Source organism: Brachionichthys hirsutus, chromosome 19 (assembly GCF_040956055.1).
Source record: "Brachionichthys hirsutus isolate HB-005 chromosome 19, CSIRO-AGI_Bhir_v1, whole genome shotgun sequence".
NCBI lineage: Eukaryota > Metazoa > Chordata > Actinopteri > Lophiiformes > Brachionichthyidae > Brachionichthys > Brachionichthys hirsutus.
The window spans coordinates 11340038-11443371 of NC_090915.1; the positions used below are offsets into that span (position 1 = coordinate 11340038).

Sequence of the window (103334 nt, forward strand, 5' to 3'; positions counted from 1 at the left end):
CAGGATCATCCGTACCCAGTATACGGAATAGTAGTACCCAAATCCCAAGGGGCCATACCACTGAAGGTGGCGTAGAGCAACAAGGCCACGGTCCTGTGGGACTTTGGCTTCCAGACTGACAAACAGCTCCTGGTGACCCAACCGGACATTGTGGTGGTGGACAAAGAGCAGAAGAGGGTAGTGGTGATCAATGTAGCAACACCAGCTGATGCCAACGTCAGAGAGAAGGAAGACAAAAACGCTGAGAAGTAGCAAGCGTTGAAAGACCGGCTAGAACGGACGTGGACGGTTCAGGCCAGCGGGGTCCCTTTGGTAGCCGGAGCACCAGAAGAGCACAGTCCTCAGAACACCCTATATATATATGTATATATATACATATATACATATATACATATATATATATATATACATATATACATATATACATATATATATATATATACATATATGTATATATATATATATATATTGATTGGTTGACAGACGGATCGGTGCAACATGGTCTCACCTACGGTCATGACTGAAAGGACACGAGATACAGTATACACGTGTGTATGTGTGTGTGTGTATATGTGTGTGTGTATACATGTTGTGTGATTTAATTACCTCCGCCGAGGACGTTATGTTTTTGCCGGCATTAGTTTGTCTGTCTGTCTGTTAGCAAGACATTAACATTACAGTCAATGGAGCTTCAAAATGTGTTGCTCAATATCTCTGTTGATTATTGACCCATGTTTATGGAATTTGACGCAGTCATGTAGGGCGGGGCCGGTGGGGGGGGGGGGGTCTCTATCTCACCATAGAATTTCATTCAGATCGGATCTAGAAAGACTTTTCAAAATTAAAAACTCAATTTATGGATTCAGAAATCAGTTATTAAAAATACACATCGACTAAGATTCACTTTGACTTTCCATGTTTGGTGTATAAAGATACCAAGAACAATTTAGAACCTTTTGATGATGATCCAGAGCTGCCTGGTGCCGGTCTGCGCTCTCTGGGTGCTTTTCTAGGTATATTTATCTGTCATGTTTGTTTCTTGGTGACACTCTGCTCTCGACTCCACGAGCGTTCGCTAATTTCTGTTCCCCTTTTGCCCTTCATTCAACCGGATTTGTATTGTCGTCGTCAGTTATGTAATTTATTTTAATCCAATTAGTAATAAAAATAATAATAATAAAGCAACACAATCATCATTGAGCAGCACGAAAACAGGAAACGGAAACGTGCAATGAGTCACGTGACCGCTAGTTTTTTAAAACAGATGCGCTCGACCAATCGGGTGCTCCGTCGATTCAGCGCACAGCCAATCAGCGTGCTGCGTGCGAGGATTTAAACCAGGACGCCGAGGCTGCGTTACTGCGGCACATCCGGCATCCATTGCGGTTCTGCGACGTCTGTGGAAGCGAGACAGCGATCAAAATGGCTCTCCGCGTGACCAGAGTAAGGAGTTCCTTTCTTCTTTTCATTATGTCCGGAATGCGAGTAATTTCAACAACTGCGGTCTTCAAGTTCTTACGTTGTTGCACTCGTGTAACAGTAGTGCTGCGTGTAACGGTGGTGCTACGTGTAGCTGGAGTACTACGTGTAGCTGGAGTACTGCGTGTAGCTGGAGTGCTACGTGTAGCTGGAGTGCTACGTGTAGCTGGAGTACTGCGTGTAGCTGGAGTACTGCGTGTAGCTGGAGTACTGCGTGTAGCTGGAGTACTACGTGCTACTCCCTGATGGGAGCGCGACGCAACAAAAGCTGCCGTTTAAAACTAAGCGTGTGTGTCCAGAGCTCGGTGAACGCTTTCCTCCCCCCCCGCAGAACCGCGTCGCCTCGTCCCGGCCCGACCTCGGTGGGAAGGCCTGCTCGGTGTCCGGGCCTTCTCTCAAGCCTCGAACTGCTCTCGTGGAGATCGGAAACATTGCAGTGAAGAAAGAAACGCAGAAAAAGGTACGACATCGACCCCCCCGCTTAGCTGCTCTGCCCCGGTGGAAACGGGCTCGGGTTGGTCCGGTGCTAACGGTGGAACCGATCACGTGATCGTTTGGTTAATACTTGGAGCCAGTGTAACGTTACTCGCGCTGCTGGAGTAATGTTTGATTTGTTGTTCGTCCTAAGGTGAAGCTCACTTTGTTACCTGTCATAAGTACGTATAAACGGAACTGGAACGCGGTTCCTGTTTAAGGCGTACGAACGCTGACTATGGCTGAGACTAATGGATCCCTCATTTCAGACCGTGAAGACCAGAGTCGCCGCTAAACATGAGAAGGAAGCCGTTGAGCAGCCGCCCGTCGCTCCCGTTAAACCCGCGGTGCAGGTGAGCGTCCGACCGCGACGGCCGGCCGAAGGGTCCGACCCGGGTTTGACTCTGCCCCGTTCCAGGAGCCCCTGGAGCCCGTGTCCCCCGCCCCGATGGAGACGTCGGGCTGTGAGCCTTCCGACCTCTGCCAGGCCTTTTCAGATGCCATGATTCACACGGCGATCCGCGACGTCGACGCGGACGACTACGACAACCCCATGCTCTGCAGCGAATACGTGAAGGACATCTACAAGTACCTCCGCCGGCTGGAGGTGGGCGCGGCCCGTTGCGCTCGGCGCGCTCCTCCTCCGGTCTGTAACGCCGTCCTCTCGTCTCAGGCCGAGCAGAACGTCAGACCCGCCTACCTGCACGGCCGGGAGGTGACTGGGAACATGCGCGCCATCCTGGTCGACTGGCTGGTGCAGGTGAACCTCAAGTTCCGTCTGCTGCAGGAGACCATGTACATGACGGTGGGGATCATTGATCGCTTTCTTCAGGTGTGTGGCATCGCTAGGGCGTTGATCCGTAATCTGCTTTCAATCCGCGCGCCACACGCATGACACGGGGAACTGTCGCCCACCAGGACCACCCAGTCCCCAAGAAGCAGCTGCAGCTGGTCGGCGTGACCGCCATGTTCCTGGCTTCCAAATACGAGGAGATGTATCCCCCCGAGATCTCTGACTTCGCCTACGTGACGGATCGGGCTTACACCACGGCCCAGATCAGGGATATGGAGATGACGATACTTCGCGTGCTCAAGTTCCAAATGGGGCGGCCTCTCCCCCTGCAGTTCCTCAGGCGGGGCTCGAAGATTTGTGAGGTTCGTCGGTAGTTTAGGCCATGAAACTTTAGCTCGGACATTTTCCTTTCACATTATTTTGGTCTCTCTTTGAAGATCAAACTGATTGGTGCGTCTCTTTTAATGGCTAATCAGTTGTAGCGTTGGTGTCTGCTTTGCTCCGTGTCTCCTCAGGTGACGGCAGAGCAACATACTCTGGCAAAGTATTTGCTGGAGCTTACTATGGTCGACTACGAGATGGTTCACTTGCCCCCTTCCATCGTTGCCAGTGCTGCCCTGGCGCTCGCCCTCAAGGTCTTGGATGCTGGTGAATGGGTGAGTCTAACGTCTGGACACAATGGCTTCTTTAAATACTGGCGTCTTCACACGTGGCTGTCTCTGCCCCCCAGGACGAGACCCTGCAGCACTACATGGACTACACGGCGGAGGGCTTGATTCCTGTAATGGCGCACATTGCCAAGAATGTTGTCAAAGTGACTGATGGTCTGACCAAACAAATGGTACGTTTCATTCCCTTTGCGTCCTCGCACTCGACGAGGATGGGAGTTGATCTGGTATGTAGTCTTTGCTTGTTCTAAAACTTGGTGTTTCCTTGCAGGCAGTTAAAGCCAAATACTCGTCTTCAAAGCAGATGAGGATCGCCGCCATCCCACAGATCAAATGTGCACTTGTGAAGGATCTTGCAAAGAGAGCCACCCAGTGAGATGACTTCATCACCGGCTGCTGTTTTGTACAGTTAACTTAAGCTTTTAACCCGACAGACGGAAGGTATCAGGACCTTATTGGCAGTTTGCATCACTAACCTCCTGCCGCGTGTTTCTTTGTAGTCCAGTAAGGTTGAACTTGGTGGTTTTTAGAATGGGCTGCAGGAGACATGGCTCCACTGTCTCTTTTAAACAGGCTTTATTGTAATTTTTAGTGTGCATGTGTGAAGTACTTTCCATTTTGTATTTTACCTGTGTAAAGGTTTCTATTAAATCACCCTGAAAGGCATTTCCATCTCTTGTTGTTAATATTAATCGCCACTAGAGGGCGCTCTAGGATCGCGATGCTTAATGGTCACTGCCCTGTGTTAGCAGGTTCGACCACTTGAGGGTGTCTTGTTCTTCCTGGGGAAGTTGAAGTTCCTCTAGTTTAACCTCTCGCTGCCCATCCGGTTTAGTGAGTGTTGCGTGATTTTTCTGTATTGCAACGCACTTGATCCTTGCACTCTTGTGTGCTTCGTTTTTCCCTCATGAGGCTGAAGCACACTTCGAAACAATGTAACTGTTGGCAGATGAAGATGAGTTTCAGTTTGTGTCCGTCGCGGTGCAGCGTTGGCCTGCAACGGGCCTCAATAGCAGCCATATAGTTCAAAAGGTACACCAAACTGAGCTGTGCACCCGTCGGTCTCCACCCACAATGGTCAGAGTGAATATTCACACTAATTAAAATGTGAAGCCACTTTGACCTGCAGACCTGAGATCTTAGGATGAGCTGCTGCGGCCGGTGGCACAATAGAAAATGTCTGTCAGTAAGGCATCATCTCGTTGATGGAAGTGTGACCGCATGCTGGTATTTGCGTATCGCATGTGACACTCTACCAGTACGCGACTGTCTTCCCCACTACATCGATCTGGATACATATTTCTTACAGGCACTCGCGCGTTGTTCAACTGCACAGACTCGAGATTGGGCCTTTCTGGACTGGTACAGCTTCTGAAATTCCTTTTTACTCCTTTGATGCGTGGACACGTGCAGTATTACAGCTTCTTCCCAAGCTGTTCTTGAAATTAATACGGATCTCTTCAAGTTTCGACAGTGAGCCAAGCATGAGCAATCCAGTTTCCTGAAAGTGATGACTCGGGACTTGCCAGTTCTGACGCGAGCCCCTGTAAGCATGACGGCTTCACTGTTGCCCAAAGTACCCTGACTGTCGATCGATCCGTTAGCGATGACGGTTTACCGGTATCTATTAACGTAAAGATGTCCGAAAACTTGTGCAATCCACAGACGATCGTTCGACTGTCGTAAAATATGCACGAGCCTCTGCATCTGTAGCAGATACGAGATCTGCACGTCTGAACATTTAAATTACATCAAGCAACGAGTATTTAAAGCTAATGGACGGAGCGGGGTGGGGGCTATTATCGCGTTAACCCGTCCACAGCTGAGACCCCGGGGGAACCAGACCCTCATCCAACCTCCCACCCCGAGGCTTCCTGCCATCTGCATGATGTGACTCATCTATATCATGAGGCTATGACCCCCCCAAGGGCCTGCTGGATAACAGCTTGGCTGCATCTGTTGCTGTATAGGTCGAGACCTGACGTCATTTCCTGCTGGAAGGGAGAAACAAACGCTAGTCTGCACTGAGGGTGTGAGTTGATTGTAGTTCATTCAGTGAAATGGGAGTTCCACGTAAACATAAAATCAGGTGAATGTTTGCTGTCTCAGAATGTAGGAACAGTCAAGCCATGCTCTGGTTGCTTATGTAAAATGATTCAGGACAGTCCTGATGTGTCACCTGCAGACATCATCATTATGCGAACATAAGACGATTTTATTATGTTTGCATAATAATAAAGTATCTTGAATGTAGACGTCCAACCAGCTCGGAGCGATCTGTCGTTCTCCACCGAGATACACAACAATTAGTCTCAGTTGTCCTGCAAAGCCGCGGATCCGACTGCGAATTCATAGTTGGAGACTGAGGTCACGACTGGGCAGCCATCTCAGTTTACAGGACCGATTCCTCCCGAGTGGTTCTCCAAACCAAACACTCGCAGCTGCCGGTGACATTTCCTATATTGGCATTTTGAAATCAGTGGCTTTGCAGCTTAAGACAACTCGGCTCAGCTCAGGCGATCCAAATGGTAAAAACACGTTTCATCACTCAGCCTGTCAGGCACATAAAAATAGTTTGGGTTTAATGGACAGGGGTTGAGGAAAACATTACTTTGTGGTACTCAGATTTTCATTCAGGTGAGAGTGGCACTCATACGCCTGTCAAGTCTGAAGGATCCCTACATTTGTCAATGTTGTTTCTTAGTTTTTACATAATTAGGGGGGGAAAGTCTGACCATTTTCAAAAAGTGGAGAAAATAAGTAGAAAAAAAATATCTTTGGCTTGTCTGGATCCACACCAAATGTACTGTCCCCCTTCCTGGCCCGTGCCCCATCCCTCCACTGAGCTTAGAGGAGTTTCTTCCAGTGGCTTTGGGAGTAATCCCGCAGACACACGAGCCAAACTAACAGACAATACAACCTTCTTGATGGAGGTATTTGTGCCAGGAAATGTGTCTTTCATTATCAAAAATGTGCCACCAAATAATGAACAACGGCTTGAAAGCGGCAATAAAAGGGAAAGAGCGTTCGACCTTCGCTTCGTGCCTCACGTCCGCCTCAGAAAACACTTTGTGACGAGAGTGACAGACCCAATAATCCGACCAGATGCAAAGTCCACTTAATCAGCGCCAGTGTTTGACGAGTGGGCACAGAAAACAAATGACATAACAGGATGTTTCTTCCATTCAGCAGCAGCGGGATGAGATCTATGGTTGGGAGGAATCTGTCATCAAAAGGATTGACAAGCCGGTAATTTACACAGACCCGTTGTTCCCAGGAAACACATCTCCCTGATCTGGTCCCCTGATGGTGCCCTGACATTTCAGCGGTGCCACCAGGATGTTCACTCCTTTGTTAGCGATCCAGTGGAGTCACTTTCAATAAGCCTTTTTTCGGATCAGACGGGCGAGTCTTATAATATCAGGTAAAACGCTGGTCTGTGACCCGGAGCCTGCCAAACGAACATTTCCATCCGCCTCAGCTGCACGTTGTGCTTAGTGTGAATTCAGGTTAGCATGCTGACATGCTAAATTAGGATGTTATTCTAATGTTAACAGTCACTGTCGTTAGTACGTAAAGCGTCACGCATCGCTTTGCCGACATGAATCATAAACCATATGAACAATTCTAATATTAATAATTGCTGTTTGGTCACTTTTGGTTCATCCCTATTTATGTTCATGAAGGACACAGACTTCAGTTCAGTTGTGGTTTGTTTTTGTTGTTGTTGTTATTGGCACTAAATTCAGTGATTTTCTAACGTGCTTTACCATATTTAATAACGCACGCAGACTTTGCATGTTCATTACCGTGAAACCTTGACATCGTCGTCGTATTCTGCTCTGCACTGTGTGCTCCAAGATCTGTTGCACTGTTATCTGAGTCTATGATAGAAAACACACTGAGATAAGAGATAAGAGACACCAGCCATGCATCAGAACGGTTTATTTAGTTCAGGTTAATAACTCACAGTTTCCCAGCTCTCACTCTTTGTTTTTTGGGCTTTCGTGGTCTTTTTTATTAAGGGTTTAAAAGGGGGTGCAACTGCGTGCCATGGGTGACATCATCGCTCTTATCGGTATTTGGAGGAGTCACCCATCTGTTCCGTGAAAGCAGTGACTCAGTTCAGTTTGGAGACTGTCTGGTAAAGATTTGTTTGTACACGCAGCGTTTTGCATGATAATTAAATTGTCTTCAAATGGCTCGAAAACTTGGATCCAACTAGAATTAACTAGAATTCTATTCTATGTAATTTATTTAGCGATCAACAATCCACAGATCAGCTTCGAACAACGTTACAAGATCTTTTTTTGCACAAATATTTTAGGTTTCATGGGGAACGTTCCTCTGGTTGCGTACTGTAATACAAATTAATCACAAAGAAATGTGACTCCAAGCAACACACTGGCAACATCCTCCAAGCTGAATGATGAACCCGACAGGAATCCAATTCAACAAATCACATACAGCATTTGCTTGCCTTAAAGTTCATTAGCTACATGTGAGAACAATTGAAGAACGTTCATGCATTTAGGATCCCTCTCCATGTTTATTCAAGATCCATTTCCAAGTCAGCACCAAAGTCCAGAGAGAATGCAAAGCATGATTTCAGCTGTAGACTTTACACCACGAGCTTATTGTCTAAGACCAGACCTCTGGAACTCCGTCCCAGTCTAAACACCATTCAAGATGTCCAGAAATGTAACAAGTGCACCCTTTAAAATGAATCAATGCCCGTTTTGGCCCGTCTGCCACGTCTCAGTTCAAGATGATAAAGTCAAACAAACAGCCAGCCTATATGTGGCAGCGCGGTCGGGGTTTCTGCGGGGCGCTAACAGGTTAGCAGCTGGCACGCAGAATGAAGTCTGGGCACTTGAGAATGGAATGAAGCACAAATAAACACAGGGGCACTCATTTTCACCGATTCTAGGTTTTTAAGTAAAGATCACGTGCGCTTCCTGAACTTTGTTGACCTCTGACGCTCGATGTGGCGTGGAGGAAAGAGAGGCTCCCATTGTGGCCTGAGGTTTTGAGCCAGGTGAGGAAAGGATTTTCTCCAGACCCAACTTAACCTCACCGTGCAGGGTTCCCACGGTGAGCAGGGAGCCATCAAGGTCATGCTTTCTGGTTTGTGTTTTCGCCACAGACAGAAGAGCAGTGGTTTTATCCTCAGAGACACGCTGTAATATCTCACTGAGGGGGAGAACTATAAGACCAGGGTCGGTAGGACCCGGGGACTGGTGGCTGTTCACTTACACCGGCCCTCATTTACACAAGATCTGGAGAATTGTAGGTCAACTTTACCGATTTTAGGATGGCAGCAGACTTTCTCACAGGAAGTAAGCAGCCACCCTGCCACATTTACAGGTAGGAAGAGATTGGAAATTGGTTCTGGTTGGTATTTAAGAACAAAAAACAACCCGAATGCTGAATAGTAGTTTGCATGTTCCACTTTTGGACTTTGCAGGCTTCTTCCAGATCGGCAGAATAAACCAATCACAGTTTTGTAGGTGGGATTAATAAAGCTTTATTAGCTCCTCCAATGATGTTCTACGAAGAAAGAGGAGGACGTCTAACTGGCGATGTGATTTCCAAGGATGGTGAGTGGTTGGTAAAGACCACAAAGATCTCACCCATGTGGCCTTGGAGCCTGTCCAAACCTCCCGAGTGATGCCGTTACAAGCAGGCAGCTGTATTGTGATCAGTCGCCACACACACTTCTTGTGAACACTCGTGATCAGTCCTCACTTCCTCTCTCCGTATCCAACTAATCACATTAACCGCTGGGCCAAAAGGGTCAAAATGTTTGTGCACATTTTGCGTTAGTGCACACTGCTGGGGGTCGTTCAGCAGACGCCGTTAGCCGGCGTAGCCATCAGACATTATGTACGAGTGTTGCTTCGAGGGAACTGGCCCACCGGACTTTGATCATAATGATGATGAAACGGAGACCCTTAATGTAGCTTTCGCTGCTGTGCTTGGAGGTTCTGCATTTGGCTTCGTATCCTGTAGGCTGCTTTATGAGCCCATTAAAACAGCACTAGAGTTTTGCGATATATTTTGATATATATAACTTCTTTTTACATTTTGTCAAAAACCATTTTTCACACAGAGAAAAAAACCCAGACGCCAAAGTGGCCTTGATGGCTGTTCGTAAATGGTGGATCTTTTCCCCACATGAAGTAGCCATAGCGGCGTATTTAACTCTAAATTTGAAGTAATGAGCAGCCAGCATGGCTGATTGTTTGCTGAAACCTGACCTGTGAGTCAGGCTGTCTGACAAACGTCACCTCTGAGCTGCGATGAATCCTCATGGCTGGAGGAGGGAGGAGATTGTTCTGCTCCTGCTGACACGTTGCGAATCAACCTCTGGGGTTACTTGCCCGTCTTTTCCTCCAACACAGACTGACAGAGTCCATCCGCCACTGGACCGCCGCTGCTCCACTGCTTCCTACGCAAAAACCTATCCGGCCTGAACAGATGGGTGCACAGAGAAGGCTTTGCATGCTAGAATCATTTATATATATATATATTTTTTAATTTGCCCATGGAATCAAATCATTAGAAAAGATGCATCTTAAAAATTCGTTTTTGAGTGTCATCATTAGTTCATATTTGTTTCCCGGCATTTTCACTGAGAAAGTCGGTGACCAAAGGAGGCCTTCAGAATCAGAACACGTTACATGAACCGCATGAAAGCCGGATCAATGGAGAACATGGAAAACAGGCAGCATTATGGAGATTAAATGTTTAAATCAAATCGGAGTTTGTTTGGAATTTTTGCTCCATTTACTGAACATTTAGTTTATCAGGACAAAATTCTGAATTCTGGTTTGTTTTTATTCTTGAAACATTCTTGTCTTGTTTCAGGTGCTTCTCATTTATATTATTAATGTCTTATCATTGTGTGTTTAATTCTAGCATGTACTTTGTATAAGGAGTTTACGCTGGGCTCTTTGACCATGTATTAATTTGTTGTTTTATTTATTTTTTGACACTGTTCAACATTGCCCATTTCTTTTGAATCAAAGCAATCAAATTGTTCTAAAGTAGCTTGCAGTAAATGCAGTGCACAGTCTTGTTGTTGTTGTTGTTGTTGTTGTTGTTTTTAACTAATTTCCAGTGTCTCACATACAAAATAATTCTGAATGTTGTGCAATTCAACAACAGACCAATTTAACATTAAATACCACAGAAAAGCTCACTTAGACATGATATAAACAACACAAATACAACTAAAACTATAATGGGTGAGTTAAATTTAAGTCTGAATGATCAGGCATTCAATTATCAATAGTATTGGTGCCTGCAGCGATTGTGTTCCTGGCAGCACCAAGGCATCGATGTCTGCCGGTCACCTGAACGAATACGTTTCAGTGCAACACTCTCATTTTGTGTTGCTTATTTTGAGCGGCGTTAACAACAGCACAATGCTCATTAAGCACTTTTCCAAATTAAAATTGAGCCATTTTTCTTCTGTCAGCGTTCACATCCTGAAGATGAGCGCTGCCTCTGATGCATATTCCCTGGACTCTCCTCTGAGTGAAGAAGGCTCAGATAATCCCTCCGACAGTAACCTCACTCACTCTTTACTTGATCTTATTATTTCTCCTTTGTTAAAATCAGTAGCCTCACATTAAGATTCCCGGTTTGAGGATTTGAGATTGAGGCCCTTAATCGTCATTTCTTTGCCCTTCCCTGGGGCTATTATGTCTCTGAGTGTTCTAGATGCATCATCACTTAGTATTGAAAAAAGCAAAATCATTAAATTAATAAAATTGCTGCAATTATTCCAAAAAGTAACATCTGCTCCTCTTTTCCCAGGGAATCAGGAGCAAGCCAGTTTTTTCAAAGTGTAATTATGTGAGTTTGCATTTCTTGTTGTTGTTCTCGTGAAAGTTTTCTTCTAGTTGTGTTCATCGTCGCACACACAGCAACCTGCAGAGGCTCAACAGCAAACAGAAGCACAGTTATTGATTATGCTGGTCAATAAAGCCCAGTTTCCTCCCTGATTCTGATACTAATGCACTCGGGGTGAATGTCCCGCCTCGCTTTGCGTGCCAGGTTGCAAAGTGCACCCGAGCCCCTAAATTATTCACAAGACCTCCTCACCAGCTCCGGCCTCCATTACAGACAGCAGGCAGCAGGGGGGTGGGGGAGGGCGATGATGTCACCCGGCCCCACGGAGCCAACGCAGGGCCACCGGGGACTGGATGATGGAGTCGACCGTGGAGGACCACAGCGCCACCAGAAGAGAACGTCAGCGGAGACGAGGCCTCTGCCTCAGCAGCAGCAGGCCATGCTGGCCAAGAGGGAACGCCACGAACACTGTGTGTGTGTGTGTGTGTGTGTGTGTGCAAGCTCATGCAACCACAGCTCATAGGGCCAGGACACTGCATAGCGAGGATGAAGGCAGGCCTTCAAAACGGAGAAAGGTCACGGTCCTCCAGTGGTGGAGCAGGAACTGCGGGACCATGGGGGCCGGGGGACGCAGCTTCTGGCAGCTGCGGATCGTCGGCGAATGGAGGGGGATGCAGCCCAGGCGAGGCCGGAGCGTGGACATCGGCATGGCAGCGTGGCTGGATCGGCGTCTGGAGTGGCGTTTGGATCGGCGTCTGGATGGGCGTGGCCGGAGTCAGCGTGGCTGGAATCGGCGTGGCTGGAATCGGCGTGGCTGGATCGGCGTGGCGGGGTCGACGTGGCTGGATTGATGTGGCGGGATCGGCGTGGCTGGATCGGCGTGGCGGGGTCGGCGTGGCTGGATCGACGTGGCTGGATCGGCGTGGCTGGAATCGGCGTGGCGGGATCGGCGTGGCGGGATCGGCGTGGCTGGATCGGCGTGGCGGGGTCGACGTGGCTGGATTGATGTGGCGGGATCGGCGTGGCTGGATCGGCGTGGCGGGGTCGGCGTGGCTGGATTGACGTGGCGGGATCGGCGTGGCTGGAATCGGCGTGGCGGGATCGGCGTGGCTGGATCGACGTGGCTGGATCGGCGTGGCTGGAATCGGCGTGGCGGGGTCGGCGTGGCTGGATCGACGTGGCTGGATCGGCGTGGCGGGATCGGCGTGGCGGGATCGGCGTGGCTGGATCGACGTGGCTGGATCGGCGTGGCTGGATCGACGTGGCTGGATCGGCGTGGCTGGATCGGCGTGGCGGGATCGGCGTGGCTGTGTCCGATGCCCCTCGGAGGACGGGGAATGACCGGGCGAGGCTCAGCGGGAGAGCCAGACATTTGGGGGAATCACCAGCGGGAAGAACAGACTGAGGGTCATTCCGGCTGTTCTTTTGGGGCCGAATATTGTGGCGTACGCTGGTGTATCTGGGGCTCAGGCGCTGAACTTTGGATGACGCCCGGTTTTTGACTGTTTTTTGAGAACCGTTTTGTTTTCATGTTATGATTTATCGGTGGGGCACCGATAACTCGGCCCCTCCGAATGTAACCGGATGATTGGGGTTAATTGGGCAGGCAGGTGTGGGAGGGAGCACCTGTGGCCCATTTACCACTGATTGGGGGGGCGTATATAGGTGCTTCCCCTCCCTCGTTCCAAGTCCTCATTTGTGTTTTCCCCGTCTCGAAGGCAGGTTGGCCGTAGACTGTCACTGCCGTGTCTCTCCTTTTCTTTTGTTACTTTTGTTTTTAGAGTGTAAATAAATGTTTTGAATTCCTGATGCCGTGCTGGTCATCACTGTGAGCGGACCTGTGGGTGGGGAAACCCGCTAAAACGAGTTTGGGACCGACGGAACAAATTAAAACTATATCTTTAGGTGCAAGTCCTAAAGTGGCGTTGTCGGCAAAGGTGGGACCGTTTAGCCCCGTATGCCCGACACTACACTCGTATGAAACCTGCTTTCTCACCCGTTAAAATAAACCACACTTTGCACACAATTCCAGTCGCATCCAGAACGTACTCATATTGCATTGTGGGATAATGTCCTGATGGAGACGCTCCAGCCTCCATCTTAGTTCTTTACTGAATTACTGAAGGATCATTCCGTTTTGAAACCCTCTGTGCTGTTTGTATGTTTCTGTTTCTGCTGCATGTCGAGGAGGTTTGACTTCTGGGGTTTGGCCTTCCTTTCGTTCCCTTGTGTCGCCTGTTATTCTCGTTCCCGTGATGTTTAACTTGATGGAGAAATGAATAGAAAACAATAAATACAAGTACAAATCAACAAATCAGCCCGACATAATAAAAACATTCATTAAGAAAATGTTCTGATGCCGCAAAGTTTGCAGGAATTATGAAGGTTGCCAGGAATCAGCTGAAGTGCCCAGGCTTGTTTTCGCCTATCCGATAGCATCATAGAATAATTGACAGTGAAACATCAGTACTACGTCAAATACAAAACACATGAAGGCTTAAACAAAACAAAACAAAATCAAATTCAATCAAATTTCATTGTAACATTTGATCATTTTAGATTTTAAAGTCTTCTTGAAAACTAACATGGAAACACCTTTATTTCCTCATTTAATCCATTCCCTAATTTTCACCCAGAACTGACTAAAGTTATAAATCCCCTGCCTTAGCTTAAACCATTTTTGAATACAAACCGGAATTGTCTTATTTTCCACTCGAAACACAATTACGAATGTTTTTTAAATACACAGTGTCCAGAAATGTCAATGTGTGTGAGATCCGATAAGAAAAGCTTCTCCACTGACGGGTAGTGGAACCAGATCAGGGCTTGTCCTGGTGTCCCAGTCGGTGAGCCCGAGTTCCGGGTGATGCAGGATGAACGTCTTGCACCTTGCCTGACTCAAATCGTCGCTTCATCGTCGAGCTCCAAAGACAAATGACATTCCCTCTTATTTGAAGCTGGTGTGTTGGAGCAGGGTAAGCTCTCACACATGTGGGCCAGGGCTCTCCAAGAGCATGACAGAGGCGCCAGAGTGGAGACACATGGGAGCTTGGAAGTGATTATCTTTTGAAATATGCTCTCGTGTGTTTGTCCTGAACATGTGTGAAGCAACCTCTTTATTCCTGCCAGCGAAAGGCACTGCTCCATCGAGGTCATGGCGTGCCATCGATGGCAAGGCCTGTGAATATGTCTTTTTTCTTTCCCTCTTTTCCTCTTCTTGGACTTCTGTCTTTCCTGTCTCCATTTAGTCATCCACAGCAGCTTGGAGTTTTTTTTTTGGTGATGGTGTAGGAACTAAAATCTGGTTACGGGATCAGAAAAAACAGTGTCAGCCCGTGTTTCATTTTCTCAAACAGATGGCGTCTCTGCACATTCCAAACCATTCCAGATTTACTCCCACCCTGGACCTGGGATGAGATAATCACCATCGTGCTCCTTGTTGCATGAAGCTCACGTATGGTAAACGTGCACCAACAACTGTATAAGGGTGCTACTGCATCGCCGATGTTGAGATGAACACTTTTTACACTTGCTTGCCTATTTGCTGGACCTTCATAAATCAGTCGAACATCCTCACACCTTGCAGTTTGTCTCGGTTGGCGCTATTTAGCGCTCAGCTGGCGCTAAATGTAATGTAAAAGCTCGTGAAAGAGGCCACGCTTGTTTTCAGCGTAGTGTGAGGTATTGTCACTCGCCGGCGGGCCTGCTTCTGTCTCATTTCTGGGAAGAATCGCTCGTAAGAACGCGCAGCAAAAAGCACAGTGGGAAATCAAGAGCCAGCATCAAAGTCAAGAAAGCAGTCCTGCTGCCAAGAGTTATACTTCCCTGTCTCAGTAACTCAGGCCGAAGGGATTCATGGAGCCTGCAAATGTCATCAAAAGGCTGGCACAAGCTAACATCTGGTGTGCCGCTGCTCTGGCATCTGTGGGACGTTGAAAAAGGCTCGGAATATGGATGGAGTCCAGGATCCGCGTAGCCGAGGTCCGAGGGCTTCTGACTCGGGCTGGGAGAGGACGACTCATGGGTCCTTGAAGAGCGGCGATCCGCGAGTCCACGTGACCCCACCCAAAGAAGCCTTTATCGGTTCTATCATTTCCTGCGTGGAGAAAATACAATTGCAAATCTCCTCCCTCTTACAGATCTTGAAAGTATATTGGACCGGTGAAAGAAAGAGGCCTCTGACAGATGCGGTTTCTCTTATAGAGGTGTCCGATCTTAATCTATGCTTAATTCACAACTACAATCCGGATAAAAACAAAAACACTGGGGTCACAAATCCACTAAACCTAAACTTAAACAAACTTGAAGGGGATGCTGTGCACTCTACTGGGTATTGGCCTTTGATGGCATTAGATAAATAAAAAAAACTCACGTCGCTGACCTCATTAGGATTCATCCTCTGGGTATCATGAATATATGTACAGAATCTCATGCCAGTCGGGCCGCTGCCTTTGAGATGTTTCAGTCTGGAGTGATTCACGATCCACGTTAGACTTAGGAGGTACAGCATGTTTACAGTGTCGATACCGAACTAGTATTTGATCGACTGTTACAAGATTTACTCGTCTTAAACCAGTAAACAGTAAAGTCGCTGTTTGTAAAGTTCTCATCAGACAGATTAGCTATCAGCCTTTAACATTTGAGGCAATGCAGGGAAGATTGAAAGTGATTGAGAGAAATGTAATTAGCATGGGACAGTGGCGAGCCCTTTGGCGCCGGATGTCATGGAACTGAGTGACCAAAGTATCAGGCTGATCATGTTCGGAAACAAAGAATGGAAATGGGCCAAATTAGATTTCAATATCAGGTTTCATTGACAAAGAGGCAGCCAGTGTCGCTGCATTTAATGCAATAGATGGGCGATTAAATACAAGGATTAGGACTTCAGACAGATGGGAGAGCAGATGTTCACCTCATCAATAATAGATCTCTGTCTGTGACTCACTGCGAAATATTAAAGCGTTATCTCATATTACCAAAAATGCTATCTGAACAAATGTGCATCATCATCTATATTAAATAGACAGAATATAAAGGTTCCAATTAGATGCAAAGATGCATTTTTTAATTTAATGGAACATAGACTGTGAAGTAGTTCAGAAGGCCAAAGGAACAGAATTTTACACTGTACTTTTTTGTGTGTGTTTAAGCTCGTACGTTTTTATCAGAATGAAAACCTGCAACACAAAACCCTAAAATCACTTCCTGTTTGCTCGAAGGGTCTTACCACATTTGAATCCTGTGTCTCACCGTTGATTCTCTGTCTGGAGTCTCTGCCGACTAAATGACCCCTGTCCTCTGGGAGAGGGGAGGGGGGGGGGACTATTTCCTCCTCAGGGATCAATAAAGTGTGGCGGAGGAAAACATCACCATTAGAAAAGTCTCCCTTGGCTGAGTTGCTGCATTGTTCAAGGGTTAACACATCGGACCAACACACTTTGAGATTGATCCTAATTAATCTCGGAATCTGAATGCAACCGCGGGACGTCCCAGTAGATCCCGTGAGAGCGTGCTTAGCGTACCGACCATTCACCAACACTATCTTACCGAGGAGGTCGTGCTTTTCACTGCGTTTTGTTTGCCTTTGTTAGCAGGATTACAGAAACACTGCTGGATGGAAAAAAACATCTGAAGATGGGTCTTGGTCTAAATTAGATTCCATTAAATTTGACAGCGATCCGATGCATTTGATTCACTCACCAAAAGGGGTCCGATATGAACCATCATGAAAAATGTCTTCTGATCAGATCCAGAATGAGGTCAGGAAAAAATATTACATTTTAACATTAAACTCCATTTACTCCATTTATAGATTTAAAAATCTGTTAAAAATACACATAAACTCTGATTCACTTTTACCTTTCATGGTTGGTGTATAAAGATATGAAAAACAAGCTAGAACCTTTTTATGATGATCCAGATCACCATGTGGACGGAGTAAATGTAATTATGAAGGGAATGAGCTGCTAGTTCTTATAATTCTGCGGTGTTGAGAACGTAACATAAATAGTGCAGCGAGCTCATCTACCAGTTACTGTTCATGAAATGAAGCTTTACTATTTAGAGGCGAGCTAAGCTACAGTAGCATGACAAAAATCATCTTCTACATCAGAGCTAATATTTTTTATAGTAACCCAACTTTACTCCAAGTCAGTAATATCCTCATTATCAATAAAATCCATAAATAGTTCAGTTGTTTATTAAACTGAATGTTTAACCCAAATGTTCATGTGTGTGTGTGTGTGAGTGTGTGTGTGCATGTGTGTGTGCGTGCGTGTGTGTGTGCGTGTGTGTGTGTGTGTGTGTAGGTGTGTATGGAGGTGTGTGTGTGTGTGTGTCCAGGACCTTACCTTTTCTCCTTCTCAAAGACCTTGTGCGGTTTATTTTATTCTCCTATGCGTCAGCCGCTAAAGGCTAGGTCTCTGTAACATCTAGAAGGAACCAGTTGTGTGGGGGGTTAAGACAGGGGGGGTTAAAGGCGAGGAGGAACGAGAATGGCCTGCTCCAAAGTCCCAGACGCAGTAAGGACGATAGTTTCCAACCACAGTTCACTTTCCTGGCGTGTCCATGTTCAGCATGATTCCAGTAGTGTTTGACTGAATTTTACAACGTAAAAAAAAACACATCAACCCCAAAACGAAACTACAAAACACAAATCCCCATGAGAGAAAGCGTCTGTCCGCTGGTTTTCACTGTGACAGCACAGACAGAATAATCACTTCCACCAAAAACTGTTTCCAGATGTTCCTCTTTTTCCCAGACTGAGGGTGAAAGTCATTTGCTGCACTAAACCGAGCCGTTGAGCAAACAAACACTCACAGATTGCCCTTTCCTGCTATAATTAGCCTCCACGAGTTCGCCCTCTTTCACTGCATTAGTTGTTTCAGTCATCTCAGAAAATCACTTTGTTGCCACAGCTTGAACGCGCTGCGTCACGAATGTTATAACAAACCCTGCTCTCATCTGTTACGGTGTAATTACACAAATAATTCAGCTCTGTGCATTAGAGTTGTACACGAGGAAACAATTTAAAACACTCAAATCTTTTGGAAAATAAGGTCTTAATGGAACATTCTGACAAATTTCTCAAACATTTTTTTTATATATATATAATTGCTCTAATTTATGTAACTTTTACAAAATCCGGAATTTTTCCAGAAAATTACTTTAGACAGGCTTCATTTTCAAATGCATTGTAAATAGATTGACCTTAGAAGACACTTGAAGATGTACCTACAGTGGCATGATGACAACAGGACTGAATCACACATTACTGATAGGAATATAAAGTAAAGTGTGGAGCAAACAGTGGTGCACCGTGCATCCTACCTGCAGACATCATGGCTTCTGTGTTCGTGAGATGAATGACAGGTCGACGGGGCGACCAAACACCCACCCTGTGTCTCTTGCTTCTGCAGCTTACATGTGGAAACTGGGAGATGCTCGTGGTTAATGGTGAGGGGAACAATGTCCGGGGTCGGCTTCCTGTCTGCGGTGGACTTTAGGTGACCGAGCACTTCAGTGAGGGTCAGGAACGACATATTTTCATTTCATCAGCCAGTTATGAAATGTAATCTTCAGGGCTCACTTTTGATTAGTTTTAAGGATAAGATCATCACCTTGGAAATGTGTAAAATAAATCAGTCAAATATCGGTGACATTTAATCTCGTGACTCACACTCATAGACATGAATTTCCCTTTTTAACTTTAACTATGCCCATGAAGCCTTTTTTATTACATTTCCTCGCTATCCGATCATCTGCGGTTATATAGTAAGTTATGGAAAATGTTCTGGCCCGATCCAGTTAACACGGAAGTGATTTTCACTGCAGCCCTAAAAATTCACCTTTCAGGGGGGCAGAAACGGAGATAGTCATCACGACTCTCTCCGGATCAATCCCCCCCCCCCCTTTTTTTTTGTCCACCTACACATATTGCACATATTATGTGTCTTTTTAATTTAGTTATTTTGCATCAATTGAGTAATTTATTTTTATTTTATTTGTACTGTTAAATGTCGATGATTTATGTACTAAGGACTTTCAACGGAAACAAGACCGCAAGGGCTTTTTAGAAATGCTCCTCTTAGACAGGATGTTTGACGGTACTTGTACTGCAATACATACTATTGTTTGACTGTACTTGTACTGTAATACATGCTACTGTGTGACTGTACTTGTACTGTAATACATGCTACTGTTTGACTGTACTTGTACTGTAATACATGCCACTGTTTGACTGTACTTGTACTGTAATACATGCTACTATTTGACTGTACTTGTACTATAATACACGCTACTGTGTGACTGTACTTGTACTCTAACATTCTATCTAATAAATATATTCATCATCACATTAAAGCGGATCATAACAGTTTATTTTATTTATTTTATTTTTAAATACAGCATTAATTTATGCTGTAGCCATGTTGAAATCAATCGTTAATGACTTGCTCATGTTTTCATGAATGTGAGAGACATAAAGATCAAAGCATCGACGGGATAACAACAAGCGCACCAGGTCTGAGCACGGCTCGCCGAAATCCTCTTACTTAATTTCTGACTTAATTTCTTTGTGCATTTATTGTCTTACAAAACTCTGCTCTTTCTTTTCAAGATGTATCCCCTTCATTAAAACCCCACATTCGTTAAGCTCCACTGTCCAGAGGCTTCAAGAGCCTTCTAACCTTTAATGGAATGCGACCACAGCAAAAGGAGAACGAGCAGCAGACACAGTCCCAGTGGTTGGGTGAGCGCTCCCCTGCAGTTCCTCAGCTGTGTGCAGCAACGTTCTACCGTAAGAAATGACAGGCAGCGCACACAGGCGTCACGGTGCCTCCCTGCAGAGGACGAGAGAACCTTTCATTCCCTTCATTAACTGTGACTGTGCTGAGCAGAGCTTTTATTAAGGCAAAATCGAGGAAGAAGCCTCGGGATCGGAACCCCAGCAGTTCCAGGATCTCTATGGACTCGTTTTTCCAAGTTCTTTAATTTTAGCAGCAGTTCCACCCGGTGTTTTGGGTTCTTGCATCTAATATATAATTTCTAGGCTAAATGTTTCTGCCTAGAATATAGTTCTTCCTCTCCATCGGGAACCACAGAAGGTTCTGAAGTAGCTTATAATAGGCTGTGAGCTTATTCAGAGTCTCTCGCCCCGTCCACTGTCAGTTGATCCAGGTCCGTCTCTCTCCTCCTAATCAGTACATCAGAAAAGAGCCCTCATCCTGCAGCCTAACAGATTCCATTATCATAGTGAGTCCTTCTTTGCTGGAGGAGCCGACACTGTGGAACAGGGAAGCCTGGGAAACTGCGATTATACTATATATTATTATGCAGAGGGAAAGGCAGTGTGTTCTCAAAGCGCTGCGTTTTAGTCACTGCTCAGTAATTGTGATCTGGTTGTATGGAAACGGTGAATTATTATGTGCTACGAACTAAAGGAGTGTTGGGATGCAGGGAAGTATAGAAACGTTTTCATCATGACTTAAATCTAAAACCACGTCAAAACAGCATTTAATTTGAAAAAGGTTCAGAGACATCTTGTTAAACAGTTTCCAGATGCGACTCCTGGCAGTAATCGGCGAAAGGAAAGCACCTCCTTCCCATAAAGCATTGATCTGAATTGTGAAGGATTGGGAGGCCTGTAAATGGCAAATAGCTTTTCTTACGATCTTAAATGGTCCTAAAGGGCAAAGCTTTCGTACATAAAGCCAAGCAGCCGGAGGCATCATGGCAAAGTGGCTGTCGAGCAGCGTATTTCTGTCTGACACGATGACTCATTAATTTCATACACTAAATCTATAAAAATATATATATATTTGGCTAAAATGTGACAAAAAAAAAAGCAGGAAAAAAACAAATATGATAAAAATTAAAAGGATATTTGACCCAAGATTAAATTACAAAATAATTGATTATCACAACGTATGGCGACACTTGGATCTGAAGGACTGGCTACAGCTCTCAGCATCTTCCTAAGATGCAGATACCAAACATGCACAAGACGCGATGCAGAAATGATTTTATTTCTCAGATCAGCAATAAACTAAATGAAGACACACAGACGTTTGGATTATGTTGCAACTCGGCGGGACGCAGGAGGTCTGCTCTGGATCCTGGATGAGCAAAGTGTCCTAGACCTCCCAACATGGGCGGTACACCCGTCCCACCATGCACCTCATCGTGTCCCTCCGGAGGATGGGGACGCTCAGGTCCTGCTCAGCACTTATTTTCTCGATGGCCTTGGTGTGATCGTCAGCCCTCCGTTTCAGGAAGGACAATCCGTCGTTCAGCGCCCGCAGGTTCCTCCAGAGGCTGAGATTGCCGACGACAATTACCTTCTTCCCTCTGGCTTTGCCTGCAGTGGACAGGTCGGCATCGCTGAGGATGCTATCTGTCAGCTCTTCGCTCATCATCGAGGTGACGGCGTCCTGCTCCAATGAGCTGTCTTCGGTGTTTCCCATGGGTAACGCTGCTGATGGTCCGTGGCACGCCAACAAGAGTGCCGCGGTGAAGACGATGGGCATGAGGGACTGTCTCATGGTGAAGATGATCCACGGGGGTGCAAAGAGATAGCTTCGTGGAGGAGGATCTTTCCAGGGCCCTTCGTTCTTCTGGCCTTAAGCCCGATTCGTCCGGTTTTATACCCTTTCACAGTGGATTGGCTACGTTCAACCATATTCTTTCTTTTTCATCATAACATCTCCTGCTGCGCTCAGGAAATTAGCTTCAGTATTAAGTTGTTGGGTAGAACTCTTGCAGGGATGAAGAGAGTTGTTTTGTTGAAAAGTTAATTAAAATCGTCCCCAATGCGGTGGCTAATAAAGGGCTCTTGACAATAACACCGTGGGGAATGGGATTAATCCAAAATGCCTTCCCTTTAAAACACCGAGGACGGATCGCACACCTGTCGAGCTCGTTGATGTGTCAGATACTCAGCGATGAATCTGTTTGCACAAAACATCTTGATCGAGGATTATCCCTTGGATTAGAGTAGCGTGTTTGTGTGATCGTGGCAGCAGCTGCTTGTCGACGTGTCAACGATAAAGTGAAATTAGCGCTTTTTCATGAAGGAGAATATTCTTTGGATCTCGTCTGAAGGTGATGGAAACAACATTTTATTGTCCCGTTGGACTGAATAATTACAATCCGGATTAAAAATGCCGGATGTGGTGCTTGCAGGAGCTGTGCACACCTGTGCACATATGGAATACCCATACACCATTAGTTGCCTTAATTTATGCAGGTGGCATTTGAGTCAGATCAAAACGTTTGGCATCAATTCCTATGTAGTATCTCAAGACTTTAAAAGTGCATTACATTCCTGAACGACGATTTATTGAGATTATTACTGATTGTATTTGCAGCATTACAGTAAAAGCTTTGACGGTTAAAGAAATAATTCACCGTCATTAAATTGTCAGGGTTCTTTCGGTCCTGTTACTGTGCAGCCGGCCTGACCAGATGAGAAGCGCCGTGGACAAATCCTTACTGAAAACCATGTCGGTGGTTTTTGAGAAGTCTGGCATCTGAGAGCCGTCGACACTTTTTTGTTTTTATTACTGTCTGAAAGGCCTCGCGTGGTTTTCTGGAGACAGGCAGTTTGGTTATCTGTCAGATGTCAGGTTGTCACATGTGCTGTTGATGAGCTATTTTCCTAAAGATGGTTAATGGTGCAAAAAGAGCTGCAGCTGATGGAAACCATGTGGCGCTGAAAAATAGACGCGCCTTAGAATTGAGGGAAATAATTCTAGTTATGGCCTGAAAAAATAAAACACTCGTGAAAAAGATGAAATAACCTCTTTGCCAAACCAGTCAAAATAGTTTCTTATTTATTTCATTTTATGTTCACTTTTTTCCATTTGCAGTGTTTCTTTTACTACATTTTTGTTTCTGGATTAGATCGTGGATTAGGGTTAGGAAAGATTATGGTTGAATAATAATGCATCCATCCATCTTGTGATTCTCTCGTCTACAAGGAGATGAATAGCTCTTCTATGATCTGATCTAATACACTGAAGGGTGAAGGCAATGCGCTTGATACGCAGAGACTAATGAGGATTCAGCCTCTGGGGGCAAAGATCAGCGCCTCGGAGTCCGTAGAGACGTCTTCCACGCACCTTTGCATCATTATTTGCAGTCTGGTGAGCAAGTTGAAGCTTCCAAATGAAGGTACATGAATATTAATACACATAAATCATTCTTAAAATAATGAACCCGTTGCATTCATTGATCAGACTCTGCAGCCAAACCATACAACAAAGGAAAGCAAACAGAAACCAGAATATCTCTGCTGAGATCCGTCCCACCGTTTCTGCATTAATCTCCCAGTCTATTTATAGAGAGTGTCTTTCAGGCGGCTAACCTGGAAATAAAATCTGCTGCAGAAATAGTGAAAAAAATAATTTCACATTGTGAGTTGTATGTATGAACTTTGACTCTACTCCATCATTCCCATCAGCCTCGGCTGCAACGTGTGTTGATTAGCATGAGTATACATTGCTGGCATCTACATCAGGGTTGTTGTGTTGGATTTTGAAAAGCAAGCACCTCAGTGGCATTTACAGCCAATATTAACCAACCAGGCCCTTCTAAAATCATGGGCACCATTAGTTTTCACATTTTGACAGTACATGAAGCATCAGTGTTATTCATCTTCTGTTCTTCATGCTGAGTTGGTAGACTGCTCCAAACACCCTGGCTGTCTAACAGCGAAAACTCTTCTGCTGTTTCTCGGCAACAGACTCTTTCTCATAACCACGGCAACAAGTATTACATATTAAATTTAGCGGGGTTTGGCATTGATGTGAATAAACGCTGTGTGGTATTCGATGAAGATGTGATTCAGCAAGCTTCCTGAGCAAATGAATGAATCCTCCACTTGAGTTGTTTTTTATTTCTCTGGAATGATGATGTTGCTGCTTCATTTGGCAGCAAACCGCATTCGCCTTCAGGATAACAAGTGAGCCGCAGCACACGGTCGGTGAAAATGCTCTGCGAAGCTTCTGACAGATATTTCAGGTTGTTGAAGTGAAAACCGAGAATCGAGGCCTAATCCCTGTTAGTGCTCTCACCGTAAATGTGGATTGAGTGCAGATCTAATGGTGATTTTATTGATTGATTTTAAAATAACTTTGAAGGTGATCATCATGTAAATGGGTGAAAGAGTGGGCCTCTGTTCCGGTTAAAGGGGTGGGTTTATGAGTTTTTGTTCTCACTTTCACTGCTTGGGAATCCCGGTGGCGCAGTGGGTAGCGCTGCTACCTCATGGACAGAAGGTTCCGGGTTTGATTCCCCTCTCCGGGTCCTCCAGCTTCACAATTGTCCGTAAGTGTCTGGGTGAGCGTTTGTCTTTTGTGTGGCCCCGTGCAAAACTTCTTCTTCTTCTTTAATGTTGTTTATTCGTTTACCGCATATTAAACGTGCATTTATTTATAAGGAAGGCGGGAAAAGCGATGGCTTCTTTAAGAAACTCGACGCGTTCCTTCTTACGTGTTGTTGCCATAGAGACAGTTCCGTCAACAGACCTCGGTTTCTAAGGGACTCGGTAGTTTGATCCTTCTAGCCTGGTCCCGCTGTTACCTCGGGACTGCCATGGCCCAGCAGAGCGCCGCTGTGGGTAAATGTCTGATATACAACTGGGTGGAAAAGGTGAGCCAGCTAGGAAGCTGAATACTTTCTCTTTTAGGTGTCCTGGAATTCTGCCTTTATTTAATTGTGCTATCATTAAAACACTAACGCATCATGCTTATTAACCCGAGCTGTAGTTGTAGTTGACTAAATTAGGGAACATACATTTGAAACACTGTGTTTTGTCAAGTTAAAGCAACCATTACTGACTTTATAAAGTTACCTTCTATTACTTTTATCTGCATTTCTATTTTGCTGACCCACTCCTCTGTGTTCATTTACCCAGAGGGCCGTAGCAGCTCTAGACACAGAGGAGGCGAGGACACAGATCCAGAGACATGGACACAGGGGGATCATCACCATGGACCAGGAGTCAAAGATGGAGACTGTCACCACGTCCAGAGCGGCTTACCTCCCGCCGAAGAGTTCCGGGGCGAGGACACGGGGTAAGTGCATGTCCACGCTGCTCGAGACCAGTTATATCTCAAAGGACTCCAGACCATTTTATTCACATAGAAGTGACTTCATGCAGACGCTTAAGACTCCTTTTCCCTTAAAAAACTTTTTTTTATTGGATTTTTTAATTTATTTCTTCTCCTCTTTCTTTTTCCATGGTTCAGGCATCAGAAGTGAGCTTTTGGAAAAACATGTCGCCCAGATGATAAGGTAAAAATAATGATGTTGGGATGCAAAATAAATTATTGTTGGACTTATTTGTAGAAATGGAGAACGGAGAGTTTGGTTTGTCCCCCTGATGCAAATAAAGGACACATGAAATGAGATATAAGCAGAAAGTATTTATCTGCCTTTCATTGGCTGATTGAATAATCTAAAATGATAATTTTAGATTAGATAGTCTTTGCTGCAGCTGCAAAGCTCTTCCCTCATCAGTCGGCGGAGCAGGAATTAAGGCTTCCTGAATGATGGTAGATGTTTGCCAGATGTGATGAATGATTAAATACAATATTGTCATGTACTCTTTAAGGATATTATTAATGAATCATTAATTAATGGAATCTGTTATTCCACCAAGACCCCAGTCGTCTTACCTTCTTTGAAGTCTCATCCTAAATCAAACTCATCGCCCTGTGACCCCCCTAGTTCACCCCCCAAAAATATATTTAACTCGATTAGAAATACATTTCAAATTGATCCACAATCTCATAGACACCATCCCCTAAATCTGCCAGAATGTTTCCAGCGAGATCCATGCATTATTTCCTACCTGCCCTATCGTAAAGTGTCAAAGAATGTAAATGCAGAATCCCCCCCCCCGCCCCCCCCCCCCCCCCCCCCCAATCTTGATCTGCACCCATTTGCATATTGTTTGAGTCCCATCCTCACGGAAATTTGTTGAGTACTTTTTTACACAATCCTGCAAACAACACACCAAATGGACATGCATGAGAGTGTGACCTCCTGTGTGGTGGTAATTATTATACAACAGCGAGCGGGATATTATCTTGCTGTTTCCACAGCGAGAAGATCCACGGCCAACAGAAACAACCAACTCCCCAGACGGACTTCTGCTCCACAGCCCAGAGGGATTTCTGTGCGGAGGGATTTGTGCCTCGCGCTCCTGAAACACTAGTAAGAGTCTATACCTTTATGATGCGTGTGTTGCGTTCCAGAAGGCCTCCTGTGTTCAATCAAATGCAATCACACACACACACACACACACACTCTCTGATATAATTACCATGTAGAGTGTTTCTTCAGATCTGCTAAAAGCAAACTCTTTACTATTAAACTTTTGTCGAGTGAAACCTCCTGTTGAATTCGTTCACCATTCATGCGACTGCAGAGCAACCAAACTGTGAATCTCCCCGGTTATAAGTGATCACATTGTTAGAATACGTCAGACCCACAAAGCGGCGCCGCTTTTATGAATCTCTCACCGGAAAGATGCGTTTGGGCCGTTTTCTGCCTCGATTTAAAAGCATGCATTTGAAGTGAAAGTTGTGGCGAGCTTGCAGTTTGTGTATCGATTCACCTGGAGTCACTGTTGTTGCTGTTGTTGTTGTTGTTGCTGTTTGTTCTGTGTAGCTACAGTTGTTTATTGTCATCTCTCTTCAACATCACATCCTTTGACCAATTTCAAAACAGTTTTCCTTCATTTAATTTTTTTTTTTTTTCTTCTCCTCTGCTCTTTCCCCTCTTATCAAAAAATAAATAAATAAAATAAACGTCCTTGAAAAGGCCACACTTTAATAGTTTACTTCTCAAAGTGATGGAAGCGCTCTGGAACGTTTAGTTCAGCCTCAGATCCTGACGTGTTATTTTTTTAAATCATCTGCAGTTTATTTCAGCACTTTAATTTCCACAGCTTACATTTAAAGATACTGCATCAAACGTCCCCCCCCCCCCGCCATCCAACAAATATGAACAGTATGAACTTGTTGCATGGCAACCGTGTCGACTCTTCCTTTGAGAGGTAAAAAGATTTACCTCATCTGCAGAAAGGCGTTCAAGGACTTTCACAGCAAACGCCGTTCTGTTTTAAGAATTACGCAGCGCTGATCATCTGCTTTGTCTTATTTCCAGGTTCATGATTATAAAACTGACCAGGCCATCACATTCTGGAGCGAAAATTGCCACCAGATACAGGTTTGTTGTCACCTTTTGTCCGTAGCTTAGCCTGTGGGAGAAGCTGTATCTTTGTTTCGGCATCTCGCGCTGCTTGAGCCAAAGGTCAAACTGAACCTTTGACCTTTTTGAAAACGCCTGAGATGACCCGTATGGAACTGATTTGTCTGCCGTGTTCCGTGCCATCCCCCTTACGTCCTCTCAGTCTGAGGATCCAGAAGGACACTTGAAGGAACCGGGACTCCCCCTTATTGTGACTGGAGTTCCACACTCGAGATAGTGATCCAACTCCACTCACTTTACCCCACCTAATTAAGAATTTGCTCTAATTTAGATCATTTACATTAAAACTTGCATTAAATTTTCATGATGGATACTATTACATTTGGTTGAAGTCATTTAATGTCAGTCCGACTGAAGTCGCCTTTCGAGGAGATGAATGTATTCTGAGTGGGCGGCCCGGTGGCGCAGTGGTAAGCGCTGTTGCCTCACAGCAAGGAGGTTTGAATCTGGCTTGTGGCCTTTCTGTGAGGAGTTTGCATGTTCTCCCCGTGTCTGCGTGGGTTCTCTCCGTGTCTGCGTGGGTTCTCTCCGGGTTCTCTCCGGGTTCTCCGGCTTCCTCCCTCCACCAAAAACATGCAGCCTAGGCTGATTGGTGACGCTAAATTGCCCGTGAGTGTGTGTGGCTGATTGTCTGTCTCTGTGTTGGCCTGCGATGACCTGGCGGCTTGTCCTGGGTGTCCCTCACCTCTCACCCAGTCGACACAGGATGGACAGCCACAGGAATTATAGGATGGCTGTTTTCTAACCTCCTTCTACCATTTTTCCCGTGCCTCTCTATTACATTTAGTCGTTTTCATTCCTCTCCTCTCAGCCCAGGGCGTGTGGGAGTATATTAAGACTGAGGGAATTAGTTATAATAATTAAGCATCTTAGTTGTGCTTTGTGTCACAGGGTGTGACCGGCGCACGGACCCTGAAGGCACCATTCAGGAAGTCAGCCCTGTTCAGCACACCCATCAGGGAGCAACTGGATGAAATCAATATCTGATCAATGAGTCTGTACGCCGGATGAACCCACACAATGAATGTGAAAGAGCTAACAGATGTTATGACGTTGATAATGTTGTTATCGCGAACGGGGATGCTTCTGTTGATCCTCAGACAAACAAAGTGAAATCAATGAAAAGGCCGGATTTATCCTTAGAAATATACTCACTGCTGCGCATAAACATTTTTCATTAACGAAATGGATTACTACTACGTTGTAGTATTCCTGCCTGATTAAGAAGCAGCAATCTGCAGTGATACTGCTTCTAGGGATGTGAACCACTTATTTTCAAGCATATGTTTTCATTCAAACCAAATTTCCATAGAATGCAAATGTTACAGTCACATGTAAAACATGAAGTGAAAAGGGATTTTCATTGTATAGTTGCTATATAGACACATGCGCACAAAATGGTGATAATAAATGATGCACAGTATTACTGTAGCGTAATATAAAATGTGGTTTTATTATGAGTTTCACCTTCAGCGCAGACGATAGCGGTCGTTAGGAGTGTGTGGTAAATGCTGTCATGCTAGTGCAGTGTAAAGAGAACAATCTTCCTAACTTTAGGCTCAACAACATTCTCTAACTTGTTTGTAGTGAACTACTCAAGGAACTTGGTGTGTGTCAGGCACAATTCAACAGTTTTTCTTTTCTCTGTTGCCTTTTGAAACCTCTAATTGCGGTTGAATGGCGCTGAGGAACAAAGACTGTCCTCCTACACAAAACCAACATCCTGCCATTGTCCTTGAAGAAAACCTGTTAGGGTGCAGAAAGCAGCGCAGAATCCTCTATACCTCTACAAACAGTTCATTATCTCATGGGATGTATACAGGAAAACCAACGTGCCTCTCAAATGCAAGATCTTGGAGCAAGTTTGTTTTTAACACTTCGGATGAAATGAGGCACAGTCATTTTTATTTTCTCCTTTCATGTTTCTGCATTATTTTTGGTTTGCTGAAAAAATAAATAAAGAAACAGATTCAATAAAAGATGTATTGATACCGTATTTTCTGGCCTGATAACTTGGATGGCAGGTGCAGGGTTTAGTTTGTTATTTAGTTAGCTTGTTAGTTGGGCTTCATTCTCTCTCTCTTTATGTTTCTGGATTGCATGATATGACAGACTGGGTGTCCTTACATGTGAATTTATTCGTTACTTTTTATTTTACATTTTCATGCACAGCGATTTCTGTATTTTTTTGGGGGGTCACAAACAGTTAAAAATAAAACATTTCTTATCATAGTCTTTGTTTGATTAAGAAATAGACATTTAAACCTGCCAAAGTTTTTTAAACGAATATTTTTTAGCAGGTCGACATTCATTCGCTGTGCTTGCTGCGGCTCTAACAGGCGGCAGCAGTCGCTGTGAGAAAGTCGGCGTTAATTACAGCCATTGCAGGAGGGGAAGATGTCCTCCTGCAGGGATGAAAAGTGCACACGCCAACACACAACCACACACGTGCCCATGCCCCTGCTTCACAACTGCTAATGAGCACCTAACGAGCGCTGATGTCATTGCAACAAACACGCAGCTGGCCTCTCGCTATTTCTCCCCCTATCTGTCTACAACGGCCCGCAGTTAAGCAGACTTCACATGCTTAATGCTCTGCAGCGGCACGCTGCTTCTTCATATTCTAAACTATTACAGGCCTGCAGCATCACAAACTGTAAAGCAGTGAGACTAATAATATGTTGTATTAATAATACTGCGCTAAAACGCTAAAGATGATATTTAATAGAAACTAAAATGAAAATAACCTCTCCATTTCAATAGACCTATCCAGAAGGTGCCACCGGATAGGCCGGCCCTCTGCTGAAGAGGCTTCGTCCCGCTCTGCACTTCCTGTCTTTAAACGCAATAATCTAGCGAGACTCGATGTATTTTAGGGACATAGCACAAAGTCATTTAAAGATTGTTTCTGATTAAACTGATGGAAACCTTTTTGTGAATATTGCTACAAGGACATGACATGATGGAGGGTTGACCCCCACAACGAACTTCCTTTCTCATGCTACATCCTGAGAGAAAACATCGATGACTAAACACAAAATAAAAAAAAGCTTGTTTTACTCAGTTTATTGAACAAAATATCTTACAGTATCTTGGATATACATATATACACGTTATAATGCTGTGGCTCCCAACTTGAATGGACATTTCAAGGAAATAATACATCATTGACTTCCAAACACACTATATAAACCTTAATATAGAAAGCACAAAAAATAAGAATGTATCAGTGAAAAGTACTCACTCTCAGGACAGAAAGCTTCTTCATACAAAAACAACTTTTACAATGTTCTTTTATGTTTTTATTAGTTTCAGTATGCAGGTAATAAATATACCTGAAATTCCCTCTGTTGTCACAAGGTGTCCTTCCCCTTTCCGTTGCGTGGAAATCACCAATAAGGACTTATTCTAGAACAAATAAAGTAGTGGCTCGGCCACCGGAGCTGCTGCGAGACGCTCAGATTACGTACACATCAGTCTTCTCCCCAAGAAGCCAATAGGTTCTCATTTTGCCTTTGCCCTGGAAAAGCACAAAAAAATCAATAGGTCCATCAATGGCGATGAGGGGGGGGGGGCGTCCTCTGCCCTTCCTTTAAGGGTGACCCTGATGGTAACTGCACCTCAGGATCATCATCGTCCATTCTAACAGGAATCCAGCTTTCACCACTTTTAGTTTTAACGTCTAACTCAAGTGAGATTTTCCGCGGGCAGCCACTGATGAAAGTAAAGGTTTCCTCAGAGAGACTTTAAGGGACTTCAAACACTAAATAATAAACTGAATTGAAGATTAAGGGAATAATCCTCAGATTAGGACAGAATGACCAGCATACTGAAGACAATCTGCAGCCCGAGCCTCCAAGCAGCATCGACTTCCACTGCCTCATTGCACAGCAGAGCTTCAACTTAAAGTAACATGAAAAGCTTCTTTTGACTAAAGTCTCACACTGTCCAGCTAATCTTATACTCGGTAGTGTGTTTATTTCATTCACTTAAAGTTGTTGTTGTTTTTCGAAGTGCAGCTTTCCTCGCTTCCTTTCACTCGCTCTAAAAACACAAAGGCAGGCTTCTTACCTTCATTTCTACGTCTCCTCGTAGCTGGAGGTCAAAGTAGCCAAACTCATCCAGCACTTCTTTGGTGGCCGAGGAGACGTGAATCCTGAGCGCTGCGAACAAATCAAGAGCACAACAGACCAGACTGAGCATTTTCACACGGTGGATTAAGATGCTGATGTTATGTCATGGCGCCAGAAGAAACGGCACATCCGGCCAGATCTAAGCGCCATTGTTTTGTCCACGGTCCACACAGTGCAGAGATCTGAGACCTGAATCCTGCCTCAGAAGTTTTAGCCTGCACAGTTAATTGCTGGCTAAGGGCCCTTTACACCATCAATTATTTACCAGTAGAGGCACAACGCAGGAAGTGGCTCAGTAGTGAATCGATACATCTGATGATTGGTTCACAAAGTATCCGAACAGTATTCCTGTCACTGCCGTTATGAAGCAGAAATGCCAGCCCAGGACGATCGAGACGCCGCAGATCGATATTCTCGGTCCAGGTCGAGCTAAATCACATCTTCAACCAAACTTACACAACTCCGGTGGATTCTTTGTTTCTACGCTCATTCAGGTCAACAATTTGTTGCGATTTTAGCATTAAATAAGATTATATTCAGCTGTGAAATGATATTCTATCAATGGTTCTTTAGAAAGAAGACATAAAGAGTATACTAACAAGTACAACTACGCCCCATGTAGTAAAAAAGCAACAACAACAACATATAATCAACTTATATTTACTCTGCATCATAACATGCTGCAGTTTTCCAGCCGACTGCATGTAGCATGAACCAGCATCTGAAAATAGCCCCCCACCAGACACACTGTTCAGTCCTGACTGAGGCGGTTTGTCATAAACTACAGTGACCAGTGTCAGGAGCAGAGAAAGAGGGAGGCTCCCGGTTTAAATCCTGGCGACTCATGCAGCAGAAGGGACTGTGAGCTAAAATAAGAGCAATAGCCAGAATACAGAGTTGACTTGTAAATAGTAGGACACAACAAATGTGAGCAGTGAAGACACTGATCCGCCGCTCACCCTCTCCGTTGGACTCCATGCGCGAGGCCGTGTTAACAGTATCCCCAAACAAACAGTATCTGGGCATCTTCAAACCGACCACGCCGGCGCAGACCGGACCTGCAAAGCACGAGATCAAAACAGCCCCATTAAAGACCGGAAAACACACAAAGAAACAAAGAAACAGAAACTAAAACCTACCTGGCATGGTATCAAACAACCACTGCAGCGAATGTGTTTTAAGTGAGTGAAAAACAATTGCACTATTAAATGGTTGAAAATACTCTGACAACACTAAGCACCAGCCGGCAGGCTCTGGCCCATGTCTGCTTCGTGTCAAGTGTCTGAACCCGAGCGGTGCCAGCTCGGCCCGGTTCAGACTAAATACTGTGTCAGAAGCCGCTCGTCTGTGATGTCAGGCAGATGGAGATAAAACATCCCGAGTGTTTGTGTCCAGTCGTCGTTTTGGCATCCACGACGTTAACATCAGTCTTTCTTTCTTCTGCAGGGCGGCTCAGAGGCGACAGCTTTTGTCTAAACTGGCATTTCTGCAACATTTTGTTTCGCTTACCCGACAGTTAAGGCATCCCTGACACGTTGTAGTCCGAATAAAAATGTTACGGCGAGAAACATGAAAAAGGGAAAATCATTTGATCATGCTGCTCTGCTGCTTGGTCATGGGCTCCGTCCGCTGCGCTGCACCGGACCTTTTGTCCACAGAGCGCACACTTAGAGAACTTTACTTCCTCATGATGCAACTGTAACTCGTTTAGTGCTCATAACGACGACACCCAAAGGGCCTGGATCAGCCCGTAGAGGCGCTGCCAGCATCTCGGGCTTGTTCCACTATTCAGAACGGTCTGGTGCTGTGCTCATTACCGGCTGTTTCCCCACCAGAACTCAATCGACTGCTGATAGGAACAGGTCAGAATGAAGAATGGAAAGCTTCTTTTGCTTTGCCAGAGTGTAAAAAGAAAAATTAAGTCAATAGAGAAATAGCAAAAGATTAAATTACTTTAAAAAAAGGGGGCAAGCCCGGATATGAATAATGCATTCATGGTCAGGTTAAAAGAGAGAGAGAGCACTGCAAGGACAGAGAACCTCTAGCCCTGTTCCCTGGCAGCTCCATCCTCAGCATCCTTAGTCCCTGTCTCTCCTCTGGACATGTCCAAACCATCGAAGTCTGGTCTCTCTGACCTTGTCTCCAAAACGTCTAACCTTCACTGTCCCTCTTGTTGTCTCATTTCTAATCCTGTCCAACCTGGTCCCTCCCAAGGAGAACCTCAGCATCTTCATCTCCTCCACTTCTAGCTCCGCCTCCTGTCTGTTCCTCAGAGACAGCCGTCCATCATGGCTGTCCTCACCACTGTCTCTAAGCCGTCCATCATGGCTGTCCTCACCACTGTCTTGTAGACCTGTCCCTTCGTCCTATCACAGAGCACACCTGATACTTTCCTCCCCCCGTTCCAGCCTGCCTGCACACGATTCTTCACCTCCTTTCCACATTCTCTCCATCACTCTGCTCTGTTGACCCGAGGTACCTGAAGTCCTCTCCCTTCTTTACGTCTCTTCCTTGTAGCTTCACTGTCCCCCCTGGGACCTTCTCCTTTACACACATGTACTCTGTTTTACTCCTGCTCACCGTCATTCCTCTCTTCTCTAGAGCAGACCTCCACTTCTCTAGATTCTCCTCTACCTGCAGATCACAATGTCATCTGCAAACATCATATTCAGAGGAGCTTCCTGTCTCACCTCATCTGTTAGTCTATAAATCACATTAGAGAGCGCTACATTTATATAATGCATAGTAGGTATTAGATAGCTTTGCAGTGGACCCTCCCCCAATGGAGGGGCACACCACAGGGGTATAAACGATAAGCCTCTGTGTAATTCTTTTTTGTTCAGAAGCTGGATCAAAACACAAAGGGCAGCGTAGGGAAACCAGCGGCAACTTGTATCTGAATTGTTTTATTAAATGTTTAAATCTTTCAAACGTTCTCTTCATTGATCATACGCCTCTGACAGAGATAAAAGAACCGATGAAAGCCGAGTGAAAACTCTTAACGCCAACCGACCTTGTTCACTCATAATTCATCAGAGCATAAATGCTTCTTTTTGCTAACTGACCGGTACGTCCAGTCTGCTCTCTGTATCAGGAGGAGAGAGAGAGGGTACGGTTCGAGGAGGCGGGGCTTCTTAACTTGCATTCTCTCATCAGAAGGGTTGTACTAGAGCCCGCTTTTTTTTGCCAGGTTTGCTTGCTTATGGTTAAAGTTGATAAAAGCTTCCCAAACATTCGTCAATGTGTCATCACTGAGGCAGCTGCTATGATGATGCTGTCGCAGCGACCCGCAGTTCTGCATCAGGCTCGGGGCTCACCCACCTGTGTGTATACCTATCCTGAGCCTCAGCTGGTCATTGGGTCTGTGCCGGATCTTGAACGTTTTGACCTCTTCTAACAACGCCAGAGACATCCCGGCAATCTCTCTGGCGTGGAGTTTTCCATTCCGGACTGGGAGTCCCGACACCACCATGTAGGCGTCGCCAATGGTCTCGACCTGAGGGGCAAACCAGAACAGTCAAGCGTTGTCTTCCCAGGATTCCTACAAAGGTCCAGAATGCATCACTCTAACGATCACGGCATTGAGCTTGGCTTTATCTTCCTACTTGAGCCTTCGCACCGTGGAACATATGTGCAGAAACATTTACGCGCCAATACTCCTGGCTTACCTTGTATACGTCAAAGTTATCAATGATGGCGTCGAAACAGGTGTAAAGGTCATTGAGCAACGTGACAACCTGTAGAGACAGACACCGGCGTTTTATTTATGACTTCCACAAAGCGACAATACTACAACAAGCGCTGAAAATTAAGGAGCTTAAATGGAGAATTTGAAACTGTATACTTGATGTGGATGACCAATCAGGAAGTGATGTAATCATAATTCATGGCAGCAGCCATGGGGAATGCTACTAAAGACCAAATTAGATTTATCTACTAAATATAATGGGCTATCAGAGATGCTTGGTGCAGGCAGGGGAGAACCACACACACACACACACACACACACCAGGACACATTTGAAAGCAACGGAATAGTAATCCACAGGTGGAGCATGCAAACACTCCCCGCTTCCCAAGGTCGAGGCTGCAATAGTCGAAACTGTGGTTGAAACTTTAGTTTCATCCATTCTAAACTCTCAAAGCAGGATGTCCCCAACCTTTTCTATGCCTTGCACCCCCGACAAACATGATATCGCATATGGAGATGAAGAATCCAATAATATACTGAATTTGAGCAAAGCATTTGTTTCAGTTCAGTGTTTAAAGGTATGAGCAAAAGTAAATAAATGTAAATGTTTAACATATGTAACCGGGTGATTGGAGTTAATTGGGCAGGCAGGTGTGGGACGGAGCACCTGTGGGCCATTTACCACTGATTGGGGGGGGCGTATATAGGTGCTTCCCCTCCCTCGTTCCAGGTCCTCATTTGTGTTTTCCCCGTCTCGAAGGCAGGTTGGCCGTAGACTGTCACTGCCGTGTCTCTCCTTTTCTTTTGTTACTTTTGTTTTTAGAGTGTAAATAAATGTTTTGAATTCCTAATGCCGTGCTGGTCGTCACTGTGAGCGGACCTGTGGGTGGGGAAACCCGCTAAAACGAGTTTGGGACCAACGGAACAAATTAAAACTATATCTTTAGGTGCAAGTCCTAAAGTGGCGTTGTCGGCAAAGGTCGGACCGTTTAGCCCCGTATGCCCGACGCTACATTTTAAGTGAGTCAGCTCTGCATCAGCAGACCGTTCGATCTCACATCCGTACTATTTGAGTTGCAGCTCATGTGTGGGGAAACTGCAGGTAGAGCCTCGAACAGTTTAAAGCATGAATAGAGAAATAGATTCAAACGTGACCACAAACAGATTTCATTCGATATGTTAAGAAATTCCAGAACTTGCTCCATCAAATAGCGCAACGTGAAGCGTGGCGTGCAGAGTCAGCGGTCGTCACTGCCGGGATTCAGTGGGTCATTGGCGGGTACCTGAAGCGGCGTGCTCTCTGCAGACATGGACGTGAAGCCCACAATGTCGCTGAAGTAAATGGTCACGCTGTCGAAGGCTTCGGCCTGCACCGTCTCGCCTCGCTTCAGCTGTTCTGCCACTGAACTGCGTGCAGAGACAGAGGGACACGCGTGAAGACAAACTGGACACTGCTCTCTGGCATCGGCCAGTGGACCGAGCTTATGCTTTGGCTTCCTGCCGAAGGTAGTTGTTTCCTCTCATCCAGGTGCAGAATATATATGTGCTGCATGGTTGTCAGCTACCTTTGTGGCGTGTTCATGTGTAGCTTTTAGTTTTGACCCCGTCACAAGGACCTTGAGGCAACGCAACAGTCACTCTTTGTTGCTGCTTATTTCCTTCAATTAGTTCGGCGTGTCTGAAGCTCGGGAGGCGATGACAGGGAGAGAAAAGTGTGTCTCTCTGAGGCCCCATTTCTGTACTCATAGGGCAACGCTTTCAGAATGCGGCCAACAAAAATCGTTTAAAAAAAAATTAATATATAGTGTTCCCTTTCAGAGTCAAAGCAACAGAATAAGATCAGACAAATAATTGGCGGTTCAGCAAATCCACACTGGAGGAGCAGTAATAAGTTCACACAAGCTGCAGCACAAACAAGAGCCGACGGTCGGACATCGCTTTCTTATTGAGCGGCCAACGTCGTTAAGCTCTTTCTGCACTCAAGTTGACTTTTACCCAACACAGAGATCTAGCACGACCTGGATGGCTTCAAATCTGCAGACAAATCCTGTCCATATTTTTCAGTCAGTGCCAGCGTATGTAAAAGCGCCGCTAAAACTCATCCACACAAGTTTTATTTGTCATTTTGTTTTCACACTTTTTACACTGCAAACACACAATGAAATTCGATTTTCACCCTAGTACAAGGGCCCCTTGAAACAACACACACACCATGCATATATATGCATAGGGGCCCCAGAGCATGCGGAGAGGGCATAGGGTGAGGGCGGCGCCTTGATCGGTGCACCCGGAGCAATTGGGGGGGGTGCCAGTGGACGTCTCCGCTTCCCAACCCACTGAGCCACCGCCGGCCCCGCCCCCTTTTTTTAAATCTCTGTTAATTCTGCTTTAATTGTCTCCTCTCCAATCAAATCATATCAATGGCAGGGGGGGGGGGTTCCTGCCTGTCCTTCCTCTCTGCTGGACGTGATGACTTTGAAAAAGGGATTCTTCAAAGGATGATAAATGAAAGATGGGACTCCAAATGCCTCAACTCACTCTCTTGTCCATTTGTCTGTCTTCCTTTAGCGCTCTCTGTTCCCAGTGATTGGTGAGCGCACGCATGCTGATCTCCATGGGATTGGGAGGGATTTTCAATTTTTATTTAATCCAAGGAAGGATGGATGGATTTAACACGAATGACACATTTTCACAGTGATGAAAGTAACACTCACCAACCGGAAACGTAAGCTTTTATGTGAAAGGACAATATTGTACTCGTGTGATTTTGCTTTTTTTTGTTTTGTTTACTTACTGTGGTAAAATTTGATAGAGAAGGTTTTCAGCTTTCCTCTTCTCCTCTAGGTAGGCCTGCGTTCGCTCCTCCACCAGGTTCTCCAGGTTATTAGCATACTGCTCCATCCTGGACAGCAGGTTGTTAAGAATACTGGTGCTGCCCTCCCTGTGGAAAACACAGAGCTGCATTTAACACTCAATGAATCCACTTGTCAGAGCCTCGTCCAGAATGACTCCATCCTACAGAGACCCAACAATCCCCAATGAGCAGGACCACGGCGACAGCGGAGAGAAAAGTGCCTTTTTAGGTCCTCATTATTCATCGTTTAATAAAAGCGCTGTGTTTTTTCATGATTTTATCTGCCCTCCCCATCTGTAATAATGACTCTGCCATCAAGCGAGTGACTGGGATGTAGGAATGCAAGGACTTTAAATGGGCAGGAAAAATTACTCCAATTAGCCAAAGTTGCAAAAAAAACATTGAAGTTTATTGTACAAAATGCAATTAAAGGTGCATTCATTCATGTCATAAATATTTCTCTCACAGATAAATCAGTAAGTTAATCTGGTTAAAGAGCTGGTTTATTATAGTGACCGCTCTATGATGGAAGCAATTATTATGATGGCCTGCTATGTTACAAAAATAAAATCCAGACTGGATTAAAATGAAGCTCTAGAAAAAAGAAAGACCAGAGTTTATCGCACCGCTCGTTCTCACTGTCGATGAAAACAGCTGTTCTCATAATAGCACATCTCATTGTTAGCCTGTCAACCTCTGGCTGGCTTTGTAAAACTGATTCTGCCACTGTTATGCACATACTTCATCATTTCAGGCTCAGCAGAGTCAACAGCCGCCACCGCCACCACCACCACCACCAGGTCCATGCTGGCTTTATCTCCCTGCTGCTCAGGGCAGATACCTTCAAATACTATCCTATAGAGTCTAATCATCAAACACCCTCTGACAAACAAATACAGCACTTCCTGCTGCAGTAGAAAATGTCTTTACTTCCCTCGCATGAGGAATTATTCTGGAGGAATGCACTGAAAAAGTCTGGATCCAAAAATCAAACACAAGCATTTTGTTCAAATGGTTTTGGTCAGCGAGATGACATCATTTTCTCAGACACAACTCCTCCAGACATTAGCACCGCCGTTCCCATTGGTGGAGCAGCGCTGACCAAGACAAGTTCAATGGCAGTGTAAAAATCTCCTCATTCATGATGTGACTGGTGTGGCTTTCTCTCCACGACTATTTATAGCTCTACTTCATATTGGTAAAACATGACAAATCCCTGCTAAGGGATTGGGATTCAGGCTGCTGATTGGTTCGGTCAGGCTAAACAGACTTCCGCAGGGAGATCAGGCCCGACTGAGTAGCAAGCTAATCTTTGTATCTTATTGTTTAGTATTGATCACATATGCAGATCAGACGTCGTTATCTTAAAGCAGAAAGAAAAAAGAGACTCCAATCAACTGTATGAGGTCTCCATTTAAGTCTGTGCTATATATATATAAGACGAATAATGTGTGTGTCTCTGGAGGTTTCTACATTCTTACACACACACACACACACACGCGTGTACAGGCATGGACTCCAACGGAGGAAGACGATGACTCATTTGCACCGCTGTAGTGACTGAATGCTTGCGTGTCTCCCACACACACACACCCACATGTGGTTTAACTTTAAAGAACAAAACATCAAAAGGAGACACCAAAGACGTTCACAGCACCGAAAATATCAGGCATCCATATTTGTCCATCATTCAGCCACACTAACAGTGCAGAAGGTGCTTGTCTCCATGGCGACAGAGACGCCTAACAGATGAGAGATTCTTTTCATTCGTGATGCTATTCTGAACGTTAAATTTCAGTGTCAGCATTGCCACCGGGCATCCGTGAATAAAGCACTTTATATCGGAGCTTTGCAGCCATAAAGGTGCGTTTGGACCGCGACCAGTCACCAGCCGTGAAACCGGGGTCAGTGGGAAGCAGGGAGGGGGCCGTCGCTGCACGGCCGCTTACCATTAACACTTTAGTTCCAGTAAGAGGAGTGGAAAGGCCGATGGAATCTGGCACCGTTTGGGGAGAATTAAATGGCTCTCAGTTGGTAGAATTCCAGCCAACTCATTTTAAGTATTTGCTAGCATAACAAAGCGGGTCATTTTAGTTGTTGAACCGACTGCCGAAGGACATCTCTCTAAGCGCAACGTGACCTACGGCTCTAAACACCTTTGTCTGGGCTGATCCTGAAAATGGGAGACGACCCAAGATCACCTCGATGGATCCCAATCAGTTTAAATAATTTAGCAGTCGTTTGAGCCAAACCAGACAATCGAGGATTTACATACTTTCAGGACATCACGGCTGCCATTAGCCTGTCAGCGTGTTTGTGTCGCACTCGCATTCCTGAGGCCAAGCTGGATCCAGACACTCGCTGGAATAGAAACATTATCGACTATTTAAAACGCAGATGAAGGTGGCTGTGGAATCTTGGCAGAGGTGCATGTGCTCCCTGAGTGCTTTCTGGTTTATAAAGTGCCTAAACATGTTTGAGGAAGACACATCCTCTGCAAATCCATGGACTGATCTGCTCGCTGCTTCAGAAGAACACAGTTGAGAATGAAACGAAACCACGTTAGCGTGTAGCACAACGTTTCAACGCTGGAATGCGGTGATTCGGGGCAACCTGATTGTCCGCTCCCCGTCTGCTCTGCTGCAGCATTTCAATTTGAAAACCCTACATGTCCGCCGCATCCTTCAAGCTCAAGCTCAGACACGCACACCAAAAATAACGCCTCATCCGTCACGTCATCTCAACAAAAGGCATTTACCTAATGAAAATAACCGGCACACGTGCACTAACATATGGGCCTGTGCGTGCAACGCGGGGCGGCGCATTGCGTGCAGCTGTCAAGAACATCCCTGAGTGCTTCTGAGGATGTCAATCGTAGCCAGCGCTGGAGTCCAAACCACAGCAAATGGAAATGCTATACATCACTGGGCTCGTCAGCTCCCGACACAGATCTGTTCACACATTCCTCCAAACCACCTGCGTCCAGTTTACGATGCCGCCATGACACGTTTGAGCAGCTGTCCTGCCGAGGTGCATCACTTGATGCATGAAATGCTGCATCCGCATCTTTTGTGTGTGTGTATTGGCTTTCGTTGAGGTTCGAGGGTCAGTCGTCACTGCACACGGTAGAACTGCAGCTTTGGATTTCACAATAAAACGGTCCATGAATGAGCGAGTTGTTGGCATCTCACTGACAGAGATGATGATGCTGTTTGTCTAAAAAAAAACCTTAAAGGCTCTGTAACATAATAATGAACAAGAAAAGCACTCAGAGCACAGACCTCCGCCAAGTAGCTCGTTCCCCTCCTAACTGGATCTACACCGTCCGCATGGTGATCTGGATCATGATTGAAACGTTCTGAATTGTTCTTGGTATCTTTATACACCAACCATGAAACGTAAACGTGAATCAATGTTGATTTTTGAATCCGCAAATGAAGTTTTAAATGTTAAAATTGAAAATATTTTCCTGACCTCATTCTGGATCAGATCCAGAAAACATTTTTTCATGATGGTTCATATCGGACCCCTTTATGACTGCGATTTTTGGTGAGTGAATTGAATGCATATTTTACAAGACATGATATTTGAAAAAGCCTCCATTATAAGTAAATGGGAAAATCCAGATTTTGTTTTTGTATCGTGACAGTATCCACAATCCAGATCCGACCCTACATGATTGTGTCAAATTCCATAAACTTCCTCTCTCAGCTTGTACCGTTAGGGGTCGCCACAGGAAATCGACCTTCAAATTCCTTAAACAAAGGTCAGTAATCCACCGAGATATCGAGGAACACATTTTGAAGCTCCATTGACTGCAATGGTAAAGAACATTTCTAAGTGATCCAGAATCCAGGCTCTCTTTTGGATCATCACCAAAATGTAATCATCTGTTCCTGGTCACATTCCCACATTGAACAAGTCATCAAGATCCATCTCTAACTATTCGGGATATATTGCTAACCGACAGACAGACATGTCCACGCTATCGTGGCTATGTAGGTCACATGGAGACAACAGCTAGCTATGAATGGTGAGGTCAGGCTGTGTGTCCTCCTACTTGTTTCCAGAGCCAGTGCAAATAGCTGCTAACGAGGACCACCTGAAGGTGAGGTCAGTCGGTGCTTCTCTCCTTTGAGATAACACAATCATCTCCCCGTGATTGCCACTCTCTGTTCCAGGAATGAAAGAATGTCAGATGACCCTGTTTGCTGATAGAGCAGGAGTAGAGTCTCCCCTTCATTGCTCAACATCACAAAACAGAATCACATGAAAGCAAAGTGTGGTATTCAAAATAAAGGCCCGATTATGTGGGATGTCTTTCAGGTGCTAACAAAAAGGTAAAAAAAAAGAAAAGAAATCACTATTGGACCATAAATGTATTCCTTCACCAAAAGCACATAATATTCATGTCAACTCTTGCAGAGCACCTGCAAATATATTCTGCATTTCTCTATAGAAATTAAATGCAGTTCTTCTGGGAAAATACACATGACACGTCACATGACCATGTCACGGGGGCCTGCTGACCAAGACAACCACCTTCCATGCAGAGAAAGCACAGATGTTTTTATTTAAACGTTCAATATTGTTTTGTTTTTTTCTTTTACAGATTTGGGGGAAATCTCAGGTCATCTGGTGACCCTCCATTGAGGTTGATGCGCGTTTGCTTCTGTTTGGTCCAATATTCTACGGCTGCACATTTAGAACAAACATTTATTCATGCACATTTCCTTTTTAGTCATCTTTGATGTCTTGAATAAAAATCCTACCCTCAAGCAGCCAAGTTATTTTACTGTAGCGCCTCATTTTGCAACACTTTTCTTAAAGTCAGATATATGATCTTCACTGTCCGTCATCATCGATTGTTTTTTAGCGTCACTTTGGGCTTTAGACGCAAGCCAAGGCCTTTTCAACAGTAACTCTTGTTGCGCTGGGTCTGCTAGCCATGGCTCGCTGCAAAACAGCGTAGTGAATAGAAGTGGAAAACTGCAATAAAATAAAAGCCTATGATGTAAATAACACCCATATCTTTCCAGGGTCATAACTGACCCCACACAACTTGCCATTAGCCGTGCCAATTCCTGTAAAAACTATGGAAAGTTGTCGGGATATGATTGACTATTTCATGGCAGGAAACATTTTTCCAATTTGAAAACATCCCAACGGCCCGTATAAATATACGGCTGTGGTTATAAATGACCCTGCTCCGTCACTTGAAGGTGAAAAGCGCTGAAAACATGATGTTCCTAACCACCTTCTTTAAATGAGGGCGAAGGTCCGATGTGAAAACTGCACTTTCTGCCAGAGTCAGAACGGTTTTGGTTCTCTCTGTTCATTGTTTCTCTCTCTCTCTCCCACTGGTCTAATGTGGGCCGAGCTCAGTTGAAAAAGTCCTTCTCTGCATCAATCTGGATGCAGCACCATGTAAATCAGAATCTGGTGTCAGCCGGTGGATCCATCGAACACCCACACGGTTCTGATGAAGCACGTTTCATGGACATTCGATTGTTTAACTTTTATCCTCCTCATACAATAATACAGCTGGTGTCTTTGTTCCTGTCTCTCCCTCTCTGTCATTGTCTTTCTGTCTTTCTTTCTCAACGGTGAAGACAGATGGCCGCCCACTATGAGTCTTGGTGGGCTTATTCAAGGTTTCTGCCTGTTCCCAATGCCAAGATTGATTTGCAGGCACACTGCCTGATTGTCTCTTTATTTGTGGGAGGCCATAATGCCGTTTAGGCACGCGATTGTGCACGTCTCTCAGTCTCCATCCACCTTGCATCATCTTGGAAGCCCGGACAATTAAATATGTTTCTTAAAGCATAAATCAACCGCGTAGTAACTACATCTTGGTTCGTAGTTGCCTCGTTGCACAATAAGCGTTGCAACGATGCCATCACAGGAGAGTGTTAAAGCACAGCCTGAACTGTGGTGGTTCCATAGTGGCATCCAGGGTCAGCGGACAGTTTGCTTTCAGGCTATTTTTATGCTTTAAGAGAAAAGCGTTATGAAACTCTAAAGAAACTCTAAAGAAGTGAAGTCCGGGTCTCACTTGTTCAGTTTGGCTACGTAGATCTTGATGTGTCCAAAGTCGGGCCTCTCCGCCAGGTCCTCGGCCCAGCAGCCCTCCATCAGGATGGTCAGCTCCTCCGAGTGGCATTTGTTGTCTGTGGTCGGGCGAAAGTAGGGCTTCTGGCCGTTCCTCACCTTCTGCACGATCTCTGCAGAGGACAGAGTAGACTCTAGTGATTTTCTTTTATTTCCATAAGCATTTGAATAAGCATTGAATATACGGCATTCTGGAACTGCAAATGAAATCAAACGTGAGTTTAAATATATTCACCCCTGATTCATCAATCATAGCAAATTAAATATTTGAGAGAGACATCCTTACCTAAATGATTCCTACACATTCCCTCCCCGTGTTATTAGCATCATCAGACAAGACCCGTAAGAGTAATTACAAGAGTGTAATAATGATATTTAAAACCCCTAAATTAGCATAGCAGCTCTGGATCTAACACATTCACACCCTGAACAGGCCACCAGGGGTCCGAGGCATTTACACAATCGGCATTGAGCATAACTGATGAAAGTCATCATACGTAAGAAGAGTTCTGCATCGTGAATTATAATGCATTAATAAGGCTTTAAACAGACATATGACTTTATATTCACCATATCGACAGACATTAAAGATGTGACTTCAAATGAAATCCCAGTTCAGGTGTATTATTGGTGCTTTTGACTTGTTGCAGAGAGGACGCCGACCTCTGGCGCTCCTGGTACACGACGCATCATCTCATCATAAATCCCAGTAAGGACTCCAGCGTGTTTTAATCATCCATACATGCACGTAATAATAATCGCGTCGCAGCTGCAAAGGACTTTTCTAAATGTGCGAAAACACGCCGGGTTCTGATCAAACAGAGACCCATTTGTCCAGCAAAGGAGGTGCGGCGCACCTGTGGCGCATGAGCAACCAGGGAACGAAATGTAATGGCTGGAAAAGGCAGCGTTGCACCAACGCCTTGCACTAAAAAGAAAGGGATATTCCAACTTCCATGTCTGAAAGCCAACAGAAGAAAGGGAAGCCTGCACATCAGAGGTTTGTGTTTAGGAGGGTCCACACAGTGCGGTCGTGAGGTTTTAAAAGTTCCTATGGCACTTGAACTCCTAATTTATTATAGGTGACAGACATCAAAGAGTCACTGACAAATGTATGTGTTTTTTTACATGTTGGTCCATTTTCTTTTTCTGTACTGTGATTGAATTTCTCAGAAAAGCTTTATATCAATGTTTATTTACACTGACAAGGAATGTTTGACTCTGTATTCCTGTCTTTGTGTGGAAGTCAACACTTTAAGCATGCGCACAAAACAGGACCCAGACCAGAACAGACCATTTTGTGCACATTTTACATTATAACTGTTGAGTTCTGCGCGTGTGCAGATTCATGTGCGACGTTGCAGTACGTTTGCGTGACGGGCCTACGTGCAAACCGTGGGTGAGATGCAGGTTCCGTTTTCAGGCGTGATCGCCAGGTTTTCCTGCCCCAGACATGTGTGCCTAGCGGGGGGGGGGGGGGGACCCTCTAGTAGCCTGACCTCACAGAGGCTCACTTTGAAACGTCAGGGAATGAAGTTCTGTCTCTTCTGTCCTTGTCAAAGGAACCCGAGACGTGGTTCTGTTTATGATCAAAAGCCGATCAATCTGAATTACGTTTCTCTTGTGTTCTCCGTGTCGGTTTGCTGCACACTTGCTGTTCAGAGGAGGCCAATGAAAGCTTTTGTGTTTACCTTTGGGACTCAGGTCCATGCCTTCCACATAGAAAGGCCCATTCCTCAGGGCTATTTCCTGCAGAATGATGCCAAAACTGTACACATCACCCTTCTGGGTCCCTTGAGGAGGATGGCGGTCGTAAATAAGCAGCTCGGGAGCCGTCCAAAGCTTCTCTGAAGAAACAACAAGAGTGATCAGGCAGCCGTAAATAAATAAAACAGTGAGCAGATGTTTCAGCAAAAGATAATCACCACTACTGGAACCGGACTTACTTGCGTAGAGTGCGTGCGAGTCGTCATTTTCGCAGGAGGAGCGGAAGCTGGCCAAACCGTAATCGGTGATTTTCAAAACAAATCGACTGTCCACCACACAATTAGATGACTTCAGATTTCCATGGCAGCCAATGTAGCTGTTGTGGAGATAGTTCATTCCCTAGTGGGGAGGAGCGTGGAGTCAAGCGTAAAGGGGTGTTCTCGCTTCTTTTTCTCCTCCGCAGCAAATCATTCATGAAAACACACAAATCCAAAACATATGGAAATAACGCTCTTTGGACAGGCAGACGCACGCTGAGGGTTTTTGAAAAGAGGCCGTGATTCAAGGGAGGAATTTCAGCAAAATTATTGTTAATTCCTTTGGGAAGGGACGGCGGTAACTGAGCGCGCTCCCGTTCGATATGTGGTGGAAATGTTGAGTCAAACATCCCTCAAAGCTCCGCTTTCTGTGCCGAGCGCTGCTTATCTGCTTCGTTGTGCATCGAGTTCTAATTAGCATGAAGAGACGCCTCTCTGGACAAAAGGCCTCTGTTAGGATGCATTAAAAAAAAGAATCATCTAAAGTACATTCATGATTAGTTTGGATTAAGCTGGAAAGAAAATGAAGCCACGCTTATGATCGTATCTCCATCCTATAGCAGCAATGCTGACTGTTTCAGCCACTGCTCTATGACAGGAAACCTTTGCACATGTTTGCACATGCTGATTTCTGCTCTCGTCCTCTGCCTCCATCACTCTCCCACCCTCCATGTGAAACCATGGCAACTAAGATATTTTTCCTTGCCTCCACAGCACACAAAGCCTCAAATATAACATTTAAAAGTGACCTTTTATTATCTGTCTTTAAAAATGCAATAAGAGGCAACACACAAAAAAAAGACGACTTTCGTGACGGCGTTAACGTGAAAGCATCCCGTGCTCCCTGGCGTTTTCTGCGCCTACCTTCACTATGTCATTGATGAGCGAGTAGCGGAACATCCAGTCCAAGTTGATGCTCTCATTCTCCAGAATGTCCTGGAAAAAAAACAAAAACAAAAGCAAATCAGAGCAGAAACCACAGAAACCGCAGAAAGAAGTAAAAAAAAAAAAAAAAAAAAAAGTTGTGTCTGCTTTATCTCCTAAACTTCCAGGAACTTCTCAGCAGCCAAAGTTTATCTTGGAACTAAATACAGAAAAATCTGCAGTCCAGATAAAATACAATCTTTTTCATCCTCGGATTCAGACTTTATCCCTGCAAGAGGCTAATGAATAACAGGAAAGCCTGCCAGTTACTGGAACCTGTGTCCAGGCTGCACACCCAGCCGCATCCCATCAGTGGCAGCTATCTGTTATCTCTAGGCGGCCTCTGCTACAAGCGGGGCTGACGAAGACCATCTCAGTTCCCCAAAGTCCCCCCCCTCCGTTTTCAGAAGGTGCTGCACGGCATGTCGGGGAGTTGACTTACTGCAGGTATTTATCATCGCCATCAAAAAAAAGACAAATCACAAGGCTACAGATAAAACGCTGCCAGCGGCGATCTCGCCACAGAGCTCGCTGTCGAGTAAATAAAGTGATCCGCTGTGTGCTTTGGAGCTCGATGGGCAGAGCTCGGTGCCAACACTGCCAGGAATAGCAGTTTGACGAGGCCGTTTCCTCTCATGCTGCTGAAGTACGCCTCATCCAGGAATTCATCTGGCTCTGCTTTGTATATTTAACTTATTAATATATTAATCATTAGGAGAAACATCTCACCTGATAGGTTCTTTAACCTTTGGAGTAAAACATGAAAGTATTTTTTAAATATATATTATTGTAGGGTGAGACATTTTTAAGCCTGTTGTCTGTTTTTTGTGTCACTCTATAGAAGAATATGTAAAGGTAGCAGTTTCTCAATTTTTCTTCTTAAATAATGTCAAAAAATTCAATTCAAAATTACAGCATTTGCAGTTAATTTTTTGAATGAGGAAAGCAGAGCCGCACTTCCAGTCTTGATTCTAAGCTGAACTAACTGGCTGTTAGCTTCATTCGGCTCTCTCCAGACTTAAAACAGTTCATGTATAATTGAGTAAAGAATGATTTGTCATGGCTGTCATGGTGGCGTAGTGGGTAGCGCCGTTGCCTCACAGACCCGCGTCCACGTGGGTTCTCTCCGGCTTCGTCCCACCTTGAAAAACATGCATCTTAGTCACACCAAAATGTCCGGAGGCATGAGTGTGTGGTTGTTTGTCTTTCATTTGCCATGTGATGAGCTGGCGACTCATCCGGGGCGTACCCCCGCCTCTCGCCCATAGTCAGCTGGGATAGGCTCCAGCGGAACCCGTGACACGCAAGGTGGATCAGCCGCTGGAGACGAGGCAATCGGGGAGAACCCACACGGGAAAACTCCGCACAGAACGGAACCAAACCCAGAAACCTTCTCGCTGTGCGGCAACAGCGCTACCCACTGCACCACGGTACCGCCCCACAGCCAGACCAGACAAATAAAACAACACAATGACTCAAATGGCGTTTTGACCACAAACTTTAAATGACCTCAGCAGAAATCTCAAACTGACTGTAAGGAGCCGCGCCCCCCTTCAGCAGTCCAGCAGCAATTCTAACAGCACAGGGGCAATAAACGGTACCTGCAGGCTGCCTCGGGGGCAGTACTCGGTTACGATGCAGATGTTGGGAGGGTCGATGCAGGCCCCGATGAACCGGGTCAGATGGTTGAACTGAACGTCTCTCATCTGAAAATAACCACACAAACATGCCGGGTAACTCTTTCCAAACATCACATTCCCAAACCCCCGTGGAAACAGAGGACTGACGGCCCATTTATACACCGTTTATACACCGTTTATACACCGTTTATACACACGGCCCAGGGAACACCGCTGCCAGCAGTTCGTCAAAATAGACTGTTTGTAGTTGGCTGCTTGGCACGGCGTCTTTTTCGCCGTGTTGAGATGCATTCCTGCTCAGGGCACCCGGCTGAAACATGGGCACAAATGATCCTGGAAAGGTTATGAATGAGCCTGTGTTCTAAGGATGATTAAAAAAAAACCAGGGAGGTGTTGAGAGGATGTACGAGCAGCAACATCAGAGCAGGTGAAGCTGCTCCCCGGGTTCGCAACATGTCCTCAGAACACAACCGCGTTTATCAGACGTATGGAAGCAGAGATGTTTGCGGTCGAGTGGTCAAGAGGGAATTTGGAGAACGTTGTTCCTGAGGTTCTCTTTTGTGAGGAAGTGTGGCAGTGTTTTTTTTTTATTGAGCTGCATCCTCTTTGTGCCTCCATTCCAACCGGTATGAGATGACAGAAGAAGAAAGCCGGGGGGGGGGGGGGCTTCAAAACCAGCACGGATTTCAACAGTGGACTTTTCTTCTTTGAGAAGAGTGACGGCTACCCTCTCACCAAAACCAGGGAATGAGTAGGCCCCGTTTCCCGTTAGCCTACCCTTTGGCCTATATAACTTCCCCTGCTGCACGCTCTGGAGGAGGGGCTGGCGAATCACCGGAGGGGGGGGGGGGGCTGTAGGACAAGTGGCTAAGTTTCCACTGGCAGGCCAGTCTCTTCCCCTCCATCTGGTTGGCTTTTTCATGAGCTGAGGTTTGACAGCCGATCAGGCCTCGGGGGCGCCTCTGGAAGCTGCCCTTTCAGACAGCGGCCTCTCCCCCCCAAAAGGATTGTCGAGCTGGAAATGTCAAAAATGAAGAAAAGTGCAAAAATGTTCCCTCTGAGCTTGCCTCCTGTCCATGATCGGCCATGCATTTTCCGAGTTAATGGGATTCCCTGCTCCATATTGTTTTTGCATCGCCAAAGCAAACGTAAACGTGGGTGGATATTTGTCTCCTGCTTACGTAGCACGTGTTTGTAAAAGCCTTTTCATCAACAGCTGCTGCCAGTGATGCTGAAGAGACAGTTTAATGGTGTCAGCTCTTTAACAAGCAACATCGGATGGTAACACTTGAACAGGCTAATAAAATAAAATAAAATAAAAACCCGGTCCCACTTCCTGCCGACAAAAACATTTGGAAAAAAAGAGAGCCTTACAGTCTTTTCATCTCACGTTTCCCACGGCAACACGGCGAGATCGTTGCTATCTCAGGGAACGTGCTTCGTAAAGCAGGTGGTGCGATTGTGTGATCGACTCGCGAGGTTGTTTTCCTCTGCAGTGATAAAACGAAATAATGTCAATTCGTGTTTTTGTTTTTTGTTTTGTTTTTTTGGTGAATGCCAGAAATATTTTTTTGATTGCAGCTTGTTGAAATAAAGTTTCCCTATTATGTAATTCTCCCTCAAGGCCTCTGCGATTGTCTGCCTCCCTTCGCTCCGAGGCCGCCGTGAGCTCTCAGGAACAAAGAGCGCAGTCTCTGAGATGGCTTTCATGGCCAAATACATGAACATGCTTCCAGAGGAAGACAAAAAAGATTGTGTGTAAGCCGGGCACGGGCTGCGTCGCTGCATCGGATGCAGCAATTCTAATAACATACTGCCGTGGAGGTAAACATAGATCAGTCAGAGAGCTGTCCAGTAGGGAGGAAGGAGTGAATTTCTTTCTTTGAGCAGAAATGAAACCTGTGGAGCAAGAGCAAAGGCCCGAAACATCAAAATTCAACTTCTGGGGAACAAAAATCCTGAAGGTTTGATATTTTCTTTTTGGAACTGACATCTTGACCTGACAAAACTAATAACATATTCCTTGAACTTACACCAACGGACACCAGCGGAAACAAGACCCCGGGCACACCTCCAACAAACAGAGCGGCGTTAGCCTTCATTGGAGGCGTGCTCGTCTCAACCCGAGTCTCGCAGTCCCACTTAGATTCCCTTTGCTGTCTGCCACGCTCACGCTAAAACACACACACGGTTGCTCAAAAACGAGACGCTAGCGTTGTCCAGGTGAGGTTTGGAGCTGGGCGTCGGGCTATACCTGCCGTCTGTGTGGGAGACGTGACGCTGATCCAGAACAGGATGTGAACTCAATAAAATAGAAACGCTGCAAAGATTGGGAAATGAGCTCTTTGGAACTACAGAGGAGAGAATGGAGCATGCTTTATGTATAGCGACAATGAAAGGTTCTTCTGTAGTGGAGACAGGGAAGACTTAAGAGCTGTGAGCGTCAGACATTCTGCTGACATTCGTCTCCACCTTTCCACAGCAAGGTCTGGAATAGAGCGTGGAGCCAATCCCTTTAATCCCCTACAGAGAACCAGACCAATATTCCCGAAGCGCTGTAATTGAAAACCAGCCACGGGAGACTGAAATTGGGGTTATTTTCTCTTACTTCCAATTGGAAAGCTTCCAGCAGCACTTTGGACCTACTGTAGATACTTTGGTGCCTTCTTAAGCTCAAAGATATATTGGATGAAAAAAACTGATCTGAAACACAGGCGCCAATCATTGTGCTTATGATTACAAATAACCTGCAGTGAAATCTGGTTTTTCTTCTTATGACATTTGTGACTCATGACTATGTAGAGTTAAAATTATTGCATTTGAAAGTAGTAAAGCACTCAGAGAGCGCAGACCTCCGCCAAGCAGCTCGTTCCCCTCCTTTTTGAATCTACACCGTCCACATGGTGATCTGGATCAGCACCAAAAGGTTCTAGATTGTTCTTGATATCTTTATACGGCAAATATGAAAAGTAAAAGTGAATCAGAGTTGATGTGTATTTTTTAACAGATTTTTGATTTTTTTCCTGACCTCATTCTGGATCAGAACCAGAAGACCTTTTACATGATTGTTCATATCGAACCCCTTTATGGATCTGGCTTTTTTTGTATCCAGACAGGTATCTGGATCGCTCTAAAAATCTTATGGGATGTAAACCAAACTTTTCATCAGGATCCATCCTGCAGTTTTTCCCTAATCTTGTTAAACACAATTTGAAAATTCTGACCGTATCCACAATCTAGAGCTGACCTGGATGAGCCCCCACCCTACATGACTGTGTCAAATTCCATAAGAACAAATGGACAAGAAAAAAATGGCGCCTCAGCGGAGGTAAAAAAAAATACCCCAGAAAGATAAAGATAAATACAAATATACAAATTGACAAAACAAAAGTCCATCAGACATCTAACATTATCACTTACGTGTTTGAGCTCCAGTAAAACCTGTCTGGTGAGCTCGATCCTCTTCTTGTTGACATGTTTGATGGCCACCAGGTTCGCCTGTGTGCAGCATGAGAAGAGCAATAAATCCAGTATCGACAACAATAACATTATAAATGCCCCTTAAGAGGCCATAAAAGAGCATAGGATGCACTATGGCCGTGAACAGGAGGGAAAACAGCAACAATATGCTGCATCTACAAAATGCACAATAGGGCCGTGGAAATGAGGGTCTGGCAGCTGCATGGGAGACCTACGTCCCTGCAGGAGGACAAGGATCGCACCAGTAGGCTTGATATACGACAATCAAAAAAGAGAGAGGAGCAAGGCGCATATCTCCGAGGCTCAGACCGGAGGGAAACGCTTTGGGACAAACTCAGAAGAGCAATCGAGTCCGTGTCAGAGCTTTGAGTTCCATTTACAATAAGAATTAGTAAAGCAGCTGCCTGATGGTATAAAACACACAGCAAAGGTTGTTTCCCAGTGTCTGCAGGGTCCTGAGGTCAGTCAGTGGGGGGGGGGGGGGGGGGGCATAATTCAGAGAGCTCTTAATGCCACATTTAAATGCACATCCTATACTGGCCAACAACTTGACGTCCATGTCCAGACTGCGAGGTGGGAGGGCAGAAAGATGAGAAACATAAAAACACAGCGCACCCATTCTGCAGCTCACATGAAAGCCAACGGCAACCACCTCCAATCGCCCACGCTTTCCCTTCCTCTCTCTCCTCTCCAGCTTTCTCTGCTAGCGTGCTCGTGTGTGGGGGTGCGGCAAAAGGAGCGCGCAGGAGTCGAAAATGTCAGAACTCGCTATAAGCCTTACCTTAAAATAGCCTGTCTTTGCGAATAGTTGATATTTTCCATGGGCAGTTATCAAGGAGCCGTAGCTGGAGCCTCTCTGGGAAGGCGGAGAACAGTCAGTCAGCCGAGCGGGAATTAGGAAGACGAGGATTAAATGTTGGTTATTCTAAAGACCCAATCCACTTCATTGGTCCTCCTCAGGAAATATCTGTCACTGAACAGCATTACAATTTAATTTCTCTCATATCCAACCGATTTATTCTCAGTATTAATACGAACGACTCGAGTCCTTTGGGCAAATATCTGCAGCGCACAGAGGGAATAAAAATCAGGTGGGCGCTGCATACAGCCGGAACATTAGTACAGAATGCAAATACTAGCAGCACACTGGAAAATACATTGGTCTGGAAAATTACAGTGTCCCACACACACACACACACACACACACACACACAATCTCACCAATTGGAGCGAAAGCCCGTAATGAAAAAGGTGTGTGCATGCATGTGCTTTCCATGAACGCTTGCACGTGTGGGACGAAGCACAACCCGAAGGAGACGCACATTCTCCTCCACACACACACACACGGTGCCCGGAGCGTGGAGAGCGTGACGAGGAATCCTGTGCGTGAGGGCCGAGGCCAGACTGAGGCTTATTTTAACAGTCGCTCAATGCTCGTCCGCCACCGCAAAGCTCAGCCGTCTTCAGCAAACCACCGGGAAAGCTTTCAGGAATGTGCAGACTAACAAAGCACTCGGATTCTCTCCGGGCCGCGTGTTTGCTTCTCCGACTGCGTTTTGGATACGTTGCACACGGCGTATTAGCAGGATGAGGTTACACGTTGAAACATTGGATTTCTGGTGGGTCCAGCTTTGCTTTTGCTCGACTGAGCGCTTTGAGTCGGTGGAACACAGGATCCGAAGGGAAGGTCCGGCTGCCGGCTTTAATATGAAAGCGCATGTGTGTCACGTTTGGTTTTTCTTTCTGACAGTGACGGGCTGCATGTGAAGCTGCCGCGGCGCCGGTTGGTCATCATCTCACCTGCGACAGGGTGAGCCGACTGCCGGCCCGTTTGTGGTATTTATTGGGGCTCTCGAACTGGAGGTCCTCCCAGCGAATCCTCCACAGCATTCCAGCCAGCTCTTTCTCCAGCTTCAGTTTCCTGCAGAAAGGAAAACATGCAGGTGATGAAGAAAAGGACGGCGGCTTTAGCTGCTACACAAAGGAGCGATGAGACATTTATTCCATAAAAAAACTAAAAATAAGAATTATTAGAGTTGCTCATTAGTCAAATAAATGATGAGTGCACTGAAGGAAGAAAATTTTACCCGCCAATAATAAACAACAGAATAGAAAAGTAAAATGCTCAGAGTTAAAAGCTCTGGAAAAGTCACAGAACTTGACTTATTGGCTCGGAACTACAAATCGACCACCCAAATGATGACAGCCGCCCGGAATGCATGAAGGGCCTCTGTCTGGGACACCCAACCACACGTCACCATTATCAGACGGCTCCATGTATTATATCATCTCATTTCATCTCTATTTATGCCATCTCATCTTAAACTGTTTGATCTCATCTCATCTTATAGCCGCACTGTTGGTGGCTGCAGATCTGCATATTACCGACGTGTTGGAGGCGAATCCGTGCTCTCCGAGCGCCCCTCTAGTGACAGTAGGACGTTAGGTCAGGTGACAAAATGTGATTAACGTGCTATACGATGGCTTTGGCTGCAGGTTGCCTCATTATGTTAGAGGTTAGGTCATTAGATATTGTGTGTATTTACTTTATGAACCTCCTAAACATATGAATTACGCGAGTCGTTTTCCTGGCTGCGATGCTATTTCTGAGCCTCACAGTCTGCTGGCTGAGCCCCACAGAAGGTCCGGGACCTTCCAGGGCATCAACACATCTGTGGCCCGTCTCAGAGGAGCTGCTGTTTACAGCCAAAACCCCTATCAAAAATACAACGATTATAAATCAGAGGTCTTGTTGTTGTTGTTTGGGACAGAGGAGGAAATGGATTATTCACTTTGAACAGAAAGGAAAAACAAGGACAGCCAATGCATTCCGAATCTAAAAGGTGTTAAACACTTCCAGATGGCTGCAGGAGATTATTGCAGCGACACACACACACACACCCGACACACACACACACACACTCGGGTAAACTGTGTAGTCGGACAGTCCAGAACCTTAAAGGGGATTCCGGTGCTTGTTTGTGTCCGATTATACAGCCTGTGTCTGTAGAACCGTACCGGGAGCAGGAAACACCTTCAGGCCGCCGGTGCCCTGCAGCTAAATGCACCATCAGAACGTTTTCTATTTAAGGAGCCTCGTTTACAGGCCGCTGGCAGCCGCAGGGCCGAAGTGTTGAGCTCCACACTGGGCCTATTGTTGCGTGAGTCCCACATGTGAATACTTCTGCTGGACCAGCCTCTCCATTGAAACAACAGAGCACCGCTGCTCTGCTTTACATCTCTGCACACCAGCAGAATCCAAGATCAACTGAGCGGCCAGCCACCTGGACAGACATGCAGAGTGCTGCAGCTCGATATTCAGCAGTCGCTCACACCGAAAGTCGAAATAAGTGAGCGTTATTTCATTTGGATTTGCACCTGTAAAATATTTCTGTCATAACAAGTCTGGTTTTGGTTTTTTTTTTTTAACCTTGAAATATTAAATAACCCACGTTCTTGTCAAACGGGGCAGCTCCCTCCATCGGAGCTGGTGTCAGGGTATTAGGTCAAGACATTGTTGAAACAAGACTTTTTTTGGGGGGGAGGGCGGTTCTCGCGGGAAATTTTAGACGCCAAACCTGAATTTCAGACTAAATATTAAAGGCGCTGAAATGTTAGGTTGCGTTTCATATGAAAGAGCCAGACAATTGAATCGTTTAAATACACAAGTTTCCATTTTATTAAATTCCATATTCACCAAATGCGCGTACATTTTACAGACAGTAGTTGTGTGCTACATCATACCCCACCCAGCCCCCCACTTCTTATACAAAATACACAATTAAGTTAGCAACACTTGTCCTCCTCAATTTATTTGTAGCATTTTAAGCCCGTGAACGAGATTTAATTCCAAAGATTTCCATTAACCAAGTAATTATTGATTGATTTATTACTACAAAAATCTTTCATTATGTATGAAAATATATATAAGCAGCATTTAAGTATAGGAATGATCATATATTTTAAATTTAATTTTTCCCATTAAAAAATATATAAAATAAATACTAATACACAAGTACCGGTATATAAATTGAAACTCTCTATGCAAATGAGGCGACCCCGAGATGCAGCACGAGGTTATCGACGGACTGATCTGGGAATAATAACAGTGAGTGAAGTGTGAAACATTTTAGTGGTGTGTTTTTGGAGGCCTCTCGGCACCTGGATGATCCGAAAGGCGGCCGTAAACAGCGCCGCTCAGCTCCCTGTCCATCAGCATAGCTCCGCTGGTGTCTGCAAAAAAAACAGGAAGCCATTTGTTAGCTTTTGCTCAAGCAGCCGTCACACAAAACAAACATCAAGTGGCTACCAAAGAAGGTGTTGTGCCTTGTAGTCGGGCCGCATAGCTCGATTGAAAATCAAACAAGAGACGGCTTGCGCAGGTCAAAACTGAGGATCACGACCAAATGTTTCCCAGCCATAAATAAATGTTGTTAGATATTAGATTTAATAAATTAACATAAAGAAATAAATACATTTTAATTTTAATTTTTTTTTACAAACTTACTGGCCAAGAGTCCAGGAAAACTAGCTAGTTAGGAAATCCACTGGAAAGCTGGAGCTGGAAAAAGAGAGAGGAAGATGTAAATGATGATCAGGAGCGAGTGCAAACTGTGTGTCTGATTATCTGCTACGTATTTGATCATCTCAGATTCGGGTTCAGTGGATTTACCTCGAGTGGGTAGCTGCTCCTCCGTCTTTCTTCCACCATTCCTCTGATTAAAATCCCTTCTGACAGGCTGGCGATTAACACTCGTTTGTGTTAGTCGGTGTTAGTAAAGGTTACCAGTCGGGTCTGCTAGTCGAGCTGAGCAGCGACTTATAAGCCGGCTCCTTTCTACAAAAGGCCCGCTGCGTTTACGGGGCCGTGAACGCCATTAAACGTCTACGCAGCAGAGGCACCTTTGAAGACGGGATGAAAAAGGAACAAATAGAAACATTCATTTTCTGTGATCACATGCAGCTTTTTTTTTTTTTTACCCGTGACGCAACCCGGGATGGAGGAATCCTTCCAGTGGCTTAATTGCTGAGGGCATGCGTGATTAGCTTGTTATGTAATTAAAAGAGGCCCAATATAACACTTGGAGTGATTTCCATAAGTACGTAGTTTGTGCCTCTTGGGACGCCGTAAAAACAATTTGTTTTTACAGCTGAGCGCCCAGTTAAGAACCATTAGAACCGTTGCAGGCCATTTCTGAGCACAGACGGCCATTAACACTTATTTAAAAATGTAATTACATAAAGTCAATTTGCTTTAAACTACGCAGCGCGTCAGGCACACTGTTGGAAGCTCTTCAACAGGAGGATAAGATTTTGGAGCAGACAGCAACACAACTCTTAACGATTGTCATTATTATTACTTATCATAGCACTAAATTATTATTTCTCACAAAGTTATTTCTACCGAGATTGGGTCGTAAATGTTTTTGCTTTCTTACGTAACTCCATGTGTTTCCACAGCACACAGCCGAATTCCCCCAGTGCGACCCACCCCCACAGTAAAATGTCCGACTGCACACCGAAACTCAATGAGCAGGCTTCTTTCACAAAATAGTGATTGCTTTAACTGTCGCGAGGCTTTAGTGATCCCACCTGATCTTGTCGGATGGAATATACATATAGAATGTAAAACATGAAACAACGCCGAGAGAACTTCACAGCTCAGAAATCACAATTCGCCTCAGAGGGATCGACGATCTTTAGACCATATGGAGCCTCGGTTTGGAAAAGGACAGAAAGACTTTTGAGTTGGAGCGAGGGAAGAAAGCCCTTCCTGTCACAGGGTATCGAGAAACGAGACCGTCCTGACCAATCAGGTGGCAGCAGACTATAGGGCCGCGTTGTCCTGACGCACGGGCTCCTCAGATGTTCTATTTAAAAGCTTCGCCTCAAAGGACTTCGCTTGCAGGCAGAGATGACTTCACATGATTGAGATCTTGGCAACATAAAGGTTTGCTCAGACACATTTTTCAGTGGAGAAAAAAAATCAAGCCAGACATCTTTGTGTTCATATAATAGGATTTATGTCAGCCTATAAACAAGAACGCAATCCTTTGAGAGGGGGGGGGGGTGAATTATTGAAATCAGTGGCATTTAGCTTTAATCCAGCGCAGAGAAAACCAACAGACTAATGACCATTAAGTATAATAAGTAACCGGCAGTAAAGCCTGTTTGGGGCCACTGCATGAGCTCATTTGGCAGCTTTTAAGCACACTTCACCGCTGCTTGAGCGCCGTCACCTGCTGAGCCGTTGCCTTGGCAACAATTGTGTAAATACCACAGTGGCACCTAAAGCAGCCAGACTCATAAATCTCGTCTCAAACATCACTCTTTCTCTGAGCGGAATGGAAACATCATCTAGAGCAGCGTTGGAGCTAAAAAAAACACAAAACAAAAGCAGCCGAAGACAAGCAGCAATCGCCGCGTTGATTTCAAACTCACCTGTAAATGAGGAAACTGGAGATGCCGAATATGATGAGCGCTAAGCCGGAGCCCACAGCTACGATGCCAAGAACTGGAAGATGACCTGGAAGCAGAAGGAGGATTCGGCGCTCAGTTGTCTCATGGGTTCTACAGATGTCCGCACGCCGCACTCGTAGCTTTGAAAAGGCAGCTGTGACTTCCTGAAGTGCAACGAGACCGTCTGAGCAGCCTGTCGGCCCGACGGCTTCCCGGCTGGGACGTTTCTGCCGAAGCTTAGACACCAATGAGACACATTTTAAGACAAGATAAAATAAGCTGAAGGTCATTTAAGGGAAGCAAGGTTTGAGCTGGAGTCAAAAAGGCTACAAAGGTAAAGAGAAGCAGCCAGCCTGTGGTTGCCTGGCAGCAGGGATGCACAAAAACCTGAAGGATGGATTTTAATTATTACCGGTACTCCATAGAAGTAAAGAATAATCCAAGGAACCCATAAGATCAGGGGTTCCCAACCGGGGGTGCAAGGGAACTGTTTAGGAGGGGGTGCGAATTTTTAATGGTTAAACATTTACATGTATTTATTATTTTTGCTAATATCTTTAAACTTAAGTTTAAATAAACGTATTGCTCAAATTTAGTATAACGTGCATTATTCGGCTTCATATGAGATATTACTTTTGTAGGGGGAGAGAGAAGACACTAAAGGTTCTCTAGGGGTGCGAGGAGGACAAAAGGATGTTAATGGAAAATTCAATGACATAACGAACTAGGAAAGCTGGATCTACACCGTCCACATGGTGATCTGGATCATCATCAAAAGGTTCTAGATTGTTCTTGATATCTTTAGACACCAAGCATGAAAAGTAAAAGTGAATCAGAGTTGATTCTTCTTCTGATTTTTGAATCCATAAATGGCTTTTAATGTTAAAATGCAATCATTTTTACTGACTCCATTCTGGATCTGATCCGGATGAAAGTCGGTGACAGTGCTGCAAATCACGCTACAGCACGGTGGCACATTCATCATCTGTTCCTGGTAACATCCCCAACATTTCCTGAAAATGTAATCAAAACCTTTTCAGTTTTCTTGCTAACAGATCTTCAGGTGTCGAATTGGATGCATCTTTAAAATGTAATGTTAAATCCACCACAAGTGAAATCAAAATATCAAAATAATTAATAATCAAACCAAAGCAATTCTCAATTCCAGTGGTAAGTTTTCATTCTCTGGCGTGATATTATGAGGGTTTTATTTGTTCATGACCAATTATTTGGTCAGGAACAAAAATATAGGACATTTATTCTGATGCAATCATGTTAAAATAAGGCTTATTAAATGCATTACATGTTTTGCTCGTGAAAACAATGCACAAACATGCAACAGCATGAGCTGCCCATGATCATTCCTCCTATTCTTGTTGCGTGTTATTAGACTTGTCAGGCTGGCAGTAATTACACCTTTGAGCTTTTCTGCATTCGCTTCTTTATTTGTGAAATGACAGGGTTTGCTATTTGTTCTCCGGAGCATGGAATTTGAATGATGTCATCCTCTTCCCGAGATACCTGCGGATCTGATGTTGGAGCGGACCAGCTGCCAGCTGATGAGACGCTGATGTGGGGCTTTGATATGTTTCATGACATTCCCTTTCTTAGTTTGTCAAGCAAGAATTTGGAATGGCGACACCCTGTAGAGGTAAATGTAATGAACGGGTGCCTAATATCTGCCAATCCTATTCCAAATCAAGAGAGGAGGGGGGGGGGGGGGGGATCTGCCCTGAATAGAGGAACAATTTCACTTGGCGTCCAGAATCCTTATTTTGCTGGAGAAGTAAAAGCATCAGATCCAGACCGTGGCGTGAGGGTTCAGTGCGTCGTTACAAAGCATCAGAGGCCAGAGCTTTCGTACCGTCATTGCAGGAGGGGTCGTCTGAGGAAAACACACAGGGGGGGTTGTCCAGTGGCGGCTCCCCCTTGGGCCAGTTGATCTTCTCTGTCTGCGACCAATTGATCTCTTTGGTGGTGCCGTTGTAGTACGCGACGATCTGCAGACACAGCAGAGGATGCTCGTTGAAACAGAAGAAAACACAAACGACTTCCTGAATACTTTCATCCAGTGCGACCAAAGTTGATGACCTCATGTACGCAATAAGAGACACGGCGGCACCATCTGCCCCAGAGGGTAGAGAGGTCCTACGGGCATCACGCAAGGCACTAACGGCCGAATGCAGAGAGATAATTACCACAAGAGGACAATAAAAATAAAATAAATCAATAAAATAAAAAGGCGTAAGCTCATCGTGGACAGCGACCCCCCATGAGCGCTTTCACTGCTCCGATATGGAGCATATATATCATCAAATCCTAAACCGTCAAACTTAAAACACAGGAGAACTTTAATCGAACTATAACGCAACCAAGCAAACGTTTCATTATCACGGTCGTCTCGAGAACACAAACCCTTCACCTGCTTGTAAAATAGGATCATGAGATTAAAATGTGGCGTTTATTCATTCCCCCTCAGAAATAAAATCCTTTTCCATTACGGTTCACCGTATCACACCCCAGAGGTGATTAGCTTTTGATTTATATTGCAATAAAAAAGGTTTTAAAAACAGGATATGTTGCTAAATGTGAAGCGCTCAAGCTAATGGAGCTAATGTAGAAACGTGTTTCTACATTCAGGCGTCATTAAAGTCCATTTTAAAATATGAATGTGTTACATTTTGCAATACCCCCCTCCCCTTATTTCTTCATTCTCAAGTTGGCAACCCTAGCTAATAGGATAGATAGCATAAAAACCCACTTCTATATAAGTTATAAATGTATGACTGGAATGTCAGTGAGTGGAGAAGAGACCTCCAGCAAGGCTGAACAGGCCTGCGCATGTTGGTTCACCTCATAATAGAAAAATAACAGGAAAAGAAAGTGGCCTGACAGCGTGAATGATTGATCATGAACCACAGAGAGTCAGGAATAGTAAATATGGAAGACACGATGATATTTTACTCTGAGCTAGACACATTACATCCGCTCAATTACAGATGTAAATAATTTAACACAAATATTTTAGATGCAACATATCTGGATTATTTTCATGGAAAAAGATCTTTCCTGAGACATAAATGCTGCAAATACCTCAATAATCTCATAATACAATAGAAAATGCAAATAAAAATAAAGATTTTAATCCAGAAAATGTTCATTTAGAGTGCTAAAGTCAGACAACAAAGTGGATCCGTACAGGCATCAAGTTGTGACGAGTGCTGACTGGCTTATTTTGAACGGCTACTTACAATATCTAGGATATCAACACAATATTCTGCTTTTCTTTTCTGTAATTTTGCCAAACACCAGCTGTCTCGTCATTTGAATATTAAAAGAGAAAAAGTAGAGAAACTTCTGGAAGGTAAAAAAAAGACACGATGACGACAAACAAAAGATATGAATTCATTTAACGTCATTTTGATGGAGGGAAATTTTTACGTTGAAAATAAAGTTCTTTATTACATTCAGCCGGCAAAAAGCTGAAACCGATCTGAGATGTTTCCAAGCCAAGCCGCTTGCTACTCGGCTCCATCGCCATATGAAGCGACCAATTAGAAGCCACAGATGACATCAGGAAATCACATTTGACAGTCTCTGAGGACTGCTACGAAATTCTTGCTGAAGTTAAATCTAGCCAAATCAGAGAAGAAAGACACACTGGAGAGTTCACCGCAGGGTTTCCAGAGCACAACATGGACGAATGTTTTCATCGCTCTGCGAGGACAAGCTGAGGTTCTATGCATCTTATCATTAGAGGAGCGAGGACCCTGGACATCTCCCAGATAGTTATAACCTTTATATTCAAAGTCCAGTCCAAATATATATATATATTACTTTGATTAAATTCATCAAATTCATTAGGAGCAGTAAAATATTACAGATTTTACCACACATGAAAAGCTTTGTGGAAAAACGACAATAAAAAAAAAAGATATTCCTCATTTCCTCATCAGCCCTGTTCATTCGGTGAAAATGATCTTGTCAATGACTTAATAATCAAATGAGAGGCTAACAAAGGCAGATCCTCCACCAAACATCATTACGATGATGATGATGATGATGATGATGATGATGATGAAACACAGTTTGATAGCAGAGCAATATTATGTTGCTATATAGAGCATCTGTTCAGGCTGGACACTGAACCTCCATTCAAGACTCTTTATGCTGATATGATGTTTAAAATGTGGGAATTCTGACTTCTGTTAAATAAACAAAAGATGCTTTTATTTTGTGGGTTGTTAATTGGGGCTGTAATTATGATTATTTTGTTCTTATTTTTTTATCATCTAACCAGCAATAGAACAATAACAAGAAATGAGGAGAAGAGGAAGCCAGTGAGCAGCACTATTATTAGCACAGGTGGACACAAACACTGGTTCCTCACGCTGCCTCACAGCCCTTAGAGTTTGGTGCCTCTATCGGACAGGTTCAAGTCCATCATTAAATCTCAGATTATTTTAATCCCGTGACATAATTTGTGAATTTAAAATGATGACATATATTCTGAATTTTGCTATTCTGCCTTCAAAAACGTTGAATGCAGAATATCATTCAAAGATTCGGCTATTTATCCCGACGAAGTCGCTAACCTCCGTCCGTTACTCGCTCTTTTCATTTAGACGACGATACATCCCGACAACAGTAAATTCAGAATAGGAATATGCCAGAAGCCAATGACGGTAGTTAAGTGAAGTCATTAAATATATTGTCTTTCTGGTGGCTTTAACAATCACAATCCCAGAAATCCCAGTGACGAAAAGCAGCACTTACCCCATACTCTCCTGTCTCCTGATCGGTCATCGCCCACAGGTTCACGTCTATATTCCTGGCATTTTTGTGGTCTGTGGTGACGAGTCCTGTCACTCCTGAGAACACATGAAAGGACTGTTCCAGACTCCAGAGGGCGTCATGTCATGTAATGAGACCCTTATTACAAACTCGAGAGAGCTCTTTAGAGACATCATAAACCCGAGCTGCTTGCCTCCCACTGTGTAGATTTTGCTTTGCAGATTTTATGCACGCTCATTTTTCAAACTCATTCAAACTCACTTTCCCCATGTTTCTACACTATTTTGGTGGTTTTTGGTCACGACCAACCCAAAAACAGCAAAATAAACCATCAATTGAATCCTGCATGTTTTGCGTAGTTCTGTAATCTCCGACTGAAACGCGTCTGGACAAAATCTCTCCTGTGATGTCACAGAGGGGGGAACATACACAAGATGTGCGTGCACATGCATGCACATGCATGCACATTCATTGCGAGCACGCGTGCACCTTAGTCTCAAACCTAGTTTCGCTTGCGTTGCTTTTCTGCAGAGCTGTTTGAGACAGAAATGTCCTGCAGCATCTGTTTGCTATTTTGACCAAAGACCGTCACAGATTTTTCTATAAGTTTCTGGGAACTGCATTAACTTGTGGAAAAAGCGTATAAGATGTGATCTTTAAGTCGACACCGAAGCACTGTGATTATTTTCAAAATCGCGCTGAGCGAAATCTCCCTCATCAATCCGTTTAAGCTGCAGCAACAGACTCCCCATTGTTCTCCTCCTCCCAGGGCGAGGTGAGCGCAGCCAGAAGGACGTGTTGAGCACCCGCACCTGGACCATTAACCGGACTGTTGTGTGATAACTGTACAGGCAGGGTCTTTGTTTTTTTAACAGTCGCATGGTCCTGATGCAAGTCCACTGAGGAACGCTGAGACGGTGCAGACTTCTGCGTATTTATATAAACTCTATTCTGATTTATGGAGCTGATCTTCGACACGTTCACTCACCCCAGAATCTTTGGTTCTGCGTCCTCGTCGTGATGCCGATGCCATCGTTCTGGGCTCCGCCCTCCGCCAACGTCTCCTCCAAAGCCTTGGCGTAAAGCACGAAACCGTCGTAGAAGCTGCCAGCGATGTAGTCCATCTGCAGCAGGAGCGAAAAAGAACATTAGAAGCAGCAGCAGCCGAAAGAATCAGTGCAACACATGTGCAACGCTGAACCGTAATGATGGAATAAAAGCGGAAGAAAACGTATTAATCACGAGCGTCACTGTCAATATCATTCATCATTAACTGCTGGCAATGGCAGAACACCGTGGGGGGGGGGGGGTCCTTCTGCATGGAACAACCTATGAAAGATTAAAGAGGCTGCTGAGAACACGAGGCGTTCACGGCGACAGCTCACCAGTGACGGCTCCAAATGGACCCCAAAGTCCCTCTGAGCTTTGGCATGGAGTCTCCTCTGGAAGTCTTTGTACTCAGGATTGTCAGGAGGCCGGTACGTTATGATGAAAACAGACTGGAGGAACACATGCATGTGAAGAATGGTGCATATGAGGAATGTCAAATAGCAAAAAAAGAGTCAAGAGTCTTTTTTGCTTGTAGAGTTGCGTCGGCACGCAGCCTATGAGGAATGAGGCTCGACACGAAAACAACTTTAAGTCCGACAAATGGTAAAATCCTAATTCTCCGGATGTTTTCCATTATATTTTAAACATTTTCCAAGTTTGACGTGAATTGCTATATTGAATTGAGTATTAGGCCCAATTTGTATTCCGTGAGCCGTTCCCCTTCCAAACTTTGTGAACACTGATAAAAGAGAATTGTAGAGAAGCAGTGTGACATTTAGGAAGATAAATCAGCCTGCTGGCGCATCTCTGCTCGCTGTCCTGTGTGTCAGAGCACTTATTTGTCCTGTGAAAATACATCTCGTGCATTAATGTCATGCCAGCATTTGTCTCTCTTAAGTGTTTGAACGCACTGAGGGGGTTCTAGGCCAGCCATTGGCCCGAAAACAACGATATAAGCTTCTCTCCTATATGTCATTATCATAAAAGCTTCTCCGGACTCTGGTTTGCTGCAATAGACGTCCCAGAACTGTGATGTTTCATGTATATTAAAATAAAAAAAAGACATGAAACAAGCACAAAAGAGTGCAAGAGTGGCTTTCAAGCAGCAGCTCTGCAGCTCATTGGCTGAGACCCTGGCAGGTGTATAATACAACAGCACAACAGGCAGATGAAAAGTCCTTTAAACTGAGCTTGTGAATACTGAGCCAGTACATGCATCCAGCGCCTGATTCTTTTAAATGGTTGAAATGGAAGTTCCACACTGCATATGTACGTCGTGTTCCGTGTTCGCCGCACCTTAAAGGCCGCGATGGGATCGGCCCAATCTGCGTCTGCGTTCTGCCACGGTTTGTGATCCGTCAAGCTCTCAGCGTACACGTCCAGATAGAAGATGGCGTAGTTTTCCGGGTCCTGGATCTCACTTTGGAACAGTTTCATGATGTTCAGGAAGGTGTCCAGCGGACCGCAGATGTAGACAACTGCAGGCAAGAGGAAGAGAAGGTGTGTTTTAGTGTCAAATATCGCTTTTCTTGTTGGGAGAGTCTCTGGATTGAAGCGTCACGTGCAAATCTCTGCATTATTTTGTATCCTCAAACAGAAAATCACAAAGTCAAGTTGATCTGTGTTCCATTTTTTCTTTTTTTTTAGATAAACATGACTTTTAGATCTCAATATTAGATGAAAGGGTTAATGGATGGAGATTTGTTTTGCAGCAAAACCCTTGGAAGACACGTCACGTAGTCTCCATGGAAAAATTGGAGACCGTATTGACACCACAGGACTTGAAACAATGCACTGGTATTCTTTTTGCGTGTGTGTTTACATCTGTTTTTTAGCAGCCTGTTTATTTCTAGTTTAAACAGGGAGCCTCAGCTGATTATGTACATTCAAAACAACGCATCGGTGAATAAATGCCACATGTAGGGCTGCACGTGCATGTAAACCGTCTGCAGTGCATCATGCATCATCATGCTCATATGTCCAATTCAAACCCGGATCAGTGTTTCACACCGTCTTCCGCAGCACACGCAAACATGAATCAGTTCGACGATAAAGGGTTCAGGTTCAGAGGACGCCTCAGTCTGGCACGACTGAAGAGAGGAGCCTGCCTCCAGTAAGAGGAAGAGCAGCGGCCCAGGACAGCACTGAACAGCACCCATTTAGTGATGCCCTTATAGATCACAGGGGCAGCACGATGGGGCGGATACCCGCTTTGTATTTGTTGGTATCATCATTCAAAAAAAAACACTAGATGGAATTCCACAAAACCAGGTGGAATGCATTATTATATTTTGGGATGCATAGAGTTAAATTGAGTTAAAAACAACACGTAAACTTAATTACCAAAATAAATGAGCTCGCCAGCATAATGTCTGCGTAGCGGACGTAGAGCTCCTGGACCTGCTGAGGCTTTACGTGATACAAAAACAAAAATGACTTGTTTGGTATACGAGCGGTTCCAGATTGTTTCCAGGAGCAGGATCCGATCTGCTCCTGCTCAAATCTCTGCAGAAGAGCAAAGCTCCTTCTTTTATAACTGGTCCTAATGTCGGTCCTAAAGCCGGTCTTCAGTTGGGTGAATTATTTCATACACTAAAGCCTCATCTTTGTGCCACCAAACGAGGTGAGATAGTCGTTAGAGTGGCTGAAATGACTCGTTTCTATACGGTGAGGCAAAAGAAACGTCAAGAACCACTGAGAATATTTTTCTTTTTTGAAAATTGAAAAGTTTCATTTTCTCTCACTTGAGCCTGATCTGACTGTAGATTAAAACTCCCAAACATTTTATTTTGTATCATTAAATCTCACCTATAATAAAGTAGCTATTGATGAGGGATGTCGAGCTCCGTGAGCATTTCATCATCAATAGCAGTGCAAGGGAACAAAGCTATGGATATAATCTAATGAACTCATGAGAATAATATCCTGCGAGCCAAACACGGACCATGATTTGTGTCGGGTCCATCCACGATGCAGAATTTATCTTTTGATAAAATACCGCTGCATCCTGAGCTGGATATTAAATCACAACGCATTGTGCAGTCCTGAGTCGTATAAAAACACAAACAAATACATCGATGCTGAATCTTGACAACATTACTAACAAGAATCCTTTTTCCGATTGGCTGGCAGGCATCTTTATTCCGTGTTTATTATTCTTACACGATTTAAGGTTGGAATTGTTATTTGTGTGTGACATAACCTGCCACGCTTGTCTCTGCGGTGAGAGCGAGAATCCAGATGATCTATTTTCACTGATATTGATATCAGTTAACTGTTCACTCTCCTTCAGCCGCACCAGAGCGGGAAATATTCACTACTGCCGTCGCTTCACAATACAAGCATTCACCTGGTGAAACACCAGCAGGCCTTTATTGTGAAGGACTCACAGGAAATGGAATGTATCTGCTACTGAAGCTGGCTTCCATATGATTGTTCAGGGTCATGTTTTCACTAGTTGGATGGTTGGTTGGTTGGTTTTAAGTAGCAGTAGAGCCAGAAGCTACAGACCAGATCTCCATCCATCTGTTCCTTTCACATCTGCTGTGAGTCTTGATAGAAGGATGGAGCCAGGATTCTGACTGCACAGAAACTACTGAAGGTATCTACAAAAAAAAATAAAAAATGGGGGGGGGGGGGGGAGTGGTCAAACAAGCAAAATGGACTTGTTAAGACCGTTTAGCCTGTGTGCGATTCTTATTCGGGCACGTTTAAAATCGTTACTGTTTGATTGGTGAATTGGGGCAGAATCCAAAAGCAACACGCTGACGCCTTCCGGGTGGGATGATGGTGGATTTCCGATCATGAAACCGGTCCTGCCCGTAAAGCTCTCACATAGAGGCCCGTCATCCTGGTCTTTGTCCTTTCCTTCACGCTATGATCCGTCTGGGGCAGTTTGAGCGGAATCCATGAAAGCACCGTGCAGCTTCTCAAACACTCTGCTGCACAGCGGTGCAACCTGGGCTTCATGGTGAAGAGGCGCTGCCGCTCGCCGCTGGGCGACACAAAGCCCCCCCCCCGCGTTGCATCAATGCCAGAGTGTCACAGGGTAGTGCAATAAAATATATTCATATTAGACCGCATGCACGAACGCAGAGCAGACACGTAGGCGGTGTTCTAGTTGCTGTTCAGACCTTTACACATGGAATTATTTTTTTTTTATTCCCTCAGGGGAACAGCTTTTCCTCTTGCTGTGTTACTTTATTGAACTTTTAAAAATCTGTTTTTGAGATTGACCCCATTTCTTTATATTAAATTACTAAAACAAGCAGGGGAAAGGGCAGCCCGATGTCTTGTCACAAGTTCCCAGGGCATATTTAAAGTCTGTATTTTGTGCACAGACTGAATTTATGGAGATCAAGGTCCCTGCGTTCCGACGTGACACTTTAGCCTTCGGTAAATGAAAATGAACACAAGGATCCTAACTGAGGTGTGATAGCGGAAGCATGTAGCCATGGTTACTGAAAGCATGCTGCTATGCCGCATTGCCGTTTCTCAGACCTGTAGACTCGAAGCAAAGCTGTGAAGTGAAGTGAAGGACTTCTGGCTCATTTGCAATTAATAAATCTATCCAAAAAAAACCAACAAATTTTACAAATGTAAAATCTGAATATACAAAATGCAGTTTGACCGTTTGTCAGAGAGATTCACAAAGGAGAAATACTGATGAACGGAAGCAGAACCAAAGGCACGTGATTGTGTTTTCCAGAATGAGGAATTCTGGGAATTGGAGGTGATGGTGGCAGTGATCGCTGGGCCAGCGGGCAAAGCTCCGATGAGGCGTAGCTTCCTGTTAAAAGCCGCTCCTTTCATTCCCGCCTTGGCTCAGCCACTTGGAGTTTGAACCCCTTCAGGTGACATGATGGAGCCAAAAGGCCGGAGGTTATCTTCTGGAAGAGAAGGGAGCTAACGGGCCCCGGCGAGACCGTTAGCCCCCCTGACCTCCAGTTTGCTGTGGCGCTCCATAATTCATCTGGACAGGGGGAATGTTTGGCAGCGTGCACTCTCCACCTTTGCATCTTCTGCAACGCCCTTTCATGACCTTTCCATGGTTTTTAATGGTTTTTAAATGGTTCCCATAACAACTAATTAGAAGATTTGAATCTCACAGTGCCAGAAACAGAAGTATACTGTAGTAATAAAATGTTACTGCCTCTGAGATGTTCAAGCATGTTCCAAAAGCTATTCCACCCAAAAGTTCCCAAACAGCATTGAGAGATAAATATTTTACAACACGCTCACAAACTCTCGTCTATCAGGATCAGATTCTTGACGCTCTTTCCAAAGAGCGATACAGAAAATAGAAGCGTGCCGAAGCCGACAGGAAAAATTCAACATTGTAGGTCAATTTTCCTTTCATTGCCGGTTGCAGATTTTCCACAACTCGTTTCTTTTTCAATTAAAGATCACATATTATCAGAGGTGGGAGGAAGTCATTGTCGTCAAGTCCCGAGTCAAGACTGACAAGTCTCAAGTCGAGTCGCAAGTCCTACACTTTGAGTTATAATAAATTAAATTTACACAGACCTTCTAAAATCTGGATTTATTTATCAAGTCAAACGATTGAAACGAGTTTCATCGAACGTTGCAAGAAAACTAGTGCCGACATTTTCCACAAGGTATCACAGTTTACAGACACTGTCTGCAGGACAGCGTCCCTCATTTCTGTCTCAGACAGATGCTGCAGGACAGCGTCCCTCATTTGTCTCAAACAGATGCTGCAGGACAGCGTCCCTCATTTGTCTCAAACAGATGCTGCAGGACAGCGTCCCTCATTCCTGTCTCACACAGATGCTGCAGGACACACACCTACACCTACCCCACACACCATGTGTGTTCTCTCTCTCCCCCCCTCTCCCCCCCTCCCTCGCCCCCCCCCCCCCCCCCTGCCCACAGCCTTGACATTCCTCTGAAATGACTCCCTTCTCCCTGCACCTATCCCAACTTCAGTTTGACCTCTTTAGATAGTTACCAGACGTTTTCCACAATAATGTCCCAAATGAAAACCCTTGAGGGTCTCCTCGATGCCCTGTAATACATGCTACTGTGTGACTGTACTTGTACTGTAATACATGCTACTGTGTGACTGTACTTGTACTGTAATACATGCTACTGTGTGACTGTACTTGTACTGTAATACATGCTACTGTGTGACTGTACTTGTACTGTAATACATACTACTGTGTGACTGTACTTGTACTGTAATACATGCTACTGTGTGACTGTACTTGTACTGTAATACATGCTACTGTGTGACTTTATTTGTACTGTAATACATACTACTGTGTGACTTTATTTGTACTGTAATACATACTACTGTGTGACTGTACTTGTACTGTAATACATGCTACTGTGTGACTGTACTTGTACTGTAATACATGCTACTGTGTGGCTGTACTTGTACTCTAACATTCTATCTAATAAATATATTCATCATCATCCAACTGTTCCATCTGAGGAGCTAAAGCTATTTCATTGAGTTCAATAGTTCAGCATCCATCTGGAGGAAACGTTCCTCTCCTTGTGTTTAGAGCAGCTGGTGATCTGCTCCAGGTGTTAACTAACACATAACCACTTTACGCATTTTGCTTTAGGTTGAACGTCACATGCCTAAATCTGGCCGTGCGTAAAGGACGCAGAGACCCGCAGACCTGGAGGACTTACTTCTCCCTCGCTCCTTCATGAAGGCGATCAGCTCTCTGTCGTACTTGGAGTCGTCCTCGTACGGCTGCGCCTCCACCGTGATGTTCATCTCGTCCTTCAGGTTCAGGTAGATGCCCTCCGAGAGGAAGTAGTGCGGCCGGTCGTCCTGGCGCAGGTCGTGGAAGATCACCACGGCGCGGGACGTCCAGTTGAAGTGCGTGTGCAGGACGTTGGCGAAGTCCCCCAGCTTGGTGGTGGACGGGCCGCTGCGCACGATCGTCCGGTATTCCTCCCTCTTGTCGAAGCCGTACGCGGGCCCTCCGGCGGTGATCAGCGGGAGCTTCCAGTGGGACGCGAACCGCCCCACGGACGCGAGCGGGTACACGCACCCGGGGCCGAAGAACGCGTCCGGGCGCATGTAAAGCTTCGCGTCCACGGCCACCACTTGCGCGCGGCTCTCTGCGCACGAGCCCGCGGCTGGATCCTCGGTGCTGTAGTTCAGGATATGGATGGAGCGGCCGCGCAGGAGCCCGTGTTTCCCGTGGAGGTCCTCGTGCGCCATGAGGATGGCGGGGAAGACGCGCGGCAGAGCCCACGGGTACTTGTGGTGATTGTCTGGGAGCATCACCGCCACCGTGATGTTACCTGTGCAGCCGGGGGGGAGGCAGCAGGACAGCGCCGCGAGCAGGACGCACCCCAGCGCGCCGCCGCGCCCCATGTCGCGTCCCGGATGAGAGCGCGCCGCTGGGGACAGGAGAGACACGCACGGCCGTGGCGCCCTGACGCCTCACCATAAGTGTCCGTCCTTACGCGCCGCTTCCTTCCCTTCACTCTCAAAAGTCACAGAAAGTCGGTGACGGCATCGTCCCGTTCCGCCTGTCCGGCTGTGCCGTGCGTCATGCGCCCGCGTCCCCGCTGCGTAAATCCACGTCCACTGAAGTTCCTTTCCTTCCCGGCGCGACGCGCTCCTCTCACTGATCCGTCTCTGACTGATCGCATCCATCCAGATGACTTCGCTCCACCAGAGCAGCCCTCTGTGACGCGCGGGGGGGGGGGGGGCGCCCCCTCCAAGATAAGCCCCTTTCCATTCATCTGCTGACCGCTGACGTTAAAATGGTTATTACTTTATTACTTTAACACAACTTCCCGTTTTAAATACTATTTAGATTATATTTTTAATTACTTTCCATTTCGAACGACAGTCATAGTTTAGTCATCATTTTCTCTCCAGAAACAGAAGCATGTGGAACAAGTTCACCCCAACCGGAGCGCAAAGCGCGACGTTAAACCTGAAAATATTTGAGCGTCGTTTTTTATTTATGAACTAACTTCTCTCAGCGGACGTGAGTCGCCCCCTGCTGGACACTGCGGAGAGCGCAGCGTGGAAAGCAAAAACTCCGATACTTTGTTGCTGTTCAGTTTCAAGCTTCCCTTAATGTTAGTTCACTGATTCAGTCTTTATAATCCACCCAATTCGAATTTATTTCTCTAACTAAATCTTACATTTTGTCATAAAATAATTTTCCCCATCTTCAAACATGTCCGGAGTGGATTCTCATGTCGTCATGGAGAAACGTGATCGCTGCAGCCCGATCAGTCCCGGTGGACGGATGCTAAAGACCGCGTTTCTGCAGGACGTTTGCAGATCAGCCACTTATTCAAGAGCACCTTCAACAGCTTATAAAATCCTCCTCCACCAAAGATTATGAACGAGTTCGGAGTTTGGCGCATTTGATTTTAGTTTAGAGTCCGTTTGTTTCATAAAATACAAAGGAGACAGTTGGATTCATTGAAAAATGAAAATGGAGAATGTCCTAATTTTTGAAAAGTTCTACTTGTACAAGTGTTTTTATTCTTAGTCCGTCTCTGAATGCAGGGAAGCCAAATAGGTCACATCGACTAAATCCGTCAGACTTGAGTTCAGAGCTTCTCTCTGGGAATAACTCCGAGTCCATTATCAGGAATCCGGCAGCCGTTTGGACTTCTTCTCCTTAAATCTGATACAAAGTAGATCTTTCTTTGGAAAACGTCGAGCAGCGACAGCTTGAACATTTCCTCAGACACTCGGCCGTTGTTTCAACACACAAGAGGCTAAAAGGTTTTTAACAGGCTGCAGTGCTGCGTCATCTGTCAGTGCGCGCACACACACACACACACACACACACACACACAATGAAGAGTGGGATGGAAGCGCTCCGCTTGTATTTCTGTAGGAATGATTTATTCATTCAGACATGCATTCTGTAAATCACATGATTTAGAAGAAAATGATTGTTTTCATATAATTCTAATCCCAGCAACACGCAGGAAACAAATTCCATCTGGGAAACCCGACAAGACCGTCGGACAGGTTTTACATCCTCAGCGTCAAAAGCTTGAACAGAAACACGTCCTCCATACGTTTGACGTCCCTCCGTGCTGCTTCTGAGCTGCTCGAGCCGACGCCCTCTTTGCTGGAGCGGTTCTCCTTCACGCCTTCAGCCAGCTGAGCAGCTGCGGCGTGAAGTAGGTGATGATGATGTCAGCGCCTGCGTCCCAGAACACGAGAGAACCGTCAGCGATCGATCAGATCACATCGCGAGCCGGATTTGTACTTGTTGCATTCCAACATAAACTAAAGCAGCCCCCCCCCCCGGATCCCTTCTGGGTCATCACCGGAGCGGTTTTCCTCTCACCTGCCCGGCGGAAGGCGGTCATGGCCTCCATCACCGCTGCCCTCAGGTCAAAGGCTCCGGCCTGCGCTCCGTGCCACATCATGGCAAACTCCCCCGACACGTTGTACACAGCCAGGGGGTGCGAGGGGAACTGGAGGGACGACACGGACGCCATTGATCACTGATCAGCTGCTGCTTCTGGACTTCTCTCGACGTTCTTCAGCCACAGACCTTGTCTTTGACCTCTCTCACGATGTCCAGGTACGGCAGGCCCGGCTTCACCATCAGCATGTCGGCGCCTTCCCTCACGTCTCGCTCCTGCGCCCGACGAACAACGGTGAGACCTCACGGCGGCCCCCGAAAGCTGAAACCGGAAACCGGCGGAAAGCGACTCACCACGGCTCGGAGGGCGAGGCCTCTGGCTCCGGGGGGCAGCTGATAGCAGCGCCGGTCGCCGAACGCGGGTTTGGACTGCGCAGCATCTCTGTGAGTGCAAACACGGGGCGCGCTTTAACGAAGCCTTCGCTGCTGCAGGTTTCACGCAGCAACGACGTCATTCCTCTCAGCCGAGAAGGTTTCCGCTAAACTAAATATCGAATTTGGAGGTTTCTTTTGTTGTTTTTTTAAATCAGAAGATGGACAAGTTTTGTAATATGGTTTTATTTCTAATGTTCTACGAAGTGAAATGACGGTAACCAAGCAACGCAGAACCTGCTCACCTGAAGGGGCCGTAATAGCAAGAGGCAAACTTTGCACTGTAGCTCAGCACTGAAGCCTGCAGAGACAAAAGACAATGAGTGTGCGCTTAATCTCACGCACACACACACACACACACACACACACACACACGCACACACGCACACACACACACGCGCACAATCCTGTTCTAAATACCACAGAACCACGCTTATTAATGCACAGCTATTTAGGCGAAAGGTGCAACAGCTGCTTCAGGAAATTCACCCGCCCATTTTTTTAAATCCCATGTTGCATGCATTTCCTGTTCGGCAGGAACCAATGAGATCTCGCGATGAACACCACAATGACGTTTGCAGCCAAAAGCTGGGCGGGCGTCTTTTGTGCCTCGCCTTGTTTCCCAGGCCGTTGGATGTCAGCGCTTGTTTTATGGCTCGGACCCTTCCATCCATCATGTCAGAGGGAGCGATGATGTGACAGCCTGCACGGCGAGACCACGGCATTAGAGTTCCCTACGGAACGTCTGAAAAAGCTCATTTGCCCCCGTTGATGTTGAAAAATGTAATTAAAATAAGCGCTTCTTTCATAAAGAACAAACCGGCCCGAGCGTAGGCCAGCGCCACCTCGGCCAGGCGGAGGCAGCTGGCGTCGTTGTTCAGAGTCCCGTCCTCGTTCAGGATACCTAAAGGGGAAATATCAGACAATAAAATCTGAATCCTTTTGTCCCTTTAAAGCTCTTTGAAGCGACATGGAACCGACCGCAGTGTCCGTGTGACGTGTAGGGACACAAGCAGACGTCGCACGCCACCAGCAGCTCCGGGAACAAAGACCGGATCTTCTTCACCGCCAGGACAGCCGGCGTCTCGTCTGCGTCGGCACCGGACCCCGTGTCATCCTGGGGGGGGGGGGAAAGACACGTTCTACGACTACAGACATGGATCTGGTTCCACAGAGCAGAAGGGGACTGGCTAACAGCCCCCCCTGCTGTCCCATTAGTCTTTCGGGTTGACGTGTCTCCGTCCACGTTTGAGTTCTAATCTACCTTTTCCATTTTGGAAGGAACGCCAAATATCAGCACGCATCTCAAGCCGTCCTCCACTAGCGGCCTCAGCGTGCGCTCCAGCGCGTTCACCCCGTACCTAATGCAAGGAAGACACGGAGGAACGTCGCCTGAAGTGGCCGTTCAGGACACGCAGAAGAAACGCAGAAAAAGGAGCGTTCTGATGAAGAATAAAGGTAAACAGAGACATTTAAACGAGGGGCTTCAGAAGCCGAGCGCAGATCAGTCCCAGAGCTCTGGAACAGAAGCCTAACGGACTCGCTTCTTATCTCCGTCCAGGTCCAGGTCCAGGTCCAGGTCCACCCCGCCCCCCCCTGTTATCTGAGGACAACACCCACAGTGGGTTCCACCGCTGCTTCTAAATACACACTTACAGTCACTCTTGCCAACTGAAGAGAAAGGAGTTAAGTCAGCGATACGCTCCATTGCTCCCTCGCCACCGTGTAGTTTATGGGATGGCGATGACGGGCTCTTACCTGGCCTGTCCTGGCAGGCTGCTGATTGGCTCCACCGCATCGGCACTGTCTCTGCAGGAGAGGGACAAGATTAGAGACCAAGTCGATCTCAGCTTCGCATCAAAAATAAAATGGCCGATATTGCATTTCTCGTGGTCGTCCTGAGACACCTGAACTCTGTGACATCATCACACCTCCTGCATTGCTCTTCCCCTGCCCTTTCATGCGACTGTAATTTGACACAAAAGAGATATCACTTACGTGACAAAGATCGGGTAGATGAGATTGTCAGCTCGCAAGTCAGCAGAGCAAGTCTGCCAGAATCGGAGCGTCGGGTGGAAATAGCCGCCGTGGAGAATGGACTCCGCCGGCGTCTGCATCTTCTCCCTGAGGCAGAGACGACATCGGTGATGGGACAGGAAGCCGCGCTCAGATCTTCATCCAAGCGCGGTCAGCGTTAAAACTGGCCAAGCACGCGTGAAGCGGCTTCTCTAAACAGCCCGAGGCCGCCGCCCCCCCCCTCGCTGGTGAGAAGCTTCTGCACGCGTGTGATGGGAAAACACACGACATTCGTCCTGCATGAATAATCAATGAATAATAAACGTAGAGCATGTTCAGGACAGAATGAAGCTGGGTGCATGTCAGCATCCATATTTACTGATTAAGTGTTAAAGCATTACTTCTCATTGTGCGTTTTGTTTTTTACAAATATCTGGATTTACAAAATACTGATTCACTTATTTATTTTTGTTTCAATGAAGCGCAATGATTTGATAATTTTTATTTCTCATTCAATGCAAAGCAGAAAACACGAAACTACAACCGGACGACAAATCAGCGTGTGTATTTTGTATGCATTACACTCGTAGTGTTATGTTATATTTAAACCAGTCTGCCCACGTGATACTTAAATAGATAAAGTACATTTGCATTTTTTTATACTGGCAGTGATGAAATTAAGCATTCGTGCTAACTTTACAACTAATATTGCCTTTCCGAAACGAACAAAAGGTTTAGTAGTAATGCTAAAGAAACAACGTCATCTCGTCTGATCTCAGTATTCAGGTCGAGGGAAATGACGAAGCGCAAACGAAGAGTTAACTAAACTTCAGAAGAATCTCTGAAGTCCGTCGATTCTTCGTTAGCTCTTCGTGAATATAATCTTCAGAATATATAAATACGGTTCGTGTACTTACCCGCACCCAGTTTACTCAGAGTAGTACACTCAGTGTACTCCTGAAGTCCTCAGTCAGAATGTCCCTCACGCGAAGCAGGTTTATTCTTTATACTTATTGCGACATTACGGTGCGCTACCGCCACCTACGGACTGGAGTCTGAACTACACGAGGAAACACCAATTTTGTATATCCAACTTGTAATTATATGTAAATGGTGGACTGTGTTTCTTGTTATTCAACTCTAGCATATGCACGTGAATGCTACTTGGAAAAAAATAAAAATCATTTTGCACAAAAAACGATACTCTATAGAAATAAACCCGTACAACCCGTTTGCTGTTCTCGCGACGGCTTTCAGACAGGAAGCGGATAAAGGAAGTCATCTCAGCCACAATGCTAGCGGTTTGTTAGCCTTCAGTGCTGGCGTTCTATCGTCCAAATACGAGCAGAAGAAAACAATTATCGGTTATTAAGTAAAAAGTGATCACAAAAAAAAACGATGTTACATTCCGTTACTTGCGTGAAATGCTGTGTCACGTCTCTGGTAAGCTAGCTTCGTGCTAAAGGTTCTTGGCGTAAACGTGTCTCTTGTAATTGTAGATCTGCGTGACGTAAATATTGTATGATGTCACCGCTTACCGGTATCAGCAGGCCTCTAATTTAGGTTATTGATGCTAATACTCGACTGACAATTCAATAGAACTTGTGTTTAGCTGGGAATCACTGCCGTCTTCGCTAGCCTCCTTCTGAAACGGGTTGCGACCGGGACCCTGCTCCCACGGCGTCGGGCTGTATGCTAAATCGATCCTCTGTGCTGCCAGATATTACTCATCGTGATTAATTACTCTAAAGTTGCATTTTCTTTATCATACACATGCAAGGCTGTCCAGAGGCGCTGAGACTGGGAGCACCTTCTGCAGCTCCCCAGGCCGTCCTCAAAGTGGATTTGAAGATGTAGCCACGAATGAAAACCCCACAGCTGATCCCTTTGACCTTTGACTTTATGGTCTTGCTGCTGCATAATCAGTAACTTCCCACCAACAAACTGGAGCCGTTTTAGCCCGGACCAGGGTTGCTATCCACCGTCATCCATCCCTGGCTGAGGCCCCTGATCTGGTCACGATGCTGTTCTCCCTGAGGGAGCTCGTCCAGTGGCTCGGCTTTGCCACCTTTGAACTCTTCCTCCACCTTCTCGCTTTGCTGATCTTCAGCATGCTAGTTGCGCTGCGAGCTGACATGTTCGCCCCCACGCTGAGCTGGTGGCTAGTTTTCGCCCCACTTTTTGCCGCCGACGGCCTGAGCACCTACTTCACGGCCATTGTGTCCATCCGCCTCTACCAGGAGAACGAGAAGCGCCTGGCGGTGCTGCGGCTGCTCTGGGTGCTGACCGTGCTCAGCCTGAAGCTGGTGTGCGAGGTGCTGCTGTGCCAGAAGCTGGCCGAGCAGGAGCAAGCCAGAGACCTGCTGTTCGGCCTCATCGTCTCGCCGCTCTTCATCTTGCTGCAGCTGCTGATGATACGAGCTTGTCGTGTGAACTGAGAAGCGGTCGGTGATTGTTGCTCGCGCTGCGCTTACGACGGGAAAGGACGAGGAGCTCCGAGAATCAGCCGGCATAACAATGATGTCATCTTGCTTTTGTCTTGTGGTCTCCTTTGTTGTGGCCAGCAGTTGTTTTTCATGCACAAGAATCCAGTTGTCTATCATTTTTCTTTTCTTATAGTTTTAAAATAAAAATATATTTTACGACTCGCTTAACCCTTGTGTTGCCCTTCAGGAAGATAACATGCCCACCTGCCATTTGGTCAGATTTAAATGTCGCTGTTTTATTTAGCGCTTTTCTGGGCACCCAAAGGCGCTTTACGTTGCGCTTTATTCATTCGCTCCATACTCGGTGGCGGTGAAGCTACTGCCCGCCCAACCAGCTGCGCCACGTCGCTCCTGTTCTCAGAATCTTTCAGGTGACTCGTGGTGTTGAACTTTTGACATGGATTTCAGGATTTTAACCCCTTCCAAGCCATTTTTATCACATCTGGGTACTAAAGAGTCATGGATAAGATAAAAATGCATTACAGGATCAAATTTTGGATTTTTGTGGTGAGAGTTGGGATCTTCAAAATTAGCCCACTTACCAAACCAGATCATAGAGAGTGTAACGTTTGTTACACAGTCAAAGTTGAGACTTTGACATTTCACCCAGAATGACCCCGCCCCACCAAAAATCCACGTTTGATTTCCTGTGAGTGAGTTTTCTGAAATGGATAAAAGTCTCCAAGGGTGGCACGAGGGTTAATTAAGAATTCATTTTAAGAGGATTTGGTATTGCTTCGTTCTAAAAGTCACCTGTGGGACTCCTGCAGCATCCTGTAATTGATCATTTCTGGATTGGTGTTTTTGTCTACACACCGTATATACGCTTACAAAGCACTGAGACGTTACTGCTGAAGTCCAGTGTTATTCTAAATTACTTGGTGGCAATGGTTAGAGGGGCGATGTTTCCTGATTCAACAAAACAATGTCTCAAATGCACCAAACTGGTTCCAGGAAGCATCCGTCTTCACAGTTTTGTGTTTTTGAGATGGACATATCCGTGAATGGCTGTTTGTTCAGCAGTTCTTGGCTCCGTCTCCCCCAGATTTTATGGCATTTTAAATTTGAGTGATTTAAATAGTCAGAGTAATACAATACATGGGACATGGTATTCCTTTTTGTATTGTGCAATACAGTGCATCATAGAGAACGAGCCACAAGGGGAAAAATGTATTAGAGTTATGTTCCAATAGACGTGCACACAAATATAAAATGTCATAGAACTTGTGAGGGGGGGTAAGGAACTGTTTCAGAACAAATGCAATGAGCAAACAAGCCTCATGGCTAGCTGCAGAGGGAGGCATTGCTCGCCAAAACCATTTAATAAGGTTTATTTCCTTGTGTTTGATGCTTGCTGCTGGGAATGTTGTCCCCTCCTCAACCTGATGTATCGCGTAATGTGATTTTAAATAAGTGGACACGTTTCCCCAAGATATTGCTGTTTATTTATACAAGATGTATTAAATCTTTGTTTACCATACCATGTGTGTGGACTGCTTGTATTTTTGGCAGAGGTAATTCCTGGTCAATAATGTATGTAATCTTTATAACTTCATAAAGTAGTTAGTAGTAAACCACCGTTCGCTTGTGTAGCGTTGGTGGTATAGTGGTAAGCATAGCTGCCTTCCAAGCAGTTGACCCGGGTTCGATTCCCGGCCAACGCAAGTCTTTTCCCTTTGGATTTCGGAGCCTACTGTCAGTGTCCACCGGGGGGCGACACAACCCTATCCGTGGCGAAATTTAGCGACGATATTTTTGTTTGTAAGCACCAAATACTAACACTTCCTCGATTAAATGTGGATAAATATTTATTACTCTTTTGATTAATTATTTTTAAAGAATTCTGCTGCTCCTGTTTTCTCGTGAACTCGGAAAAGTGCGAAAATGACACTTCGGATCCTGCAGGCCTTTTTCTCTTAGGTTTCTTTGAAATATATTTTTATATTGTTGCATGTATGACTGACAATATCAAGAGAATTTAATTTGTTATTCTAGCCCCAAGCAAGGACCAGAGTTAAATATGAAGTCGGCTCTGAAATTCTCAGGAGGATTCGCACATGCTCTGGTAGTTGTGTTTTTATTTTTAATTACTTTCTTCTTAGAAGGAGCAGCAGGTTTTGATCTATTTCTCTGGAATACTGAAACATGATTGTGATCAGGGGATACATGTTTCATGAAGTATAGTCTCCTGAAGTGCCCTTGAACAGGCCTCTTCGTGATGATTCGCTGCATTCGGCTGCTTCTCGGATCATGTGTTTACTTCAGCCGGATTATCGACAGGTGGCACCGGGAAATGCTGAATGAATTTCCGCCCTGGACGTTCCCTGTTTATCTGAGCCCAGCCAAAACACCCCAAGGATGTTATGTCTCCACTGCGAAACATTGATTATAGGGTCAATATCGACTAATTGGAAGGGAAAATGACGAAAATTGATGGAAAATATTGGAAAATTCTAAAATGTTAGTGCCATATTTAGCAATGTTAGAGACAAAAACAATAGTTCATACTGTTAGCAATAATAACTTGTATTTTTTAAATGCTAGATAAACCTTATTTAACAAGTATCAAAGTGTGATTATGGTTATAATCAAAAAGGTGTTACCCCTCCTAAAAAATAAAGTCAGGCGGGATCGATACAAACGGTGTTCCGTTTTCAATCAATCAAAGATGATTGATAATGAAAGGTGGTGTAAACGGGCCCTGAACGCAACCTTTTTATTGACAAGCCTTACCTTCCGATTCAACAATAGAAACGTTCGTGTGGACGTCAAGGGGGCGTGTCTGTAAACTGTAACGACCAATCAGAGACGCGGATAGGACGACTGAAGGCTGTGGTTGCGCTGCGGAGGGGCGGGGCCGCGTTCAGGGCCAGTGTGGAGAGAGGAGCGAGGGGGGGGGGGACGCTCGGGATGTGCGTGAGTGTGCGTGAGTGTGCGGTGATCGTTGCGGTGCGTCGGGTCGGGTCGGAGCCGGAGCCGGAGCCGGACAGCAGACATACAGCCGGACAGCGGAGCCCCCCCTCAGAACAAGCCGCCATGTCCGGCGGAGGAGAGGTGCGCGTCCTCTGCCAAGAGGCCGGGCAAGAGAGCCCGAGGATGCCGGCCTGGAAGCGAGAGATCCTGGAGAGGAGGAAAGCGAAAGGCGGCGGGTCTGGAGGAGCCGGTGCCGCGGACACAAGCCCCGGAGGTGCGGGCCCGCAGCGGGCCAACGGCGAGACGACGGGAAACGCGAGCGGTGGGTCCGGCCGGAACTACACCATCACCCCGGCCAGCTCGTACTTCACGAACAAAGAGCCGCGACCGGCGGCCCCCGGGAGGACGCGCTCAGAGGAGGGCAGCAGGCAGGAGAGCCTGGTGCTCCAGGACAGCCTGGGGCCGCTGGAGGAGAACCCGTTCATCAAGCTGGAGAAGGAGCGGAGGAGGCGGCAGGAGCAGGAGAACGCCGCCCGCCCGGTGCAGCACATCCTGGAGCTGTACGGCAGCGCGCCCGGGGTCCGGACCATCCGCGCGGAGAACATCATCATCATCGAGTCCGATCCGGATTACCTGCCGGGAGCTGGAGGAGCGAACCGCGGCTCCCAGTGGCAGCACAACGGCGTGAGCAGCTCCAGCTCTCTGGACGACCTGCTGGAGCGGAGAGGCGGCGCCGTGACCGAGATCCGAGCCCAGGAGGTGGTCATCTACGACACCGGGCTCAGCAGGAGCGAGGAGAACCTGAGCACCTTGGGGCGCCCCGGTCACGTGTCCTCGCAGGAGGCCGGGGCGGGCCTGGGCCGGGTCAGCCGGATGTTGCGGAAATTCGACAGCAACTACGGGAAGCTGCAGAAGAAGTCCCGCAGCACGGAGAACCTGCTGGACCTCGATGGCGGCGCCGGCGGCAGGCCGAGACCTCGGCCCAAGCCGCAGCCAGATCCGGTGCCAACGCCCGTCTTCCAGAGCCCCCGGTCCTCCAGACCAAAGCCCCAGGTCTCTGAGGAGGGCGGCCCACGGCCGCCCGCCCCGCCCGCCCTGCCCCCTCAGCCCGTGTCTTCCTTCCGCCACAGGCTTGAGGAGAACGGGGGCCGCGGTGCGCCTGTCATCCCCAGAGACGAAGTGGACAAGGGGCCGAGCGGTCCCACCAGAGAGGGAAGCTGGGAGGGGGAGGAGGTTCCACCCAAACCCACGGTGCCATGCTCTCCGGAGAACCTTCGCGCACGTGCCGAGTCCCCTCCGAGCCACGTAGCGTCCACGGTGTCTCGCTCCTCGCCTGACTTCGAGATCCGCCCCTCCCCAAAGCCGGACCTGGCCCAAATCCCCGATGGGGACCCCCAGGCACTGGCCCTCGCGAACCTTCGCCTGCAGTCCCGGAACTCTTTCACAGTGATCCCCAAGCGGCGTCTTGTTCCATCGTCTGCAGCAGGTAGCCAAACGGCGTCCGCTCCCAACACGTCCCCCCCCTCCCACGGGACGACAGAGGAGCCCGCAGCAGGAGGGCCAACCTCCCACGCCCCGATGCTCGATGCGATGACGAAGAGGAACGAGGAGGAACCGCAGGAGACGGAGGTGAAGACGCCAGCGAGGCCATCCGGGCCTGGACCTTCTCCCCCTCCTGTTGGCGCCGGCCCCCCGTCGACTTCAGAGCCTTCGTCCCCACCTCCTGCTTCCGGTTCCCCACCCGCCGCCCCCTCACCCCCTTCCTCACCTGCCCCCTCCCCGGCTCTCGAGCAGCCTCCTGCCGATCACCTGCCTGTAACAAACATTGATGAAATTGACGTGGAGCCTCCTCAGCGCCCCCCCGCCCCCGCGCCCAGCCCCACGGCGCAGCGGAGGAAGGGGACCACCTTCACCGTGGTGCCTAAACGTAGGGTGGAGCCCGCGGCCCAGCCGGGCTCGCCGGAGCCGCAGCAGGAGCTTTCAGGTGCGGCTCCGGGGGGGTCCACGCCTCCGCCGGCGCCGTACGCTCAGCTGGGCTCCCTGCTGAAGAAACGCTATCCTGCCGTGGAGGAGATCGAGGTCGTCGGGGGCTACCTCGCCCTCGCAAAGCCCTGCCTGTGCAGGGCCGGCTGCACGGGCAAAAAGGTGAGGCAAGGCGGGGCTGACCTTTGGGCCTTTACTGAGTGACCTTTGGGCCTTTACTGACTGACCTTTGGGCCTTTACTGACTGACCTTTGGGCCTTTACTGACTGACCTTTGGGCCTTTACTGACTGACCTTTGGGCCTTTACTGACTGACCTTTGTACCTTTACTGAGTGACCTTTGGGCCTTTACTGACTGACCTTTGTACCTTTACTGACTGACCTTTGGGCCTTTACTGACTGGTTATTAGAGGGGAACGACCCATTTTAGCCTCTCACATCTGATTTTCTGTTTTCATTTCGCTGTTTCCTCCGTGCGTAATCCAAATTGCGCCGAGCGCGTTCGACAGTCAGGAAATAACGCTTGTCTGCCGCCAAATGGTCGCGTTGCAGCCCGACGATGACAACAAACAGGCAGGAAGTGGAAATGTTGGTGTGTTTCCACTCTTGTGCGAAACGTGCGCCAGATCCTCCCAGAGGGATCGTTAGCGTTTCCTCTGATCTAAATTTAGGAGTCACGCTTTCGGTTTGCTCTTCTTTATTTATTTGTTTAGCTTCTGTGCGTCTGAGCGTTTCGCTGTTCACTGACTCACCTGTCCGAACGCACCTTTCCTCCCTGAGGTTAATCCACGAGGCTTTCTTCCTGTGACTGCGTCCGCTAAATCCAATCCCACCGCTTGACCCTCCTGGATTAAAAGCGTGTGTTCACACAACCGCTTGGACCGGCGCGTTATCGGGTTAGGTGGCTGTCCAAGCCTATCGGCTGAGCAATCTCATCAAGACTGTATCCAGGTTCTCCGGATTGGCCTGAGGGATTGGGGCCTCTGTCCTGCACAGACCTAGAAGCACATTCAAAGGTTCTCTCGCAGGCAGGGTTCCTCGGCTCTTGGGTTCCAAAGCGTGATTAAAGCGTCGAAAGGTTTGCACATTTTAAGCATCGTCTTTTACTCGCTAACCAGCTATTCCGGGTCATCCTTGCTCGTGTTTCGTCTCGATTAGGATGAATTAAACAACATAGTTTGTGTGTTTTTGTATTCGTTATGCCGGCGTCTGCAGCCTGCCTCCGGATTCTGCTCCCAAGTGCTGCTTAACGGTTTATAGCGTTTTGCCTCACGTATCATTTGGAGCGTTGTGATGATGATGATGATGATGATGATGATGCTTAGGGTTACATCCTCCTGGGCTTCAGCCACTCAGACTTTGGCCCGCAGTTCTGTTTCCTTGAAACGTCTCTCTCTAATCCTGCGCTCGCCCGCTCAGTCGGGGCAGCACGCCTGGGCTACTTAGGATTTCTCAAGGGGACACAGTGACTGGAGGAAACAGCCTTGTGGGGGGGGGGGGGGGGGGCACGGGCAGTGTCTCCCTAACAGCTAAATAGAATGTTCCATTTACACGGCGGGACTTCAGAACTCGGGCCAAAGCGGACCATCGGTTCTTCCTCTTGGGTTCCCGGTGATATTTAACCAGGTCTACGCTTTCTCGCCGCATGTTCTGATACTTTGGTCTCGTCTCGAGGCCTAGCGTGCCGTGCCGTGTTTCCCCTCTACCCACGGTGGCCGGCTTTCTTCCTGTGTGGTGGCCGTTAAACAGAACTCCAGCTTCCTGTGATCTCCTCTTCTATTCGGGGAGGAATCAGGGCAGAGCTATGCTATGTAGGTCAAGCGCAGCTTCTTGTCCCGCATCATGGCAGCAATTTGCATAAAATCGACTTTCTGGTAACGCCAGCCGGTCTCAGAGCGACCGGACCGGGCTCTGTCGAGACTACGCTTCTGTATTTGGCCGGCGATGATGACGCTCTTTGTTGAGGAGAGATGGACCTGTGTGTGTTTGCATGCACAACACCCCCCCCCCCCCCCCCCGAGCATCCACACAGAGGAGCCACATGATTAGGTTTGTGTGTGCGTTTACCTCAGGCCATGAATATTAAGATGCACGACTGAAGCTTGTGATTTGGGGGGGGTCATTCAGCACGTCACCTTGAATCAGTATTTCCGCTTAGCTTACTGATATAGAGATGCTTCCAGACCAAACATGTTTGCTGCCCATCAAATAAACCGGTTCTATTCTCACAGAAGGTCAGCTGAGGCGGCCTGTCTCGGTGTGGTTCTGATCGGGTTCTGATCAGGTTCTGATCGGGTTCTGTTGTAGTTTGGTCTGTCCATCATCGGCACGTTGACGCTGGGGTTCCCTTTAAAGTGACTCCACGTCGAGTTCTTCACTAATAATCCTCATAATCGTTAGTAGAATAAACAAGAAGACCAACACCAACCTGAATTTGATTTACAGTGTTATAATATAAAGCGGTATGCAGTATCAGTACTCATTACAGTATTAGAGCATGGCGTTGGTGTGACTAGAACATTACAGTCTAGCTCAGGGGTGGGCAAACCCTCAAACCTTTTGACTCGCGGGCCACAATGGGTTCTAAAATTTGACAGAAACAGGAACAGATGGATTTAGTTTTTTGTGTGAACTAATATAAATGACATGTAGAAGCCATGACCAGAAATGATTTGGCCTTTTACAGGTAGCATTACAGAGAAAAGGTCAAATGAATGAGGTTTAATTACAATAACATTTAAATTAATTATAATTTGGACGTTGGAAGTTCGGCGGGCCGTAGTTTGCCCATTCCTGGTCGAGCTTCTCCCCGGAATCAGAAGAATTCCCTCTGTCCCGCTACAACAGTCGTAACGCAGTCGTGTTCTCCAGCGCTGGTTTATCGGCGTCTCCTTCCAAACGGTTAAACGCTCTCGGTATCGCTGGAAGGCCCATGAAAGGGCACGCGCCTACATTTACATTGTGCTCCTGGGCTGCAGGTGTGAAAGTCCATTGTGTTTAATTATTTACCCCCCCCCCCCCCCAGCAGACATTCCCCTTCTCTCCTCCCTGACGCTTCCTGAGAACCTTTATAAAAAGGTTCCTTCGTTTTGACTTCATTTAGATGCAGCAGTGATGGATTGTGTCAGTAACGTAATGGCCCATACTTTATTTTTATTATATATATACCCTAAAATATAAGTACTCTGGCTCCATTACACTGGAACACTGTCTAAGACGCTCCCTTTGTCAGGAAGCAGCTTCTTATTTACAGCTACAGAATGAAGATTATTTTGTATTCTTGGTTTCCTGATAGATAACCCCCCCCCCCCCCCCCCCCACCTTTCTCTGTCAGATAGCTGGCGCTGGACAAATAGTCTTCATTCAGTTTATCAAAGTGTTTGTTATTTTTTATTTTATTTTAAGCACAAAACAGCTAATTTGGCCTTCTTTAAAGAAAAGAAACCAGCTAATAAACACAACCACAACACAAACAGCCACCATTTTTTACAGTGTAAAGCATTTGATCTAATCGACTCTCGCACCCAAAACATTTTTGTTATGCTGGGGTCGCTGGTCCATCGGGGGGGGGGTCACGTTACAGGCCCATTTTCACAGGCATGTGGAAGCTGGTCATTTGCATCGCATGGAAATCAGAGCGTGTGTTTTGTCTGGACGAGATCCCGCGTTGCTTTTTGCTGTGGCTGCTGCTCGTCTCTCTGAGGTCGTCCGGGGGGGGGGGGACACATTCCCAAAACCGTGATCGCACAAGGTTTGTGTTGGCTCCAGGTGTCGGCAGGAGCCTTGACCTACAATCCCACCGGCGCATGAGGGACTCGGGCGTTCTCTCTCTCTGTGATATCAGGCTGTGCAGACGGATTTAAGGGGCGTGCCATTTTCCCCGTGGCTGTAGGATATGGAGACACACACAAACACACACACACAAAAATTCTGCTTCATATACAGCCATCACCACAAAGTTTGTGGCACAAACGCGTGCTTGGAGGTTTCCCCACACGGCCCTCGGGCTCATAGTCAGTGTAATTAGAATTCAGGCAGCAAAGCCCCACTGTGATAGTCATGTTTAATTCAGTGTGTGTGTGTGTGTGTGTCTTTAGAGTGCATGAGAAGATGAGGAGGCTGAAAGGAGGGGTGTTTTTTATTCGGCGAGTGAAAGGAGGAAGTGAAGGCCTCCGACTCTGTCATCGATCAGGGATCAATCTCTTGTGTTGTATTGATAAGGGGGACGTGAAATGGTCTTTGAAGACCCCTGAATGTCTTAAAGATGAAACAGGCGGTAGGAAATGTGGGGTTTTGTGTGTGAGCCCTTCGGTGGAGGCTGGATATGCAATCATTGAATCCATGATCAAAAGATGGTCGGCCTTTCTTCCCTCTCTCTCTCTCTCTCTCTCTCTCTCTCTCTCTCTGCTTGCTTGTCTCCATCTCCACGCTCCCATTTCCTTCCGTCACATATCCATGGCGCTTGTCGCTGGGGCAACATGGGCCGTGGCCATGCTATCCTATCATTTGGATTTCTGAATAAGGACTCTCTCTCACACACACACACACACACACACACACACTGTAACATTTGGTGGATGTGTAGTTGCTCATACTCACACCTCCATTTCGAGCGATCCACTCACCCAGAGAAGACCCACACAGACACGGGGTGAACATACGAACTCCTCACAGAGAAGGGAACGAGCCCCGAACCTTCTTGCTGTGAGGCGTCTGCGCTACCCACTGCGCCCCTGTGCCGCCTTCTGTAACCCGCAAACTTAAGAGCAGAGTGTTTGTGGGTGGAGATCCAACGAGCTCAGCATCCGATATTTAAGAGTTCGACATGGACCGTCTCGTCCAGCGCCCTGGGACGATGGTACGTTAGGAGTCGTGTGGCGTTCCCTACAGAAACGGATAAATGCAAAACCGATCGGCGATAAAACGGAGCCGGTAGCAGAAAATGGTGGCTAACGCTGCTCATAATAGCAATGCCAATATTCTGATATTTACCAGGCAATGTTTCGCATGCTCACCATCTTAGTTTAGCGGGTTGGCAACTTAGCATACTAGCATTTGTAGTTTTAAACACAAAATAGTTTTGTCTAGACCAGGGGTGTCAAACTCGTTTTCTCCGAGGGCCACATCGGCTTTATGGCTGCCCTCAAAGGGCCAGTTGTAACTAATAGTGTAAATGTAACTAACTAATGTAAAATAAATGTAACTGCTCCTTAACATGCTGCTAAATAACTGTGTTTATGTAATCTCCGGTGTCTGTTAGCGAGATAACTTAAAACGTTCTGGATGGAAATTGAGGACATTTTGGGAATGTTACCAGGAACGGATGATTACATTTTGGTGCCGATCCAGAAGAGATCTCATCCAAGTACACAAGTTATGACATCAACTTTGTTCGAAACTCTTTTGTCACCGTTGAGAGGAGCAGAACTAACAATTCCGAGCTGCTGAGAACGCGTGACAGATGCAGCATTTTACAAAAACAAATGTCTGCACACAGCTCTCGTGGGCCACGAAAAATGACAGTTGTCCCGCTGTACAAAGTGCTCCACGCGGTCCTCAAAAACAAAGAAATCTCAAAAACAGTGCAGCTGGTGTTTCTGATCACAGTCGCTGACCCTGCTCAGCTAGACGGAACTAAAATGTTCTTTTGTGCCTGATGAATCTGATCTCTGCCTCCGGTTCTCTCACTCGAGCCCTCTGGGTGCTGCACGTCCTCAGCAGGGCGACGGAAAGCGTTCATTTTTATTTATCGCTTGGATCAAATGGATCCACATTTTGCAGCTGGAGTTGTAATTCTCGTTCAGGGTTGGAAGTCGATCCCTCGTGTCGAGTCGCGTTTGTGGCTGCAAAGCCTCAACCTTTCCGCTGCTTTTGTCCCTGATGTTGAAAACAGCCTTACTGCCACCACAATATCCATTTGTCTGCCGCTTGACTCGAGCAAAGGATCAATATGAGACCCATCTGCTGGCTTTCTTCTGCTCTCTGGGTTTAGAGAAGATGCTGCGATCGTTGTTTACCTTGAAAGGCACTCGATTTATAATTGTGCTGCACCAAAGGGATTAGCTGCATCATCTCGTATTCCACAAACGGATTCCCGTCTAATTCTGTGGACGGATTGGTCTTTTGACAGAATAGATTTCCTTTCAATTTAGATTTGGAGCTCTGGACGAGTCGCCAGCTCTTCGCAGGGCTACATAGGAAGACAGACCGCTCACGCGCACACTCACACAAACTCCGTGCAGAAAGGTTCTGATCCATCCTGATTTGACACAAGGAAAATTCAGGCTCACTCCATTTGCAGTTTATGTATTAAATGCCCCCACAATGACCGTTCCTGACCTCCTCCATGATGGCATCGCCTGAGCGTGTCCATTTTTATTATTCTGGGCCTCCATTGTTGGAGCCAAATGTTCTTCGACGGGATTAAATATCTGCTCCGAGACACACTCAGTTGAATACAAATACGTTAGTGGAATTTTCTGTCCCTGTGTCTTATCAGGTTGGCGAGCCAGCCTGATAGTACAGGATCCCTCTCCTCGCTCACACACACACACATGCCTACAGATTATTTACTCTTACAGCAGTGATTCACACAGATTGGAGACATGGCAGTGCAAACACACATTGTGTGGCGCTTACTTGGGCGCCAGGCAGCGCTGCGAGAGCCGCCGCCCGCGCGCGTCACCGAGTTTCCACACTTCAATCAATGCGGCGACGCTTGACGGCGGATTATTGCAGCTCTCGACACAGAAGCCGCTCCCAATGAAGATCTGACATCGACACGAGCGCCTGTTCATCGCGCCAGAGGGGTTTCAATATGTGCTGGCTAACGTTTTCATTTGCAAGGTCGTCAGGTCATTGAAGGTCGATTGCTGTTAAGGCGTGTCTTATTTGCCACTGGGCGCTGTTGGCGTGTCACGCATTACTCATGTTTACTGTAAAGGATGCTCGTATGAGCTGTACAAAGGTCAAGCCTGTAAGAGTTCAATAACAGCTCATTCTGTTCTCTTGGAACCTCACCAAATTATTAATTCAGCATCATCGTCATCATCAGTATGGTGTTTGCCATCATCGTCATCATCAGTAAGGGGCTTGCAGTGTTTCATAGAGGTGAAGTTTCATAGCTTATCTCCTCTTAAAGGCTCTAAACGGGGGTAACTCAATTACCCCCCCCCCCCCCCCCCAACATGTTTAAGACTGTAACATTTTCCACTTCCATATAAATTCTATTCAACACAACATCAGACTGAGGCATTACATTTTGAGGTATTCCATCAATCTGAATGGAAAAGTCCAAATGAACTCACAATGTTCTGCAAAAGTCACTTTTCTGAGCATAAATGAAAGCCGTAATGTAGCTTGTGCTCAGATACAGTGTATCTATGGATGATTTCAACTTTGGCTTCGTTATATTTATGTCACGCCCACTAAGAACTAGAACTTGTAAACAGGCAAGTAGAGGTGACTTTGTATCTTTCTCAAAATGTTAGCGGCAAAGTCTACCCTTTCGCTTGCACTTATGCTATGCTAGGCTAATTAGGTCATGTACAACTCCAAATCTGAGACTATTTTTGAAAAACCTATTCCACTGACGAAGCTGTAAAAGGCTGTGCGTGAGTTTCTATCTGTGTCTTTAAACTTAGACCGGATGAAACTGGAGTAGACAGAGAGAGGAGACATTGGTGAATCTCTTCCCCTAAACGAAGCCCTCTAGGCGCGCGTGGCGTCATCCCTCCCGTTGGTTCGTCGTGGCGCTGTCCCTGTGTTATCCACCTGGCTAGAGATTAGCACTAATAAGCCGCCAGGTGGTCGGCCTCCTCCGGGCGTGCACACAGGTGAGGCCTTTAAAAGGATTCGTGTAATCTCGAACCATCAGATCTTTGATGAGCAGGTGCGTCGTCATTACCGACACAGTGCACACTAACTGTGCGCCGCTGGGTTAAATATAGAAACCGAATGAAGGGACGAACACGTGCATGTACAAAACGCCTGCTGCAGCCTCGATTGTAAAGAGCTGCGCCGTTTTGTGGCAAAATTCAATTTCAACCTGATCAGCATTGGAATCGCGTTTCCACAAATGAGGACACGCTACGCAGTCTGGCCTGGGAAACAAAATCCTGGCGTGGCTCCCACCTCGTCTATTGGCCGACACTTGTGTGAGAACATAATCAAATCTACCGACGCTCCTCTTCCTCCCTCCTCCCTTCCCCGTGTTCCTTTTTACCGTACTCGGCATGCAGACACAAACTGATGGAACCCCGAAAGGAACTTGCGGAACGTGTTTCTGCAGAAATAGTCCCCAGTCGGCGTTGTCGTTTTCCCTCGTCTCAGGCTGTTTCTGTCCGTGCTGCTCCATCTCTCTGCAAAACAAGCGCAGTCCTAACGGGTCAGTTTCCTGTTCTTTTAACCCAGCTTCAAAACCTGGACATTTTTTCAGAGAAAGCAAAGCGAGCTGGAATGACTCTACGAACATCCTGAACATTTTGATTGCGTCAAAAGAATTTTCTTTTTCGAATACTTATCACGACTTCTTACATTTTATTGAGCTCCTTCCAAGGGTGTTTAATCTTTTCAGGGATACAAGAGTTTCCTTGTATGACAACAAACATGAGTTATACATACATGTTTATTTAAACTGTGAATGAGTTGTTTTAATTGTAATGCCAAGATAATTAACTTGATTGAATGCAGTATCTATTGTGGCGTCTTAAAAGTGTAGGAACGATAATTTTCTGTCGAGTTCCACATCATCCAGTTTCATCCGGTCCTGAAGCGGTTGAAGAATCAACTTTAGACTCTAGAATAAGTTGTTGAGTTTTTGGGTTGGCGAATCAGGAGGCGAATCACTTGATGCAGACTTTTAACGTATAGCGATGAAAAAGACCCGCATCTGAAGCCCAAGCACGAACGGCAGCAGACTGTGTGAGGTTCGAATACGTAAAGATTCTGCCACCCCAAATTTCTGCTCCTCTCTCCAAGTTGAGTTAAAGTGTAAAGTCGGAGAGGGGAACGCCGAACCGTTAAGTGAGACGAGCGGGCAGTGGAATAGACAAAAAGAAAAGTGAAGGAGGAAGCGAGCCCAGCAGCGAGTCTGATTTATTGATGCGCTTTTGGCATCCAGGAAGCACTTTTTGTTGTTGTTGTGAGATTTAAGCAAAAAAATAAAAACTCAACTTCCGATTAGAAGACAGTGGCTGAAAGGAGAGTCTTGAATCAGACTCGTTCTTGCTAGCGGTTTTCAGTCGTGAAAGTCAGGTCTGTAATTCTCCTTGAATTATTAGCAATGAAAATTGCATTTCAGATGGAGGGACAGTTTAATGGATTTTGAGACTTCTACTTTAGAATTTTGATATTTTTTTACCCCCGAAAAGGCTGACGGATACAAGCCAACACATGCATCTGCATTTTCCATGAAAGAATTCCGGATTTTGCGAAGTTACATAAAGTAGAGCACTTCTATAAAACATGTTTTGTGTTTTATTTCGTTGTTGACAAATTTGTCAGAAGGTTCCATTAAGACCTTCTTTTCCCAAAATCACAGTGTTCTGACGATTACTTATTTCGGGCTTAAAGTAAAGGGTTAACGTAAGATGAATTGATTGATTGATTGCTTGGTAAAAACTAAAAATCAACTGATGTTCAAAACCTGACTGGACACAGATTGCTTGTGGAAGGACAAAGCTGGTAGCGGCTTAATCAGGCCAAAGTCACAGCCTCCTAACTCCTGCAGAATAATTTTGACAATGATAAAGGAAATGAACGACTCAATAATCGCTGACTTTAATGTATAAATCAAACTAGCCAAAATCTCAAGTTAAAAAAATCAACATCAACACAAAGTGAGGTATAGATAAATGCGGAATTCGGAATGATTAAAAAGTATATTTTTTAAAGTGTATTGTCCTGAAAGGACGAGCAAGAAATCCCATTCTGGTTTCTTCCTGCTTTACATGGCATCGGAATCGGATTTGTTGCAGACGGATCTGTGAAAGCGCATCTCTCTGCTCTTGTCTGCTGTCTGGCATGAGTATCGATGTGAAGGCAAAACAATATGGCCTCCTCACTATCTTTAGCTCAATACATTTGATTTCTACAGTTTAGAAATTGTATCAGCCCTAATCAGATATCGGGAATTATTACACCCTCAACACTCTCAAAAGGGTTTGTGTCCAATAATAGTTTTTAACCTCAATCGTCATGAATCCTCGAATGTATGAAAGACAACCATGTGTGATCGAGGTTGGTGTAAATCCCAGTTCCCATCCCGGAACCTTGTGTGGTATTTATAGAAGCCCGTTTAGAATCCGTAGATCTGTGCAACCCTATGAGGAACCCTATATAGAATCTATTTAGGGCAGCGAGGAGGCCTTGCTGGCCCTGACGGCCCACCACTACTAAGTAGGCATCTCTTCTTACCTTGTCCACCCTAGACTTTTAACCTTGACTCTAACTCTCTTCCAGAACCTTCCTTTAGATATTTATTTCCGGGTTATATCTCATCCTAAATTCCTGTTTGAATCTAGTGCTCCTGCAGAACTGCGTTGACTTTGATCAGTTGACCCTTGAGCTGAGTCTATAGGTCGCTGTCGGAAGTCTTGTCTGACCTATCGACCTCGTAATCGCTAGTGGCTTGTGTTTGATCTAAACTTTTTAATCATTCAACTGCGGACATTCGACCTTAAATCTTGAACCATCAAACCCTCGCCCAGTCTACAGTGACTTATCATCGACCATAGATCCATACCATAAACTTATAGGCTTTCATTCTTAGTACACAGACATTTATGTGCACTTCATGGACAATTGTTCTAAATCAGTAGGTTTCTTTCCAGGTTGCATAGAGACTTTCATCTGGACTCTCAACCTTTATCCAGAACTTGTAGTTCTCACTATCTAAATAACTGTGCTCCGTTACCATGTGGCCCTTACACTGAAACTCTAGACTTTCTTGTTTTATCTGTACACCTGTATCCATAATATGTCAAACCAGTGGCTTAATATTTAGACCTTTTATTTTATCTCATCCTGAATTTGAAAATGAATGGTCTTGAGTCAGACGTGGTGGATTAAGGCAGCTTTAGATGACAGCCTACAGAGGCGATGGAGCCCGGTACTGCATGTTAAGAGCCGTCAGCGGATGGACTAACACGCAGCTCCATGCGTGTGCATCCGCTATCGCCTCCTTGGTGCATGATCAGTAGATGATGATGAACCATTTACTGCGATGCGGTCAGAGGAGACTGCATCACTGAATGAAATCACATCCAAGAGGAGCGTGAGAGAAGTTATGAAAGAAGACAACATTAACGTGCATCAAAAGTAGCAACTTCTCAGAGAACTTCATGAGCCATCATCCTACAACATCCTACAAACAAATGACAGCAGCCGCTCAAAGATTCCCAATGAAGAGCTCTGGTTAGCCGCGCTGTTAGCAAAGGCCTGAGACACGTGGAACTGTTTGATACCGGTGGTTTCATGACACAGCAATAAGGAAGTAATAAGCTGTTAATGTTCACTGTGGCAGTGTAACTTTATCTGCGCTCTGGAATGAGGAGATACCCGATCCTCGTAAAGACCGTCGTCCACAGTCAGAAGGGTCTGCTTTGTTTTCTTGGTAAACACATTTGGCTTGTAAATAAAGCACGTCTCTGCAGAACTCCTAGAATGTGTGTGTGGGGGGGGGGACCCGGCCCAGTTTCCCCAACTACAGCTTAGAATTACTGCCGTTTGAATGACTGGTGTTTATATGGTGCCAGTGGAGGGAAAATAAAACACGGGGGCGGGGGGGGGGGAATTAAAGTGGTGAGTCATTTACCCATTGAATCTACACGTTCTTGGGTTGTTGTTGTTGTTTTTTCTCCTCTGAGTGTAATTCCTGATCATTTATTTGGAAGAGCGTAAGAAAATAAATATATATATATATTGTTATAACAAAATCAAACTGCCACAGCTCATTGCAAAGCTTTTGCCTCTTGCAGCTCAAGATCTCTTTCAACGAGACGAGCCTCCAGAGCACATACGAGTATCCGTCGGAGAGCAGTGTGTGGGACAGTGGAGAGGAGGAGGAGGATGAGGAGGAGAAACCAGACGAACAGCCGAGCATGGTGGGACGCATCCACATCCCTCGACCTAGTTTCGCCAGCTCGCCCACACACGCGCCCAGCAACGGTGAGACCGCGAGAAACGCGAAGCAGGGCGCCATTTAAATATCTGTTGCTTTGGTCTGGACACCTCCGCAGCTGGGGCCGTGCTCCGAGGAGGTTTCCTGCAGATACACACGTTTTTGCGTGTCTACATGGTTTTAATTTTAGTCGGTTTTTGAAGCAGGCAAAAAGTCAAGACTTGTATTTGTCCAACACTTCAGTGCAAAACAAAATGTCCTGAATGTCTCTGTGGATGTTCATGGTCTCCAGAAGGTGAACCCTCGCATGTTTTCACTTGGTGACTCATTGAATATTGTTCAGAAGCAACTTTAAAGGTCAAATGTGACAAACATTATAAAGATAATTGCTTGGCACGTTCATGTTCCTCAGAGGATGAGTCATATTGGAGACCTTAGATGGAAATAAATGCACGCCTGATAGGTGTTTAAAGTGCACTCACATAAAAGCAAGATTGTCTGGAACACTCTGGAAAGCAAAAGGAACTAACGGGTCTTCCGTAAAAGCACATTCCTCCATCTTGATCCAAAATCCAACAAGACATTTGTGCCATCAAAATAAAAGTACAAAATGAACCTGTTTTTCCACTTGGACTCCAAAATGTAGTAGTTCCATATTTGGGCAAAAGGCCCACGTGAAAATACATCGAACAAAGTTTAATCTTGCCGTGTTAAAGGAAGTAAAAATCATTTCTTTGTTCTAATCCACTTCAAACTTTGATAATTTGATGGATCCTTCACAGCAATCCTCCAAAATTCCATCAGATCTTCTCAGAATTTCCACCAAGTTTCATGAAAATCCATTCAGTCTTTTGATGTTATCCTGCCAACGATCAACCGAACAAGCACAATGCCAGTGGACGCATTCGTTCCTTGGCAGAGGAAATGCGGGATTACCGTCAGATGATGCAATAGGAAGGAAAGAACAGGACAGTGTTGTGTCACGTGGCAAAGAAGAAGCTAAAGCTAATAGAGAGCAGAAACGCTTCCAAAGAGATTGATTTGCTGCATCATGCGGTCACCTTTATTGGGATAAGAGTCACAGTGAGCTTCCGATGATGGACACGTTGTGTGTGCAAGTCATGAATGGAGTATTTCACTGTGTCCGGAGGCTTTTTTAGCCATATTCTAGAAGGAATCCTTAGGCTGCTGTTCAGACGCGGGGATTGGATTAGACTGATTATCTCTAATCCCTTTCAACCTGCCCTGTAAAGCAGGTAACATTCACTGAAGGGAGGCCTTCGGTTGATGTTACGGTTGCTGCTGATTTTGCTGTACGTTAACGGTTTCTGTTGACCTCCTTCGACGGGCCACACAGTTCCCCTGTCATTCCTCTTCCTCACTTCATGAGAAAATGCACATTAAACTCCTGTTCTGCGCCCTTCAAGAAGGGACAGACCATAAGCAGGATGAGAGCGACCCCTACTGGACAGATTGTGACTTTAATTCAACAAGTGGTGGAGGAAGCCAAGACTAGCTGTATACATGCTATTGGTGGTGGTGGGGGGGGGGGGTATATTTTGTTAGGAATAGTTCAGCACAAACCAGAGAACAGCAAGTATCAAACGTAGAATCATTTTAAGCTTCACAACAATGTCTTGTATCGCCTCAGACCTTTCCAGCTATGTTCCCAAGCACTCCGTAGACTTCAGCGCCTGGCAGGAGCACATGCACGACGACGGCGCTTACCAGGACGCCGCCGCCCCCCAGCAGACCCCGAGGACAGAGGAGGTCATGGTGAGAGAGGGTGTCAGTAGCCGTCAAAGCTGGAGTTCACACACCATCGACCAATGCTCATTCTGCTTCCTTTACTTGATTCACACATGCTGAAGGTGTGTGCGTGTGTGTGTGGAAAAAAAGTTCCCAGCACTCAAGGTCATAATTTTGTAGTTTTTACAAATTTTACGCTTCAAAGTTTTTTTCGAGCAGTAAAATTTCTCTTAATTTCAATCTTGATCAATCCTGCCTGCCTTATTAGTAGAAAATAGCAGATCTGTTAATGAATTGTCTTCAGTTGAGGTATTTTGCCGATCGAAACGGAACAAAAATACTGACGAGAATGGAAAAAGCCAATCATAAGCGGCTTCCATGGTTAGATTCACTTTTAGCTTCGGCTTGGTCGTCAGAGCACTGATCCCAAAAATCCAAACGAAAGGCTGAACATGCCGCTTAATGAACCTTCCTCCTCTCTCCTCAGCTCACCCCGGCCGACAGCTCCTCCCTGTCCGACTACAGCAGCGAGCCAGCGCTTTACTTCTGATCGGTCTGACCCCCCCCCCGGTGGGATCAGACTGCAGCCAGCGTCCATCACACCTGAGCCCGAACCGCCTCCACACGCCAGGGTTTGAGCATTTCAAACGGTAGCACTGCACGACACGTCAGACGAGCAGCTTGTTGCCAGGTGGGCTGTGTCCCCCCCCCCCCGTCCTACCCAAAAGCAGCTGGACTGTCTTTGTCCCTCAACCACGGACAGTTGACCTGTCCTCACCAAGGAAACGCCTGACGGAGTCAAACTCTGGCGATGCTTCGACACTCGTTAGATTTTTGGTCAACAAGCAAAGGAGCAGAAAGTGAGTGACCAAAATCCTTAGACCCGAATCTCTAGAAGCCGCCAGTGCCCCTGTGACGGTATCGCCACGGCGACGGAGCTCAGTGTTAGCAGCGAAACATGGCGGCTGCATCCGCTTGAGTTAGAGGACTCAAAGCCACAAAACAAAGCACGGTGTCAGGGTGCCACGACTGTAGTTGTTGTTTTTTTGTGTCTGCATGTCAAACGGCTTCGTTGGTTGACTGTAAAAGCTTCGTCATGCCTTTTTAGTTTTCGTATCTTTTCTCGCAAACTATGCTGCAATGAAGCTGCTCGGCGTTGGGCAAAGCGAACTTCAGCACGGGTCCCTTTCTTTGAGGAGGAGGAGGGGAAGATCTGCACTCCAGGGAGGAGTTCAGTCCAGAAAAGTGACCTTGGCCAATGACGTCTGCACAGCTGGCGGCAGCAGGAGAATCGTCACTAGAATGTACGTGTGCGTCCTCTATCGATGTTTGTGTCACCTTTATCGAACGGTGTCAGACCAGCTCGCTCAGCTTCTCGTGTATTTATTCCTGCTTAAAGTTTAAATTTGCATGACCGAGACCTGCTCGTTGGTTGATGTGAAAGCCCCCCCCCCCCCAGGGACAGTTCGGACCTCACGTACTGAGACATTCCACAGAGAGCGAACACGGTCTGTTGGAGGGAGGAGGGTTTCTGATCTTTCACAGCGTGAATGTGAGACTGTGTTTGAAAGAACTTTTTTTTATTGTTTTATATACAAGAATGCACCAAGTTTCCAGATGTCTTTTTTTTTTAAAGCTCATAATGCCAACCGATTCAAGTGTTGCTGCAACAAGCCTCCCGTTTCTCATTTACAGCTCCAGCCCTTTGGCCAGTATTGTCGTACTTTCAGGAGTTCTTCCTCCTGCCGTTTTCTTGTCATTTCGCTGATCAGATGAAAGTTTTGTTAGGAGACGTTTGGTCTTTGATTCATTTTGGAAGTTCACTGTTTTTTGCACTGTCATGCTTTTTTAATTTAGTCTTGCGCCTCAGCCGAAGGAGCCGAGGAGACGTGCACTTAAAAGAGCAGGAAGTCTCGTTTCAAAGCGGTAACCACTACTGGTATTTACTCGAATACAACCGACTCCACATCCGGAGGACAACGGAACATTCCGAGCCCTTGTTTGACAAAGACACATTTTTCCAAAAATGAACATTTTAGAATAGAGATTTCCGACTGTACACGACGAATGCACTGCCGGCGAACGCCATGTTGTTTTTTTACTGTTTGCCACAGCCTTGATATCAAATGTCGATTTGTCGGCCTGGGCGCTGTGACAACAAGCGGCAGCTCGGGGGTAGTTTTCCAAAGCAGGTCCGGGGCACCTTCGTCCTGAAGATGCCCCCGCGTGATGCGTTTAGCAGCCAGCGGACCGGACGTTTCACTTCTAGCCTACAGTAGCGCTAAAGGATCGTACATCTTTTAGACAACGTGGTCAAGCTGAAATGTCCTTTGCATTGCTGCTCAGCCTTGTGCAGACCGATCTCCTGTGGTTTAATGTAGTTTGAGTGCACGTTCTTTGAGCCGCCGGCTTCCACTCGGTTCCAACATGGCATGAAAAATCGATGACAAGACTCTTGATAATTTGTATAAAACGCTCCACATCACCGTCGTGTCATTTGAACTAACTCTTTATACCTTTTTTATATAAATAAAACTTTAACACGAGACCAAACTGCTGTAGCGAAATATTAAAAAGCAGCAGCGACAACAATTGTTCATCCTTAAATTGGCAAGAGAATGAGCGCCCTAAAAGTCTCGAGATCCGGTTTGCCAACTGTTCCGTGTCAATCTACACCACTGATGGTGATTTTAATGTAACGGACGGACTCGATTATTGATTAGCAGGAATTACACTGATCAAGAGTCTATTTTCATACCATGAGGAAATGAATGGAAGCCGAACGCTGGTTGGAAAAAAACACAACTCAACGGCTCAAGGACAAACGGCAGAGATGAAGTACACATGGTTTGTGTTAGAGGAGCACGGGCGTGTTTCTGGGACGGCCTCGCCTGGACCCAGTGGGGTTGTAGCCAACGATCACTACTACCTGAATGAGGACGCCCGGTCTCGACAGGACTCTTTAGCTGCTTCCTGTGACCGAGGCAGAGTTGCGGTCACCTCCACCGGCCGTCCTAAACGGAGGCAGCGAGAACTCTGACGATCGTTAGTGGGGCAGAGGCGAGCAACTTCTGGGCTGTACTGGCGGCCTGTCGTTCGCCCATCCGCGAGCGGACGGCGTCGGTCACATGGTAGCGACTCCCCATCCCGCTCCCCTCGTCTGTAAATGGGCGTCACAGCAGCTGTGCTTAGTGTAAAGCTATTGTCAGTGATTTGGGCAAGAAAACGACAAAAACAAATAAAATGAAGTGATGTCATAATTACAAATAAATGTAAGACCTGAACAAAGATAAATGTTGTGTACGTGTGTTGTTTCCACAGTGAATTGTATTATCTCTTGAGCTCAGTCACGGCCGGAATGCAAAGTGTTGTTTTTGTTTCCATCTCAAAGTAAGAAAACGTAGATTAAGATCCAGCCCGTTTGAAGTCCAACTTCCTGATACTTGGTCAACGAGGAGGAGTCGCGGTTGTGTCTGTATATTTACACACATCTGTCCATCAAGAGAGACTTTATTGATTTCAAAGGATACTTTGGCGATGATGGGAAACATTTATTATAAAGGAATTTACAATGAGTAAAATATTAAACAGTCCAGAAAGGAGTATAAATATGAATGCAGCATCGGGCGTGTTGTAGTCCAAACCGGGGGTCAGTGTACGACCCTTCATTGCAGTTGGTGCTCCTTCCTGCGCGGCTCTGTGGCTTTACTCAGATGTCCTGCTTCCTGCTTCAGGACACTCAGCAGAGACTGGGAACTCTCCAAGATCTATACGAGCAAAACAGTAAAGCTCATTACCAGAAATCTGGATGGCGTTCAGCTCAGTGTGATGCGGCGTGGAGGTTAAAAAACAAACAAACAATAGTTTAGTAACACATACGCACACCTTGGTGTACGCAGCCTCCGTCTCTGCAATGGTGCGGTCGAAGGTGGCTCGGGCAGCGAGTCTTTGTGCCAGACTCTCATTGACTCGGCTCAGCTTCTCTGTGAGGACTCGGATGTCGTGCTGCAGCTGATCCTTCTCTTCGTCCTCCAGCTTGATCTGACGGTTCAACTCTTCCCGCTTGGTGCACAGGTCCTCGATACCTGCACAGAGGCACAAAAGGCTCACTGCAAGAGTCGCGCCACTGAAAGTGGAAGGGCTTGGATCAGCCCTCAAATAGGGTGAGATTCTTATGACAATGAAACAGCAGAAAGTCACAGCTGCAGCGCACTGTGCAAGACTATTAGTGTCATCATAGCTGTTAATGGTGATGGTGCCAGGTTAATCAGATTTTAGAATAGGATCCTGGTCACTGCATGTAAATAGCACGTCTAGTTTACCATAAGACATTTAAATATATTTGTGCAATGAGAGTTAGACGCGTCAGCAAACCTCTTCGAATACTGGCTAAACTAACAAATGAGTTATGGACAAGAAATAAATCACTTACATTTTACAAGCTCGTTGTTGTACGTCTGCAGAGCAGCAGCTTGTTGGGTCATGTTGGAGGTGAGGAGATGTAAACGTAAACGCTTTAGAAGCGTAGCTAGAAACTACTTAAGATAGGCACCTCTTCGCTAGGCACCTCTTATACTAGGTACCTCTTAAGCTAGGTAGCTCTTAGCTAGGTAGCTCTTAGCTGGGTAGCTCTTAGCTAGGCACCTCTTAGCTAGGTACCTCTTAGCTAGGCACCTCTTGGCTAGGTACCTCTTAGCTAGGTAGCTCTTAGCTAGGCACCTCTTAAGCTAGGTACCTCTTAGCTAGGCACCTCTTGGCTAGGCACCTCTTAGCTAGGTACCTCTTAAGCTAGGTAGCTCTTAGCTAGGCACCTCTTAAGCTAGGTACCTCTTAGCTAGGCACCTCTTAAGCTAGGTACCTCCTAGCTAGGCACCTCTTAAGCTAGGTACCTCCTAGCTAGGCACCTCTTAGCTAGGTAGCTCTTTTCTAACTTCCCGCTAGCCTGTCATCCGTTTTCTAACTGAGCTAACTGCGCCAGAGTTCTGATACACATACACCAAAAACGAACAAGCCCGTTTCCACACAGAATCGTTTTAGCCGAAGTGCTCGTACATGGCGGGTTACCCAACACGTCAATGTTCTGTTCCTATCGGCGTACTTTACAGACAGCGAACCGAAGGAGACAGCGGTGAGCCTATTGGCCAATCAGAGGCAGGGTGGGGGCGGGATCTAAAAATACTAGGCTGGTTTAAAAAAATGAGGCGGAAGTGGAACATAATATCGGCCCAGACTGGCTGTCAGCCCTGGTGAGTAGCTGGATACTCACACTTGTCTCTTCTACAGCAGACTATGGGTGAAAGGTGGGTTACACCCTGGATGAGACGCCAGCTCATTGCAGGGCCACACAAAAGACAAACAACCAAGTGTTAAGTCAAAGGAAATTAACTCTGAAACTGCAGAATAATGTGGTCCACTTTGATTTTAATTTTACACAGAATGAGAATGCACATTTTTTTAAACCTTATTTTGTAATCTTCGGCCCACCTCAGAAGTCATAAACATGAGCTCTTCTGATTTGAAGTCTTTTGATTTTAATTACCGTATTTTCTGGAATATGTCACACTTTTTTCATAGTTTGGCTGGTCC

At 46.0% G+C, this 103334-nt stretch overlaps 7 protein-coding genes and 1 non-coding gene across 10 annotated transcripts; 4 read left to right on the forward strand and 4 right to left on the reverse strand.

The window, feature by feature from the left end:
* Positions 1 to 1371: 1371 nt before the first annotated feature.
* Positions 1372 to 4080, forward strand: ccnb1 (cyclin B1). Its single transcript, XM_068752612.1, has 9 exons — positions 1372 to 1443; positions 1811 to 1939; positions 2223 to 2306; positions 2372 to 2560; positions 2627 to 2785; positions 2872 to 3108; positions 3262 to 3402; positions 3477 to 3587; positions 3686 to 4080. The coding sequence occupies exons 1-9, from the start codon at positions 1423 to 1425 to the stop codon at positions 3788 to 3790; spliced, it is 1176 nt and encodes a 391-aa protein (XP_068608713.1). The 5' UTR covers positions 1372 to 1422; the 3' UTR covers positions 3791 to 4080.
* A 17327-nt stretch (positions 4081 to 21407) lies between these two features.
* On the reverse strand, positions 21408 to 21815 carry pmchl (pro-melanin-concentrating hormone, like). Its single transcript, XM_068752990.1, has one exon. The coding sequence runs from the start codon at positions 21813 to 21815 to the stop codon at positions 21408 to 21410; it is 408 nt and encodes a 135-aa protein (XP_068609091.1).
* A 9076-nt stretch (positions 21816 to 30891) lies between these two features.
* On the reverse strand, positions 30892 to 72077 carry npr2 (natriuretic peptide receptor 2). The gene is made up of 22 exons (XM_068752649.1): positions 71375 to 72077; positions 66008 to 66189; positions 65047 to 65160; positions 64650 to 64785; positions 63644 to 63738; positions 60732 to 60867; positions 58850 to 58934; positions 54209 to 54329; positions 53190 to 53264; positions 52349 to 52426; positions 48890 to 48994; positions 47229 to 47300; positions 46287 to 46446; positions 46032 to 46187; positions 44285 to 44453; positions 38170 to 38316; positions 36659 to 36782; positions 35354 to 35422; positions 35007 to 35181; positions 32645 to 32743; positions 31624 to 31715; positions 30892 to 31072 (listed from the first exon to the last, which is right to left on the reverse strand). The coding sequence occupies exons 1-22, from the start codon at positions 72069 to 72071 to the stop codon at positions 31010 to 31012; spliced, it is 3150 nt and encodes a 1049-aa protein (XP_068608750.1). The 5' UTR covers positions 72072 to 72077; the 3' UTR covers positions 30892 to 31009.
* A 1479-nt stretch (positions 72078 to 73556) lies between these two features.
* Positions 73557 to 77500, reverse strand: alad (aminolevulinate dehydratase). The gene is made up of 12 exons (XM_068752800.1): positions 77415 to 77500; positions 76480 to 76605; positions 76240 to 76290; positions 75746 to 75842; positions 75463 to 75598; positions 75302 to 75385; positions 75096 to 75184; positions 74727 to 74782; positions 74404 to 74491; positions 74239 to 74325; positions 74029 to 74158; positions 73557 to 73881 (listed from the first exon to the last, which is right to left on the reverse strand). The coding sequence occupies exons 2-12, from the start codon at positions 76596 to 76598 to the stop codon at positions 73823 to 73825; spliced, it is 996 nt and encodes a 331-aa protein (XP_068608901.1). The 5' UTR covers positions 76599 to 76605; positions 77415 to 77500; the 3' UTR covers positions 73557 to 73822.
* Positions 77501 to 77768: 268 nt separating this feature from the next.
* tmem203 (transmembrane protein 203) lies at positions 77769 to 79151 on the forward strand. 2 transcript variants are annotated; one of them, XM_068753282.1, is made up of 2 exons: positions 77769 to 77798; positions 78278 to 79151. In XM_068753282.1, exon 2 carries the CDS (start codon positions 78519 to 78521, stop codon positions 78933 to 78935), a length of 417 nt encoding a protein of 138 aa, XP_068609383.1. In that variant the 5' UTR covers positions 77769 to 77798; positions 78278 to 78518; the 3' UTR covers positions 78936 to 79151. The 2 variants fall into 2 exon arrangements, with proteins under 2 accessions (XP_068609383.1, XP_068609381.1); XM_068753280.1 differs by having other exon boundaries at positions 77785 to 77940.
* Positions 79152 to 80575: 1424 nt separating this feature from the next.
* On the forward strand, positions 80576 to 80647 carry trnag-ucc (transfer RNA glycine (anticodon UCC)). The gene has a single exon. It is a non-coding gene; the product is annotated as a tRNA-Gly (tRNA).
* A 1372-nt stretch (positions 80648 to 82019) lies between these two features.
* On the forward strand, positions 82020 to 98298 carry tprn (taperin). The gene is made up of 4 exons (XM_068753319.1): positions 82020 to 84041; positions 95857 to 96046; positions 97651 to 97775; positions 98236 to 98298. The coding sequence occupies exons 1-4, from the start codon at positions 82020 to 82022 to the stop codon at positions 98296 to 98298; spliced, it is 2400 nt and encodes a 799-aa protein (XP_068609420.1).
* Positions 98299 to 101256: 2958 nt separating this feature from the next.
* Positions 101257 to 102845, reverse strand: ssna1 (Sjogren syndrome nuclear autoantigen 1). 2 transcript variants are annotated; one of them, XM_068753075.1, is made up of 4 exons: positions 102653 to 102845; positions 102181 to 102483; positions 101634 to 101833; positions 101257 to 101515 (listed from the first exon to the last, which is right to left on the reverse strand). In XM_068753075.1, exons 2-4 carry the CDS (start codon positions 102230 to 102232, stop codon positions 101414 to 101416), a joined length of 354 nt encoding a protein of 117 aa, XP_068609176.1. In that variant the 5' UTR covers positions 102233 to 102483; positions 102653 to 102845; the 3' UTR covers positions 101257 to 101413. The 2 variants fall into 2 exon arrangements, with proteins under 2 accessions (XP_068609176.1, XP_068609174.1); XM_068753073.1 differs by having other exon boundaries at positions 101628 to 101833.
* Positions 102846 to 103334: the final 489 nt, after the last annotated feature.

Excerpts from the sequence above, each read along its gene's own strand:
- tprn (XM_068753319.1), top strand. The coding sequence starts at position 82,020 with ATGTCCGGCGGAGGAGAGGTGCGCGTCCTCTGCCAAGAGGCCGGGCAA. Across the intron at positions 84,042-95,856 it reads CCGGCTGCACGGGCAAAAAG|CTCAAGATCTCTTTCAACGA; the intron begins GTGAGGCAAGGC and ends TGCCTCTTGCAG. Across the intron at positions 96,047-97,650 it reads CACACACGCGCCCAGCAACG|ACCTTTCCAGCTATGTTCCC; the intron begins GTGAGACCGCGA and ends GTATCGCCTCAG.
- tmem203 (XM_068753282.1), top strand. The coding sequence starts at position 78,519 with ATGCTGTTCTCCCTGAGGGAGCTCGTCCAGTGGCTCGGCTTTGCCACC.
- alad (XM_068752800.1), bottom strand. The coding sequence starts at position 76,598 with ATGCAGACGCCGGCGGAGTCCATTCTCCACGGCGGCTATTTCCACCCG. Across the intron at positions 75,386-75,462 it reads CACGTCACACGGACACTGCG|GTATCCTGAACGAGGACGGG; the intron begins GTCGGTTCCATG and ends TTTCCCCTTTAG. Across the intron at positions 74,492-74,726 it reads TGCTATTACGGCCCCTTCAG|AGATGCTGCGCAGTCCAAAC; the intron begins GTGAGCAGGTTC and ends TTGCACTCACAG.
- ssna1 (XM_068753073.1), bottom strand. The coding sequence starts at position 102,232 with ATGACCCAACAAGCTGCTGCTCTGCAGACGTACAACAACGAGCTTGTA. Across the intron at positions 101,834-102,180 it reads CAACAACGAGCTTGTAAAAT|GTATCGAGGACCTGTGCACC; the intron begins GTAAGTGATTTA and ends GCCTCTGTGCAG. Across the intron at positions 101,516-101,627 it reads CTGCGTACACCAAGGTGTGC|ATCTTGGAGAGTTCCCAGTC; the intron begins GTATGTGTTACT and ends TTGCTCGTATAG.
- ccnb1 (XM_068752612.1), top strand. The coding sequence starts at position 1,423 with ATGGCTCTCCGCGTGACCAGA. Across the intron at positions 2,561-2,626 it reads AGTACCTCCGCCGGCTGGAG|GCCGAGCAGAACGTCAGACC; the intron begins GTGGGCGCGGCC and ends CTCTCGTCTCAG. Across the intron at positions 2,786-2,871 it reads TCATTGATCGCTTTCTTCAG|GACCACCCAGTCCCCAAGAA; the intron begins GTGTGTGGCATC and ends GTCGCCCACCAG.
- pmchl (XM_068752990.1), bottom strand. The coding sequence starts at position 21,815 with ATGAGACAGTCCCTCATGCCCATCGTCTTCACCGCGGCACTCTTGTTG.
- npr2 (XM_068752649.1), bottom strand. The coding sequence starts at position 72,071 with ATGGGGCGCGGCGGCGCGCTGGGGTGCGTCCTGCTCGCGGCGCTGTCC. Across the intron at positions 64,786-65,046 it reads TCCATTTGGAGCCGTCACTG|ATGGACTACATCGCTGGCAG; the intron begins GTGAGCTGTCGC and ends CTCCTGCTGCAG. Across the intron at positions 35,423-36,658 it reads CAGAGAGCACGCCGCTTCAG|GTTGTCACGTTGCTCAATGA; the intron begins GTACCCGCCAAT and ends CTGTCTCTACAG.